Below are 144,179 nucleotides of genomic sequence, written 5' to 3'. Positions count from 1 at the left end.
CATGGCATTGGACCAGAATACCTTTGGAACCGCCTTCTGCCGCACCAATCCCAGTGGCCGATTAGGTCCCACAGAGTTGGTCTTCTCCGAGTCCCATTGACTAAACAATGTCGTCTGCCGGGACCCAGGGGAAGAGCCTTCTCTGTGGCGGCCCTGGCCCTCTGGAATCAACTCCCCCTGGAGATTCGAACTGCCCCCACCCTCCTCGCCTTTCGCAAGACTTTGAAAACACATCTATGTCGCCAGGCATGGGGAAATTTATTTTATTTTTATTTTATTTATTCATTTGCTCAATACACAAATACATAGGAAGAGATAGACATGAAGTAATATATCTAAGGGTAAAAGTGAACTTAGAGGAGAAGATATATGAAAGGAAGAAAATATATATGATATATGAGATAAAGGAAAGAGAATTGGACAGGGGACGAAAGGCACACTAGAGCACTTATGTACGCCCCTTACTGGCCTCTTAGGAACCGGGAGAGGTCAATCGTGGATAGTCTAAGGGAGAAATGTTGGGGGTTAGGGGTTGACATTATTGAGTCCGGTAATGAGTTCCACGCTTCGACAACTCGATTACTAAAGTCATATTTTTTACAGTCAAGTTTGGAACGGTTCGTATTAAGTTTGAATCTGTTGCGTGCTCTTGTGTTGTTGCGGTTGAAGCTGAAGTAGTCATTGACCAGTAGGACGTTGCAGCATATGATCTTGTGGGCAATACTTAAATTGACATATCCCTTAAATTGACGTATCCCTTGGCTAGTAAGATTTATGTATGGTTGTGACTGAGTAGTACTGTCTGTTTTTTAATGATAGGGGTTTTTAGCCATAGTTTTAATATTGCATTTGTTGTACATTGTTTATTGTTGCTGTGAGCCACCCCGAGTTTTCGGAGAGGGGCGGCATACAAATCTTATAAATAATAATAATAATAATAATAATAATAATTATTATTATTATTATTATTATTATTATTATTATTCTATTATTATTCTATGTTTCTATGTTTCTATTATTATTATTATTATTATTATTAGCTTCTTAATATTAATATTAATATTAATATTAATATTATTAAGCTTCTTCAGCTTTGACTGCACATTGGGGAACAGAAGGATTTATTCTTCTTGAAGACAGATGGTCATTTGCCTCCTTTGAGAGAGTCATGGAGGCCACTTGGAGGTTTATCTGTGTCCTCAGAGTCACTACTGCGTAGCTCTGTATATCCTCTCTTTTTTGTCTGTAGTTCCGCCTTCCCCTCTGTCCATCCTCGTGTCTTCAGCAGGGGACCACTCCCTCCTCTTACAGTGGCCTCTCCCCAGCAACCCCAAGATGGACTTTGTTCTGGAGTGGACGAAAGTGGCTGAGAAGGAAGGGGGAGACCCACACTGGCAGCATCAGCCGGAGAATGCCTCCCAGGCGGTCATTACTGGTGAGTGTGGTTGGTAAGGGTGATGGAGAGAATAGAGGCAGGGGAAAAAATGTTAAAGCAGCAAGGGGCATACTGAGAGAAAGAGGGAGGGAGGAGGAAAGGGAGGGGAGAGGAGAAGAGGAAGAGAGGGGGAGATAGAGGAGAATGAGAGGAGGAAGGGAGGAAAATGAAGGAGAGAAGGAGATAGGGGAGGGAAGGAGGAGAGAAGGAATGAAGGGAAGGAGGGAGGGAAGGAAAGGAAAGACGGAAAGGGAAAGGAAGAAGGAGAGAAGGAAAGGGAAGGAAAGAAAGGAAAGGAGGAAAGGGAAGGGAAGAAGGGAAGGAAAGGAAAGGAAAGGGAAGGAAGAAGGGAAGGAAGGAAGGAAGGAAAGAAAGAAAGAAAAAGAAGGGTGGGAGGGAGGGACAGCGAGGCAGAGGGAGGAAGTAAGAAGGGAAGGAGGAAAGATGGAAGGAGGGATGGGAAAGGAAGGGAAGGAATAAGAGGAAGTTCAGAGATAAAAGTGGGGTTGGGTACCACAAAGAAAGAGAAGAGAGGAAAAGGAGGGTGGAAAAAAGAAGGAGAGAGAGGGATGGGCTAGAAAGAACGAATAAAAGTGTGATCCTACAGGGTTTTGGCTCTGTCAGCTATTTGCAAGGGCCCTTCAGTGAGGGAAAGCAGCTGCTCGGATGTCTTTGCTGCAGCAGCTTGCCTTGATGCCCTTCACAAGCCCCTTCTCACAAAGAGGAAATATGAATGCCTATCCAGGCAGCTGCCTTGCCTGGCTCGAGAGCCTGAAGTAGACCCTACCCACAACCTCCAACGACAATAACAACCACCCTTAGGATTTTACACCCGGCCTTTCCAAAGCAGCCAGGAAATTACTATTGATCTTCTACTACAGGGCACAGCATCAGAGATGCTCTTCCAAATCTCACACCCACAAGGCCTCCCTCTGTGGTGAAAATCAGCCTTGCCAGAACGGAGGGGTCCCGATCGAACGGAGGCGCCAGGCAAAAACTTCACCATGAACTTCGCAAATGAGCTATCAAAATGATCAGAGCAGAACCGACTGTCAGGCCAAAGCCAGGTTTAAAAAAAAATAACCCTTATTAATTATATAAAAAGGGCAAACCTATAACAAGACAAAGATACACACAAAAATTAAATATACAGTGTTCCCTCGATTTTCGCGGGGGATGCGTTCCGAGACCGCCTGCGAAAGTCGAATTTCCGCGAAGTAGAGATGCGGAAGTAAATACACTATTTTTGGCTATGAACAGTATCACAAGCCTTCCCTTAACACTTTAAACCCCTAAATTGCAATTTCCCAGTCCCTTAGCAACCATTTAGATTATTACTCACCATGTTTATTTATTCAAGTTTATTTAAAAAAATATTTATTAAGGGCAGATGAAAGTTTGGTGATGACATTGGGCGGGAAAAAGTGTGGTATAGGGAAAAAACCCACAAAGTATTTTTTTAATTAATATTTTTGAAAAACCGTGGTATAGACTTTTCGCGAAGTTTGAACCCGTGAAAATTGAGGGAACACTGTATACAAATCTACACCAAGAAATTTGAATACAAAAAAACATTTAACAAAAATGCTGACTACCATTTCTTACAAAGCCATATTTTATTGAAGCCTCCGGCAATGACACAATTAAAAGTTTTAGAATGTTTCTTGCTGTGGGAACTTGGCTGCATGCCGTGACACATTCCTTTTAGGGTCTCAAGGTCAGCCTTTGTGCAGCACCTGGCCGGAAGCTGCTGGGAGTTGCAGGATACGCTGGCAGAAGATCAGCAAAGGACTGCCGTCTTTGGCGCTATTGGTGCGGCCTCCTCGAGGCTGTCGTGGGCATGCGCACATCCAGTGGGTGAGGGCACACCTGTCAGCGTGAGATTTGAATTCTGCGCATGTGACGCAAGTGAAATATTGTGTGAGGACGCTCGCCCGAGCGAGATTTCGGTGAGTTTTGTCGATATATAAAAATCCGGTGAAAATCACCAAAATCTCACTTGTGCGAGCGTCTTCACAGAAGATTTAACTTGCTGCGCATGCGAAGGAGCCAAATCTCTTGTGGGCGCATGCAGGCGCACCTCAAAAATGGACCTGACTGTTCTGGAAACGGCCGTCTTTGAAAAGATGTTATGGTTCATGTGATGGGCTGGTGGGAGGAGATGCGAGGAAATAGGAACATAGAAACATAGAAGATTGACCGCAGAAAAAGCCCTCCTAGTCTGCCCTTATACTATTTCCTGTATTTTATCTTAGGATGGTTATATGATTATCCCAGGCATGTTTCAATTCAGTTCCTGTGGATTTACTAACCACATCTGCTGGAAGTTTGTTCCAAGCATCTACTACTCTTTCAGTCAAATAATATTTTCTGACGTTGCTTCTGATCTTTCTCCCAACTAACTTCAGATTGTGTCCCCTTGTTCTTGTGTTCACTTTCCTATTAAAAACACTTCTCTCCTGAACCTTATTTAACCCTTTAACATATTTAAATGTTTCGATCATGTCCCCCTTTTCCTTCTGTCCTCCAGACTATTCAGATTGAGTCCATGAAGTCTTTCCTGATACGTTTTATGCTTAAGACCTTCCACCATTCTTGTAGCCTCGTAGCTTTAGACTAGGGGTTTCTCCAGTTGTGCTAATAAATTGGGACTTTGAAGAAGGCAAAGCCTTGGACTCTTGATTTATTTATCAGATGCTATTTGGAACAATGACACCAATGGAGGGAAGGATAGAAAAGCCAAACCACAGGGCCGCAAATGTTTCCATAATTGCTTCCTTCCTCCTCCTCCTCCTCCTCCTCCTCCTCCTCCTCTTCTTTTTTCTTCTTCTTCTTTTTCTTCTTCTTCTTCTTCTTCTTCTTCTTCTTCTTCTTCTTCTTCTTCCTCTTCCTCTTCCTCTTCCTCCTCCTCTTCCTCCTCCTCCTCTAGAAGCCATCGAGCCTGGGCATCTTTATGCAGTGAAAGTGTTTGGACTCTTAGATGGACGTCTCGGGGCCTTTGGTTCTGCTGAAGCTTACTCCAAGCAAATCGGTAAGTGGAACCTTGTTCTACCCTCAGGTGCTTTGGTGAATAGCTTGACTCCCTCTTCTTTGTGGCAACCCCTGAGATATTGGAAGGCTGCTATCATGTCTCCCCTGGTCCTTCTTTTCATTCAACTAGCCATGCCCAGTTCCTGCAACCGTTCTTCATATGTTTTAGCCTCCAGTCCCCTAATCCTCTTTGTTGCTCTTCGCTGGATGCAGTGGTATTTCCATTAAAAGACCTAAGTGTAGAAATGTGGAAATCACAGACACAGACACATGGTTTCTAGGTTGCTTTGTCCATGTTGGAACTGTCTCTCTGGGCTGAGCAGAGCTGTCTCGTGTTGAGAAGCAATTTCTCTCTCTCTCTCTCTCTCTCTCTCTCTCTCTCTCTCTCTCTCCCCCCCCCCTCTCTCTCTCTGAGATCATGCTGTGTCATGATTCTGAACTTGCAAGTTTATTCTTTTATAAGCAGTTTCTTGTGTGTACAAATATAAAACATTAATTCCTAACTTGACCTGGTTACAATGTAAATAGTTAACATGGCCCCATGAGGAAGAGCCTTCTCTGTGGCGGCCCCAACTCTCTGGAACCAGGTGCCCCCAGAGATTAGAACTGCCCCCACCCTCCTTGCCTTTTGTAAACTCCTCAAAACCCACCTTTGTCGTCAGGCATGTGGGAACTGAGATATCTCCCCCGGGCCTATACAATTTATGCATGGTATGTTTGTACGTATGTCTGCTTAATAATGGGGTTTTTTAAATATTTTAAATAGTAAATTATTAGATTTGTTATGAACTGTTTTATTGTGTTGTGAGCCGCCCCGAGTCTAGGGAGAGGGGCGGCATACAAATCAAATCAAATCAAATCAATCAATCAATCAATCAAAGAAATAAATGTGACATATAGGATACAGACAAATCCTGTCAAGGTACAAAGATAGCTAAATAAACAGGAGAGCATCTTAATTAGTTTTTGCCCTAGACAAACAGAAGGATTTCCTTAAACTTAATCATGAGGGGTGAGTTGTCTCTGTCCAGCACGTAGCTTCTTTAATCCAATCATGGTTGGTTTGACCTTTGCAGTTAGCCAGACAAGCATGTAATATTTTCCTTGGATATAAGGAATAACGTATAATTTTTATACGTTAAATAATACAGAATAATGAAATGTTTTATAGCAAGATTGATTTTTCCGTATCATTGCAATAACTGGTAATTACCCACACCTAAGTGAAATTGTGGTGCTCGAATGGCAGGCGCTAGTGTAACAGAAAGTGTCCGAATGTTTGGCGTTTGAAGAGGTAGTGTCTCAAAAGTAATAACTGCTTTGGAAAGAGAAGGGAAAACGTCCTCAGCCCAGCACAGGTCTGGTCGAAAGTCGAAGTTGTCAGAGAGAGACCGTCTGACTCTAAAGTGAATGGTTAGAGCGGATCCTAAAATCACTGCAGAGCTCAATAGACACGTACAGAACCCAGTTTCCACAAAAACTGTTTGAAGGGAGCTTCACAAATCTGGATTCAACGGAAGAGCTGCAAGGTTTATTTATTTATTTTTATTATTTATTTATTTATTTATTTTATTTTTATTTATTTATTTTGTCTAATACACAATGAGGGTTTTAGTGTGTGTGTGTGTGTGTGTGTATATATATATATATACACACACACACACACACACACACATACACACAGTAAAATACATGATGAAGGTTATAGAGGAGATACTCATAGTAAAATATATCTAAGAAAGAATAGAAAAGAAGATATAGTAATAGAACATATCAATGAAAGAATAGAAGAAGAGATATAGGAATAGAAGAAAGGTATAGGAGATATAGGAGAGCAATAGGACAGGGGACGGAAGGCACTCTAGTGCACTTGTACTCGCCCCTTACTGACCTCTCAGGAATCTGGAAAGGTCAACTGTAGATAATCTAAGGGTAAAGTGTTGGGGGTTTGGGGATGACACTACGGAGTCCGGTAATGAGTTCCACGCTTTGACAACTCAGTTACTGAAGTCATATTTTTTACAGTCAAGTTTGGAGCGGTTAATATTAAGTTTAAATCTGTTGTGTGCTCTTGTGTTGTTGTGGTTTAAGCTGAAATAGTCGCCGACGGGCAGGACGTTGCAGCATATGATCTTGTGGGCAATACTTAGATCTTGTTTAAGGCATCTTAGTTCTAAACTTTCTAGGCCCAGGATTGAAAGTCTAGTCTCGTAGGGTATTCTGTTTCGAGTGGAGGAGTGATGGGCTCTTCTGGTGAAGTATCTGGACATTTTCAAGGGTGTTGATGTCTAGGCCAACTAGGCAGAGTTGGGCCAGCTGAAACATAGAATATTGACGGCAGAAAAAGACCTCCTGGTCCATCTTGTCTGCCCTTATACCATTTCCTGTATTTTATCTTAGAATGGATGTTTATCCCAGGCATGTTTAAATTCAGTTACTGTGGATTCCATTTTTTTGTCCACCCCCTGTAGATCTCTCCTTTCTATTTTTCAGCTCCACTTCGGGCGCCGGCTTTGTATCCCACTCAAGTCTGGAAATCTTGGGTGGAGCTGCAGTGGGAAAGGCTCCCCTTGGAAGAACGAGGTGGCGAGATCCAGAACTACACCCTTTACTACAAGGAAGAGAAGAAGGATGACTATCGTAAGGAGAAACCTTATGCTTCTCAGCAAAGAGTTAGTTTTGAAATTTGCAAGGGGACGAGATTCTCGGGTTGAAGTAGAGTTTGCATTTAATTCTTTTGGAAACTTTTCCCTTCCTTTTTTTTTTTGCGGTGTTTGTGTGTTTTTTTAAAAGCAAGTTTCTAGAATCAAGCGTTTCTCAATCTTGGCTGTTTGAAAATGTGCGGACTTCAACTCCCAGAATTCTTTGCTGGCTGGGGAGTTCTGGGAGTTCAAGTTGCCAACGAGATCACTCAGAGGAGATACTAGTAAGGAAGAGGAGAATAATCGTAACACAGTCTTAGTAAATTAGTTGACAGTGTTGTGGAAATTAGTTAGAAACATAGAAACATAGAAGTCTGACGGCAGAAAAAGACCTCATGGTCCATCTAGTCTGCCCTTATACTATTTCCTGTATTTTATCTTACAATGGATATATGTTTATCCCAGGCATGTTTAAATTCAGTTACTGTGGATTTACCAACCACGTCTGCTGGAAGTTTATTCCAAGGATCTACTACTCTTTCAGTAAAATAATATTTTCTCAAGTTGCCTTTGATCTTTCCCCCAACTAACTTCAGATTGTGTTCCCTTGTTCTTGTGTTCACTTTCCTGTTAAAAACACTTCCCTCCTGAACCCTATTTAACCCTTTAACATATTTAAATGTTTCGATCATGTCCCCCCTTTTCCTTCTGTCTTCCAGACTATACAGATTGAGTTCATTAAGTCTTTCCTGATACGTTTTATACTTAAGACCTTCCACCATTCTTGTAGCCCATCTTTGGACCCGTACAATTTTGTCAATATCTTTTTGTAGGTGAGGTCTCCAGAACTGAACACAGTATTCCAAATGTGGTCTCACCAGCGCTCTATATAAGGGGATCACAATCTCCCTCTTCCTGCTTGTTATACCTCTAGCTATGCAGCCAAGCATCCTACTTGCTTTTCCTACCGCCCGACCACACTGCTCACCCATTTTGAGACTGTCAGAAATCACTACCCCTAAATCCTTCTCTTCTGAGGTTTTTGCCAACACAGAACTGCCAATGCAATACTCAGATTGAGGATTCCTTTTCCCCAAGTGCATTATTTTACATTTGGAAACATTAAACTGCAGTTTCCATTGCTTTGACCATTTATCTAGTAAAGCTAAATCATTTACCATATTACAGACCCCTCCAGGAATATCAACCCTATTGCACACTTTAGAGTCATCGGCAAATAGGCAAACCTTCCCTACCAAACCTTCCCCTATGTCACTCACAAACATATTAAAAAGAATAGGACCCAGAACAGACCCTTGTGGCACACCGCTTGTAACCTGACTCTGCTCAGAATACTCGCCATTAACAATAACTCTCTGATGTCTATGCTTCAGCCAGCTTGAAATCCACTGAACTATCCAGGGATTAAGTCCAATCTTCACTAATTTATCTATCAGCTCTTTATGTGGAACCGTATCAAAGGCTTTGCTGAAGTCCAGATAGGCAATATCCACGGCACCACCTTGATCCAACACCTTTGTGACATAGTCAAAGAACTCAATGAGATTAGTCTGACATGATTTGCCTTCAGTAAAGCCATGCTGATTTGGGTCCAATAAGTTATTGTTTTTTAGATGCTGATTTATCCTCTTTTTGAGTAGAGTCTCCATCATTTTAACTACAACTGATGTCAAGCTAACTGGCCTGTAGTTACCAGCTTCTTCTCTACTGCCCTTCTTGTGGATAGGCACAACACTGGCCATTCTCCAATCCTCAGGAACATCTCCTGTTAACAGGGATTTGTTAAACAAATCAGTCAGGGGGGTAGCAATGACAGATCTGAGTTCTTTAAGAACTCTGGGGTGGATGCCATCTGGACCCATTGCCTTATTTATCTTTAATCTTTCAAGTTCTTCTAAGACATCGGCTTCTAAGATCACTGGAGCTGAATCCGTACAGCTGGAAGCAATGCTATATCCCTCTATAGTATTATTATTATTATTTTGTAAGGTGTCTTTTGAGAAAACTGAACAGAAGTAGCTATTGAAATGGTCAGCGATCTCCTTATTCCCATCAATGCATGTATTATTCCTGGTACTAAGCTTTGTGATGCTGCAGTTTTTCTTCTTCCTATCACTAATATATCTGAAGTTGTTTAGCAGAGTGATGGCATTGGGGGGGGGCTGTTCTTGTGACCAGTTGTTCTGTGTGCAGTGCCCTATAGCATCATTTTGAGGGTAGTAATAATCATAATAACAACAACAACAGAGTTGGAAGGGATCTTGGAGGTCTTCTAGTCCAACCCCCTGCTTGGGCAGGAGACCCTACACTACAGTGGTACCTCGACATACGAGTTTAATTCATTCCAGACCCGAGCTCGTAAGTCGATCAACTCGTATCTGGAACGAATGCCTTTAGACTTTGTTTTTCTTGCCGAGATAACTGGAAGCAAGGAGATCCTTGCGCCATCTAGTGGAAGCTCGGCTTGTATCCCAAATTTGAGCTCGGGTGTTGAACAGAAATTTCGCTCGTGTCCCGGCTCGTAACTTGGAATACTCGCATGTGGAGCAGCTCGTATCTAGAGGTACCACTGTACTTCAGAAAAATGGTTATCCAACATCTTCTTCAAAACTTCCAATGTTGGTTTATTCACAATTTCTAGAGGCAAGCTGTGCCATGGATTAATTATTCTCACTGTCAGGAAATTTCTCCTTAGTTCCACATTGTTTCTCTCCTTGATTAGTTTCCACCCATTGCTTCTTGTTCTACCCTCAGGTGCTTTGGAGAATAACTGGACTCCCTCTTCTTTGTGGCAACCCCTGAGATATTGGAAGGCTGCTATCATGTCTCCCCTGGTCCTTCTTTTCATTCAACTAGAGACCCAGTTCCTGCAACCTTTCTTCATATGTTTTAGCCTCCAGTCCCTAATCATCTTTGTTTATTTATTTATTTATTTATTGGATTTGTATGCCGCCCCTCTCCGGAGACTCGGGGCGGCTAACAGCAACAATAAAGCAGTGTACAATAGTAGTCTGATGTTAGAAACAATTAAAAACCCATTAATATAAAAAACCAAACATACATACATACATACATACATACATACATACATACATACCATGCATAGAATTGTAAAGGCCTAGGGGGAAGAGGGTCTCAATTCCCCCATGCCTGACGGCAGAGGTGGATTTTAAGCAGCTTACGAAAGGCAAGGAGGGTGGGGGCAATTCTAATCTTTGGGGGGAGTTGGTTCCAGAGGGCCGGGGCTGCCACAGAGAAGGCTCTTCCCCTGGGTCCCGCCAAGCGACATTCTTTAGTTGACGGGACCCGGAGAAGATCCACTCTGTGGGACCTAACTGGTCGCTGGGATTCATGCAGCAGAAGGCGGTCCCTGAGATAATTTGTTGTTGCTCTTCTCTGCACTCTTTCTAGAGTCTCAACATCCTTTTTGCATCGTGGTGACCAAAACTGAATGCAAATATTCCAAGTGTGGCCTTACCAAGGCATTGTAAAGTAGTATTAACACTTCACATGATCTTGATTCTGTTAATGCAGCCTATTTGGCGTTTTTTTGGCAGCTGCGGCACACCATTGGCTCATATTTAAATGGTTGTCCACTAGGACTCCAAGATCCCTCTCGCAGTTACTACTGTTGAGCAATGTACCACATATACTGTACCTGTGCATTTTGTTTTTCTTGCCTAATTGTAGAACTTTACTTTTTTCACCATTGAATTTCATTTTGTTTGATAGCGCCCAATATTCAAGTCTGTCAAGATCCTTCTGTATCTTGAGCCTATCTTCTGGAGGGTTGGCTATTCCTGCCAGTTTGATGTCATCTGCAAATTGGATCAGTTCCCCATCTATCTATCATCTATCTATCTATCTATCTATCTATCTATCTATCTATCTATCTATCTATCTATCTATCTACCTACCTACCTACCTACCTACCTATCTATCTATCTATCTATCTATCTATCTATCTGTTTATTGGATTTGTATGCCGCCCCTCTCCGTAGACTTGGGGCGGCTAACAACAGTAATAAAAAACAGGATGTAAATCCAATATTAAAGCAACTAAAAAACCCTTATTGTAAAACCAAACATACATACATACAAACAAACATACCATGCATAAATTGTAAAGGCCTAGGGGGAAAGCGTATCTCAATTCCTCCATGCCTGACGGCAGAGGTAGGTTTTAAGGAGCTTAAGAAAGGTGAGGAGGGTGGGGGCAATTCTAATCTCCGGGGGGAGTTGGTTCCAGAGGGCCGGGGCCGCCACAGAGAAGGCTCTTCCCCTGGGCCTTGCCAAACAACATTGTTTAGTTGACGGGACCCGGAGAAGGCCCACTCTGTGGGACCTAACTGGTCACTGGGATTCGTGCAGCAGAAGGCAGTCCCTGAGATAATCTGGTCCGGTGCCATGAAGGGCTTTATAGGTCATAACCAACCCCTCGTCCAAGTGATTGATGATGTTGAAGAGTACCAAAACAGACCCTTGGGGTATTTCACTGCATACTTCCCTCCATGTAGATGCAATTTCATTGAGCACTACACATTGAGTGCAGATGGTCAGCCAGTTTCAAATCCATCTGGTGGTGTTACTGTCTAACCCCCATTTTTCAGCATCCAATCGAAGGTTATGGTCTACTTTATCAAATGCCTTACTGAAGTCCAATGAAACAATTTATGTCCAGGACGTGAGGGGTCAATAATTCCTCTGTAGAACTGTATCAGCAACTCCTTGGGCAGTTTGAGCTTCCTGAGTTGGCGCAGAAATTTATGACGGTTGCAGAATTCCACAGTCATGTAATCTCCTTTTTTGTGACTTTCTGATACACAAAATCAATAAGGAAGCCAGATTCACTTCAAAACCATTGCCACTAATTAAATTAAATTAAATTTATTACATTTATGGGCTGCCCAATCCTGTCAGATTCTGGACGGCTAGAATCCAACTTAACCACTGCAGTGCACTAGCTTAATCACTGCAGCGATTCACTTAACAACGGGGACAGAAAAGCTTGTAAAATGGGGCCAAACTCGCCGAACATCTGTCTCGCTTAGCAGCGGAAATTTTGGGCTCGTAAGTCGAGGACTGTCTGTGTAAATGGGCTGAGGAGCTTGCAATGCCAAGGTCAATGGGGGCTTTGTGACTGTTGGTCTGGCCTCTCTTTGCTTCTTCTTTTCCAGGGGATGTGGTGCTGGATAGCTCGGTGCATCGCTACGTCATCAAGGGCTTGACACCTGGCTCAACCATGAGGGTGTACATGGTGACGGCCAATGAAGGTGGAAGCACCAGAGGATCTGTGCTGTCCATCCGCACCAAGAACTATGGTGAGAATTGTTTACCGTGGTTGTTAGTTGTGAAGTCATGTCCAACCCATCACGATCCCATGGACAACATTCCTCCAGGCCTTCCTGTCCTCTACCATCCCCCGGAGTCCATTTAAGCTCACGCCGACTGCTTCAGGGACTCCATCCAGCCAGCTCGTTCTCTACCGTCCCGTTCTTCTTTTGCCCTCAATCGTTCCCAGCATCAGGTGTCAGGATTAAGCAAATTCTGAGGTAATATCTCAATGCAGGAGGGAGGCCCACGTAGAGAATGCTGAGTCATTCTGAGGCAATTAAGCATGCAGCAACCTCATCAGGTGAAAAGTATTTAAATATGCAAGAGCTCGCTGCTGTTTGCTGTTAGTTCGTTTTCTCTGATCTCTGATCCTGCTCTGTGTGAAGTTTGCTCTGAAGTTGCTGTATTGATACGTTGGTTCCTGTGAGTTATTGTAACTGAGACAGTTGTAGTGAGATACTAGTGAGATATTAGTGTGATGTATGTATAGTATAGATAGTTTACCGTAGTAGTGTAAATAAGAAGTAAATATATTTTTCCAAGACTTCCTACTGCTGCTGTGTTTCATTGAAGACTTCAACTCCATATCTACTGGTCTGGGGCTGGGTGGTTGGGTTGATTTGCTGCTTGGGCTAGCTAGCTTCCAAAAGTGCAGCTCTGATATCAGGCTCTTCTCCAGGGAGTCCTTCCTTCTCATTAGATGGCCAAAGTATTTGAGTTTCATCTTCAGGATCTGTCCTTCGAAAGAGTAGTCAAGATGGATCTCCTTTAGGCCTGACCGGCTGGATCACCTTGTCGTCCAAGGGACTCACAGGAGTGTTCTCCAGCACCAGAGTTCAAAGGCCCCAATTGTTTGGTGCTCAGCCATCTTTATCTGTTAATATGGCTCTGCACTACGTCGTATACATCTTGAACCTCCAAAGGCCTACACAAGGGTGTCTGCAGACTTTAATTCAGCATTTAATACCATTATACTGAACATTCTTCTAACTAAACTAAATCAGCTAGCGGTACCTGAACATACTTGTAAATGGATCACAATTCTACAGCAAAAAGATAAATCTCAATTCTACAAAATATGGGAAAATTGGTACATTAAAAATACATTAAAAATCTAAAGGAAAAGCAAAACTAGACCCTCCTTTCTTGCTTACTCCAACAAAATAAAAGTATAGAAATATTGCACCATAAATCGAAAACAAAACCCCTAAAAACGAATCCGTATTTTCCTCACAAATATGCAAAATGAAAACAACAATACTGTATATAGAACTAAAGAAAACAAACCTACAAATCTTTTCCCTGTGTGTTTTTTTTTTAAAATTGTTGAAATCCTCTTTTGCCTAAATCTTCTTTTCTCTTTTAATCCAGACTACGGAGAAGCTGAAATCCTGATCTCAGTTTTTTGCATAGGGTTCATCGTTCTCCTTGCAGCAACTCTGGTCTGCGTTTCCAGACATCGATCGTATGTCAATAAGTACTATGTTTTCAATTTATCATTGTCATTCCCTATGTCTGTCTGCCTGCCTGTCCGTCCATAATATTAAGGAGTGTGCAGAAGCCTTGAATTATCAAGGACATGAACAGAGGTAATATTTGTATTTGTATTTGTATTTATTAGATTTGTATGCCGCCCCTCTCCGAAAACTCGGGGCGGCTAACAACAATATAAAAAGACAATGTAAACAAATCTAATATTTAAAAAAAATGTGGGATTCCAGCAGATATCCAGGTGATATGAGTACCGTAATTATTCAATCATACAAAACAGATACATTAAAGTGTATAAAATAGTGTTTACTTTTAGAAATAGCACAGTCAAGTTAAACAGTCCGGTCATTCACATTCAAATCAGTCTATAGCTCTCAATTCAATAATAAGATTACAAGCCTGTCTTTGTCTTACATATCAGGCATACATTACAGCTTACAAATATATCAAACTACCATCGAACACACATAGCTTACTACCTCAGTCACAGTGAATCAGCAGAAATAACAGAGCAGAGAGATCAGAGAGCACTGTTTCCTCTAAGCTGCACAGGGGCACGCCCACGCAGCCATTAGGAACCCCTCGTGCAGAAACTTTTCAAGCCGGCTGCCCGAGAAAGCAGAGAAGTGAGCGATCCGGGACTGCGTGGCTTTGCGCCATGACAATAACAGCAATGGTGCCGTGGTGGCCTTCAAGCACGGCCCTTCACAGCACTCCACCACCCATTCCTGCAGGTAGAGGTTGGGTGCGCTACGTGGAGGCAGTGCGGGGCCGGGCGCTGGGCGCCATGGACGCCTGGGAGGGCGAAGGGGTGGACATAGCTGCTGCCTCTTAGCTGCAGAGCCGGACGGGGGCAGAGGCAATGGCGGAGTCGGCGCTGGGACCATATGGGGCTGCTCATCCAGGGGGCCGCGGACCGGCAAGCCACCCTCCGCTCTCTCTCTCTTTCTCTCTCTGTTGCTGGCTTGGTGTACGAGAGAGAGAAGAAGGAGGGGAGAGAGAAAGAGAGAGAAAGAGAAAGAAAGCGAGAGAGAGAGAAAGAGAGTGTGAGAGAAAGAAAGCAAGAGAGAGAGAGAAAAGAAGAGGAAGAGAGAGAGAGAGAAAGCAAGAGACAGAGAGCAAGAGACAGAGCAAGAGAGAAAGAGAGAGGGAGAGAGAAAGAGTGAGAAAAAGAGAGAGAAAGAGAGAAAGGCAGAAGCTGCCGGATCAAATCCCAGGAAGGGTGTGGCTAACTGATGAGGCCAGAACAAGGCCAAAATGGTGCCATCCTAGTCTCCTTTAATTTTAAAAATTTCAGCAAAAAACATGTGATACATACAGAATATATTTGTCGGCTATGAATAAATTTACTGCCTTGAAATGGCCCTGGGTTGGGCCTAGAGGCAAAAAGGAGCTGTGACTAAAAAAAAAACATTTGACATATATATATATATATATATATTTGTTTTCGTAGATTTTCACAGGTATATGTATGTAGATTGTTTTGAGTTCGGGTTTTTGCAGGAATCTATGAAATCCCTTGCAAAACATGTTCAGCCACATATATTGGACAAACCAATCGAAGAGTGAGCGCACGCATTACAGAACATAAGAATGCAGTTAAAAAAGAAGAAAAGACTTCCTCCCTTGTCCAGCACATTAAAAAAACAGGGCACGAAATTGACTTTGAAAAAACTAAATTACTTTCCAAAACAAAAAATTTATACAGAAGAATTATTATGGAAGCCATAGAGATAGAGAAGCACCCCTTCAGCATGAACAAACGGGATGACACGTCCTGCCTACCAGAGATTTGGAAACCAGCCTTAAACAAAAAAACATATCATAATCATCACCATGTCAATCCTTCAAGTAATTGTGATTCCACCAACCAATCAAATCACTAAAACATAGTCACCCAATCTATTTGCTACATTCAAACCAAATCTCCACCCCCAACACTATATATAAGGAACAAATGGCAGTTGCAAACATTCCATATTTACAGCAGCTCGAAGCTTATAACTTCAGCCTGATGATGGTGAATGTGATTTCACCGAAACGTCGCATAGACACTCAAAATATTACACGGGGCAAAACCCGAACTCAGAACAATCTACATATATATATATATGTGTGTGTGTGTGTGTGTTAACACTACTTCTGAAAGCTATAGTACTTCAATATATACAAACATTCATTGTTAACATGTTTATATATTTCAAACCCAACTGTTTTGTAGATAGTACTATCTGTCTATCTATTATCTATTTGTCCGTCCCTCCGTCCATCCATCCATCCATACTGCTGTATCTTGGTTTCTCAAAATATCGTATTTGTTCTTTTGAAACTCATCTTGTTTCACTTTTCAAACAGATAACTAAGGGCGTCTTGCTGTTTTTACAAAGTGCAAAAGGATTGTTGAGTTATTATTATTTACATGTTGTGACTTTCCCTGTTTAATTTTCAGACTTCAGAAGTATCTCTGGCCACAGATTCCAGATCCAAGAAAAAGCAATTTGGCTACTTGGATACCACAGAACATGTGCCTGGTAAGTGAGCCTCAGGGGAAGGGGCAGCTGGGTATTTCCCCCAGGAAAAAGAGAAAACCTGGACTACAATTTTAAGATGGGCAGACTTCAATTGTGGGGCTACCTGTACATCCACCTTAACCATGATATTCCTCTCCTGTCCTGTCTTCTTCTTTTCTTCTCATTCCTTCCTTCCCTTCCCTTCTTATTTCTCCTCTTCTCCTCTTTTCTTCTCTTCTTACCTTCCTTCCCTTCTCTTTTCTTCTATTTTCCTCTACTCCTCTTCTCTTCCTTCCATTCTCTTCTCCTCTTACCTTCCTTACCTTCTCCTCTTCTTCTCCTCTTTTCTTCTTCCCTTCCTTCCTTTCTCTTCACTTTTTTTTCTCTTCTCCTCTTTTCCTCTCTTCTCCCCTTCCTTCCCTTCTCCTCTTTTCTTTTCTCCTCTTCCCTTCATTCCTTTCTCCTTTTTTCTCTCCTCTTCTTGTCTTCCCTTCCTTCCCTTCTCCTCTTCTCCTCTTTCCTTCCTTCCCTTCTCCTCTTCTCTCCTCTTCTTCTCTTTTCTTCTCTTCTCATCTCTTCTCCTCTTCCCTTCCTTCCCTTATCCTCTTCTCTTCCCTCCCCTACCCCTCTTCTCCCCTCTCCTCTTTTCTTCTCCCCTGCCCTCTTCCCCTCCCCTCCTCCCCTCCATCCTCCCCCTTTCCCCTCTCCTCTTCTCACCCATCCCCACCCTTTAGGACTTCACCACTCAGGGAAATGAGAAATGGAGCCAGGCTTACCTTGGAGTGACCGTCAGTGACCTGATCCAGGTGTTTCCTTCTCAACCTGAGAATGCAGATCCGGGACTCTTCCTCGGGAAGCCTCTGTGGCCAGTGGAGTCTCCCAAGGCTTTGCAGAAGGTCATTCCCATGGCCAAAACCAGGACACTATCACAGGAACCCGAAGACCAGCATCTCCATAAATCTCTGGCCGCTTGGAACGAGGTGGAATATTCCCAGGTGTTGGTGATCAAGAGTGGGCAAGGACCAGGACAGACCTGGAGCGCTTCTCCTTGTATCTGGTCCAGTTGCTGGGATCTGGCTAAAACACGGCCCGGATCGCCGTTTAACCAACAATTCTGGGTTCAGAATTTGACCTACGAGACTTTATCGGATGTCAAATCCTACAAAAGGGCAACTATTGGATCCCTGGGTGAATTTCCACTCTTGGTTAGTCTGGTGACCCTGGAGGGAGAGCTCTGTGGCTCCAGGGAGAAGTCACACCCCTAACCCACTGCAAACGGGATCTTGTAAGACTTTAGATCTCAGCCCACTCAGAAGTTGGCCCGTGCAAAATGCCGTCTTTGGCGGATCTTCACCAGTGGGCCCTGTTTTCAAACCGGCTGGAAGAATTCGACACGCCGAAGAATTCATTGTTTGGGAAGATTTAAACAATGGCTGATTGGAGCTGCTGAAAGGCTCGCTTTTTTTAAGAGTTGCCAAAAAACCCACAAATATATGTTGTTTTCGTTTAGCATGTCAGCTTTGGGGTTTGCCAGTGTTTGTTGCCGATATTGCTGTGTGAGCAGTCCTTGGAATAAAGAGCAAAGTTTTTAAAAAGGCATTCTGCTAGCCAACTTTATCTGGCCAAGATATACTGTATTTTTTTGGAGTATAAGACGTACCTTAGTTTGGGGGGTTTCTGTTGTTGTTATTATTTTGTTGTATAGGGCCATTGTTCAAGTCTGTCCTTTATTTATTTAACGATGATGATGATGATGATGATGATGATGATGATGATGACGACAACAACAACAACAACAACGAGTTGGAAGGGACCTTGGAGGTCTTCTAGTCCAACCCCCTGCTTATATAGGAAACCCTACACTACTTCAGACAGATGGTTATCCAACATCTGCTTAAAAACTTCTAGTTTTTAATAGGAAAGTGAATACAAGAACAAGGGGACACAATCTGAAGTTAGTTGGGGGAAAGATCAAAGGCAACATGAGAAAATATTATTTTACTGAAAGAGTCGTAGATCCTTGGAACAAACTTCCAGCAGATGTGGTAGATAAATCCACAGTAACTGAATTTAAACCTGCCTGGGATAAACATATATCCATCCTAAGATAAAATACAGAAAATAGTACAGTATAAGGGCAAACTAGATGGACCATGAGGTCTTTTTATTCTGTCAGACTTCTATGTTTCTAGTGTTGGAGCATTCACAACTTCTGGAGGCAAGCTGTTCTACTGATCAATATTTATTATTAGTTGATGTATTTATGTAGTCAGAAAAGTCATAACATGGGGCAAAAACTCACTTAAACAAATGTCTCACCTAGCAACATACATTCTGGGCTCAGTTGTGGTGGTAAGTCAAGGAACTCTGTTATTCTGCCTCCTTCCTTCCCATTCACCCGTTTTTGATGTTGTAATTGTACATGTTTAACACTAGAGGGCAATGTGGTTCCATTCACTTGCCTGAGCTGCCAAATCCTAAACTTTAATTCAGAGGTCTTCAAATTTGGCAACTTTAAAACTTGTGGACTTAAACTCCCAGAATCTCCAGTTGGCTGGAGATTTCTGGGAGTTGAAGTCCACAAGTCTTAAAGTTGCCAAGTTTGGGAACTGCTGCATGTGGCAGGTTCCCCTTAATTCTCCCATATATATTTTTTTCTTATTTAGAAGCAATGAAATGATTATTATTATTGTTGTCAAGGATTGGCTATTTTAACCTTCCTGGCTAACTTTTCCTTAGTTAGTGCCATGAAAAAATGCAGGGCTATCCAGAAAAATCTGTAGCTATTTTAATTTCCATCCTCCTGACTTTTTAAGGAAAACATCTACACTCCGTCCTTGGTGTAGGACCACAATGGTTAAGCAAGAGGGAAGTGTTTTTAACAGGAGAGTGAACACAAGAACAAGGGGGCACAATCTGAGGTTAGTTGGGGGAAAGATCAGAAGCAACGGGAGAAAATATTATTTGACTAAAAGAGTAGTAGATCCTTGGAACAAACTTCCAGCAGACGTGGTTGGAAAATCCACAGGAACTCAATTTAAACATGCCTGGGATAAACATAGATCCATCCTAAGATAAAATACAGGAAATAGCATAAGGGCAGACTAGATGGACCTGGAGGTCTTTTTCTGCCGTCAATCTTCTATATTTCTATGTTTCTAAGATGGTCTTTAAATGAGCTATGCCCCATTTTACAACCTTTCTCGTCACAGTCATGTGAATCATTCCTGTTGTTAAATTAGGAACACGGTTATTAAGTGAACCTGGCTTCCCCATTGCCTTTGCTTGTCAGAAGGTCGCAAAAGAGGAACACATAAACTTTGAGTAGCAAAGTTTAATTTGTAGAAACTGCACCAATAATAATAAAAGCACTGCTGGGGTACATATTAGTGAAATTGCTATCCAGCCTGTACAATGTCAAGAGTGGGAGAGGAAATTATGTTTATTATTATTATTATTATTATTATTATTATTATTATTATTATTATTTATTTGATTTGTATGCCACCCCTCTCCGTAGACTCGGGGCGGCTCACAACACAATAAAACAATTCATAACAAATCTAATAATTTACAATTTAAAATATTTAAAAAACCCCATTATTAAGCAGACATACATACAAACATACCATACATAAATTGTATAGGCCCGGGGGAGATGTCTCAAATCCCCCATGCCTGATGACAAAGGTGGGTTTCGAGGAGTTTACGAAAGGCAAGGAGGGTGGGGGCAGTTCTAATCTCTGGGGGGAGCTGGTTCCAGAAAGTCGGGGCCACCACAGAGAAGGCTCTTCCCCTGGGGCCCGCCAACTGGCATTGTTTAGTTGACAGGACCCGGAGAAGGCCCACTCTGTGGGACCTAATCAGCCACTGGGATTCGTGCAGCAGAAGGCGGTCCCGGAGATATTCTGTTCCGATGCCATGAAGGGCTTTATAGGTCATAACCAACACTTTAATTTCAAAAATGTAGGCTGGGTAACTTTAGATATTTCACTGTCAATTGTTTAACATTCGTGGGAAAAGAGCCAGCAACTTAACTGCCCAAAATTATACTGCTGTGTAATGTTGAAGTAAACAGAAATGGCTTTTTTTCCATAGATGGAGGTCAGTTTGAGTCAGTTACTCACAAGGAATTGCTGGCTTCTGCAATTCTCCCCGTTTCAGTATTTGATTGACTTCACACAAACCTCAGTTTCCTTCAAGCAGGGTTTTTTTTTCTTTCTGAACATAGTCTAGGATTCTCCAACTTGTTGAGCGCTTTCCACACAAATGATGCTAGAGGGGAGCAACGTGAGGTCACTCAGTTCAGGAATCCATATTAAAGCATTGATGAAAAATCCATATTAAAACATTGATGAAAAACAGTCGTATAAAGGCACCCAACTGCCAACTCTGTGGACTTGTGGCTTCCAAACATTAAAATATTAGAAAAGAATAAAATAAAATAGAAGAGAAGAGAGTAGAGTAGAACAGAATTAGAATAGAATAGAATTAGAATAGAATTAGAATAGAATTAGAATAGAATAGAATTAGGATAGAGTAGAGTGGAGTAGAATAGAATTAGAATAGAATTAGAATTAGAATAGAATAGAATAGAATAGAATAGAATTAGAATAGAGTAGAGTGGAGTAGAATAGAATAGAATTAGAATAGAATAGAATTAGAATAGAATTAGAATAGAATTAGAATAGAGTAGAGTGGAGTGGAGTAGAATAGAATAGAATTAGAATAGAGTAGAGTGGAGTGGAGTAGAATAGAATTAGAATAGAATTAGAATAGAATAGAATTAGAATAGAGTAGAGTGGAGTGGAGTAGAATAGAATTAGAATAGAATAGAATTAGAATAGAATAGAATAGAATTAGAATAGAGTAGAGTGGAGTGGAGTAGAATAGAATTAGAATAGAATAGAATAGAATTAGAATAGAGTAGAGTGGAGTAGAATAGAATTAGAATAGAATTAGAATTAGAAATAGAATAGAATAGAATTCTTTATTAGCCAAGTGTGATTGCACACACGAGGAATTTGTGTTCGGTGCAGATGCTCGCAGTGTACATAAAAGAGACATTTGTCAAGAATCATGAGGTTGCAACACAATGATTGTCATAGGGGTAAAATCAGCAATGAGGAAACAATCAATATTAATAAAAATCTTAGTGATACAAACAAGTTACAGTCATACAGTCATAAATGGGAGGAGATGGGTGATAGGAATGAGGAGGAAAAACTAGTAGTAATGGTAGTGCAGCCTTAGTAAATAGTTTGACAGTATTGAGGGAATTATTTGTTTAATAGCAGAGTGATGGTGTTCGGGGGAAAACTGTTCTTGTGTCTTGGTGTTTTGGGATCTTCCTTCTTTTATCTTCATTATCCCATGCCTGGAATGAGAGATATCAGCTCTCGAATTTGCGCCAAAAATCCAAACAACTTCAGGAATGTTCTCGGAGTTAAGTCCGTCTTTTCTTCGCAGAGCTAAACAGTTTTACTCCTCCCTGTCTTTCTTCACTGTTCTCCTAATCTATGTCAGTGTTTCTCAATCGTAGACTTCAACTCTCAGGATTCCCCAGATCAACATTTCTGACCCTCAATGGCTTTTTTAAGATGCGCGGACTTCAATTCCCAGGATTCCTCAGTAAGCCATGCTGGCTGGGGAATCCTGGGAATTGAAGTCCATGCATCTTAAAAGTCATTGTGGTCCAGAAATATTGATCTACATGGCCTTCTTCTGAAATTGCTTCAATTTTTCTTAAGTCTTTCTTGAGCTGGAAGCCTGGACACATTAGACAATGTTAGCAGTGATGGGCTCCTATGGGTACGGTCAGGTACACAGAACCGGTAGAAATATTTTTGTCAGGTACGCAGAACCGATAGAAAATTTTTGATATTTTTTTCCTTTTTTCCCTTCTGGGCTCTGGGTATGTTTTTCCTATTACAGTAAATGAGGTTGAATGTGTATAATTCTAGAAGTGCTGTGTGTGTGCGTGTGTACATACACTTTATAGAGTCAATAATGTATATTTTTTTGTGCCTGTGTGTAATATGTATGTACACATATGGCATATATACATAGAATTAAATAGTATATTTTGGATGTTCAGTAATAGTAAATAGAGAGGGAAATTGTATCTCTTTGAGGTGAGGAGAGGCCAGGCACCCTAACCCTAAGCCTGGCTACCTTTAAGCCAGTCATGTGACCGGTCACATGATCTTCAAGCCATTCCTATCTGGTCACATGGCTGGCAAGCCACACCCACAAAATAAGCCACGGCCACAGAGTGGTAGTAAAAAAAAATTGTAGCCCTTCACTGAACGTTTGTGTGGACTTCAACTCCCAGAATACTTTCTGTCCACACGTGTCCACATGTGTTAAAATGACTCAGGTATATTGATTGATTGATTGATTTTATTTTATTTGTATGCCACCCCTCTCCGAAGACTCGGGGCAGCTAACAACAATAAAGAAAACAATGTAAACAAATCTAATATTTAAGTTAATTTTTAAAAAAACCCAATTTAAGAGACCAATCATACATACAGACATACCATGTATAAATTCTATAAGCCTAGGGGGAAGGGAAAAAAATTTCAATTCCCCCATGCCTGACGACAGAGGTGGGGTTGGGGGGTTGGGGGGGGGTTTAAGGAGGCAAGGAGTGTGGGGGCAACTCTGATATCTGGGGGGAGCTAGTTCAGAGGGTCGGGGGCGCCACAGAGAAGGCTCTTCCCCTGGGGCCCGCCAAGCGACATTGTTTAGTCGACGGGACCCGGAGAAGGCCAACTCTGTGGGACCTAACCGGTCGCTGGGATTCGTGCGGCAGAAGGCGGTCCAAGAGATATTCTGGTCCGATGCCATGAAGGGCTTTAAAGGTCATAACCAACACTTTGAATTGTGAGCGGAAATTGATTGGCAACCAATGCAGACTGCGGAGTGTTGGTGTAACATGGGCATATTTAGGAAAGCCCATGATTGCTCTCGCAGCTGCATTCTACACGATCTGAAGTTTCCAAACACTTTTCAAAGGTAGCCCCATGTAGAGAGTGTTACAGTAGTCGAACCTTGAGGTGATGAGGGCATGAGTGACTGTGAGCAGTGAGTCCCGGTCCAGATAGAGCCGCAACTGGTGCACCAGGAGGACCTGGGCAAACGTCCTCCTCGCCACAGCTGAAAGATGTTTGGGAAACACTGCATTATTAGGAAGACCTGTGATGGATTCTGGCCATAGCAGGAGAAAGACTAATGGCTTCTCATGTTTTGGAAACTAAATTTCTGCTGATTGAAGCCAGGATAACAAAACATCCATTGCGTATACAGTATTGCCTAAAGGCAGAAGCCATGTTGTGCCTTATCATTATCTTTTCCTGCAGAGACAACACAGATCAACTCTGCTTCAACCAAGTCTAGAAGGCCACAAAGTCATAACTTGTGGCTTGCAAACCACACTGCACAGATTTGCATGTGCCAAAAAGGTGGAACCAAATTAAACTGCCGCAAACTTAAATCTAAACCTCTAGATCCGTATCTAAGGGTGTATCTCTTTGTTAGGCCCTGATTATAAAGGGGTTAAAGCCTGTAAGAACAGTGAGCCAGTTAGCTCAGTAGAGGGAGTCCTTGACTTGCGACCCACAACCGAGCCAAAACTTCTGTTTGCTAAGTAAGGCAGTTGTGAAGTGAGTTGATGACGCTGATCCCAATATATAGAGTGCTGGTGAGACCACATTTGGAGTACTGTGTTCAGTTCTGGAGACCTCACCCACAAAAAGATATTGACAAAATTGAACGGGTCCAAAGACGGGCTACAAGAATGGTGGAAGGTCTTAAGCGTAAAACGTATCAGGAAAGACTTCATGAACTCAATCTGTATAGTCTGGAGGACAGTAGGGAAATGGGGGACATTATTGAAACATTTAAATATGTTAAAGGGTTCAATAAGGTCCAGGAGGGAAGTGTTTTTAATAGGAAAGTGAACACAAGAACAAGGGGACACAATCTGAAGTTAGTCAGAAGCAACATGAGAAAATATTATTTGACTGAAAGAGTAGTAGATGCTTGGAACAAACTTCTAGTAGATGTGGTTGGTAAATCCACAGTAACTGAATTGAAACATGTCTGGGATAAACATATATCCATCCTAAGATAAAATACAGGAAATAGTATAAGGGCAGACTAGATGGATCATGAGGTCTTTTTCTGCCATCAATTTATTTATTTTATTTTAATATTTTATTTGTGTTGACTTAACAATTCTGTGGAAGAGATCTCATCAGGAAGGCGTGGCACTCTGCACGTGCTCCTGGTTGCTAAGAGCCCCCCTCCCTCACCCAATGCTATGGGGTTGGACGGATCAAAATCAAAGGGATGCTAATAAGAAAACCTTTGTGGTTCTCACCTTTCTCTTTTCTGAGGAGCAAAGTGGAAGGGTGTGTTTGGCAGCTGCTCCGAATTATTGTGTTCCTGATTTCAAAGAGTCGGAAACGAGCTTGCTTATTTTCTTGCAGATGGCTCATTACCCCAAGCTAGGTTACCCAAACTAGGTTACTACTACCTAGTGCATGTTTGATTAGCCCCGATGATGCCACCACTTAAGGTAAGAAATGTGTGTGTGAAAACAAGGAAGGAAAGTGAACACAAGCACAAGGGGCCACAATCTGAGGTTAGTTGGGGGAAAGATCAGAAGCAATGTGAGAAAATATTATTTGACTGAAAGAGGAGTAGATGCTTGGAAAAAACTTCCAGCAGATGTGATTGATAAATACAGAGTAACTGAATTTAAACATGCCTGGGATAAGTATAGCTACATCCTAAGATAAAATATAGGAAATAGTATAAGGGCAGACTAGATGGACCATGAGGTCTTTTTCTGCCATCAATCTATGTTTCTAAGGTCAAAAAGGCCCAAGGATCCTTCATTTCAATCCTGAGCGACAGAATATTTGCCTTTTGAGCGGGGAAATTCTTTGTGGATCGCCTGGTGGGAAACTTTCCTTTCCTCCAATCAGAAAAGAAAAAAAAATAAAAGGATGAGGAACATCGCAGGGGCTCCAAACCCCCAAATTTTCTTGAAAACATTAAAACAAAACTTTCTCCTTCACAAGGCACTTACACACATCATCCTCAACATACCAACAGTTCTCTTAGTGACCTTTCAAAGTTACAATGGCCCTGAATAAAGCGATTTAGGACTGGGGTTTTTTCACACTTATAACCTTTGCAGCCTCCACACGATCAAAATTAAGACACTTGGCCACTGATTCAAATATACAATGGTGATTCCTTTTTGTGACTTTATGAGGCAAGCAAAGTCAAGAGGGAAGACATATTCACGTTAACCGGACGCATTACAACCTGATTGTAGCGCTTCGCTTAGCAACCGTGGTGAGAAAGCTGGTCGAATGGGGGGCAAAAATTCACAACGTCTCACTTAACCCCTGGGATTTTCAAAGCTCAGTGGCGGTCGGTGTTTCGAGGACTTCCTGTAATAAAATTGACAATCCAAGCAGAATTATTATTATTATTATTATTATTATTATTATTATTATTATTAAATTAAATTTGTCTGACACCCTTCTCCGAAGACTCTGTTTCTATATTATTTTTTACTTTGTAAAAAAGGAGTGGGGTAGCCCACAAATCTAATAAATGAAATGAAATGAAATGAAATGAAATGAAATGAAATGAAATGAAATTAAATTAAATTAAATTAAATTAAATTAAATTAAATTAAATTAAATTAAATTAAATTAAATTAAATTAAATTAAATTAAATTAAATTAAATTAAATTAAATTAAATTAAATTAAATTAAATTAAATTAAATTAAATTTTAAATTAAATTAAATTAAATTTTAAATTAAATTAAATTAAATTAAATTAAATTAAATTAGGCATGGGGAGCTCCCTCCTCACTTTACGACCACCAAGTCTATCGAACCGTGGCAACTGTGGCAAGAAAGGTAGTAAAACAGGACAAAACACACAACTATTTTACTTAACGACATAAATTTTGGATTCAATGGTAGTCGTAAATCGAGGATTAATTCTACCACATTTATATAAACCAATCTCATTGAATAAGAATTAGCATTGGTCATTTCATTGAGTTTTGTGTTAACAACTTGAATATTTGGGGGGAGATTTTCAAACGTATGGCACAGCAATCTTTAAGTCAGTTTTCATGTCCCCATTGTGATGGGTATTGTGGGCTTTGTGTGTTTTAACGCAAACAAAAACTACTTTTACGAGTGGTCCTCAGTTTATGGCCACAATTGAGCTTCAAATTTTTGTTGCCAAGCGGACTGTTAAGTGAGCTGGGCCTCCGGCGGTCATTCTTTGTCAAGCGGACCAGGTGACATTGAAGCCTTATTTGAAAAGAAACCGTCACCAAAACCACATAAATGATAGAAAAAAACGTGCTCTTTCTAATGGAATAAAAATGAAGATGATTGAAGGGGAGAAAACAGAGAGCGATAGAAAAAAATCTTTGTTGTTTCTCATGATGAGGGAACAGAGCTCTATTTTCTCACCTTCAACCACCTTCGCTTTTATTTCGTTAGAAAGAGCATGTTTCCCCCTATCATATATGTGGTTTTTGTGATGGTTTCTTTTCAAATAAGGCTGCAAAAATCAGTCAAGTGGACACCTGGTCCACTTGACAAGGAATGAGCCAAATCGACAATCCAAGCCGAACTTTATACTGTTTCTATATGATTTTTTTTACTGATTGTATTTACTGATGAGTCCGAAAGGAGTTGAGTGGCCCACAAATCTAATAAATTAAATTAAATTAAGAGAGAGGGTGGCTGGGGGGGGGGGGGGGTTCCCTCCTCGCTTTATGACTGCCAGGTCTATCGGACTGAGGGGAAAAACAACTCCGTTCTCCTTGAAATCCAACGTCCCTCTTGACGTGCTCAGGAGCCCCTTCCAGTCCGACAGGCGAGGCCTCTCAGGTGAGCCTCAACTTGCGGGTCGTAACACCGAGGCGCTCCGCCCATGCTCGGAGCCAGGCCTTAAGCCCGGCCCTGCGCCTCGCCCCGAAGGAGAGAAGCGAGGCGAGGCGAGGGCGGTGCTTTTCCCCCCGGCCCATCTCACCCACCCGCGGCCGGCTCCGCCTCTCGGCTTCTTCCCCTCAGAAGAAGCGGCGGCGGCGGCTCGTCTTTTGCGCGATGTGAGGCTCTGGATTCGCGGGAGCGTCCGTGCGCAGCGCAATGGAGCGCACCAAGCTGTTCGTGGCGCTGGATGTGCTGTGCCTGGTGGTCGGTAAGCGAGGACACCCCCCCTCCCTCCGGAGACGGGAGCCCCTCTTTCTCACGCCCGCCGCTCAACCTGGCTCCGAATTCGGACCGTCCCTGAATGCCTTTATTTTCGTGGGTCCAGAGCCCCATTTCCTTGTTTTGCAGCTCCTTTCCAAAAGACGGATAATGGATTGATTGATTGAGTGCTTGATTGGCTGATTGATAGATTGTCAAATTATTGATTGGTTGATTGATTGGTTGATTGATTGATTGATTGGACTTGTATGCTGCCCCTTTCCGTGGACTCTGGGCAGCTCACAACTATTTACTAAGTCTGCACTACTGTTACAGCTATTTTTTTCTCATCGTTCCTTCTTTTAAAAAATAATCTTTATTAAGTATCTACATATAAAAAAACAATCTAAACAAACAAAACATACAAAGAAAAAAAAAGAAAAATGAAAGAAAGTAGATTTTCTATTTTTCTCACCATTCCTATCATCCTTTTCCTCCCACTTAGGACTACAGTATAACGTTGCTTGTATCCTTAAGATTTTTTAATTAATATTGATAGTTTTCTTCATTGCTTCTTTGACCCCTGTGACAATCATTAAGTGTTGGACCTCATGATTCTTGACAAAAGTATTTTTTTAAATGTACACTGAGAGCATATGCACCAAAGACAAATTCCTTGTGTGTACAATCACAGTTGGCCAATACAAAATTCTGTTCTATTCTAGATGGGCTGATTGATAGATGGGCTGATTGAATTGATTTCCATCTGGGTCTTTTCATAGCAATCATTTTTCCTCCTTTTTTCCCCCTCTGCCTTTTGTTTTTGAGGTAGGGATGGCAAAAAGTTTACACTTTACTTTGGCTCCCCTTAAAGTTTGTTCTAAGCTCCCCCCCTTCCTTTTTCCTGGGGTTGGGGGCATTTTTGGGGGGAGCCCTCCAGAGTAGGAAAGTTTTTTCCCCCCCTTGGTAAAGTTTTTTTTTCTTTTGGTCCTAGTTTGTGTTCCTGGGAGAAACTTCTGAGAAACTCATACTTTACCAATTTGCTGTGGAGCCTTTTATTCCTCCTTCCTTATTTTGACGCCGCCTCTTTTATTGAGACCAGCTGGGGTGGGATGAGATGTTCTCCCCCTTGAATGGGGGCGAAAAAACTCAGCATCCCTGGTCTTCTGGTTGGAAGGCGGCTTTGTTTTTTTTCCACGGCCCCCTTTTTGCTATCCCTTTATTAACAAAATAAAACCCCTTTCTCCCCTGGATAAACAGAGTTGGGATGTTCCAATGTCAGCCCTCCTCAATCCACAGCTGACATTGGAACACCATCTTTCGGCTGTGGCGAGGGGGGCGTTTGCCCAGGTTCGCCTGGTGCATCAGTTGCGGCCCTATTTGGACCGGGAGTCACTGCTCACAGTCACTCATGCCCTCATCACCTCGAGGTTCGACTACTGCAATGCTCTCTACATGGGGCTACCTTTGAAAAGTGTTCGGAAACTTCAGATCGTGCAGAACGCGGCCGCGAGAGCCATTGTGGAGCTTCCTAGATTCGCCCACGTTTCTGCAACACTCCGTGACCTACATTGGCTGCCCATCAGTTTCCGGTCACAATTCAAAGTGTTGGTTATGACCTTTAAAGCCCTGCATGGCATTGGACCAGAGTACCTCCGGAACCACCTGCTACCGCACGAATCCCAGCGACTGATAAGGTCCCACAGAGTTGGCCTTCTCCGGGTCCCGTCAACCAAACAATGTCGTTTGGCGGGCCCCAGGGGAAGAGCCTTCTCTGTGGCAGCCCCAGCCCTCTGGAATCAACTCCTCCCGGAGATTAGAATTGCCCTCACACTCCTTATCTTTCGTAAATTACTGAAGACCCATCTATACCGCCAGGCATGGGGGACTTGAGACACCTTTCCCCCAGGCATTTTTAAAATATTTATGTTTGGATATGTATATGTTGTTTGCGTTTTTAAATATGATACGGTTTTACGTGCTTTTTAATATTAGATTAGTTTTTTTTCTTTTTTTAAAATATTTTTATTAGTTTTCATAAAATAGACGAACAGACACACATACATTTAACATAAAAGTGGGGTTGTATTTTCCCCGCTTATCTCAAAAGAAAAAAGAATACATATTTAAATACAATTCATTATTGTAAATGTTAAGAAATAATTTGTTAAACTTCTCATTATAATTTTTCATATTTAAAACTAATTCTGAATAAATTCAAAATTCTTCTCATAATAATTCTTCATATATAAACTAATTCTAATATACTTCTAAAACAAACATATTCTAGCTAATTCTATTATAACACATAAATCTTATCTTGAATTGAATTGGGAGGGACCTTGGAGGTCATCTAGTCCAACCCCCTGCCCAAGCAGGAGATGCTACATCTGCCTCTACCTAGGATCGAACTCACAACCTCCCGACTGCGAGGCAGGAGCTCCATCTTTAGACCGCAGCAGCTCCTCCCCTCCCCAAATCCTCAAATGCTGCATTCGCAGGACACGCTTAGCCTGCTTTCTGCCCACCCCACCCCTTTACCCAGAATGAACCCCTTTTCTGACTTTGTGCAAGACCAGGAGTTGAACCAAAGGGCTGGTTTGCGGGACGTGGAGAATTGGCAGCCTAGGTGAAGGCTAACCAGCTTAGCGCAGTTGTCTTTTGCGGGGAACTGGGATTGCGTGTGGGTTGTGGGAATGCTCAGCCAGGTGGAAGGAACGATCCGAACTCGGTGCTCAACTGTAGACGCTTGGAAAAAAGTTTTGTGGTAGCAGTTTATCGAACTTAGGAACTTTAAGGTCAGTGGACTTAAACTCCCAGAATTCCCCAGCCAGCCATGCTGGCTAGGGAATTCTAGGAATTGAAGTCCACCCTTCGCATCCTGGACATAAACTGTTTCAACTCCTACCCTCAAAACGTCGCTACAGAGCACTGCACACCAAGACAACTAGACACAAGAACAGTTTTTCCCCCGAACGCCATCACTCTGCTAAACAAATAATCCCCTCAACACTTTCAAACTACTGTATTTACTAAGTCTGCACTACTGTTACTACTAGTTTTTTCTCATCGTTCCTATCACCCATCTCCTCCCACTCAAGTTGTTACTTGTATCATTAAGATTTTTATTAATGTTGGTTGTTTCCTCATTGCTTATTTGACCCCTATGACAATCATTAAGTGTTGTACCCCACGATTCTCGACAAATGTATATTTTCTGAGAGCATATGCACCAAAGACAAATTCCTTGTGTGTCCAATCACACTTGGCCAATAAACTATCCTATTCTATTCTCCGTACTGAAGGAGCGGGTCCAGCAGTCACATGGGTTGCTCATGTCCAATCCGGTGGAACTGAGCCTAGTATTAAAAAAGCTTGCCGGATCCGCCCCTTCCCCAGAATTCGCTCAGTTCGCATATCCTGCGGTTGTATTGTGATAGCTCGTTCAACATTCTAACACCTTCCCTTCGATCTTTCCTTCAAAAAGTAGTAAGATTTATTGTCTTTATTCATTTACTTGCACTAATTGCGCCAGCCGTTTAGAAGAAAAAAAAAATAAAGCGGCTCGGCTTTTTTCCTTGGGAGAAGTTGCGGTTTCGTTTTCCCCCGGCGGTTTTTGCCGGTTACGATTCCTGCGGCCGCTTGTGGATTCTTCTAATCCTTTGGCCTGGAGGTCCTGGTGCAAGTATTTATATATTGAATTATTGATTATTATTGTATACAAAATATTTAAGGGCTTAAGAAATACCTCCTGCGGAGTGAGACGCCTTCTAGTCTCCTGGACTTAGTCGATCGCTTCCCCTTTAAGTATTTACGGGGCGATTTTTTCGGCGCGAAGGCCTTCGCGCCCTTTTTAAATCTAGGCCTCTCGTGTTGGCCTCCTGCCAGCCCCGTAGGCCTCAGTCCACCGCGTGGATCCCGGAGCGGGCCTTGGGGGTCCCAGGCTAAATTCTCCACCGGCTAAGCCTCCAACCAGAGTGCCTTGGTTTACTTAATTACAAAGTTTAGGGAGGCTGGCCCCGCTGGATTTGGGGGCACGAACTCTGGGTTTGCCCAGATTGTCCTCACGTCTCAGCAGCTTCGAGGCCTCGAAGCAGGATCCATTCCTCTTGGGAAGTCCTTGAAATTCTTCTCCTTATTATTCAGTTATTGGCTCAGCCTTGTCTTCTGTTAATTATCAGACTATGGCTACTTTTCCCAAGAGAGGCACAACTAAAGGTCCCAGAGAGGCCAGGCCTACAGGCGATGAAATTACTAGTATCCCCCAGGCCTCTTCCTCCTCTTCTCCAGGGGCCCGCCCCTCGACCAAGGTCACCAGGGCCGAGAAGAGAAGGGACCTAGCCCTACAAAAAATCCATGACAAATCAGCAAAACGTTTGAAAGTGCAGGCCCAAGTAATCAGTAGTCAAGACCCCCCAGAGGCTTCTAGTCTACCTCCTTCTGGGGTCCCTGTGTTATCTCTGGATGAGCCAAACCTAGACAGACCCCAACCTAACCTATGGGGCATAGGTCCAGAGGAACCAGATATTATTGAAGATTCCCCCCAGCCAGGATCTTCCCAGGCCTTTAGGAATTCTTCTGCCATTTCTGCTGATATTTCCAGTTTACCTCCTGAGTTCCAGTCTATATTTGCTGTGCTGTCCAAAGCCATTGATGCCAAACTCTCCACCATCAATGAGCCTCCCTTACCTCTTCCTCCTTCTCGCTCCTCCCGCCCCTTGGGTTCTTCCCCAGCGGTCAGAGCTCCTATTCAGGATGATTCAGATTCCTCCCAGGATGAATATGAGGATATAGAGGATGATGAGGATGCTTTTCAAGGCTTATCAGATGATGAGGAATCCCAAATAAAGGTTCCTCCTCCAATTACTATTTTTCCCTCTCAATTATTCAAATCTCTCCTCCTCAAAGCTAGAATTTCTACGGGATTAGCGGCCCAGGAGAAACAATCCTCCACTTCCACTGATCCCCCAGAGGAGAATTTACCTTACTTCACAGAGGAACAGGAGGATAACGAGGTAATTCCTATGCCTAAATTGTTTAAAGATGCCTTACTCAAACAGTGGGAATTTCCAGCATCTGGCCTTAATCCCTCCACCAAGGATAGAAAGTTGTACAAACTTTCCTCTTCCTATGAAGAGCTTCTATCCTTTCCCAAACCAGATGAACCTGTCAAGATTCTTCACTCGGCAGCGGCTGTGCCAGGCGAGGCGGAGGAAGTCCTCCGCCCAGAGGACAAGCGCATTGAGCAAATGCTCAAAAGAGGATTCACCGCTGATTCCTGGGCCATTAAAAGTTCTGCAGCGGCTTCCTTTTTCTCCAGAGCCACGCTGCTGTGGCTTCGCCAACTTCAACAGCATATTCCTCCCGATGACTTGAGAGGTCAACAAGACTTCAACAAGGTCTTTGCAGCTGCCCAGTACGTGGCTGATGCCACCTTGCAATCTACTAGATTTTCTGCTAAGTCTATTGCAGCTTCTACAACGGCAAGAAGACTCCTATGGATTCGCCCTTGGCAAGCGGGAGTTCGCCAAAAGTGGCAGTTATCCCAGGGCCCCTTAAAGCGCGACCTTCTCTTCGGTGATCTTCTGGATCCACTCCTCACGGAGACCACGGACAAGAAGAAAGTTTTGGGTCCAACCACAAAAAAGGCTACCAAAACGCAGTCCTTTCGTCGCCCAGGGCGCCAGCAAGATCAAGCGGCTTCCTATCAGAGATCTCCAGGTCAGTATTCCCCCCGCTTTCGTTCCCAAGGTAGGAACTCCAGGGGTAGAGGGTTTCGCTTCCAAAGGGGAGCTTCCTCTAACAGGGCTTCAAAAAAACCTAGATGGTAATCTTACCTCCATTCCCATAGGGGGTCGCCTAGCCCATTTCGCCTCTAAATGGCGTCTCACCTCCAAGGACCCTTGGGTCATTGACACTGTTCAATCAGGCCTTCTTTTAGAATTTATTTCTCCTCCCCCTAAACGTTTTATTTCCTGCCCTTCTCCCAGGTCATCCTCAGATTGTAACCGTATGGAGGAGGCCATTTCTCATCTATTGTCCATCAGAGCCATTCAACCGGTCCCTTCCGATCAGAAGGGCCTAGGTTTTTACTCCATCCTATTTATGGTTCCAAAGTCCTCCGGAGGTTGGAGAGCTATTTTGGATTTAAAGAGACTAAACCTATTCATCAAATATAGGAAGTTTAAGATGCACTCCTTGTCTTCTATTTTGGCCGCCATTCATTCGGGAGATTTCATGGTCTCCTTAGACCTCACTGAGGCCTACCTTCACATTCCTATAGCCAAATGCCACAGAAAATTTTTACGTTTTTCCTTTCAAGGCAGGCACTTCCAGTATAGGGCGATGCCATTTGGCCTTTCCTCGGCCCCTCGAGTCTTTACAAAGCTCTTGGGGTCCCTGGCGGCCTATATCCGGGCGTCTCCCATTCACATTTTATGTTATCTTGATGATATTTTGATTCATGGGAACTCCCTAGAGAGAGTGAAAACAGACCTTTCGGTCGCCATGTCAGTCCTTCAGGACCATGGATTTTCCATCAACTTGATAAAAGTCACCTCCAACCTTCCACATCCATTTCTCACCTGGGATCCATTATTGATTCAGAATCTTCCCAGGTTTTTCTCTCTCCCGAGAGAAAACTCAGTATAGTGGAGCTAATTTCTAACATTTTATCTAATGCTTCAGTATCCATAGTTACTCTATCTTCCCTTTTGGGGAAGATGGTGTCATGCATAGGCATCATTCCCTGGGCTCGCCTTCATGCTAGGGAACTCCAGTGGCTCCTGTTGCCTTTTCAGAGATCGGGGCACAGCAACTCAAATCGACGCATTGTCATCCCACTGAGTGTTCGCAGATCCTTCAAGTGGTGGAAGTCTCCGGCCATGGACAAAGGATCCCCGTTCAGGTGCCCGGATCAATTTGTCATCACCACAGATGCCAGTCTATCGGGATGGGGCGCCCACGCCCAGGGGATGATAGCCCAGGGCACGTGGTCCCCGGAGGAAGCTTCCAGGCCAATCAATTGGCTAGAGTTAAGAGCCGTTTCCCTGGCTCTGAAGCATTTCTCTCCTCGCATCCCCAACCGGCACGTTCTCATTCTCACCGACAACATTGCCACAAAAAGCCATATCTGCAGACAGGGAGGCACGAGATCCAAGGCTCTCATGAGGGAGGCCCTCAAGTTGGGCCTTTGGGCGGAAAAACATCTCCAGTCGCTCCTAGCCGATCACATCTCGGGGAGTCTCAACGTCCAGGCGGATTGGCTATCCCGAGCAACGATAGACCCAGGAGAGTGGAACCTCCATCAAGACCTGTTCCATCAAATCACCCTCAGATTCGGCCTACCAATCCTGGATCTCTTCGCGACCAATGCGAACGCCCAACTCCCTCGCTTCTATTCCAGATTTCCATCCCCGGGAGCGGAAGCAATCAATGCCCTCCGGAGTCCATGGCCTCCAGGCCTACTCTACGCATTTCCTCCAATTCCAATCCTCCCGGACGTGATTCACAAGGTCCTCACCGAGAGGGCCCGAGTAATCATAATCGCCCCTCATTGGCCCCGCCGGCCCTGGTTCGCGGATCTCCAACAGCTGTCCGTCCAGGACCCTTGGCGACTCCCCGTTTCGGGGGATATGCTGCGGCAGGGGGCCTCTTTCCATCCAGACCCGGAGTGGTTCCACCTCACCGCCTGGCTGTTATCAGGAGAGATCTAGAACTGCGTGGTCATGACCCCGATTCAGTGGAGGTCATTTTAAAGGCCAGAAGGGGTTCGACCAATCGAATCTACGACCACACGTGGTCCAAGTTTCACCAGTGGTGTCTACAGGAAGGTCTCTCCCCTCTGTGCATCCCCATACACAGAATTATTTCCTTCCTTATGCAAGGCTTCCATAAAGGACTTTCCACCAGCACCCTCCGGCGTCATCTGGCAGCCATTTCATCTGTCCTAGGGGGTCCCCGCAGACAGCCTCTCCGATCCTTCCCTGAAGTTCAGGAATTCCTCAAGGGCATAGCCAATCTCAGACCTTCCAAGGTCCACAGGTATCCTTCCTGGGATTTGCCACGGGTTCTCCATTCCCTCACGCAGGCACCATACGAACCCCTAAAATCGGCGTCCCTCAGGTACCTATCCTTTAAGGTAGCATTCCTGGTGGCTATTACCTCTGCCCGACGCATTTCGGAGCTGGCTGCCCTCTCAATCAGGCAGGACCTTTGTCAATTCCATCAGGACAAGGTAGTCTTGCGACTGGACCCCACCTTCTTACCCAAGGTCAGTTCCATGTTCCACAGATCTCAGGACATTGTCCTACCTTCCTTCTGCCTCCAACGAGACCATCCCTTGGCAATTAGATGGCACACCCTGGATCTCACCAGAGCGCTGAGAATATATATCCAACGCACAGGACCCTTTCGGAGGTCAGAAGCACTCTTTGTAGCCTATCATCCCAGAGTCATGGGGGCCAAAGTGTCTTCAACAGTAATAGGCCGTTGGATCAGAGGGACTATATCTAAGGCCTATGAGTCGGCCTCCCTCTCAGTTCCAAGGAACATCACAGCGCATTCCACCAGGAGCGCAGCCACCTCGGCCGCTTGGGCGACTCAAGCCCCGTTGGAGGAGGTCTGCAAAGCAGCCACTTGGGCCTCGCCAAATTCCTTCATCAGGCACTACAAAATTGATTCTTACGCTTCAGCGGACGCTGCCTTCGGCAGAAGGGTACTCCAATCCGTTATCTCACACGATAGCAAGCTAATCCCACCCTAGGGACCATCTATTGGGTATGTCCCATGTGACTGCTGGACCCGCTCCTTCAGTACGGAGAATAGGCGTTGATTGCTTACCTGAACGCCTCTTCTCGTACGGTGAGCGGGTACAGCAGTCACTTCCCGCCCTTATATGTGTCTTCTTTATCTTTCTATATCTTTCTTCCTCTAACAATGAGAGTTGAACACTAAAGAGCTTCACAACTGAGCCTAGTCTATGGATTCGCGAATTCTGGGGAAGGGGCGGATCCGGCAAGCTTTTTTAATACTAGGCTCAGTTCCACCGGATTGGACATGAGCAACCCATGTGACTGCTGTACCCGCTCACCGTACGAGAAGAGGCGTTCAGGTAAGCAATCAACGCCTATTCTATTCTATTCTTAAAGTTCCCAAGGTTGGTAAAAAAACCTACCATTCTGATGGGTTTTCCTGGTGGACATTCTTTCAAAAATAGCCAGCACAGCTTTGGCGTCCAAGAAGCTTAATCATAATTGATCAAATCATGGTTTAGTGAGAAAGTCACCTTTTCTGCATTTGCATCCTCCCAAAACACTACCTGCCTCTCTAGATAGACTAAACTGGCTGTATAATAATGATGATGATAATGATGATGATGATGATGGTGATAATAATAAGAAGAAGAAGAAGAGGAAGAGGAAGAAAGAGAGAAGAAGAAGATGAAGAGAGGAGGAGGAGGAGGAGGAGAAGAAGAAGAACAACAACAACAACACATTGGAAGGGACCTTGGAGGTCTTCTAGTCCAGTGTTTTTCAACCAGTGTGCCGTGAGACATGGTCAGGTGTGCCGCGAAGCTCAGAGAGAGAAAGAAAACAAGAGAGAGAAAGAGAAAGAGAGAAAGAAAGAAAGAGAAAGAGAGAAAGAAAACAAGAGAGAGAGCAAGCAAGAGAGAGAGCAAGAAAGAAAGAAAGCAAGAGAGAGAGCAAGAAAGAAAGAAAGAAAGAGAGAGAAAGAAAACAAGAGAAAGAAAGAAAGAGAAAGAGAGAAAGAAAGAGCAAGAGAGAAAGAAAACGAGAGAAAGCAAGCAAGAGAGAGAAAGCAAGCAAGAGAGAAAGAGAACAAGAGAGAAAGCAAGCAAGAGAGAGAGCAAGAAAGAAAGAAAGAAAGCAAGAGAGAGAGCAAGAGACAGAAAGAAAGCAAGAGAGAGAGCAAAAAAGAAAGCAAGAGAGAGAGAGAGGGAGGGAAGGTGGGAGAGAGAAAGACATAGAGGGAGGGAGGGAGGGAGGGAGAAAGAGAGCAAAAAAGAGGAAAGAAGGAAGAGAGAAAAAAAAGAGGAAGGGAGAGAAAGAGGAAGAGATAATTTTTTTGTCCAAACTTTTTTTAGCCCCCCCCCCCCCCAACTGTGCCCCATGGTTTTATAAATGTAAAAAATGTGCCGCGGCTCAAAAAAGGTTGAAAATCACTGTTCTAGTCCAACCCCCCTGCTTAAGCAGGAAACCTAAGTTTTAAAATGTTAGGTATGATCTGAACCCCATATGCAACATTTCAACCTTCAAGCTCTGTTATTTGGATTTTGGCTTGTTCCGTGAACCTTGCCAAATGTTCATTGTTTATAAGCCATTATTGGACCAGCTATGACTTGGTCACATGAAACCAGCTGTTGCTTCGGCCTTTAAAAGTCCCCAATTTTTTTCCTTTGTGATCGGAATAAGTTATCAAATTTCAAGGATTTGTTAGCCCTTTCCTTCAGCAACGGTTTTAATTTTGGACAGTCACTTAACAAAGGGTCGTAACTTGAGGTGGTCCTCGAGTTACAACATTTACAGGTAGTGACCGTTTGAAGTTATAACAGCACTGAAAAAAGTGACTTATATACCTTTTTCATACCTTTGACAAACAATTGTGGCATTTCTGCAGTCACGTAATCAGAATTCAGATGCTGGGCAAGTGACTCATATTTATGACGGTTTGCAGCATTTCCCGGTCATGTCATTCCCTTTTGCGACCTTCTGACAAGCACAGCCGGTGGGGGAAGGCAGATTCACTTAACAACCATGTTATTAAACAGATGCAGTGATTCACTCTACAACTGTGGCAAGAAAGGTAGTAAAATGGGGAATAACTCACTTAACGACTGTCTCACTTAACAACAGAAACTTTGGGCTCAACAGTGGTCGGAGATCAAGGATTAATCGTACCATATTATATAAACAAATCTCCTTGAATGAGAATTAGCATTGGTCATTTCATTGAGTTTTGTATTCACATCTTGAACATTTTGGAATATTTTCAAACATAGATGGCACTCTTTAAGTCAGTTTTAATGTCCCCATTGTGAAGGGTATTGTGGGTTTGTGTGTTGTAACACAAACAAAAACTACTTTTACAGGTGGTCCTCGGTTTATAGCCACAATTGAACTTCAAATTTTTATTTGCAAGCAGACTGTTAAGTGAGTTGTGCCTCATTTGACAACTTTTTTTGGCAGTTGTTAAGCGAATCACATGGTTGTTAAGTGAATCACACAGTTGTTAAGTGAATCACATGGGGGTTAAGTGAATGTGGCTCCCCCCCCCTTGACTTTGCTTGTTGGAAACTGGCTGGGAAAGATCACAAATGGTGTCATGTGATGTGGAGACAGTACAACTGTCATAGGTACATGCCAGTTGCCAAGCATCTAAATTTTAACTCTATGACCAGTAGTTGTAAGTGTGAAAAATGGTCATAAATCACATGAGCCAGGGTGGTGCAGCGGATAGAGTGCAATACTGCAGACCACTAAAGCTGACTGCTAGATCTGCAGGTCAGCAGTTCAAATCTCATCACCGGCTCAAGGTTGACTCAGCCTTCCATCCTTCCGAGGTGGATAAAATGAGGACCCAGATTGTGGGGGCAATAGGCTGGCTCTGCTAAAAAGTGCTATTGCTAACATGTTGTAAGCCACCATGAGTCTAAGGAGAAGGGCAGCATAAAAGCCCTTCATGGCACCGGACCAGATTATCTCCTGGAACGCCTTGTGCCGCACGAATCCCAGCGACCGGTTAGGTCTCACAGAGTTGGCCTTCTCCAGGTCCCGTCAACTAAATAATGTCCTTTGGCAGGACCCAGGGGAAGAGCCTTCTCTGTGGCGGCCCCGGCCCTCTGGAACCAACTCCCCGCAGATATCAGAGTTGCCCCCACCCTCCTTGCCTTTCGCAAGCTCCTGAAAACCCACTTCTGTCGTCAGGCATGGGGGAATTGAGATATTCCCTTCCCCCCAGGCTTATAAAATGTATGCATGGTATGTCTGTATGTATGATTGGGTTCTTAAATTGGGGGTTTTTTACATTACTTTTAATATTAGATTTGTTCATATTGTCTTTTTGCTGTTGTTAGCCGCCCCGAGTCTACGGAGAGGGGCGGCATACAAATCAAATAAAATAAAATCAATCAATCAGTCGATAAATAAATAAATTTTCAGTGCTGCTATAATTTGCAATTGTCACTAAATGAAAGGTTATAAGTCAGGGACTACCTATAACTACTTTGGCATAATTTACCAAGATTTGTTTTAGAATTAACTTTAAGAGGGATATTGTGACAGATACGGTAAAGTTTTGAACCTGGGTTGTTTTGGGGTGCCCACCCAGAATTTTCAGCGTGTAGCTTTGTGGTTCTGGGTGTTGGCGTGCATTATTTTCAGCGGGAGTATATCGTGCGCTCCAAACTCAGTGAAATCCTTAGGCATCTGAACTGGGATGGAGTGAGTCCAGATGTGGAGAAAATTAGGAGGCTATTAAACACATGGGACTTGGAATCCAGTGATGTTGAGGTCAAAAAAGTCAATATGGCAGCCACAAACCATGTCATTGTAGGCCTCCCGAGGCCTTTCCGTATGTTTCATGTTGGCTGGAAGCACTTTTTGGGGGTTTTAAATAATTTTTATTAGTATATAAACTTTAAAAACAAAGTACAAAATAAGAGGGGGGGAAACACCACAGCAAAAAAAAAAGAAAGAAGAACACAAAAAAGGCATACCAAAAAATGAAAAAAAACAAACATTATAAAACACATATCAAAGCCATTAACACAACAAATATACATAGATATCTTCTGCACTTTTTTTGATCCTCTGTAGATGGTCGGGCGATAGGAAAAGCAAGTAGGATGCTTGGCTGCATAGCTAGAGGTATAACAAGCAGGAAGAGGGAGATTGTGATCCCCTTATATAGAGTGCTGGTGAGACCACATTTGGAGTACTGTGTTCAGTTCTGGAGACCTCACCTACAAAAAGATATTGACAAAATTGAACGGGTCCAAAGACAAGCTACAAGAATGGTGGAAGGTCTTAAGCATCAAACGTATCAGGAAAGACTTCATGAACTCAATCTGTATAGTCTGGAGGACAGAAGGAAAAGGGGGGACATGATCCAAACATTTAAATATGTTAAAAGGGTTAAATAAGGTTCAGGAGGGAAGTGTCTTTAATAGGAAAGTGAACACAAGAACAAGGGGACACAATCTGAAGTTAGTTGGGGGAAAGATCAAAGGCAACATGAGAAAATATTATTTTACTGAAAGAGTAGTAGATCCTTGGAACAAACTTCCAGCAGACATGGCTGGTAAATCCACAGTAACTGAATTTAAACATGCCTGGGGTAAACATATATCCATTGTAAGATAAAATACAGGAAATAGTATAAGGGCAGACTAGATGGACCATGAGGTCTTTTTCTGCCGTCAGTCTTCTATGTTTCTATGTTTCTATATCCTCCAGGTGGTACCCAAATTCTGGAAAGGACTTTTTTTTTTTTTAAAGGACACAGGATATGTTTAATTTTTTCTTTTAAAAGAAGTACGTATTTACTTCAGAATGCAAGCTCCAATTTCTTCTTTGTTTGAAATGTTTTGCCCTGGTAGTTTTTAAACAGCTTGGCCTCAACTGAGATGCAAATGCAGCTACTGTTGACATAAACAATCACCATATAAACATGGATTGGGCGTTTCCTAATCAATATGTGAGTGGGAAGGGTAGCATTTTACTAAGTGTGGTTCTGTTGACATAAGGTGGCTAATGGCCCATGCATAGACAATTTCATTCTTCTCTAGAGATTTAAATTCCTTTTCTTGAGCATTTTGTTCTCCCGCCTTTAATTCTTGTGGCAGTGAGTTCCAGATGTCCAATATGCGTTGGTGTGAAGATTCAACATCTGCTTGTTCTGTAGGAGGAAAACTGGGCAGCCCAGACAAACGTGGGGAACATATTTGGAAGGTGATTTACGATAGAACGAGACAGGCACATCCTGTGGGCTAAGATATGGTTTTGCATTTTTCATTAATGAAGATTAAAAACTAACAGAAAGGAAGGGAGGGAGGGAAAGAGGAGGTGGAGGGGAGAAGGAAGGAGGGAGGATGGGAAAGAAAAAGGAAGAGAAGGAAGGAAAAGATGAGATAGGGAAGGAATGAAAGAAAGAAAGAAAAAGGGAGGAATGGAAGGAAAGGAGGAGAGGGGAAGAAGGAAGAAGAGAGGGAAGGAAGGAGCGAAGGAAAGAAAAGAGGAAGGAAGGAAAAGGCAGAGACAGGAAGGAAGGAAAGAAGGAAGGAAGGAAAGGGGAGGGAGAAGGTAAGAATGAAAGAGGGAGGAAGGAAAATGCAGAGAAAGGAAGGAAGGAAAGAAGGAAGGAAGGAAGGAAAGGGGAGGGAGAAGGTAAGAATGAAGGAGCGAAGGAAAGAAAAGAGGGAGGAAGGAAAATGCAGAGAAAGGAAGGAAGGAAAGAAGGAAGGAAAGGGGAGGGAGAAGGTAAGAATGAAGGAGCGAAGGAAAGAAAAGAGGAAGGAAGGAAAAGGCAGAGACAGAAAGGAAGGAAAGAAGGAAGGAAAGGGGAGGGAGAAGGCAAGAATGAAGGAGGGAGGGAAAGAAAAGAGGGAGGGAGGAAAAGGCAGAGAAAGGAAGGAAGGAATTTTTCCTATTTTTTATATTTATTGTTGTGAGCTGCCCCGAGTCCTCGGAGAGGGGTGGCATACAAATCTAATAAATTATTATTATTATTATTATTATTATTATTATTATTATTATTATTATTGAAGGAAGGACAGAAGGAAAAGAGAGGGAGAGAAGGGGAGGGAGAATAGAAGAAGGAAGAAGAGAGAGAAGGAAGGAGGGAAGGAAAAGAAAGGAGGATGGTTAAGACAGGAAGGAAGGAAGGAAAAGAGGGATGGGGAAGGAAGAAAGGAAGGAAAAGAGAGATGGGGAGAAATGAATTCTGGGAGTTGAAGTCCTCACATATCAAAGTTGCTGAGGTATTGCTCTAGTATCATCTATATTTGCAGGAATTATTTGAGGACCCCAATATTGTTCTCAGGGGCCTCAAAAATCAAGATGTTGGTTGCCACTATGTGGTGTCAGCCCAACTGCCTTTATATGTGCAGGTGCCTGGGATTACAAATCCAATCAATTATTATTATTATTATTGTTATTGTTATTGTTATTATGCGGTTGAGGCCGTCATCTTTGTTTACTATCCCTGTAGAAATGCTACTTGGCATTGCAGGGACCTTAGCTAAGTTGGGTAGAGGTGCTGGATTTAATGCTGTTGAATGGGTTGTGTAGGTCCCTAATAAGCGGCAAACATTCAGTCTCCCCTGTAGATTGCAGGGAGTCCTCGATTTATAATTTAGTGATCATTCAAAATCGCAACAAGTGACTTATGACCGTTTTTCACCATTTACGCCCCTTGGTGGTGTGATCAAAATTGGGGTGTTTGGAAACTGGTTCATATTTACGACAGTCGCCGTGTCCCTTGTCAACAGAAATCTTGGCCTCCGTCGTAGTCGTAAGTCGAGGACTACTGGTAATTGTCGGAATGGGGCCAGTAGTCAGGGGATCTATTCCTGTCTCAAACTATTTGGGGATGAAATAGAGTTCCCATTTTCAATCTTCACCCTCCCCAAACGACACAAATGTCAGATAAAACAAAAAATTAAGGATCATTGCCTTTTCCTCTCTCTACGGTACTCCTCCATTTATAATCATAACGGAGCCTGCTCATTATGGTCATAAAGCAAGTCAATCACATGACTGATTTGATTTTACAATGTTTTTAGGACCATTTCATTTTAATGTATGCTGATTAGTGTACATTTGAAGTGACAGTATAAAGTTCTATTCTATTCTCTGTTCTCTATTCCCTATTCTATTCTATTCCATTCCACTATTCCGTTCCGTCCCATTTCATTCCATTCTCAATAAAGATTCTGTTCTGTTCTGTTCTCAATAAAGATTCTGTTCTGTTCTGTTCTCAATAAAGATTCTGTTCTGTTCTGTTCTATTTCATTCCATTCCATTCCATTCTTCTGTTCTGTTCTGTTGAATTCCATTCCATTCTCAATAAAGATTCTGTTCTGTTCTGTTCTCAATAAAGATTCTGTTCTGTTCCGTTCCATTCCATTCCATTCTCAATAAAGATTCTATTCTATTCCATTTCATTCCATTCTTCTGTTCTGTTCTGTTGAATTCCATTCCATTCTCAATAAAGATTCTGTTTTGTTCTGTTCTCAATAAAGATTCTGTTCTGTTCTCAATAAAGATTCTGTTCTGTTCTGTTCTGTTCTCAATAAAGATTCTGTTCTGTTCTGTTCTCAATAAAGATTATGTCTGGTCCATTTCATTCCATTCTTCTGTTCTGTTCTGTTGAATTCCATTCCATTCTCAATAAAGATTCTGTTCTGTTCTCAATAAAGATTCTGTTCTGTTCTGTTCTCAATAAAGATTCTGTTCTGTTCTGTTCTCAATAAAGATTCTGTCTGGTCCATTTCATTTCATTCTTCTGTTCTGTTCTGTTGAATTCCATTCCATTCTCAATAAAGATTCTGTTCTGTTCTCAATAAAGATTCTGTTCTGTTCTCAATAAAGGTTCTGTCTGGTCCATTTCATTCCATTCTTCTGTCCTGTTCTGTTGAATTCCATTCCATTCTCAATAAAGATTCTGTTTTGTTCTGTTCTCAATAAAGATTCTGTTCTGTTCTCAATAAAGATTCTGTTCTGTTCTGTTCTCAATAAAGATTCTGTTCTGTTCTGTTCTCAATAAAGATTCTGTCTGGTCCATTTCATTCCATTCTTCTGTCCTGTTCTGTTGAATTCCATTCCATTCTCAGTAAAGATTCTATTCCACTCCATATTCTGTTCTAAACAAACTGTTGTAAATCAAAGTCTACCTGTATTGATATCTGGACAATTATTTGTCTGAAATAGGATAGGATGGGATAGGGTAGGGTAGAACAGAACAGAGTTCTTAATTGGCCAACTGTGATTGGACACACAATGAATTTGTCTTTGGTGCATGTGCTCTCAGTGTACATAAAAGAAAAGAGGCATTTGTCAGGAATCATAAGGTTCCACACTTAATAATAGCCCAGGTACAAACAAATATAGGATCTCCTGCCTGAGCAAAGGTGGGTTGGGCTAGAAGACCTCCAAGGTCCCTTCCAAGTCTTATTATCCGATGTTCCATGGAGAACTTGGTTTTTCAGAAAACTGCCTTTGTCTCTGGCCCTAAAAAGAAAGGAAAGTGGCAGACACACAGGCCCTCACCTGGCAGTTATAGAAGATGAATTTACACGCCCTTCTGGTGCCAGCCGATGAGTCAACATGGCTGCTTCGACTCAACGAATAAAGAATTCAAACCTTGGCAACCGAGCAAATTGGACGTGGGATCCATTTTTTCTAGCTTTGGATCTCCTTCCTCAAAAGGGTCCCTCTCCTTTTTTAAAAGAGGACTGCATAAAAGAAATGTAATAGTATTTCCCCCCTTCCTTCTGGAGTCTCACACTCACACAATACAAACACACACACATATTTGTGTGTGTGTGTGTAAGAGAGAAATACTTTTGCTGATAATGAAGAAGAAGGGAGACTAGTATAGATTTATTTCAAGCTATTTTGCTCTCATATAAATAACTCATATTTAACTACATATACAGTGTGTGTGTGTGTGTGTGTGTGTGTGTGTGTGTATATGTCATGTTTTTTTGCTGAATTTGAAAATTAAGGGAGACTAGGATAGATCTATTTCGGCCTTGTTTTGGCCTCATCAGCTAGCCATACCCACTGGGACTTGAACCTGCAACCTTTGCCTTGTAAGGCAGAGAATTATCCTCTAGGCTACAGTATCCAATCCCTTCAGCTCTGCACCAGGGAAGGGTTACATATTTTTGTGTCGAATCACCCTGGTGTATTGAAGGAACATCACAGCTCCTTATTTGCCTCTCAGCCCAACTCAGGGCCATTTCCAAGGCAGTTAATTTTATTGATAGTCGACAATTCTATCTGTATGTGTCACATGTTTTTTTGCTGAATCTGAAAATTAAGGGAGACTAGGATAGATCTATTTCGGCCTTATCTTGGCCTCATCAGCTACCATACCCACTGGGACCTGAACCTGCAACCTTTGCCTTGTAAGGCAGAGAATTATCCTCTACAGTATCCAATCCCTTCAGCTTTATATATGTATGTATTTTTCACATATTTTTGTATCAAATATATATATATATATATATACTGCATATATATATTGCATATATACCGTATATATATATATAATTAAAGAGGAAACATGAAATTAAAATATGTGCTTTGGCAAATGTAGTGTTTTTTTTCTTTGTGTGTTTTTAATTGTTTTCAGCTTCCCGGAGAGGGTGGCTTTGTAAATTTAGATCTGCATCTTTGCCCTGTAGCACAAGACCAAGGAAATTAATAGGTGATCCGATGCTAACCATTACTTTATTTATTCATATATATATAGTGAATTTGCATGTTGGTGCTTGTCACTCAGATTGAGTTAAGTAGCGTAAACTTGGCCTAGTTTTTTCAGGGGCATTTGTTGATTCAGTTACAATACTTTCCACCGCCTCCCCCCCAAAGAAATATTTTACCCTGCAGATGTTTTTTTGGGGGGGAGAACTGCGGCACGTCGTTGGAATTAAATTTGCATTCGCTACACATCTGGAACTGCACAACTAAGTTTCTAAGTTGTTTTAACCAGAGGCAGGATAGAGAGAGAAGTAGGAGGGGAGGGAAAACTACTTTTGGGGTTAAATATATTTTGGAAAGTTAAGAGAAGGAAATTTTTGACTCCGGAAGAGACATTCCACTATAAATACCTAGGGTTGCGTGGGCCGTTAAGGTAGAGTGCCCCAGAATTGGAAAGCTTTGCGGCCTTCCAATTGTATTTTGTGACAAGGATTGATGAGATTAACTAAGCAGCCATTGGCAAAAAGCTTAAATTTATTCCCCGTGGGCTGGTTAACGCGAAGGACAAAGGATTATGCCAGGAACTAAAGCTCTCGTCCCATTTCCAGGAAGTTTTCATTCGGTTCTCATCCAACTTTTGAGATTTTTGGCAGAAATTCTCCATGGCTGTGTGTAGACTCTGCTAAAGGAGGCCACCAGCCAAACCAAGGCATTTTTTTTTTTAACAGTGAGTCCTCAACGTGCGACCACAATTGATCCCCAAAATTTCTGTTGCCAAGTGGGAAATTTGTGAAACTGAGTTTTGGCCCCATTTTACAACTTTTCTCACCACGTCTGTTACATAGAAACATAGAAGTCTGACGGCAGAAAAAGACCTCATGGTCCATCCAGTCTGCCCTTATACGATTTTCTGTATTTTATCTTAGGATGGATATATGTTTATCCCAGGCATGTTTAAATTCAGTTACTGTGGATTTATCTACCACGTCTGTTGGAAGTTTGTTCCAAGCATCTACTACTCTTTCAGTAAAATAATATTTTCTCATGTTGCTTTTGATCTTTCCCCCAACTAACTTCAGATTGTGTCCCCTTCACTTTCCTATTAAAAACACTTCCCTCCTGGACCTTATTTAACCCTTTAACATATTTAAATGTTTTGATCATGTCCCCCCTTTTCCTTCTGTCCTCCAGACTATACAGATTGAGTTCATGAAGTCTTTCCTGATATGTTTTATGCTTAAGACCTTCCACCATTCTTGTAGCCCGTCTTTAGACCTTTTCAATTTTATCCATATCTTTTTGTAGGTGAGGTCTCCAGAACTGGACACAGTATTCCAAATGTGGCCTCACCATCTCTCTATACAGCGGGATCTCCCTCTTCCTGCTTGTTATACCTCTAGCTATGCAGCCAAGCATTCTACTTGCTTTCCCTAATGGTCATAAGTTGCTTTTTTCAGCGTCATTGTAAATTTGAAAGGTCACCAAATGAACTGCTCTACGTCGAGGGGTACTTGTGTCCCATCGGTCCTTGCCGTTTCATTGAATCAGCTGCTGACCCTGTTTTTGAATCTCTTCAATGCTATTCTGATTTTTTTTTTTTATGACTGAATATAGTTGATGGAAACTAATTCAGGAGAGAAGCAACCTGGAATTAAGGAGACGCTTCCTAACGTGGGGACAATTAACCAATGGAACTACCTGCCACTAGACATTGTGGGTGCTTCAACTTTTAAAGAAGAGGCTGGACAATTATTTGTCCACGCCCAGGCGTCTCAGTGGATTTTTGCTTCTGCGCATGCTCAGGAAGCGAAATCTTGTGAGCAGACGCGCGAGAGAGAGATTTCGGCGATTTTTTGCCTCCACGCATTCCCATTCATTTAGTGAAAGTTTAAATTTACAGCGTCACTGCTGTTTTTCACACTTACATCCACTTACACGCTTCAAAACCGTGGCAAGAAAGATGGTAAAATGGAGCAAAACTCACTTCAGCACTCTCACGCTCAGCAACAGAAAATATGGGGAGGGGGGGTCATTTGGGGTCCAAAATCTCTCCCCCCAAAATGTTTTCCTTCCACAAAATAAAATAAATCTTCTCCTGAAGTAGCGCCAGAGAGGTTTCTCCTCAGTCACCCATCCAGCTCCTTTCAAAACGATCCTGTCAGGCGTGCAAATGTCTTTTGAGCGGCTAATATCATCTGTTTAATTTCCTCATCTGGGCCTAGTGACTCAGAAACCTCTGACCTTTGAGCCATTGGGCCTTGGCAACCGACTTGGCAACATGGCGTGGCAAAGCCCGGAGGTTTGAGCCCTTCAGCCTGAGCACGTTTTCCTACAGGGAGTCTTCAACTTAATGGCCGCCACAATTATTATTATTATTATTATTATTATTATTATTATCATTATTATTATTATTATTATTATTATTATTGTCAGTACAACACAGCAAACGAGATCACTATGCTGGATTTCGTATTTCATCACATTATTATTATTATTATTATTACTATTATTACTATTATTATTATTATTATTATTATTATTATTATTATTATTATTATTATTATACAACACAGCAAACGAGATCACTATGCTGGATTTCGTATTTCACCACCAGTCGGGCGCTTCCCAAGCACCTAGGACTGCGTGATGTAGCGGCGAATTATCTTTGCCGATCCCAGTAAAGCGGCCTTTTGCAATTGACAGATGGAGATTTTGTCAATTCCGATGGTTTTCAAATGTCCGCTGAGATCCTTTGGCACTGCGCCCAGCGTGCCAAGTACCACTGGGATTACTTTCACTGGCTTATGCCAGAGTCGTTGCAGCTCGATTTTTAGATCTTCGTATTTCACTAATTTCTCTTGCTGCTTCTCCTCAATTCTGCTGTCCCCTGGGATTGCGATGTCGATGATCCATACTTTCTTTTTCTCCACGATCACAATGTCTGGTGTGTTATGCTTCAGAATTCGGTCAGTCTGAAGTCGGAAGTCCCACAGTAGTTTTGCTTGCTCATTTTTGACCACTTTTTCGGGCTTATAATCCCACCAGTTCTTTGCCACTGGTAAATGGTAGTTCCGGCACAAGTTCCAGTGGATCATCTGTGCCACAGCATCATGTCTATGCTTGTAGTCAGTCTGTGCGATCTTTTTGCAGTATGTGATCGATTGTTTCATCTGTTTCTTTACAGAGTCTGCACTTTGGATCGTCTGTTGATTTTTCAATTCTGGCTTTGACAGCATTTGTTCTAATGGCCTGTTCTTGTGTTGTTGTTGTTGTTGTTATTATTATTATTATTATTATTATTATTATTATTATTATTATTTATTAAATTTGTATGCCGTCCCTCTCTGAAGACTCAGGGCGGCTCACAACAATAAAAACAGTACAAATCCAATTGGGAGGCCCAGGCTTTCTCTTGCTGAAGGAGAGAAATTGTTCACTGAGCAAGGCCCGATTTTGCAAACCGTTTGGCCGCTGTTGCCAAGTGAATCACACAGACGTTAAGCGAAACTGGTTTCCCCCCATTGGCTTTGCTTGTCTCAAAAGGGGATCCGGGATGCTGCATTAATGTCTTAGTTGCCAAGTACCCAAATTTTGAACATGTAACCCAGTGTTTCCCAAACTTTTGACATAGGTGTACCCTTTCTATATACAGTGGTACCTCTACCTAAGAATGCCTCTACTTAAGAACTTTTCTAGATAAGAACTGGGTGTTCAAGATTTTTTTGCCTCTTCTTAAGAACCATTTTCTACTTAAGAAACCGAGCCCGGAAAAATCTCCCCGGAAATTTGAGAGTGGCGCGAAGGCCCGGCCAGTTTCCTGCCATTCCCCTGGGTTTCTCTCTCTGGCGCAGTGTATGGGAGGCAGCCTTGTGCCGGGTGTATGGGAGGCGCGTGCTCCTCCTCGCCACCTCAGAGTCCCTCTTTTCTTTTTTTAAGCCTTAAAGTTTTGGATTTTTTTATTCCCCTCACCTCACCTTCTTCCTTCAGCAGCGACTGTCCTCCTCCTCTTCTTCCTCCTCCTCTTCCCACCTAAATTCCGAGCTTTTATTTCTTTCCTAATGGGTTTGCACGGTTTGTTTTTACATTGATTCCTATAGGAAAAATTGCTTCTACTTACAAACTTTTCTACTTAAGAACCTGGTCACGGAACGAATTAAGTCCTTAAGTAGTGGTACCACTTTATTTTGTAACGCTTAGTACCCCTAACAATCAAAATATATGTATTTTTTCTTTTTTTGGTACATACCCAAAGTAATAATAGATGAAAAATAAAATTATTCATAATAAAATATAAATAAAAGTTATATTATAAATAACATGTATTTGGATCAACGAGAAAGATGAAACTGTTTGTGCCGAGATGACAGATCATTATAATTTGGTTCCCAGGTTGTTAATTTTAATCTGAGATGTGGTTCCGCGTCCAATAGTCTGTTCCTTTTTTCAGACTTAATGTCGCTGAAAAAGCAACTTCACATAAATATGAAGTTGGAAAAGGCAAGATGTATTTCAGAACTTCAGAACTATATCCACCAAACTCCGGTGCAATGCGTACCCCCACCAAACTCCTCCCGTACCCCTGGGGTTTAGCGTACCACAATTTGGAAAACACTGGTGTAACCGATGCTGTGATGGTTGTAAGAATGAGGACTGGTCTTAAGTTACTTTTTCCAGTGTTGTCATAACTTTGAATGGTCGCTAAAGGAATGGTGATAAACAGAGGACTACCTGGTACCTAGGATCCCAATTGAACCCCATTTTATGACCTTAATTGCCACACTTCTTAAATGAACCCATTGCAGCTGTTACTACAATGGTTGTTAAGTGAATCTTGACCCCGGGACGCTGCAAACACCATAAATATGAGTCACTGTCAAGCGTCTGGTTTTTTAAAAAGTAATTTTTATTACATTTTATACATTTAAAAAAGCACAAACACAACATATAAACAGACATTAACACAAATCCAAATCCAAATATTGTTCAAGTAAGTTAGCGTCCAACCTTTTCATTCTTATCCGTATACCAATAAAGTTATATATATATACATACATAGATTAGTTTTCCTTTTTCTTATCCATTTGTACAACAATGTCCAGATATCATAATAGTCCAAATCTTTTTTTATCATTTAATACCATGGTTAACCGATCCATTTCTGCACAGTCATATACAGTGGTACCTCTTCTTACGAGCTTAATTCCTTCCGTGACCAGGTTCTTAAGTAGAAAAGTTTGTAAGAAGAAGCAATTTTTCTCATAGGAATCAATGTAAAGGCAAATAATGTGTGCGATTGGGGAAACCACAGGGAGGATGGAGGCCCTGTTTCCTCCCAGGAGATTCCTAGAGAGGCCCCATAGAGGCTTCTCCCCGCTTTTTCCGACCCTGTTTCCTTCCAGGAGATTCCTAGAGAGGCCCCACTGAGGCTTCTCCCTGCCTTTTCCAGCTATGTTTCCTCCCAGGAGATTCCTAGAGAGGCCCCACGGAGGCTTCTCCCTGCCTTTTCCGGCCCTGTTTTCTCCCAGGAGATTCCTAGAGAGGCCCCACGGAGGCTTCTCCACACCTTTTCCAGCCCTGTTTCCTCCCAGGAGATTCCTAGAGGTGCCCCACTGAGGCTTCTCCCTGCCTTTTCCGGCCCTGTTTTCTCCTAGAAGATTCCTAGAGAGGCCCCACGGAGGCTTCTCCACGCCTTTTCCGACCCTGTTTCCTCCCAGGAGATTCCTAGAGGGGCCCCACTGAGGCTTCTCCCTGCCTTTTCCGGCCCTGTTTTCTCCCAGAAGATTCCTAGAGGGGCCCCACGGAGGCTTCTCCACGCCTTTTCCGGCCCTATTTCCTCCCAGGAGATTCCTAGAGGGGCCCCACGGAGGCTTCTCCCTGCCTTTTCCGATTACAGTTTCAGAGGCTTGGTTTTGTAAGTAGAAAACGTTTCTTGAGAAGAGGCAAAAAAATCTTGCACACCCAGTTCTTATCTAGAAAAGTTCGTAAGAAGAGGCATTCTTAGGTTGAGGTATCACTGTACTTTCTTAATTATTTCTCTATCTTCTGTTATTCTTGGATCATTCCATTTTTGGGCATACGTAATTCTTGCCACTGTCACAATATGTAAAGCAGATACTTTATATTTTGGGGGTAGGTTTTCTTTATAATTCCTAAGAAAAATATTTCTGGGGTGAATTTGATATTGTTTACTGTTATTTCCTGTAGCCAACTATGAAGATTTCTCCAAAATGTCCTTGTTTCGGGACACGTCCACCATGCATGAAAAAAAGTGCCCTGCTCTTTTTTACATTTCCAACAGACCGAATTGCATCTGAATTTTGATCATGCACTTCAAGCATCGTAATTTTTTTTTAATATTAATGGGCTTTTAATTATTTCTAACATCAGACTACTATTGTACACTGCTTTATTGTTGCTGTTACCCGCCCCGAGTCTCCGGAGAGGGGTGCCATACAAATAAATTAAATTAAATTAAATTAAATTAAATTAAATTAAATTAAATTAAATTAAATTAAATTAAATTAAATTAAATTAAATTAAATTAAATTAAATTAAATTAAATTAATAAATGTGAAAAAAAGTCCTTAGTCAGTTTTTGCAGTGGGGCTATAGCTTCGAATGGTCGCTAAACGAACTGTTGTAAGTCGAGGACTCACTGTAATTCTTTTTGTATTTGGGTATTTTGGGGGGGGGCACCTCTTGGAAACAGGAAGTACAAGGGATCCTCGACTTACAAAAATTACAAAAATAGGAAAGTGAACACAAGAACAAGGGGACACAATCTGAGGTGAGTTGGGGAAAAGATCAAAAGCAAGATGAGAAAATATTATTTTACTGAAAGAATAGTAGATTCTTGGAACAAACTTCCAGCAGACGTGGTAGATAAATCTACAGTAACTGAATTTAAACATGCCTGGGATAAACATATATCCATCCTAAGATAAAATACAGAAAATAGTATAAGGGCAGACTAGATGGACCATGAGGTCTTTTTCTGCCATCAGACTTCTATGTTTCATTTAGTGACTGTTCAAAGTTACAACCGCACTGGAAAAAAATTAACATGTGAATTTTTCAGACTTATGACCATTATGGTATCTGTGGCATCATGTAGTAATTGGTGCTCTTTCCGAAAATGAGTCCAAAGAGATTTGGATTTGAACAATTATAGCATTTACCTGTTTTTCAATGAAGCAGTCCAACTTTTTCATGATTTTGCAAAAGCCTACAAAAAGAGGATCTTAAAAAAAAAAATCACTTTTGTTCAGAACCTTGATAAAAAAAGAAGTTACTTTCAGAGAATTGGAAGTAACAACCATGCTACTAGTTTTACAACTGCAATGAACAAGTCCAATTGAATATTTTTTGGATTTTTTTTCTTCTTTTGAGCATGCACAGAAGCTAAGTTTCCAGCTTCGTTTTTGGCTTTTTTCCCCATTTTTGCAAAAAAAAAAAAAAAATCATTCCCTTTTCTTTCTTTTCTTTCTGTCTTCAATTTTTTTTCTCCTTCCTGTTTTACCTGTGTTTGTATTTGCTTATTTTGTTTGCTTGTTTTTATATGTAAATAATTAATAAAGAAACTGCAGTTTAATGTTTCCAAATGTAAAATAATGCACTTGGGGAAAAGGAATCCTCAATCTGAGCATTGCATTGGCAGTTCTGTGTTAGCAAAAACCTCAGAAGAGAAGGATTTAGGGGTAGTGATTGCTGACAGTCTCAAAATGGGTGAGCAGTGTGGTCGGGCAGTAGGAAAAGCAAGTAGGATGCTTGGCTGCATAGCTAGAGGTATAACAAGCAGGAAGAGGGAGATTGTGATCCCGCTATATAGAGCAGGGGTCCCCAACCACCGGGCCGCGGACCAGTACCGGGCCGCGGGACATGTTGCACCGGTCCGTGGAGTCAGCAGCTGCCGGCCCTCATGCCGCCACCCCCTCCCTCCAGCGCTTCGCCTCCCGCCGGGCAAGAGGCCTCAGGAGGCAGGTTCTGCCGGCCACAGGACGATGGATGGGACAGAGGGGCGGGAAGGACCGAGAGGCTCAAGCCTCTTTTGGCTTCTGCCGCGGGGCGCTTTTGCGTTTTTGGCTGGGGGGAGGCAGGAGGGCCAGCCTGACCCCCTCCCTCCAGCGCTTAGCTCCCGCTGGGCAAGAGGGCTTGGGAGGCAGGTTCTGCCGGCCACAGGACGATGGCGGGAAAGAGGGGCGGGGAGGACCAGCACCCCCATGCTTAATCCCGCCCCCAACCACGCCCCTTTCCGCCCCCACTGGGCCATAGAAAAATTGTCTTGCTGAAACTGGTCCCTGGTGGAAAAAACGTTGGGGACCACTGATATAGAGCACTGGTGAGACCACATTTGGAATACGGTGTTCAGTTCTGGAGACCTCACCTACAAAAAGATATTGACAAAATTGAACAGGTCCAAAGATGGGCTACAAAAATAGTGGAAGGTCTTAAGCATAAAACGTACCAGGAAAGACAATGAACTCAATCTGGGACAGAAGGAAAAGGGGGGAACATGATCGAAACATTTAAATATGTTAAAGGGTTAAATAAGGTCCAGGAGGGAAGTGTTTTTAATAGGAAAGTGAACACAAGAACAAGGGGACACAATCTGAGGTTAGTTGGAGGGAAGATCAAAAGCAACGTGAGAAAATATTACTTTACTGAAAGAGTAGTAGATCCTTGGAACAAACTTCCAGCAGACGTGGTAGGTAAATCCACAGTAACTGAATTTAAACATGCCTGGGATAAACATATATCCATTGTAAGATAAAATACAGGAAATAGTATAAGGGCAGACTAGATGGACCATGAGGTCTTTTTCTGCCGTCAGTCTTCTATGTTTCTATGTTTTTTTAAAAAAAAGAACAAGTCAAATGTGGCGATAAATGTTTTAATATGGGAGCAAAACTCATTTAACAAATTTCTCACTGAGCAATATAGATTTTGGACTCAATTATGGTCGTACGTTGAGGACTACTTGTGTAACCCATCCTCCCCTTGGAAAAACCGGCCCTTAAATTTTCAGAATGTGAGCTTTGGAGAGAAAAATCCCAGTCAAAAATCCTGCATGTTGAGCATGGGTCAAAGATGGTTCAGGGTGCGGCTTATTTATATACGACGGAAAATGCCGTTTAAGAGCCTCTTGTAGACACTTGATGGAGCAGCTGTGGAATGGAGAAATTCCACCTGGATTGAGCAACTTGGGGGAAAGATCAAAAGCAACATGAGAAAATATTATTTTACTGAAAGAGTAGTAGATCCTTGGAACAAACTTCCAGCAGACGTATTAGATAAATCCACAGTAACTGAATTTAAACATGCCTGGGATAAACATATATCCATCCTAAGATAAAATACAGGAAATAGTATAAGGGCAGAATGGATGGACCATGAGGTCTTTTTCTGCCGTCAGGCTTCTATGTTTCTATGTTTCCTCCTTATCAATCATCTGATAATTATTATTTTTATTTTTGGTATTTTCGTTGCGTTTCGTTTTGAAGTTGGCAAAAGTTGTCTCGCTTTCTAGATTTCTCCGGGCACTGATCCTTAAGAGGAAAGGAAGGCAATAGGGCTGGTTCTCGACTTACGACCATCACTAAGCCAGGAAGCCATTACGTGCATTTTGCCCCCTTTTATGACTTTTTAATGACTCCTACCGATATGGATAATTGCAAAATCTCGGGAGGGAACCTTGTGCGTGCAAGATTTCAACAATGTTTGTGCTTCCGTGCAGAAGCAAAAAAAAATCAATGAAATCTCGCAAGTGTGAACGTCCCTTCGCGAGTGTTGTGGTTAGTTCTGGCCCAGCTCCTGCCCCAAGGACTGTGGATGTGGGGGAGACATCCACATGCTGCAGGCCTCTTTTGCCTCCGGTGGAATCTGATGATGAAGGCTCCTCTGACCAAGAAGACATGAGTGACAGGGAGGAGGAGAGTGTGGCAGACAGCTCAGAAGGAGATCAATTATCTAGCTCCTCCTTGGATTCAGAACAAGAGTTCATGATACAGCCACGCATGCGGTGAGCGATGCATAGGCAGCAACAACTGAGAGATTATTAACAAAGAAAATGAGGCCACCTGTGGTTGGGTGGGGCTGTGGTAATTAGTGAGGCTGCTATAAATAGCAGCCTGTGGGTTTGGCCATTGTGGAGGATTATCTGATCCTTGTGTTTCATGACTGCTTTACTGACTTTGACCTTTTGTGTGCTGATTTTTCCCCATTTTGAAACTAAACCAGAGCAAGGTGTGTTTCACTTTGTGAAAGAAGAAGGACTGTGAATTGCCTCACAGCTGCAAGCTAAGTATCACAGAACTGATAAGGGACTTATACAAATTACCAGTTTGGTTGGAGACGAGTGCTCTTTGCTATACCAAAAGAGGGCTTGGTTTAAGTGACTTTTCATTATAAAGAACATAGTTTTGAATTTTCAAACGTTTGTGTGTGTCTGAAATTTGTACCTGTGAATTTTTGGGAGGAGTCTGCCAGAGAGCCCGACAGAACAGCGAGATATTTGCTTCCTGCCGCCCCGAGTCTACGGAGAGGGGCGGCATACAAATCCAATAAATGAATGAATGAATGAATGAATGAATGAATGAATGAATGAATGAATGAATAAATAAATGTGCAGAGTCACAGAGCTGAGCACAATTACCCGTTCCGGTAGGAACCCACTACTGCAGGTACACTTGTACTAGCACATAAGCATCCTTTTGGCACATGAGCCAAAAATGGTTTCCCATCATTGACCTACATTCCAGCCAGTAAATTGGTTTCCTGGATTGGCAGCCCAGAGGCCGGAATTGCTCCAGGGCCGCATTGATTTAGCTAACCAGGTTTAATTAATTGATAATAGCTTAAACGAGGTTCAGCCCACCTGGATTTTGCAATGTGTCGGCTTTTGAAATGCTTACGGACAGGTAATGTCTGATTTACAACACTTCATGTAGTGACCGTTCAATGTTATAACAGCATTGAAAACAGCGAGTTGTGGCCATTTTTCACAGTAGCAACCGTGTGATCGCGTGCAGGGGTGGCTTCTAACTTTCCTTGCTACCGGTTCACTTCCTTCCATGCTGCATGGCCAGTGTCGAAAAATCCTCCCCCCCCCCCCAAAAAAAGCGCCAAAAAGTAGATGGTGATCGCATGCACATTGTACGGGCAGTTCTGTGTTAGCAAAAACTTCAGGACAGAAGGATTTAGGGGTCGTGATTTCTGACTGTCTCAAAATGGGTGAACAGTGCAGTCAGGTGGTAGGGAAAGCAAGTAGGATGCTTGCCTGCATAGCTAGAGGTATAAAAAGCAGGAAGAGGGAGATTGTGATCCCGCTGTATAGAGCGCTGGTGAGTCCACATTTGGAAATACTGTGTTCAGTTCTGGAGACCTCACCTACAAAAAGATATTGACAAAATGGAACGGGTCCAAAAACGGGCGACAAAAATGGTGGAAGGTCTTAAGCATAAAACCTATCAGGAAAGACTTAATGAACTCCATCTGTATAGTCTGGAGGACAGAAGGGAAAGGGGGGACATGATCGAAACATTTAAATATGTTAAAGGGTTAAATAAGGTTCAGGAGGGAAGTGTTTTTTATATAGGAAAGTGAACACAAGAACAAGGGGGCACAATCTGAGGTTAGTTGGGGGAAAGATTAGAAGCAATGTGAGAAAATATTATTTTACTGAAAGAGCAGTAGATCCTTGGAACAAACTTCCAGCAGAGGTGGTTGGTAAACCCACAGTAACTGAATTTAAACATGCCTGGGATAAACATATCCATCCTAAGATAAAAATACAGGAAATAGTATAAGGGCAGATTAGATGGATCATGAGGTCTTTTTCTGCCGTCAGTCTTCTATGTTCCTATGTTTCTATTCTGTATTCTATTCTATTCAGATTTCTATTCTGTTCTGGAGGCATCTGTAATATGGCAAATGATTTAGCTATAGTGTACTGTACTAGATAAATGGTCAAGGCAATGGAAACTGCAGTTATCAGGAAAGACTTAATGAACTCAATCTGTATAGTCTGGAGCAGCGTTTCCCAACCGGTGTGCCGCGGCACACCGGTGTGCCGCGAGACATGGCCAGGTGTGCCGCCAAGCTCCGGCTGGGCGGGGCGCTGCCGGTACTTCCGTCCTGGGGCTCCCGCTCGCAGCTGTCCCCCGGCTCCTGCTCGATGCCGCGGTTTTCGGCGCTTTCCTGCTGGGCTCCAAAGAAGGAAGGCGGGAAAAAGCCTTTTTCCCGCCTTCCTTCTTTGGAGCCCAGCAGGAAAGCGCCGAAAACCGCGGCATCGAGCAGGAGCCGGGGGACAGCTGCGAGCGGGAGCCCCAGGACGGAAGTACCGGCAGCGCCCCGCCCAGCTGGAGCTTCTCTGGCATCCACGGCAAGTGTCCTTTGTGGCCCCGCGGGAGGGCACTGGCGTTGGGAGCGGGGGGGGCGGCCGCAGCGGCCGCAGGCAGTCGCGAGGAGATGTCGGCGGCGAGAGGGAGCTCTCTCTCTCTCTCTCAGCTGACTGCAAGCGGGAGCCCTGACGGTGGCGGTTGGACCTGCGGCAAGTGTCCTTTGTGGCCCGGCGGGAGGGCACTGGCGATGGGAGCGGGGGGGGTGGCCGCAGCGGCCGCAGGCAGTCGCAGGGAGATGTCGGCGGCGAGAGGGAGCTCTCTCTCTCTCTCAGCTGACTGCAAGCGGGAGCCCTGACGGTGGCGGTTGGACGTGCTGCTGGCGCTGCAGGCCTGGCATATACGGTGTCCAGCAGCACGTCCAGCTGCCGCCGTCAGGGCTCCCGCTTGCAGTCAGCTGAGAGAGAGAGAGAAAGAAAGAGAGACATAGCAAGAGAGGCAGAGAAAGAGAGACAGAGCAAGAAAGAGAGGCAGAGAAAGAGAAAGAGAGATAGAGAAAGAGAGAGAGAAAGAGAGACATAGCAAGAGAGGCAGAGAGACAGAGAAAGAAAGAGAGACATAGCAAGAGAAAAAGAGAGACTTAGCAAGAGAGGCAGAGAGAGAGAGAAAGAGAAAGAAAGAGAGACATAGCAAGAGAGACAGAGAGAGAGAAAGAGAGAGAAAGAAAGAGAGATAGCAAGAGAGGCAAAGAGAAAGAAAGAGACATATAGCAAGACAGTGAAAGAGAGAGAGAGCAAGAGAGAGAGAGAAAAGCAAGAAAGAGATAGCAAGAGAGACAGAGAGAGAGAGCAAGGGAGAGAGAAAGACATAGAGGAAGGGAAGGAGGGAGAGAGAAAGAGAGAAAAAAAGAGAGGAAGAAAGAAAGAAAGGGATGGAGAGAGAGAAAGAAGGGAAGGAAGGAAAAGAGAGAAAGAGGGAGAAATAGAGCAAAAGGGAGGAAGAGAGAGGGTTTTTTGTCCAAACTTTTCTTTAGCTCGCCCCCCCGCCCCGCCCCCCTTCAGTGTTCCCCAGGATTTTGAAAATATGAATAATGTGCCGCGGCTCAAAAAAGGTTGGGAAACACTGGTCTGGAGGACAGAAGGGAAAGGGGGGACACGACTGAAACATTTAAATACGTTAAAGGGTTAAATAAGGTTCAGGAGGGAAGTGTTTTTTACACAAGAACAAGGGGGGAATCTGAGGTTAGTTGGGGGAAAGATCAGAATCAACGTGAGAACATATTATTTGACTGAAAGAGTAGTAGATGCTTGGAACAAACTTCCAGCAGACGTGGTTGGTAAATCCACAGGAACTGAATTTGAACATGCCTGGGATAAACACAGATCCATCCTTAGATAAAATACAGGAAATAGTATTGGCCAATAAAGTATTCTGTTCTGTTCTGTTCCGTTCCATTCCTCCAGCACCGATGAGTTTATCTGGCTGGTTCATTTAATGTAGGCAAGAAAACAACCCAGCTCAGAGAATGCCTGGCTAGGACCCCCAACGTCCAACCTGGAGCTACAAATATTCTTTTCTATCAGTAAGACATTCATTGTATGTGCTGGTCCCACTTATCTTATGTCTGAGGCATTGCAAGTACAGTATTTTATCGATTTCTCCCTCCCATCCCCACTGCAGCTCTCTCTTGGACAAAGAGGCAGGCGAAATTGGCCGGGAATTGCTGACAATGAGGCTTCCTTTACACCAATTGTTCTCCTCTGCTCAGAAATGATTCAGCTGCAACTCAGACGTTGCTCCGAAAACCACGGTGGGTTTACAGATCCGCCTTTTAAGAGGAAAAGGAACTTTTTTTTCAAAGCCTGGGAAGATTTATTTGCCTTTTCGGCATTCAAATATGACTCACCCGATCTTCTTCAAAGACACCGAAGACGGGGTTAAAAGAGCTGCTGATGTACAGGAGGTCCTCGATTTATGACCACAACAGAGCCCAAGATTCCTGGGGGTGCTCACTTTTGTCGACTGAGTTTCGCCCCGTTCTACGACCTTCATTGCCACCATTGTTAAGTGAATCCATGCAGTTGATAAGTCGGTAACCCGGTTGTTAAGCAAATCTGGTTTTCCCCCTGGACTTTGCTTGTCAGTAAGGTCACAATAGGGGATGATCATGTGTCCCTGGGACAATGCAACCATCATAAATGTGAGGCAGCAGCCTCTGAATTCTGATCACATGATCAGGGGGTGGGTTCCTCCAGGTTCGTATTGGTTCTCCCGAACCGGTAGCAACCAGCTGGGGACGTCACGATGATGTCACCGATCCAGTTCGCTTAATGCCGGTCCTTGGGTGCTGCCATCTTTTTTTGAATTTTTTTGGATTTAAAAAAAAATTCTTCTGAGCATGCGCAGAAGCTGAGTTTCGAGCACTGTACATGCAGTCACTGTCCTGTTTTTGGCTCTTTTAAAAAAAAATATTTTCTTCTGAGCATGCGCATAAGCCAGGGTTCCAGCAATGTGCATAAAAACATAGAAGATTGACGGCAGAAAAAGACCTCCTGGTCCATCTAATCTGCCCTTATACTATTTTCTGTATTTTATCTTAGGATGGATCTATGTTTATCCCAGGCATGTTTAAATTCAGTTCCTGTGGATTTATCTACCACGTGTGCTTCTAATCTTTCCCCCAACTAACCTCAGATTGTGCCCCTTGTTCTTGTGTTCGCTTTCCTATTGTTGTGCAAATGGAATAGTTGTGCAAATGAAAAGTTCAATGAGAATATTTCATTCATTTAGATCTAGGATGTGTTATTTGACTGTTCCCTTTATTTTTTTGAGCAGCGTACATTCCATTATTTAATTCCATTATTTAAGCCCCTAAGAATTATAGAGGAAGGGAATGCTGAAAGAGAGCTTACATAAAGGGTTTTTTTTAGAATATGAATTAAGTTAGTGTTTACATGTTTTTAGAATTGAGGTTTTTAGAATTTTAATGTTAGATATTTTTTAATGTGTTGAGAGTCTCAGTAGAAAGGCGGCATAGAAATCTAATTTAAAAATAAAATAAAATAGGAAGGGAAGGGAGGAAGAAAGGAAGGAAGGAAGGAAGAAAAAGAAAGAAAGAAAGAAAGAAAGAGGGAGGGAGGTATGTGTTCGTGGTATATCTGTTCATGAAATAAATGGTGGCATTGCAGAAGCTCATTTCAACAGCAAGGAGACCAAAAAAAGATGAACACACCAGTTTTAAATGCGTAGGGGAGGAGATGCTAGCATTAATATGTATGAACAAAAACTGAGGTTTGGGGGTTTTTTTAAACTTTCTCTATACTTTCTTTCTTTGCTCCTGCCCTTCTTTTCTTGATTTAGCATCCAGCTCGTATTTTAAAGCTGCTTCCTGTCTCTTCTCCTTTGCCTTTAATGCATCAAGTTGATTAGACCTTTCTTTGCACAGCTGGAGATGCCCAGAATGGTAACTCATCCTGGGTACCATAAATAGCCTTTTTAGAGCCTCTTTTGCTATAAGCATCCTTGGATTCTTTCTCTTTCTTTCGCTCTCTTACTTTCTTTCTCTCTTTCTTTCTCTTTCTTTCGCTCTCTTTCTTTCTCTTTCTTTTGTTCTCTTTCTTTCTCTCTTTCTCTTTCTTTTGCTCTCTTTCTTTCTTTCTTTCTTTCTTTCTTCTTTGGTTGCCTTTTTCTTGCTTGCTTGCTTGCTTTTTGTTCACTCCCATCTCTCATTTTATATTTTTTTTCTTTAATTTCTTTTTCTATTTATTTTTTCTTTCTCTCTTGGGTTTCTTTTTTTCCCCCTCTGTCTCTCTATTTCTTTTACTTTATTTCTTTTTTCTATTTCTCTTTTTTCCCTTCTTTCTTTCTTTCTCTCTCTCTCGCTCTTTCTTTTGTCTCTCTCTCTTTTCCTTTTTTTCCTATTCCTCTCCCTTTCTTTTCGTTCTTTCCTTTCCTTTTCTCTCCCTTTTTGTTTCCTTTTAGCCTCTTTCTCCTTCTTCTTTTTTCCTGTATTTTATTCTTTTCCCTCTCTTTTTGTTATTATTTCTTTCTTTCTCTCATGCTCTCCTTTGTCTCTCTCGCTTTCCTTTCTTTTTCTTTTTCTCTTCCTCTCCCTATTTCTTTTTTTCCTTGTTTCCTTCCCCATTCTCTCACTTGCTGTCTCCTTTGTCTTTTTTCTTCTATTCTTCTTGTCTTTTCTTCTTTCTCTCTCTCTTTCCCTCTGTTTCTTTTTGTTTCCTTTTTCTTTCTTCCTTCCTTCCTTTCTTTCTTTCTTTCTCTCACACTCTCCTTTGTCTCTCTCGCTTTCCTTTCTTTTTCTTTTTCTCTCCCTGTTTTTTTCTTTTTCCATGTTTCCTTCTCCATTCTCCCACTTGCTGTCTCCTTTGTCTTTTTTCTTCTATTCTTGCCTTTTCTTCTTTCTCTCTCTCTTTCCCTCTCTTTGTTTCTTTTTGTTTCTTTTTTCTTCCTTCCTTCCCACCCCTTTCACGCACATAAACAATCCAATTTTGACCTGCTCCGCCCAAGGGAAAAAATGGAACGAGCCAACAGCCTTGTCTCCAAAATAGTGGTTTCCGACTCCGTAATTTTAAGAGTGCCCTTTAGAACCAAGGTTTTAATTTTCACCAGCGGCCACCTCCGTTGCACAAGCTTGTCCTGGGCTTCTCACCCCGCCACCTAAAATTGGGTGCAATCAGAGGTGAAGCAGTGACGTTGCAGTGTTTTGGTTTAGACCCACATTTGGAACATCTGTGTTATTTTTAGACGGGGAAACAGATTAGTGCACCAAGGAGAGCTTAAAATGGCCCTTGTAACTTAGAATTTCCTTTGATTTCCTGTGTGCGATTGCGTATGCCGGCTCTAAATATAAATCCACATTTTAGGAAAGAGGCATCTATTTTGGAATCACCTGCAGGGCAGAGCAAATCACCGAGGTCCTATGTGGGAGAGGGAGAAATTATATTTATTTTGTTTATTTTATTTATTTTAATTATTTTATTTATTTTATCTACCGTATTTTTCGGTGTATAAGACGCACCTAGATTTTAGAGGAGGAAAACAAGGAAAAAAGTAATCTGAACCAAATTAGTATTATATTGTTTAATTATTTAATTATTCTTCTTCTTATTATTATTATTAGTAGTAGTAGTAGTAGTAGTAGTATTGCATTATTGTTATATACTGTTTTATTACTGTTGTTAGCCGCCCCGAGTCTGCGGAGAGGGGCGGCATACAAATCCAATAAATAAATAAAATAAATAAATTATTATTATTATTATTATTATTTATTAGATTTGTATGCCGCCCCTCTCCGAAGACTCAGAGCGGCTCACAACAATAAAACACAGTACAAATCTAATGATTAAAAACAATTTAAAACCCTTAAATTAAAAACAATCATACATTTCAGACAAACCATGCATAAAACGGAACGGCCTGGGGGAATCAATTTCCCCATGCCTGACAGCAGAGGTGGGTTTTAAGGAGTTTGCAAAAGGCAAGGAGGGTGGGGGCAATCCTGATCTCCGGGGGGAGTTGATTCCAGAGGGTCGGGGCCACCACAGAGAAGGCTTTTCCCCTGGATCTCGCCAGACGACATTGTTTCATCGACGGGACCCGGAGAAGGCCAACTCTGTGGGACCTAATTGGTCACTGGGATTCGTGCCAGTGTAGATAAAATACCAGTGTAGAAGAATACTTTTTACAACCATGTATACTTTTTAAAACCATGTACACTTTTTACAAACTTCAAACCTGACAGCTTCAAGGACTTCAAGCTTGTGGACTTCAACTCCCAGAATTCCTCCACCAGTCATGCTACCTTAGGAGTGGGAGTTGAAGTCCACAAGCTTTAATCTTGCCAGGCTTGAAGACCCTTGGACTTCTAAACCTCTAACTCAGGGGTCTTTAAAACTCTGAGCAGAATTGCCCAAAATGGGGTAAAATGTGTTATTATGGCCTACTTGATTTTCAGCACAGGACAGGCCACAGATAGCTTTATTTATTTTATTTATTTATTTGTTTTGTCAAGTACGTGTTGCTGGTATACAAAGATATAATAATATTTATATACATGATACTAGTAAGAGAGAAACATTAGGACGGGACGGAAGGCACACTGGTGCACTTATGCACGCCCCTTACTGACCTCTTAGGAATTGGGAGAGGTCAAGAGTGGAGAGTCTAAAGGTAAAGTTTTGGGGGTTTGGTGATGATACTACAGAGTCTGGTAGTGAGTTCCATGCATCAGCTACAGTGGTACCTCATGATACGAACCCCTCGTCTTACGAACAACCCGAGATACGAACCCGGGGTTCAGAAATTTTTTGCCTCTTCTTACAAACTTTTTCCATCTTACGAACCCGCCGCTGCCGCCGAGAAGCCCCGCCGCCCGGCTGTCGCTTTTTGAAACAGCCGGGGGGCTTCCCAGCGTCCTCCTGAACCTAAACGCCAAACCCGGTGTTCGGGAGGCCGCCGAGAAGCCCCCCGGCTGTTTTAAAAGACGACAGCTGGGCGGCGGGGCTTCTCGGCGGCCTCCCGAACGCCAAACCCGGAAGTTCGGAATTTGTCTTTGTTGCAGATGCTCTCAGTGAACATAAAAGAAAAGACACGTTCGTCAAGAATCATGGGGTACAACAGTTAATGATTGTCACAGGGGTCAAATAAGCAATGAGGAAGCAATCAATATTAATAAAAATCTTAAGGATACAAGCAACAAGTTACAGTCATAAATGGGAGGAGGTGGGTGATAGGAACAATGAAAAGACTAATAGTAATAGTAATGCAGAGTTAGTGAATAGTTTGACAGTGGTGAGGGAATTATTTGTTTAGCAGAGCGATGGCGTTTGGGGGAAAAATGTTCTTGTGCCTAGTTATTCTGGTGTACAGGGCTCTATAGCGTCGTTTTGAGGGTAGGAGTTGAAACAGTTTATGTCCAGGATGTGAGGGGTCAGTAAATATTTTCACTGCCCTCTTTTTGACTCGTGCAGTCTACAAGTCCTCAATGGAAGGCAGGTTGGCAGCCATTGTTTTTTCTGCAGTTCTGATTCTCCTCTGAAATCTGTGTTGGTCTTGTTGGGTTGCAGAACAGAACCAGACCAGTCTATAGCAGAATGGCCAAAGTCCCCTGCATTCAGCCTCTGTTTTGGGTCAGCACACAGAGAAGCCACAGAGAATATTGGACTAGGAAGCCCTCACAATTCACTGGGGAATTCTGGGAGTTGAAGTCCACACATCTTATTTTTTTCAAAGCGTTATTTTTCCTATACTATAAAAACATGCTTGCAACAGCATATACCTTCAATGCAATTTAAAATTCTTAAGTACCAATTAAAAAAAAGGAAAAGTCACATATCAATTTGATTATCTCTAGGCCTCAGTATATATGACTTAACTCTTGCTACCTCCTTTTCCAGGTGAACCAATTGTCTTCTAATTAAATTCACCATTAATATTCCTTCAAATGTTTAATAGAATACATCTAACTTCTTAAAACTCAGCTGTAGTGCTTCGTTCGCCTCTTTGTTTTTTATAAGAACTAAAAACCCTTTTATAACCTATCTATCTAAAAAAAAGAGCAAATTTCAAACTTTTTTCCATTTCCCTCTTGATGGTACAGTATATATCACTAATTCTAATTTTTTTTAATTTTAATCCAAACCCAATTAAGCCCACACATCTATAGGTGGCCAATGTTGAGAAACACTTCTGACAGGGGAATTCTGGGAGTTGAAGTCCACACGTGAACTGGGCCTGGCTAGTTTAATGAAAAGAAGGACCAAGGGAGACATGATAGCAGTGCTCCAATATCTCAGGGGTTGCCACAAAGAAGAGGGAGTCAACCTATCCTCCAAAGCACCTGAGGGTAGAACAAGAAGCAATGGGTGGAAACTAAACAAGGAGAGAAGCAACTTAGAACTGAGGAGAAATTTCCTGACAGTCAGAACGATTGATCAGTGGAACTGTTTACCTCCAGAAGTTGTGAATGCTCCAACACAAGTTTTTAAGCAGATGTTGGATAACCATCTGTCTGAAGTAGTGTAGGGTTTCCTGCTTAAGCAGGGGGTTGGACTAGAAGACCTCCAAGGTCCCTTCCAACTCTGTTGTTATTGTTGTTAATAATAATAATAATAATAATAATAATAATAATAATAATAATAATAATAATAATTTATTGGATTTGTATGCCCCCCCCCTTTCCGCAGACTCGGGGCGGCTAACAACAATAATAAACACAACATGTACAATCCAATAATAAAAAACAACTAAAAACCCCTATTATAAAACCAAACATACACACAAACATACCATGCATAACTTGTAATGGCCTAGGGGGAAGAGCTATCTCAACTCCCCCATGCCTGGCGGTATAAATGAGTCTTGAGTAGTTTACGAAAGACAGGGAGAGTGGGGGCAGTTCTAATCTCCTGGGGTAGTTGGTTCCAGAGGGCCGGGGCCGCCACAGAGAAGGCTATTCCCCTGGGGCCTGCCAAACGACATTGTTTAGTTATTGTTGTTGTTATTATTATTAATAATAACATTATTAATATTATGTCTTAAATTGGTCAAAGTTGAGAAACAACAAGTAACAACATGCTTGTTTTATCCAGGAAAGCTGAGAATACATTTTTTCATATTTGTGAGGGGGAGGCTAAACTTTGCCCCAGTATAAAATGTGTATGTCAAGGTCAGCTCTCCACCAGCACTTTGCAAAGCAGGGCCATAACTTTAGGGGTGCAGGCAAGGCTCATTCTGATGTTGACGTTGCTCATTGTAAATGTCTGCCACACACATCCCAGAAAATTAGAAATAAACCTTCCCCCCCCCCCCAACTACCTCCTCCTCCCCGCACCTCGTGGTGCATCAAAGTAAAATTAATTCTTCCCAGTGTTGCAATTCTTCCAACCTGCCTGTAAAACCGGTTAGGTGACTTTTAGCGAGGTCAGGAGGAACTTTAGCACAAAGGCTGGGCACACTTCAATAAAGGTGTGTTGGAAGGTTTAAAGTACACAACGGTAATTGCAGAAGGGTCCATGTTTGAAGATGTTAAAGACCTTGGAGTACTAATAACAAAAGACCTAACTACCAAAGCCCCCTGCAACAACATCGCCAAGAAGGCTTCAAGAGTTGTTAACCTAATCCTTTATTTTATTTATTTTTATTTATTTATTTTGTCCAATACATAATACACATTGAAGAGAAAGATATGTAATAATATAAGTAAAGAAAAGAATAGAAGATAAGATATAAAAGTATAGGTGAACATATTTGAAAGGATGAAAAGATAAATGAGATAAGGAGAGACAATTGGACAGGGGACGGAAGGCACACTGGTGCACTTACGCCACGCCCCTTACTGACCTCTAAGGAACCTGGAGAGGTCAATCGTGGATAGTCTAAGGGAAAAATGTTTGGGGTTAGGGGTTGGCACTACTGAGTCGGGTAATGAGTTCCACGCTTCGACAATTCGGTTGCTGAAGTCATATTTTTTACAGTCAAGTTTGGAGCGGTTAATATTAAGTTTGAATCTGTTGCGTGCTCTTGTGTTGTTGTGGTTGAAGCTGAAATAGTCATTGACAGGTAGAACGTTGCAGCATATGATCTTGTGGGCAATACTTAGATCGTGTTCCTACGTAGCTTCTGCTCTGGAAATCTCACACTACTTACCAGAGCTTACAAAACTTTCGCCAGACCCATCCTCGAATACAGTTCATCTGTTTGGAACCCATACTGCATCTCGGACATCAACACCCTCGAAAATGTCCAAAGATATTTCACCAGAAGAGCCCTTCACTCCTCTACCCGAAACAGAATTCCCTACGAAACTAGACTTACAATCCTGGGTCTGGAAAGCTTAGAACCTACGACGCCTTAAACATGATCTAAGTATTGCCCACAAGATCATATACTGCAACGTCCTGCCTGTCGGCGACTACTTCAGCTCCAACCACAACAACACAAGAGCACACAACAGATTCAAGCTTAATATTAACCGTTCCAAACTTGACTGTAACAAATACGACTTTAGTGATCAAGTTGTCGAAGCGTGGGACTCATTACCGGACTCCATAGTGTCAACCCCTAACCCTCAACATTTTACCCTTAGACTATCCACGGTTGACCTCTCCAGATTCCTAAGAGGTCAGTAAGGGGCGAGTACAAGTGCACTAGAGTGCCTCCCGTCCTATATCTCCTATATCTTCTCTTCTATCCCTATATCTTTTCTTCTATTCTCTCATTGATATATTTTATTCCTAGATTCTCTCTTCTATTCTTTCTTTGTTATATTTTACTTTGAGTATATAGCCTTCATTGTGTATTGGACAAAATAAATAAAATAAAAACGTTGGGTTCAGGAAATCGCTGGCTTTTTCCTGTTGCTTTACCGGCGGTCCTGGACTTACAACTGTGCACTTAGTGACCATTTGAAGTTAAAACAGCATTGGAAAAAGGGACCGACAGCCGTTTGTTCACATTTATAACCATTGATAGGATCCTCACTGTCATGTGATCAGCTCGGGCACTGGGCAATTGCGTCACAGTTGGGCCGAACTCTGGTCTGAAGCTTCATCTCTTCTTCATTGGCTTGTTTGTTCAGGAAAATAACTCTGGAAATGCAAATTGCAATCCGAGGAGTGTTGGAATTCGCAGCGTTACTCCTAGTGGAGAAATGTATTGGTGTTTTTTTTAGAGTAATTTGTTTAACCCCAACGTAGGGTTGCCTAATCTGATGCTATCTGAGCAAGTATTTGAACTGGGCTTTCCTGCTTTGTCACTATAACCCAAAGTTCCTTGGAGCGGTTAGAAGTTTGAATGATAAGGTAATTGATAGAGTAAATGATAGAGTAGGGTTGATATTCCTGGAGGGGTCTGTAACATGGTAAATGATTTAGCTTTACTAGATAAATGGTCAAAGCAATGGAAACTGCAGTTTAATGTTTCCAAATGTAAAATAATGCACTTGGGGAAAAGGAATCCTAAATCTGAGTATTGCATTGGCAGTTCTGTGTTAGCAAAAACTTCAGAAGAGAAGGATTTAGGGGTAGTGATTTCTGACAGTCTCAAAATGGGTGAACAGTGCAGTCAGGCGGTAGGGAAAGCAAGTAGGATGCTTGGCTGCATAGCTAGAGGTATAGAATGCTGGTGAGACCACATTTGGAATACTGTGTTCAGTTCTGGAGACCTCACCTACAAAAAGATATTGACAAAATTGAACGGGTCCAAAGACGGGCTACAAGAATGGTGGAAGGTCTTAAGCATAAAACGTATCAGGAAAGATTTAATGAACTCAATCTGTATAGTCTGGAGGACAGAAGGAAAAGGGGGGACATGATCGAAACATTTAAATATATTAAAGGGTTAAATAAGGTTCAGGAGGGAAGTGTTTTTAATAGGAAAGTGAACACAAGAACAAGGGGACACAATCTGAAGTTAGTTGGGGGAAAGATCAAAAGCAACATGAGAAAATATTATTTTACTGAAAGAGTAGTAGATCCTTGGAACAAACTTCCAGCAGACGTGGTAGATAAATCCACAGTAACTGAATTTAAACATGCCTGGGATAAACATATATCCATCCTAAGATAAAATACAGAAAATAGTATAAGGGCAGACTAGATGGACCATGAGGTCTTTTTCTGCCGTCAGACTTCTATGTTTCTATGTTTCTATGACATCGATTGGTGAGTCACTGCAAATGTGAAGTTAGTAACAGGCTTGTTAAGTGAATGGGGCATTCTTTGTCAAGTGGACCAGGTGAAATTGAAGCCTTATTTGAAAAGAAACCATCACAAAAAACCACCTACACGATAGGAAAACACGTGCTCTTTCTAATGAAATAAAAATGAAGACGATTGAAGGTGAGAAAACAGGAAAAAACCCTCTTTCTAATGAAGGTGATGAAACAGAGCTCTCTGTCTATCACAGTGGTTCTCAACCTGGGGGTCGGGACCGCTTTGGGGGTTGAACAACCATTTCACAGGGGTCGCCTAAGACCATGGGAAAAGATAAGTTTTCCATGGAGTTAAGAATGAAAGCTTCTATTCTGGCACCTTGGAACATATTTTTACAATCTGACCAATCAGGCATTTACAGTGGGGGGGGGGGGTTTTCCCTCTGACCTTCCTGCCAATCAGCTTAAAGCTCTATTGGGAGAATTGGCGCTAGACTTATGGTTTGTTTGTTTGTTTGTTTGTTGATTTATTGATTGATTTATTGATTTATTGATTGGATTTGTATGCCGCCCCTCTCCGCAGACTCGGGGCGGCTAACAACAGTAATAAAACAGTATATAACAATAATCCAATACTAAAAACAGTTAAAAACCCATTATATAAAAACCAATCATACATACAGACATACCATGCATAAAATTGTAAAGGCCTAGGGGGAAAGTATATCTCAGTTCCCCCATGCCTGGCGGCAGAGGTGGGTTTTAAGCAGCTTACTAAAGGCAAGGAGGGTGGGGGCAGTTCTAATCTCTGGGGGGGTTGGTTCCAGAGGGCCAGGGCTGCCACAGAGAAGGCTCTTCCCCTGGGTCCTGCCAAGCGACATTGTTTGGTTGACGGGACCCGGAGAAGACCCACTCTGTGGGACCTAACTGGCCGCTGGGGTTCATGCGGCAGAAGGCGGTCCCTGTGGTAATCTGGTCCGGTGCCATGAAGGGCTTTATAGGTCATAACCAACACTTTGAATTGTGACCGGAAACTGATCGGCAACCAATGCAGACTGCGGAGTGGTGGTGTAACATGGGCATATTTGGGAAAGCCCATGATTGCTCTCGCAGCTGCATTCTGCACGATCTGAAGTTTCCGAACTTCACCGCAACATGTGGAGCTGAATTATGTGGTCGTGGCATTAGAAAGGTTGAGAGCCACTGGTCTCTCATTTGTCCTTTTTGTGGTTGTTCCAATAATGGGACTTAATCAACTGAAAAAGAGTCCAAGCACCTCTTTGAAAACTTATCTTGATCGGTAAGCCGCTCCCACCCAGTCACATGACCTTTAAGCCCCTGGGGTCACATGATTGTCAAGCCACTCCCACATGGTCACATGGCCAGCAAGCCACTCCTACTCGGCCACGTGACCATCGAGCCACACCCACAAAATAAGCCATGCCCACAGCGTGGCAGTAAAAATTTCGGCAGCCCATCACTGCCTGTATGGATGGTTGTGGGAGGTTCTACAAACATTCCCATCTCAAGATGAGTAAACTGGGAGTTGCAGCAGTTAAAAAGGCCAATACGGTCCTTGGTTGCATTAAATAGCCCTTTGATGATAATAGTATTCTTCACTTGGGTGGAGCACATTTTAAAAAGGACAGGAGGGTAGAAGGAACTACAGGATATTAAGGTGTCTCTTTAATCTTCTTAAGGTGGGCCAGACGGAGTTCAAGGAAACACAGATGTGCTGATATAACTTTATTATAAGGCTATTATTAACAGAGATCCAGTTTGGTGGTGTGCTCAAGGCATTAGCGCAAAATGCCTTGAGTGTGCTACATGGCATTGGCCCAGGATATCTACGGGACTGCCTTCTGCCGCACAAATCCCAGTGACCGGTCAGGTCCCACAGAGTCCACCTTCTCCAGGTCCCGTCAACTAGACAAAGTCGTTTGGCTGGGCCAAGGGGAAGAGCCTTCTCTGTGGGGGGGCCATCCCTCTGGAATCAGCTAGGCTCCTTTGCGATCATAAATCAAGGACTACCTGTATTTATGCCCTCGGTGGAGGGTAGAAAAAAACCTTGGTTAAACAGACACGAAGCGTGACCTAAAGCTGGTTTGTTCCACGTCTCCCAATCTTTTCTTCCGCCTTCCGACCCATCAGCTTTCCATAAAGACGCCGAGGGAGCGTGTAATTTGCTTAGCAAGCTGGGTACAGGAGGATATAATTAGATCTGTCACCCCTTTTGAAAAGATCGGGGGTGTCCTTGAGGATTTGCACAGATTGAGCTGTGGCTGGGAACAGCAAGAGGCTGCGTCCTGAGTTGACTGTTAAAAAATTCAGCCGGAATGAAATCACGACAGCTATGTTCCTGGATTTATTTAACTACGAATTGAATAGAATGGACTGGACTGGACTGGACTAAGAAATAGAATAGAATAGAACAGAACAGAACAAGAAATGGAATAAGAAATAAAATAGAATAGAATAGAAAATAAGAAATAGAATAGGAATAGAATAGAACAGAACAAGAAATAGAATAAGAAATAGAATAGAATAGAATAGAATAGGAAATAGAATAGGAATAGAATAGAACAAGAAATAGAATAAGAAATAGAATAGAATAGAATAGAATAGGAAATAGAATAGGAATAGAACAGAACAGAACAAGAAATAGAATAAGAAATAGAATAGAATAGAATAGAATAGAATAGGAAATAGAATAGGAATAGAATAGAATAGAACAAGAAATAGAATAAGAAATAGAATAGAATAGAATAGGAAATAGAATAGGAATAGAACAGAACAGAACAAGAAATAGAATAAGGAATAGAATAGAATAGAATAGGAAATAGAATAGGAATAGAATAGAATAGAAAATAAGAAATAGAATAGGAATAGAATAGAACAGAACAAGAAATAGAATAAGAAATAAAATAGAATAGAATAGAATAGGAAATAGAATAGGAATAGAACAGAACAGAACAAGAAATAGAATAGAATAGAAAATAAGAAATAGAATATGAATAGAATAGAACAGTACAGAACAAGAAATAGAATTGAATAAGATAGAAAATAAGGAATAGAATAGAATAAAACAGAACAAGCAATAGAATAGAATAAGAAATAGAATAAGAAATAGAATAAAATAAAATAGAAAATAAGAAATACAGTAGAATAGAATAGAAGGAATGTAGAATAGAACAGAACAGAACAAGCAATAGAATAGAAAAATAAATAAAATAGAATAGAAAATAAGAAATAGAATAGAATGAAATAGAATGGAATAAGTAACGGAATGGAATAAGAAATGGAATGGAATAAGAAATAGAACGGAATAAGGAATGGAATGGAATAGAATTGCAAGCGATATCCCATATCTCTAGAAAATGATTAATGCAGCCCTCCTGCCATTGTCTTTCCAGCTCAGAATTTTTATCAAAATTGATTTTGATGTTTATTTGATCAAATCAATCATCGGTATCTCATGGTTCCCTCTCACAAGGCTACAAAAATAGCAAAAATATTCTGTAAATATTCTGCCGAGGATGCAGGGACTGAAAGTGGCTTGATTAAATTAATAAGAGGAATGCTCTTGTTTGACAGTCTTTGTGATGGAATCAGGAGTTTATTTGTTTTAAAACCTTTTGAGAAAACCACGGTTGCGTGGGGGGTAATTATATTGGAATGCACCCTAATATAGAAAAGAATTCTGCAGAATAGTTCTAAGTGTATGAATGTATGTATACCTTGTTTGCTTTTTAAAATATGATAGGGTTTTATGTGCTTTTTAATATTAGATTCGTTTTTCGCGAGAATATTGTTTTTATTATTGTCGTGAGCCGCCCCGAGTCTTCGGAGAGGGGCGGCATACAAATCTAATAAATTGAATTGAATTGAAGTGTCCCCATTCAAAAAACTCTGGGCAGAATTGCCCAAAATGGGGTAAAATGTGTTTATTATGGCCTACTTGATTTTCAGCACAAGACAGACCACATACAGTATATCTTAATTTATTTTATTTGTTTGTTTTCTCAAGTTCATATCAGTGGTTTGCAAAAATATAGTAATATTCATATACATGATACTAGTAAAATAGAAACATTAGGACAGGGGACGGAAGGCACGCTGGTGCACTTATGCACGCCCCTTACTGACCTCTTAGGAATTGGGAGAGGTCAACAGTGGATAGTCTAAGGGTAAAGTTTTGGGGGTTAGGTGATGATACTACAGAGTGAGTTCCATGCATCAACTACTGGTAGTGAATTCCATGCATCAACTACTTGGTTACTGTTGTGGTTAGCTCTGGCCCAGCTCCTGCCCCAAGGAATGGGCAGGTGGATGTGGGGGAGGCATCTACATGCTGCAGGCCTGTTTTGCTCCCGATGGAATCTGCCGACGAAGCCTCCTCTGACCAAGGAAGTATGAGTGACAGGGAAGAGGGGAATTTGGCAGACAGCCCAGGAGGAGATCAATCATCTGTATCATCCCTGGATTCTGAACAAGAATTAATGACACATCCATGCATGCGTAGAGTGATGCATAGGAGACAACAACTGAAGGATTATTACAAGAGAAAATGAGGCCACCTGTGGTTGGGTGGGGCTGCTGAAATTAGTGCTACAGATAAAAAGAACAGCATGATGGTTTAGCCTCATGACAGTTTATCTGATTCATTGTTTCGTCAAGATTGTTGTTTGTGTGCTGTTCAAGATTGTGTGTGGACTCTCTGGACTTTAGAATTGGACTCAATTTCCCAGTTATTGGGTGAGCAATTGGATTGCATTTAACCTCTGCCTTGTGTGTACCAGAAAATCCCTTTGATATTTAAAAAGGGAGCTGTTTCTGGTTTTCTGTTTATAAAAACTTTTGGGTTTTCCTTTTATCGTGTGGTGTGTGTCTTCCTGGACTAATTACCCTGTAATTATGGGCGGTTGAAACACGCCGGCAGAACAGTTACTAAAGTCCTATTTCCTGCAGTTGAGTTTAGAGTTGTTTACTTTAAGTTTGTATCTGTTGTGTGCTCATGTGTTGTTGTGGATGAAGCTGAAGTAGTTGTTGACAGGAAGGACATAGCAGATGATTTTATGAGCTATGCTTAGGTCATGTTTAAGGCGACATAGTTCTAAGCTTTCTCCGTACTGAAGGAGCGTGTCCAGCAGTCACATGGGTTGCTCATGTCCAATCCGGTGGAACTGAGCCTAGTGTTAAAAAAGCTTGCCGGATCCGCCCCTTCCCCAGAATTCGCTCAGTTCGCATATCCTGCGGTTGTATTGTGATAGCTCGTTCAACATTCTAACACCTTCCCTTCGATCTTTTTTCTTCAAAAGTAGTAAGATTTGTTTTATCATTATTATTTACTTGCACTAATAGCGCCAGCCGTTTGCGGCTCGGCTTTTTTCCTTTGGAGAAGTTGCGGTTTCGTTTTCCCCCGGCGGTTTTGCCGGATACGATCCCCGCGGCCGCTTGTGGATTCTTCTAATCCTTTGGCCTGGAGGTCCTGGTGCAAGTATTAATCTATTGATTTATTGATTATTTATTGTATACAAAATATTTAAGGGCTTAAGAAATACCTCCTGCGGAGTGAGACGCCTTCTAGTCTCCTGGACTTAGTCGATCGCTTCCCCTTTAAGAAATATTACGGAGCGATTTTTTCGGCGCGAAGGCCTTCGCGCCCTTTTTAAATCTAGGCCTCTCGTGTTGGCCTCCTGCCAGCCGCGTAGGCCTCAGTCCACCGCGTGGATCCCGGAGCGGGCCTTGGGGGTCCCAGAGAGGCCAGGCCTACAGGCGATGAGATTACTAGTATCCCCCAGGCCTCTTCCTCCTCTTCTCCAGGGGCCCGCCCCTCGACCAAGGTCACCAGGGCCGAGAAGAGAAGGGACCTAGCCCTACAAAAAATTCATGACAAATCAGCAAAACGTTTGAAAGTGCAGGCCCAAGTAATCAGTAGTCAAGACCCCCCAGAGGCTTCTAGTCTACCTCCTTCTGGGGTCCCTGTGTTATCTCTGGATGAGCCAAACCTAGACAGACCCCAACCTAACCTATGGGGCATAGGTCCAGAGGAACCAGATATTATTGAAGATTCCCCCCAGCCAGGATCCTCCCAGGCCTTTAGGGATTCTTCTGCCATTTCTGCTGATATTTCCAGTTTACCTCCTGAGTTCCAATCTATTTTTGCTGTGTTGTCCAAAGCCATTGATGCCAAACTCTCCACCATCAATGAGCTTCCCTTACCTTCTCCTCCTTCTCGTCCCTCCCGCCCCTTGGGTTCTTCCCCAGCGGTCAGAGCTTCTATTCAGGATGATTCAGATTCCTCCCAGGACGAATATGAGGATATGGAGGATGATGAGGATCCTTTCCAAGGCTTATCAGATGATGAGGAATCCCAAATAAAGGTTCCTTCTCCAATTACTATTTTTCCCTCTCAATTATTCAAATCTCTCCTCCTCAAAGCTAGAATTTCTACGGGATTAGCGGCCCAGGAGAAACAAGCCTCCACTTCCACTGATCCCCCGGAGGAGAATTTACCCTACTTCACAGAGGAACAGGAGGATAACGAGGTAATTCCTATGCCTAAATTGTTTAAAGATGCTTTACTCAAACAGTGGGAATTTCCAGCCTCTGGCCTTAATCCCTCCACCAAGGACAGAAAGTTGTACAAACTTTCCTCTTCCTATGAAGAGCTTCTATCCTTTCCCAAACCGGATGAACCTGTCAAGATCCTTCACTCGGCAGCGGCTGTGCCAGGCGAGGCGGAGGAAGTCCTCCGCCCAGAGGACAAGCGCATTGAACAAATGCTCAAAAGAGGATTCACCGCAGATTCCTGGGCCATTAAAAGTTCTGCAGCGGCCTCCTTTTTCTCCAGAGCCATGCTGCTGTGGCTTCGCCAACTTCAACAGCATATTCCTCCCGATGACTTGAGAGGTCAACAAGACTTCAACAAGGTCTTTGCAGCTGCCCAGTACGTGGCTGATGCCACCTTGCAATCTACTAGATTTTCTGCTAAGTCTATTGCAGCTTCTACAACGGCAAGAAGACTCCTATGGATTCGCCCTTGGCAAGCGGGAGTACGCCAGAAGTGGCAGTTATCCCAGGGACCCTTAAAGCGCGACCTTCTCTTCGGTGATCTTCTGGATCCACTCCTCACGGAAACCACGGACAAGAAGAAGGTTTTGGGTCCAACCACAAAAAAGGCTACCAAAACGCAGTCCTTTCGTCGCCCAGGGCGCCAGCAAGATCAAACGGCTTCCTATCAGAGATCTCCAGGTCAGTATTCCCCCCGCTTTCGTTCCCAAGGTAGGAACTCCAGGGGTAGAGGTTTTCGCTTCCAAAGGGGAGCTTCCTCTAACAGGGCTTCAAAAAAACCTAGATGGTAATCTCTCCTCTATTCCCATAGGGGGTCGCCTAGCCCATTTCGCCTCTAATTGGCGTCTCACCTCCAAGGACCCCTGGGTCATTGACACTGTTCAAACAGGCCTTCTTTTAGAATTTATTTCTCCTCCCCCTAAACGTTTTATTTCCTGCCCTTCTCCCAGGTCCTCCTCAGATTGTAACCGTATGGAGGAGGCCATTTCTCATCTATTGTCCATCAGAGCCATTCAACCGGTTCCTTCCGGTCAGAAGGGCCAAGGTTTTTACTCCATCCTATTTATGGTTCCAAAGTCATCCGGAGGTTGGAGAGCTATTTTGGATTTAAAGAAACTAAACCTATTCATCAAATATAGGAAGTTTAAGATGCACTCCTTATCTTCTATTCTGGCCGCCATTCACACGGGAGATTTCATGGTCTCCTTAGACCTCACTGAGGCCTACCTCCACATTCCTATAGCCAAATGCCACAGAAAATTTTTACGTTTTTCCTTTCAAGGCAGGCACTTCCAGTATAGGGCGATGCCATTTGGCCTTTCCTCGGCCCCTCGGGTCTTTACAAAGCTCTTGGGGTCCCTGGCGGCCTATATCCGGGCGTCTCCCATTCACATTTTATGTTATCTTGATGATATTTTGATTCATGGGAACTCCCTAGAGAAAGTGAAAACAGACCTTTCTATCACCATGTCAGTCCTTCAGGACCATGGCTTTTCCATCAACTTTGAAAAAAGCCACCTCCAACCTTCCACATCCATTTCTCACCTGGGTTCCATTATCGATTCAGAATCCTCCCAGGTTTTTCTCTCTCCCGAGAGAAAACTCAGTATAGGGGAGTTAATTTCTAACATTTTATCTAATTCTTCAGTATCCATAGTAACTCTGTCTTCCCTTTTGGGGAAGATGGTGTCATGCATAGGCATTATTCCCTGGGCTCGCCTTCATGCTAGGGAACTCCAGTGGCTCCTATTACCCTTTCAGAGATCGGGGCACAGCAACTCAAATCGGCGCATTGTCATCCCGCCAAGTGTTCGCAGATCCTTCAAGTGGTGGAAGTCTCCGGCCATGGACAAAGGATCCCCGTTCAGGTGCCCGGATCAATTTGTCATCACCACAGATGCCAGTCTATCGGGATGGGGCGCCCACGCCCAGGGGATGATAGCCCAGGGCACGTGGTCCCCGGAGGAAGCTTCCAGGCCAATCAATTGGCTAGAGTTAAGAGCCGTTTCCCTGGCTCTGAAGCATTTCTCTCCTCGCATTCCCAACCGGCACGTTCTCATTCTCACCGACAACATTGCCACAAAAAGCCATATCTGCAGACAGGGGGGCACGAGATCCAAGGCTCTCATGAGGGAGGCCCTCAGGTTAGGCCTTTGGGCGGAAAAACATCTTCGGTCGCTCCTAGCCGACCACATCTCGGGGAGCCTCAACGTCCAGGCGGACTGGCTATCTCGAGCAACGATAGACCCAGGAGAGTGGAACCTCCATCAGGACCTGTTCCATCAAATCAGCCTCAGATTCGGCCTACCAGTCCTGGATCTCTTCGCGACCAATGCGAACGCCCAACTCCCTCGCTTCCTTTCCAGATTTCCATCCCCGGGAGCGGAAGCAATCAATGCCCTCCGGAGTCCATGACCCCCAGGCCTACTCTACGCATTTCCTCCAATTCCAATTCTCCCGGACGTGATTCACAAGGTCCTCACCGAGAGGGCCCGAGTAATCTTAATCGCCCCTCATTGGCCCCGCCGGCCCTGGTTTGCGGATCTCCAACAGCTGTCCGTCCAGGACCCTTGGCGACTCCCCGTTTCGGGGGATATGCTGCGGCAGGGGGCCTCATTCCATCCAGACCCGGAGTGGTTCCACCTCACCGCCTGGCTGTTATCAGGAGAGACTTAGAACTGCGTGGTCATGACCCCGATTCAGTGGAGGTCATTTTAAAGGCCAGAAGGGGTTCGACCAATCGAATCTACGACCACACGTGGTCCAAGTTTCACCAGTGGTGTCTACAGGAAGGTCTCTCCCCTCTGTGCATCCCCATACACAGAATTATTTCCTTCCTTATGCAAGGCTTCCATAAAGGTCTTTCCACCAGCACCCTCCGGCGTCATCTGGCAGCCATTTCATCTGTCCTAGGGGGTCCCCGCAGACAGCCTCTCCGATCCTTCCCTGAAGTTCAGGAATTCCTCAAGGGCATAGCCAACCTCAGACCTTCCAAGGTCCACAGGTATCCATCCTGGGATTTGCCACGGGTTCTCCATTCCCTCACGCAGGCACCATACGAACCCCTAAAATCGGCGTCCCTCAGGTACCTATCCTTTAAGGTAGCATTCCTGGTGGCTATTACCTCTGCCCGACGCATTTCGGAGCTGGCTGCCCTCTCAATCAGGCAGGACCTTTGTCAATTCCATCAGGACAAGGTAGTCTTGCGACTGGACCCCACCTTCTTACCCAAGGTCAGTTCCATGTTCCACAGATCTCAGGATATTGTCCTACCTTCCTTCTGCCTCCAACGAGACCATCCCTTGGCAATTAGATGGCACACCCTGGATCTCATCAGAGCGCTGAGAATCTATATCCAACGCACAGGACCCTTTCGGAGGTCAGAAGCACTTTTTATAGCCTATCACCCCAGAGTCATGGGGGCCAAAGTGTCTTCAACAGTAATAGGCCGTTGGATCAGAGGGACTATATCTAAGGCCTATGAGTCGGCCTCCCTCTCAGTTCCAAGGAACATCACAGCGCATTCCACCAGGAGCGCAGCCACCTCGGCCGCTTGGGCGACTCAAGCCCCGTTGGAGGAGGTCTGCAAAGCAGCCACTTGGGCCTCGCCAAATTCCTTCATCAGGCACTACAAGATTGATTCTTACGCTTCAGCGGACGCTGCCTTCGGCAGAAGGGTACTCCAATCCGTTATCTCACACGATAGCAATCTAATCCCACCCTAGGGACCATCTATTGGGTATGTCCCATGTGACTGCTGGACCCGCTCCTTCAGTACGGAGAATAGGCGTTGATTGCTTACCTGAACGCCTCTTCTCGTACGGTGAGCGGGTACAGCAGTCACTTCCCGCCCTTGTATGTGTCTTCTTTACCTTTCTATATCTTCTTTCTCTAACAATGAGAGTTGAACACTACAGAGCTTCACAGCTGAGCCTAGTCTATGGATTCGCGAATTCTGGGGAAGGGGCGGATCCGGCAAGCTTTTTTAACACTAGGCTCAGTTCCACCGGATTGGACATGAGCAACCCATGTGACTGCTGTACCCGCTCACCGTACGAGAAGAGGCGTTCAGGTAAGCAATCAACGCCTATTCTAAACCTGGGATTGTGAGTCTAAGTTGTGTAGGGTATTCTGTTGTTAGTGGAGGAGTGGAGGGCTCTTCTAGTAAAGTATCTCTGGACATTTTCTAGAGTGTTTATGTCCGAAACGCGGTGTGGGTTCCAGACAGATAAGCTGTAGGTCTAGGCATCTATTGAGTCTAGTCTAGTATTGTTTGTTACTAGTTGGTCGAGTCCCAAATTGGTAACAACATTGTATAGGGTAGTATGGATGGGTTCTATAGTGCATTCGTTTAGGGTCCAGTTAATTAATTAATTTATTTATTTATTTATTGGATTTGTATGCCGCCCCTCTCCGCAGACTCGGGGCGGCTAACAACAGTAATAAAACAGTATATGACAACAATCCAATACTAAAAACAATTAAAAACCCATTATATAAAAACCAAACATACAAACAAACATACCATGCATAAAATTGTAAAGGCCTAGGGGAAAGTGTATCTCAATTCCCCCATGCCTGGCGGCAGAGGTGGGTTTTAAGCAGCTTACGAAAGGCAAGGAGGGTGGGGGCAATTCTAATCTCTGGGGATAGTTGGTTCCAGAGGGCCAGGGCTGCCACAGAGAAGGCTCTTCCCCTGGGTCCCGCCAAGTGACATTGTTTGGTTGACGGGACCCGGAGAAGACCCACTCTGTGGGACCTAACTGGTCGCTGGGATTCGTGCGGCAGAAGGTGGTCCCTGAGGTAATCTGGTCCGGTGCCATGAAGGGCTTTATAGGTCATAACCAACACTTTGAATTGTGACCGGAAACTGATCGGCAACCAATGCAGACTGTGGAGTGTTGGTGTAACATGGGCATATTTGGGAAAGCCCATGATTGCTCTCGCAGCTGCATTCTGCACGATCTGAAGTTTCCGAACACTTTTCAAAGGTAGCCCCATGTAGAGAGCGTTACAGTAGTCGAACCTCGAGGTGATGAGGGCATGAGTGACTGTGAGCAGTGACTCCTGGTCCAAATAGGTCCGCAACTGGTGCACCAGGCGAACCTGAGCAAACGCCCCCCTCGCCACAGCTGAAAGGTGTTTCTCTAATGTGAGCTGTGGATCGAGGAGGACGCCCAAGTTGCCAACCCTCTCTGAGGGGGTCAATGATTCTCCCCCCAGGGTAATGGACGGACAGATGGAATTGTCCTTGGGAGGCAAGACCCACAGCCACTCCGTCTTGTCAGGGTTGAGTTTGAGTTTGTTGACACCCATCCAGGCCCCAACAGCCTCCAGGCACCGGCACATCACTTCCACTGCTTCGTTGACTGGACGTGGGGTGGAGATGTATAGCTGGGTATCATCTGCATACTGATGATACCTCACCCCATGCCCTTGGATGATCTCACCCAGCAGTTTCATGTAGATATTAAATAACAGGGGGGAGAGGACCGACCCCTGAGGCACCCCACAAGTGAGAGACCAAGAGGTCGACCTCTGATCCCCTACTAACACCAACTGCGACCGACTGGAGAGGTAGGAGGAGAACCACTGAAGAACAGTGCCTCCCACTCCCAGCCCCTCCAGCCGGCGCAGAAGGATACCATGGTCGACGGTATCGAAAGCCGCTGAGAGGTCAAGAAGCACCAGGACAGAGGACAAGCCCCTGTCCCAGGCCCGCCAGAGATCATCCATCAATAATGTGGGGTAGGTTGAGGTCACTAAGGAAGATTAAGGAGGAATGGGCAGGAGGCTGCGCATAAAAGCTTCCTTAAAATGTCCAGATTCATGAAATGTGGTTGCAGTGGAGTTGTGCAACTTTTGGGAAGAAAACGTGGCAGATCCTTAATTTTATTAATTCATTCAGATTCTACGCCAGCATTTTGCCATAGTTGGCTTGAAGAATCTCAATAAAACAGTTTTTTTTTTAATGGATGTCCGGTGTGAAGACTGTTCCTTTTATAAGTAAAAGTTTGTGTGTGCAAAGGAACGCCCATATACTTAAAACAACAGAGATGTCAACAAATCCCCTAAAAGGAATGGAAAACTGAGGTGGAGGAAAAAATTTAAAAGGAGGTTTCTGGATTAAGACCATCCGTGCTACTGAATTTCTGAATTTTACTGCAGGACCAGGCCAGATGGATTCGACAGAGAGTTGAATTCAACAGTCTTACTTTTTTAGAGCAAATCAATATATCCGTCAAAAGTTTGCGAATTGAATTTCTTTGCCACATAATTTTTTTTTCGAATTAGAGGTTTTGAATAGAAAATTTGTATGCCGCCCCGAGTCTGCGGAGAGGGGCAGTATACAAATTTAATAGATGGATGGATGGATGGATGGATGGATGGATGGATGGATGGATGGATGGATGGATGGATGGATAGATAGATAGATAGATAGATAGATAGATAGATAGATAGATAGATAGATAGATAGATAGATACCTAAAAGGAAACTAAGGCAAAGAAAAGGAAGAAAGGAAAACACAGTATTAAAAAAAACAAGAAAGACAAACAGAGGTTTCCGGGGGTGGGTTTTTTTGCAGAAAATGCAATAGAATTGCAAAGTTATCTCATACACTTTAGAATGACAAATCACTTCTCTATTATCCTTTTTTTTTCCTAATTACCAAAACCACAAGTGCATTTATTTCTGCTTCGTGCCAAAAGTCGATCAGAGTTTTCCAGTCAGTCATAAATTTAGCTATTGCCTTTAATAAAATAAGTAATCAAATCATTTTGAGTGAGAAAAAGAGAGCCCAAATGTAATTGTAAAATGTCTGAAATAGTTTAGGGTTTCTTGCCTAGCAGGGGTTTGGACTAGAAGGCCTCCAAGGTCCCTTACAACTGTTGTTATTATTATTAATAATAATAATAATTATGCATAGTACAGGCAATGTTCGACTTAACAACTGTAATTGAGTCTCGGATTAGGGATGTAACTCATGCAGGTCATTAAGCAGGTCATCCCTTGATGATGATGATGATGGTTGTTGTTGTTGTTATTATTATTATTATTATTATTATCATCATCATCATCATCTTCATCATTATTTTTGCAGTGTTCATAGAAACATAGAAGACAGAAAAAGACCTCACCATCCATCTAATCTGCCCTTATACTATTTTCTGTATTTTCTCTTAGGATGGATATATGTTTATCCCAGGCATGTTTAAATTTAGTTACTGTAGATTTATCAACCACGTCTGCTGGACGTTTGTTCCAAGCATCTACTACTCTTTCAGTAAAATAATATTTTCTCATGTTGCCTTTGATCTTTCCCCCAACTAACTTCAGATTGTGTCCCCTTGTTCTTGTGTTCACTTTCCTATTAAAAACACTTCCCTCCTGGACCTTATTTAACCCTTTAACATATTTAAATGTTTCGATCATGTCCCCCCTTTTCCTTCTGTGCTCCAGACTATACAGATTGAGTTCATGAAGTCTTTCCTGATACGTTTTATGCTTAAGACCTTCCACCATTCTTGTAGCCCGTCTTTGGACCCGTTCAATTTTGTCAATATCTTTTTGTAGGTGAGGTCTCCAGAACTGAACACAGTATTATTCCAAATGTGGTCTCACCAGTGCTCTATATAGTGGGATCACAATCTCCCTCTTCCTGCTTGTTATACCTCTAGCTATGCAGCCAAGCATTCTACTTGCTTTCCCTACCGCCTGACTGCACTGTTCACCCATTTTGAGACTGTCAGAAAACACTACCCCTAAATTCTTTTGAAGTTTTTGCTAACACAGAAACACAGTGTTCATTAAACACTATTATGTTTCATGCAGTGTTCATTAAACATTATTATTATTATCATCATCATCATCATCATCATCATCATTTTTGCAGTGTTCATTGAACAAACACGGTGGCCATTAAGTAAATTCATTGCACACAAGGGGCATTTTTCTTGCTGGACCGAAAGTTAACACTGATTTTCAGTGTCGTAAATTGTGGGTACTTGACTATGAGATGCTACAAAAGGTTGTTTGGCTGAGCACCCAAAATGTGATTACGTAGATAGACTTTCTAAATTTCCCAACTATGTTGATAATCAAAAGATCGTCTGCTTTTCTTTGGCCTGTCGCTTTGAATTTCCAGGTCTCTTGATGTTTCGTTTTTCTGCGATCTCAGAATTCATACAGGCTATATTTTTCAAATGTAATAACTTTAACAGGGGTGGACTTCAAACCTCCCGAAGTCTCAAACGTAGCAGCTTTAAAAGGAGTAGGATTCAATTCCTAGAATTCCTACTTACCAGAGCTTACAAAACTTTTGCCAGACCCATCCTTGAATACAGCTCATCTGTTTGGAACCCATATCGCATCTCAGACATTAACACCCTTGAAAAGGTTCAAAGATACTTCACCAGGAGAGCCCTTCATTCCTCCACTCGAAACAGAACACCCTACGAAACTAGACTTACAATCCTGGGTCTTGAAAGCTTAGAGCTACGACGCCTTAAACATGATCTAAGTATTGCCCACAAGATCATCTGCTGCAATGTCCTGCCTGTCAAAGACTACTTCAGCTTCAGCCACAACAACACAAGAGCACACAACAGATTCAAGCTTAACATTAACCGCTCCAAACTTGATTGTAAAAAATATGACTTTAGTAATCGGGTTGTCGAAGCGTGGAACTCCTTACCGGACTCTATAGTATCATCCCCTAACCCCCAACATTTTACCTTTAGACTATCCACGGTTGACCTCTTCAGATTCCTAAGAGGTCAGTAAGCGGCATGCATAAGCGCACTAGAGTGCCTTCCGTCCCCTGTCCTACAGCCTCTCCTATATCTCGTATTTCTTCTCTACTATATCCTCTTTAACCTTCATTGTGTATTATTGTGTATTGGAATGAATGAATGAATGAATGAATGAATGAATGAATGAATAAATAAATAAATTCCCCAGCCTGAGGAATTCTGGAAGTTGAAATCCACAGGTCTTAAAAGTGGCCACATTTGAGACGCAGTGGGCACCAGGTTAAAAACCAGAGATCCTGAGTTCTAATTCTGACTTAGAGAAGAAAAAGAAAACAACGACAAAACCACTTCTACATGGGGCTACCTTTGAAAAGTGTTCGGAAACTTCAGATTGTGCAGAATGCAGCTGCGAGAGCAATCATGGGCTTTCCCAAATATGCCCATGTTACACCAAAACTCCGCAGTCGGCCGATCAGTTTCTGGTCACAATTCAAAGTGTTGGTTATGACCTATAAAGCCCTTCATGGCACCGGACCAGACTATCTCAGGGACCGCCTTCTGCCGCACGAATCCCAGCGACCAGTTAGGTCCCACAGAGTGGGTCTTCTCCGGGTCCTGTCAACTAAACAATGTCGCTTGGCAGGACCCAGGGGAAGAGCCTTCTCTGTGGCGGCCCCGGCCCTCTGGAACCAACTCCCCCCAGAGATTAGAATTGCCTCCACCCTCCTTGCCTTTCGTAAGCTGCTTAAAACTCACCTCTGCCGCCAGGCATGGGGGAATTGAGATACTCTTTCCCCCTAGGCCTTTACAATTTTATGCATGGTATGTCTGTATGTATGTTTGGTTTTTATAATAATGGGTTTTTAACTGTTTTTAGTATTGGATTATTGTTATATTGTTATATTCTGTTTTATTACTGCTGTTAGCCGCCCCGAGTCTGCAGAGAGGGGCGGCATACAAATCCAATAAATACACATAATACAAAGACACTTCTGAAATTTATTGGCAAGAAAACAACAGGGACACATACACAAAACATGTTTTCGGCCAAAAAAGCCTAGGAGGCAGGCTAATAATATGTAGGAAAATGTATCGTTAACCTACATCCCCTCCCCCAAGAACCAGTTTGTTGCAGTAATCAAAAGCCCGAGGCTAGAGACTAGGAGGATGCGAGTTCAAATTCTGCCTAGGGCGCGAAGCCAGCTGGGTGACCTTGGGCCAGTCACTTACGCACTCGGCCATGGGAAAAAGACGTTAAAGGAAAACAAGATCTCAAAACGATGCCAAGAGAACTTCAGGGACTTGTCCAAGCTGTTCGCCAAATATTAAGATTAATTTATTGTGTGACCTATTTCTGCTTTCTGGGAACAGAGTTTTTCCCGCAAAACTCTGCATGGCCCCAAATTTCCTAGTTTTCAGGAAAAGGGTTTTTTCCCCCTTTTTTAACATTTTGATGTCCGTGTGCTACCTTGAGCTGTTGTTATATGATTACGGATAGTCCTCGACTTACGACTATAATGGAGCCCCACATTTATGTTGCTAAGTGAGCCAGTACTTCTTTTTTTTAAAAAAAGACCCATTTTATTGGTTTTTCAATATACAGTATTTTAAAACAGACAAATAAATACCAACAAAAGACAGACCAAAAAACTCAAAAGCAACAAGTGTTGGTTATGACCTATAAAGCCCTTCATGGCACCGGACCAGATTATCTCAGGGACTGCCTTCTGCATGCACAAATCCCAGCGACCAGTTAGGTCCCACAGAGTGGATCTTCTCCGGGTCCCGTCAACTAAAGACTATCGCTTGGCGGGACCCAGGGGAAGAGCCTTCTCTGTGGCGGCCCCGGCCCTCTGGAACCAACTCCCCCCAAAGATTAGAATTGCCACCACCCTCCTTGCCTTTCGTAAGCTGCTTAAAACCCACCTCTGCCGTCAGGCATGGGGGAATTGAGACCCTCTTCCCCCTGGGCCTTTACAATTCTATGCATGGTATGTATGTATGTTTGGGTTTTTTTATATTAATGTGCTTTTAATTATTTCTAACATCAGACTACTATTGTACACTGCTTTATTGTTGCTGTTAGCCACCCCGAGTCTCCGGAGAGGGGCGGCATACAAATCCAATAAATAAATAAATAAAATAAATAAATAATAACGAAAAGCAAAAAAAAATTGTGATATCAGCAAACATTCAGTATTTCTGCATTGATACATCAGATATATCATTAAATCCTATAATAATGTACATATTAATTCATTACAGTAATGTTCATAATATTTCGTGCAATCACAAAATCCCTATTCAAATCATATTTACATATTTATATTATTTATTTTACTAATCTTTATATATCTTCAAAACCTCACTGGAGGCTTTTAAGTAGAAATTGGACACGGAGCCATAATAGAAGCCACATGAGACTTTGCCCTGGGTCAGCTCCAGCGCACATACGATGTTCAACCTTGGAAAAGGCTGTTTCGCCCTCCGGACACTTCAAAGAAACTTCCCTGAAGCCCTGGAGGCAAAAAAATTACCCAACGGACAAACCGGAAGTTCAGAAAAATACACTTCCGGTTTGTCGTTGTGCTGTTTTTTGCACTCCGGAGGGTTCAGGGAAGCTTCCTGAAGCCCTGGAGTGCAAAAAACAGCACAGTGGTAGCAAAATTAATTACAGTGGTACCTCGGTTCTCGAACGCCTTGGTTTTTGTACATTTTGGATACCGAACAAATTTTTCTGCAAAAATTTGCTTCGGTATCTGAACAAAAATTGGGATACTGAACAGAAAATTTTGTTTACTATCCGAAATGTAAGATCTGAGGGGACGAGGTGAGAGGGAATGGGAGTCGGAATCCCGACATACCCCTTCTGGCCGCCCTCTTAACAGCCTCCCTCCCAGTCTCTACCTTGTAACTGCTCCAAGCTGCAGGAAGGGTAGGGCTGGCTGCAATACTGGCAGCTTTGGGGGGCTCCTTTCCTCAGCGGTTCAGTTTGTTACCTCCAGGCAGCTGCACCAATTTTTTCTTTCCCGGTGGCGGCGGCTCCGGCGGCTTCCCTTCAAGGAGCAGCAGCGGCAGGAACATCACGTGATGAAGGGAAGCCCTGAGGAAAGGAGCCCTATGTCAGCTCCAGCACACATGCGCACGCTAGCCAACTCATTTTTGGCCTCGTTTCGCCCTTTGGAGACTTCAGGGAAGCTTCCTGAAGGCCTGGAGTGCAAAAAACTGACCAACGGGCGAACTGGATGTTTGGAAAAACGGACTTCCGGTTTGCCTGTTGTGCTATTTTTTGTACTCTGGGCCTTCAGGAAGGCCCAGGAGTGTGATAAACAGCACAACAGGCAAACCGGAAGTCCGTTTTTTCAAACTTCCGGTTTTCCCGCTTGGCCGTCGTTTCACCGTCCCAGGCTTCAATGAGGCCTATGCACATGCGTGGGGATGGGGGGGAGGGATTGAGCACATGCACAGTGGGAGGGGAATGGGACGTGGACGCATGCTAGCACACACACACGCACACACGTTTGGCACACGAACCCAAAAAAGGTTCGCCATCACTGATTTATCCGATCTCAAGGGATTATTATTATTATTTATTAGATTTGTATGCCGCCCCTCTCCGTAGACTTGGGGCGGCTCACAACACAATAAAACAGTTTATAACAAATTTAATAATTTACAATTTAAAATATTTTTAAAATCCCACTATTAAGCAGACATACATACAAACATACCATACATAAATTGTATAGGCCCGGGGGAGATATCTCAAATTCCCCATGCCTGATCACAAAGGTGGGTTTTGAGGAGTTTATGTAAGGCAAGGAGGGTAGGGGCAGTTCTAATCTCTGGGGGGAGCTGGTTCCAGAGAGTCGGGGTTGCCACAAAGAAGGCTCTTCCCCTGGGGCCCGCCAACCGACACTGTTTAGTTGACGGGACCCGGAGAAGACCCACTCTGTGGGACCTAATTGGTTGCTGTGATTCGTGCAGCAGAAGGCGGTCTCTGAGATATTCTGGACCAATGCCATGAAGGGCTTTATAGGTCATAACCAACACTGGTTATACTGCAGCTGGCAGGCCCAAAGCCTCTAACTCAGTGTTTCCCAACCTTGACAAGTTGAAGATATCTGGACTTCAACTCCCAGAATTCCCCATCCAGCATTCGCTGGCTGGGGAATTCTGGGAGTTGAAGTCCAGATATCTTTCAAGTTGCCAAGGTTGGGAAACACTGCTCTAACTTCACGTAATGGCTTTTCCTGAGCAGTGAATCCAACATGGCGGAGTTAATAAATCGAAACCTTGTGGGAGAGCACAGGAGTGGAATGTGATTTATTTCTCAGATGCTACTTGGTTCGTTGACAACAGCATTCTCTGGGTTAAAGGACATTATAAAGGTTTTGAATTTGATGGAGAGAGGAAAAAATTACACGCGCTCCACAATCCAAAAGGGTTACATTATGGAAAAGATCTCCTCATTCGTCCCTAGAATTATTGGCATATTAGGCAGAGAAAATTAAATAGGTTTACATAAACTATATTAATGTGGAGTTTAAAAAAAAAAAAAATTCCTGAGAGCATATTAAATTTGATGACATTGCTTGGATAATTCTAGGTTACTCTCTGGAATTTGTGCTTCCCAAAAAGCATTAGGCAGTGGAAGATGTGATCGTTTTGGTTTGTTCTATTCCTTTGGGATTAAAAGCATCATCATGCGCCTCCTGCCGCAAGAATCCGAGGAACCGGTCAGATCTCACAGAGTTGGCCTTCTCAAGGTCCCATCAACTAGACAATGCCAGTTGTTCGGGCCTAGGGGAAGGGCCTTCTCTGTGTGGGCCCCGGCCCTCTGGAATCAACTCCCCCCCCGGAGATTTGTATTGCCCCCACCTTCCTCGCCTTCTGCAAGAATCTCAAGACTCACTTATGTCACCAGGCCTGGGGCCATTAAATTCTTGAATGGACTGAGAGAAACGGATTGAATGGGAATGACTGGTTTTTTACGGTAGGGTTTTTAGTTTTGGATTTTATATTTAATTAACTGGGCCTGAAATGTTATTATTGTTTTATTATATGTTGGAAGCCACGCTGAATTCTCAGAGAAGGGCAGCGTAAAAGCCCAATTAATAAATAATAAATAAATAAATTGTGGTGGAAAAGAAAACAATGTGAAATTTATTTGTTTATTATGGTTATCCTGGCTTTATTTTTATTTTTTTACCATAACTCAAAGTGGCAAACCTATCAAACACACCTTCCTTCCTCGTACTTGTGAGATGCCTTTGGCTGAGAAAGACTGACTAGCCCAAAATCCCTTTGAACCGTCACTAAATGAACTGTTATAAGTCAAGGACTACCAAGGTTTAATTAGCAAATTATATACAATCCTCGACTTCCAACTGTTTGATGAGTGAGTGCTCAAAGTTACAATGGCGATTAGAAAAGTCACTTTTTCACACTTAATGGCCATCACAGTATTCCATGGTTATGTGATCAAAATTAAAATGCTGGCTCGTATTTATAGAAACATAGAAGATTGACGGCAGAAAAAGACCCCATGGCCCATCCAGTCTGCCCTTATACTATTTCCTGTACAGTGGTACCTCGAGATACGAGTTTAATTCGTTCCGGACCTGGGCTCTTAAGTCGAGCAGCTCTTATCTCGAACGACTTTTCCCCATAGGAATTAATGTAAATAATTTTAATTGGTTCCAGCCCTCAAAAAACTCACAAAGTTAGTCTAAATTATGCAGAAAGACATGTTTTTAATGAAGAAATGTACATGTACATATAAATGAATAATGAAGTTTCTTTCACTTAACTTGTAAACTTTCTTAAACTTTTAAATTTACATATGTTCAACTTCTCTGCCACCCAATCCTGTAGGACAGAGGTCCCCAACCCTTTTTGCACCAGGGACCGGCTTTAAGCGATCAAGAGAGGAATGGGTGAATGAATGGACGGAGGGTGGGAAGGAAGGAAGGAAAGAGGGAAGGGACAGGAACAGAGGAAGGAAGCAAGGAAACTTATGAAAGGGGAGAGTAAGAGAGGAATGAGTGAAGGGAGGGAGGGAGGGAAGAAGGTGGGAAGGAGAAAGAAAAGAAGAAATAGAGGAAGGGAAGGTAAAAGAGAGAAAGAAAAAGAAAGAAAGAAAGAAAGAAAGAAAAGAAAGAAAGAAAGAAAGAAAGGGGGAAGGGACAGGAACAGAGGAAGGAAGCAAGGAAACTTATGAAAGGGGAGAGTAAGAGAGGAATGAGTGAAGGGAGGGAGGGAGGGAAGAAGGTGGGAAGGAGAAAGAAAAGAAATAGAGGAAGGGAAGGTAAAAGAGAGAAAGAAAAAGAGCAAGAAAGAAAGCTGCAAGCACCCCCCCCGAGCCCCCCAGGCCGGCTGCAACCTTTTAAAACACGCGCGCTGCTTCGCAGCTGTCTCCTGAAGCCGAACGCGGAAGTTAGCGTTTGGCTTCAGGAGACAGCTCCTTGGCGCTTGTATCTCGAATTTGGGCTTGTAAGTAGAACAAAAATATCTCTCCCCTCCCAGCTCTTATCTCGAGTTGCTCTTAAGTAGAGCAGCTCTTATGTCGGGGTTCCACTGTATTCTATTGTAGGATGGATATATGTTTATCCCAGGCATGTTTAAATTCAGTTACTGTGGATTTATCAACCACGTCTGCTGGACGTTTGTTCCAAGTATCTACTACTCTTTCAGTAAAATAATATTTTCTCACGTTGCTTCTGATCTTTCCCCCAACTAACCTCAGACTGTGCCCCTTGTTCTTGTGTTCACTTTCCTATTAAAAACCCTTCCCTTCTGAACCTTATTTAACCCTTTAACATATTTAAATGTTTCAATCATGTCCCCCCCTTTCCCTTCTGTCCTCCAGACTATACAGATGGAGTTCATGAAGTCTTTCCTGATAAGTTTTATGCTTCCACCATTTTTGTAGCCCGTCTTTGGACCTGTTCAATTTTGTCAATATCTTTTTGTAGGTGAGGTCTCCAGAACTGAACACAGTATTCAAAATGGGGTCTCAACAGCGCTCTTTACAGCGGGATCACAATCTCCCTCTTCCTGCTTGTGATACCTCTAACTATGCAGGCCAGCATTCTAATTGGATTTATATTATTGTTCTGTTTTTATATATGCTGTGAGCCGCCCCGAGTCCTTGGAGAGGGGCGGCATACAAATCCAATTAAGGGGCGAGTACAAGTGCACTAGAGTGCCTTCCGTCCCCTGTCCTATTGCTCTCCTATATCTCCTATACCTTTCTTCTATTCCTATATCTCTTCTTCTAGTCTTTCATTGATATGTTCTATTACTATATCTTCTTTTCTATTCTTTCTTAGATATATTTTACTGTGAGTACCTCCTCTATAACCTTCATCATGTATTTTACTATGTGTATATAGATATATACCCACTAAAACCCTCATTGGACTAACTAAATAAAAAAATAAAATAAAATAAAATAAATAAAAATAAAAACTCGCTTTCCCAACTGCCTGCCCGCACTGTTCACCCATTTTGAGACTGTCAGAAATCCACTACCCCTAAATCCTTTTCTTCTGAAGTATTTGCTAACACAGAACTGCCAATACAATACTCAGATTGAGGATTCCTTTTCCCCAAGTGCATTATTTTACATTTGGAAACATTAAACTGCAGTTTCCATTGCTTTGACCATTTATCTAGTAAAGCTAAATCATTTACCATATTACAGATCCCTCCAGGAATATCAACCCTATTGCACACTTTAGAGTCATCGGCAAATAGGCAAACCTTCCCTACCAAACCTTCCCCTATGTCACTCACAAACATATTAAAAAGAATAGGACCCAGAACAGACCCTTGTGGCACACCGCTTGTAACCTGTCTCTGCATAAACAACCTGTGTCCAGGTAACAAGAAACAGCCGTTGCGGACAATAAATAGAGTTACATAGCTGCCTGAGCAGGGATGAATGCGAGATAAAAGAGTTGGGGAGGAGCCCCATTGAATGTTGTGTCTTTTTTTCTCTCTCTTGCAGCCTCACTTCCTTTCGCCATCCTGACCTTGGTGAATTCTCCCTACAAAAGAGGTTTCTACTGCGAGGACACGTCCATCCGTTACCCGTACAAACCGGACACCATTACTCATGGGGTGATGGCTGGCGTGACCATTCCCTGCACCGTTTTTATAGTAAGACCAAAGGTTTTTTTTTCTCTTCTTCTCCTTGTGCCATATCCATCATCGGATCATTTTGGCAATCATGTTAGCCATCTAATTATTATTATTATTATTATTATTATTATTATTATTATTATTATTATTATTATTATTATGTCAATACAACACAGCAAATGAAGTCAATATGCTGGATTTCATATTTCATCACCAGTCGGGCACTTCCCAAGCACCTAGGACTGCGTGATGTAGCGGCGAATTATGTGTGTCGATCCCAGTAAAGCAGCCTATTGCAATTGACAGATGGAGATTTTGTCAATTCCGATGGTTTTCAAATTATTATGATTATTATTATTATGATTATTATGATTATGATTATTATTATTATTATTATTATTATTATTATGTCAATACAACACAGCAAACGAGATCACTATGCTGGATTTCGTATTTCATCACCAGTCGGGCGCTTCCCAAGCACCTAGGACTGTGTGATGTAGCGGCGAATTATGTGTGTCGATTCCAGTAAAGCGGCCTTTTGCAATTGACAGATGGAGATTTTGTCAATTCCGATGGTTTTCAAATTATTGTTGTTGTTGTTGTTGTTGTTATCATCATCATTATTATTATTATTATTATTATTATTAGAGTTATCCAGAAAGTAAGGTTACAAGGCACATAGCTTTCACAGGGAATGTTCGGTGGGGGAAGTTGGTATTACTATTGTGTAGCGGGAAGCCAGCGGAAGAGAATGAGCAGTGCCAGGGGTCAGTAGATCATCGACTGGCTTTGTGGTGAAGGTTAGAGATGAGCATCCTCATTCCGTTTCCTGCCAAGCCTGAAGTGCATGCTGTAATAAAAACCTAAGAAGAGCTCTGCTGAATCAGGCCAAAGCCCATTGAGTCCAGCATTCTGTGTCACACAGGGGCCCACCCATTGCCCATGGGGATCTTGGGCAGAAAGAGAAGGCAAGACCCTCCCTTTCCCTGGACCCCCAACAAATGGTACCCAAGGGAACCCTGCCTGCCTCAAGCAACATAGAGGCGGCTCATTAATCTTTCCCCCAATTAACTTCAGACTGTGTCCCCTTGTTCTTGTGTTCACTTTCCTATTAAAAACACTTCCCTCCTGAACCTTATTTAACCCTTTGACATATTTAAATGTTTCGATCATGTCCCCCCTTTTCCTTCTGTCCTCCAGTCCAGACTATACAGATTGAGTTCATTAAGTCTTTCCTGATACGTTTTATACTTAAGACCTTCCACCATTCATGTAGCCCATCTTTGGACCCGTTCAATTTTGTCAATATCTTTTTGTAGGTGAGGTCTCCAGAACTGAACACAGTATTCCAAATGTGGTCTCACCAGCGCTCTATATAGCGGGATCACCATCTCCCTCTTCCTGCTTGTTATACCTCTAGCTATGCAGCCAAGCATCCTACTTGCTTTCCCTACCGCCTGACTGCACTGTTCACCCATTTTATTTATTTATTTATTTATTATTTGGATTTGTATGCCGCCCCTCTCCGAAGACTCGGGGCGGCTCACAACAAGTGAAAAACAATCCAATACAATCCAATTAATTAAAATATTATAAATTTAAGAAAATCCCCTATACTAACATACACACATACAGGCATACCATATATAACTTCAACGTGCCCAGGGGGAGATGTTTAGTTTCCCCATGCCTGACGGCAAAGGTGGGTTTTGAGGAGTTTACGGAAGGCAGGAAGAGTAGGGGCAGTTCTGATCTCCGGGGGGAGTTGGTTCCAGAGGGCCAGTGCCGCCACAGAGAAGGCTCTCCCCCTGGGGCCCACCAACCGGCATTGTTTAGTTGACGGGACCCGGAGGAGGCCCACTCTGTGGGACCGAATCTGTGGGACCGAATTTTGAGACTGTCAGAAATCACTACCCCTAAATCCTTCTCTTCTGAAGTTTTTGCTAACGCAGAACTGCCAATGCAATACTCAGATTGAGGATTCCTTTTCCCCAAGTGCATTATTTTACATTTGGAAACATTAAACTGCAGTTTCCATTGCTTTGACCATTTATCTAGTAAAGCTAAATCATTTACCATATTACATGATTTAGCTTTACTAGTTATAGGGAGAAATAACCTGCAGCCAGTTTCTTTTTTAATTAAACAATTAAATATTTATTTATTTATTTATTTATTTATTTATGTTAGTTAGCATAATAGAGCATATGCAGGTATAGATAAAGGTTGATTTTCCATTTCCCTCTTTTTTGAAAAATACATCAATACTCCTCCTCATTCTTTGTTTGGGCTTGTGAAAATCCTTTTATCTGATTTAAAATCAAAGGTGTGGTTTCAGGAAAAAAAAAGAAGATATTAAGAAAGAATGAGCAGGCAATTCCTGAGGTTATATAATAATTGCTCAATGTAAGGTTAGTAAAAGAGAAGGAGCACAGTGTGTTTAATGGTTTGTATGATGTAAAAAAGGAAGCTTAAAAGTTTAAATTTAATGCCAGCCTCTAAACTTTACTGTTGTTTGCAGATGTGAACAAAGAACTGGCAGACAGTTAATAATAATAATAATTTATTAGATTTGTATGCCGCCCCTCTCCTAAGACTCGGGGCGGCTCACAACAACGATAAAGACAATACTGGCACAAATCTAATATTAAAAAAAACTAAAAACCCTATCATAATTAAAAACCAAACAGCACATACATACCAAACATAAATTATAATACGCCTGGGGGAAAGGTGTCTCAAATCCCCCATGCCTGACGTTATAGGTGGGTCTTGAGTAGTTTACAGAAGACAAGGAGGGTGGGAGCAGTTCTAATCTCCCGGGGGAGTTGATTCCAGAGGGCCGGGGCCGCCACAGAGAAGGCTCTTCCCGTGGGGCCCGCCAGACGACATTGTTTAGTCGACAGGACCCGGAGAAGGCCAACTCTGTGGGACCTTATCGGCCGCTGGGATTCGTGCGGTAGCAGGCAGTTCCGGAGGTACTCTTGTCCAATGCCATGTAGGGCTTTAAAGGTCATGACCAACACTTTGAATTGTGACCGGAAACTGATCGGCAGCCAATGTAGGCCACGGAGTGTTGTAGATACGTGGGCAAATCTGGGAAGCCCCACGATGGCTCTCGCGGCCGCATTCTGCACGATCTGGAGTTTCCGAACACTTTTCAAAGGTAGCCCCATGTAGAGAGCGTTGCAGTAATTGAACCTCAAGGTGATAAGGGCATGAGTGACTGTGAGCAATGACTCCCTGTCCAAATAGTTTTTAAAACATTGTTGTTTTTCAGCCGTTCTAAATTTCGCCATCTTTTTCTTGATGAGAAACTTAAGAGAGGAGATGAGACTAGGAATAAGAATTGAATGAATAGGGAATGGAGCAAAAACAGAGCTGGGAGGAACCTTGGCTTGGAGGTCATCTAGTCCAGCCCCTTGCTCAAGCAGGAGAACCTATAATATTTCAGATAAGTGACAGTGTAGAGTCTAGACCAGTGATGGCAAACCTTTTTTCCTTCAGGTGCTGAAAAAGCGTGGGTGGGTGCTATGGTGCATGCGCGAGTGCCCACGCCCATAATTCAATACCTGGGGAGGGCGAAAACAGCTTCCCCCACTCCCTGGAGGCTTCTGCAGGCCGGAAACGGCCTGTTTCCCAACTTCTGGTGGGCCCAGTAGGCCTTCTGCCGCACGAATCCCAGTGGCCGATTAGGTCCCACAGAGTTGGCCTTCTCCAGGTCCCGTCGACTAAACAATGTCGTCTGGCGGGACCCAGGGGAAGAGCCTTCTCTGTGGTGGCCCCAGCCCTCTGGAACCAACTCCCTGCAGAGATTAGGAAAACACTTCCCTCCTGAACCTTATTTAACCCTTTAACATATTTAAATGTTTCAATCATGTCCCCCCTTTCCCTTCTGTCCTCCAGACTATACAGATGGAGTTCATGAAGTCTTTCCTGATACGTTTTATGCTTAAGACCTTCCACCATTCTTGTAGCCCGTCTTTGGACCCGTTCAATTTTGTCAATATCTTTTTGTAGATGAGGTCTCCAGAACTGAACACAGTATTATTCCAAATGTGGTTCTAGAGAAGAAGCTGCGTAGAATTAAGTTTGTGACTCTTAGTGCTTTTTTGACAATGCTGTTGCAGTGGGCTCCGGCACTTAGGTCATTGGAAATGAGTACACCAAGGTCTTTGACTGAGTGAAGGTTTGTATGCTGCCCCTCTTCAAAAGGGGGGGGGGCATAACAAAAAATAATTGAGAAGCACTGAATTAGGGGGTGGAAAGCGAGGAGGGAGGGCATAATAGGACATTTATTCTATTTTTTTATTCTATTTTTAAATTTATTTTTAAATTTACCTATTCTGATTTTATGTATGGTGGGACTGGTCTCTGGGTGTCACACTACTTTCGTTGCCAATGACAATTTGTTGGTTTTGACAATGACAATAAATTAATTATTATTAATAATGACGCCCAAGGAAAACCTCCCTTTCATTTTTTTTCCTCCTCAGATTTCAATCGGCGAGGCCTACCTGGTCTACACGGAGCGGTTGTACTCCCATTCCAAGTTCAACAACTACCTGGCCGCCCTCTACAAAGTTATTGGGACATTCCTGTTTGGCAGCGCCGTCAGCCAATCGCTGACCGACTTGGCGAAGTACACGATCGGCCGTCTGCGGCCCAATTTCCTAGCAGTCTGCGATCCAGACTGGACCAAAGTCAATTGCTCGTCTTACGTCCTGGTGGAAGACGTGTGCCAAGGCGACCCCAGAAACATCACGGAATCCAGGTAGGTTCAACGCCGTCCGAGATGCAGAGGGTCCTCGGATATATGACCGCCGTTGGGACCCGCACGAAACCCAGCGGCCGATTAGGTCCCACAGAGTTGGCCTTCTCCGGGTCCCGTCAACTAAACAATGTCGTCTGGCGGGTCCCAGGGGAAGAGCCTTCTCTATGGCGGCCACAACCCTCTGGAACCAGCTGCCCCCAGAGATTAGAACTGCAGTCCGTCAGGCATGGGGAAATTGAGACATCTCCCTCGGGCCTATACAATTCATGTATGGTATGTTTGTGTGTATGTCTGCTTTAATAATGGGGTTTTTTGGTTTTTTTAATGTTTTTAAATTATTAGATTTGTTTTGAATTGTTTTATTGTTGTTGTGAGCCGCCCCGAGTCTACGGAGAGGGGCGGCATACAAATCTAATAAATTAATAAATAAATAAATAAATAAATAAATACATAAATAAATAAATAAATAAATGCCTGCATTTTTGTGAAAAAATGAGCCATTTTTCACAAAATGAGGGCATTCTGCAGGCCTCCCAAACCTTCTTCTCACCCTGGTTTTTGCAAAAAAGGGCAAAAAATGGGCCCGTTTTTTGCAGTTTTTACGAATACTAGCATTTTTGCCTTCTTCCAACCCCCAGAAGCATTCTACAGGCCTCCCAAATGCTCTTCGTACCCCATTGGGTGAAAAACGGGCCCATTTTTCTCAAAAACAAGATACGCAGAGGGTTTGGGAGACCTGCAGACTGTTCCTGGGGGCCAGGATGGACAAAATCTTTTTTTTTCCTTATTTCTTTGAAATCTTGGTGCATCTTATACACCGGTGTGTCTTATAGTCCGAAAAATACGGTACTTACTCAGTGAGGAAGTTGTTGCCCAAATGCTCTTACAAAAATTGATTTAGTGACCGTTCAAAGTTACAACGGCACCAGATTCACTTAACAACTGTGTGACTAACTTAAGAACTGTATTTATTTATTTATTCATTCATTCATTCATTCATTCATTCATTCATTCATTCATTCATTAGATTTGTATGCCGCCCCATTCCGTAGACTCGGGGCGGCTCACAACACAATAAAAACAGTTTATAACTAATCTAATAATTTACAATTTAAAATATTAAAAAAACCCATTATTAAACAGACATACACACAAGCATACCATACGTAAATTGTATAGGCCTGGGGGAGATATCTCAGTTCCCCCATGCCTGACGACAAAGGTGGATTTTAAGAAGTTTGCGAAAGGCGAGGAAGGTAGGGGCAGTTCTAATCTCTGGGGGGAGCTGGTTCCAGAGAGTCAGGGCCGCCACAGAGAAGGCTCTTCCTCTGGGTCCCGCCAAGCGACATTGTTTGGTTGACGGGACCCGGAGAAGGCCCACTCTGTGGGACCTAATCGGTCGCTGGGATTCGTGCGGCAGAAGGCGGTCTCGGAGATATTCTGGTCCGATGCCATGAAGGGCTTTAAAGGTCATAACCAACACTTTGAATTGTGACCGGAAATTGATCGGCAACCAATGCAGACTGCGGAGTGTTGGTGTGACATGGGCATACGTAGGGAAGCCCATGATTGCTCTCGCAGCTGCATTCTGCACGATCTGAAGTTTCCGAACACTTTTCAAAGGTAGCCCCATGTAGAGAGCATTACAGTAGTCGAACCTCGAGGTGATGAGGGCATGAGTGACTGTGAGCGGTGACTCCCGGTCCAAATAGGGCCGCAACTGGTGCACCAGGCGAACCTGGGCAAACACCCCCCTCGCCACAGCTGAAAGATGTTTCTCTAATGTGAGCTGTGGATTGAGGAGGGCGCCCAAGTTGCGGACCCTCTCTGAGGGGGTCAATGATTCTCCCAACCCAGGGTGATGGACAGACAGATGGAATTGTCCTTGGGAGGCAAGACCCACAGCCACTCCATCTTGTCTGGGTTGAGTTTGATTAACTTAACCACCATAGCAAGAAAGGTCTTAAAATGGAGCAAAACTCACTATACAAATGTTTTGCTTAGTGACACAAACGTTGGGCTCAATTGTGGTCGTAAGTCGAGGACTGCCTGTGTTGTTGTCGTTGCATTTTGCAAAGGCCACAAACGTTGCCTCAGAAATTTGATCAGCATGCAAAGCAACATGCGAAAAGGATTTGTCAAATATAACATCAAGGAATAGATGAGCGCGAAGATGGACTGAATTTCCTGGCAACCCGAAAATCAATGCAGTTATAAATAGATGGTGGTAACCGCTAACAGGAAACAGTAAAAATAATAATGACAATGATTCGACATAGTTAATCAATACAGGGAGTCCTTGACCTACAACAGTTTGTTTTGTGACCGTTCAGATTTACAAAGGCCCCGAGAAAAGTACTTTGTGATTATTTTTCACACTTACAACCAGGTGGGGTTTCCTCTTTGCTGGTGCTACCGGAAAATAATAATAATAATAATAATAATAATAATAATAATAATAATAATAATAATAATAGGAGACAGCAGAATTGAGGAGAAGCAGCTAGAGAAATTAGTGAAATACGAAGATCTAAAAATCGAGCTGCAACGACTCTGGCATAAGCCAGTGAAAGTGGTCCCAGTGGTACTTGGCACGCTGGGCGCAGTGCCAAAGGATCTCAGCGGACATTTGAAAACCATTGGAATTGACAAAATCTCCATCTGTCAATTGCAAAAGGCCGCTTTACTGGGATCGGCAAACATAATTCGCCGCTACATCACGCAGTCCTAGGTGCTTGGGAAGCGCCCAACTGGTGATGAAATACGAAATCCAGCAAAGTGATCTCGTTTGCTGTGTTGTACTGACATAATAATAATAATAATAATAATTATTATTATTATTATTTTACTATTATTATTATTATTATTATTATTATTATTATTATTATTATTATTAATTAGATTTGTATGCTGCCCCTCTCCGAAGACTCGGGGTGGCTCACACTATAGCAATAGTACAATACATTACAAATCTAATATTAAAATTTAAAAAGTTAATTAAAAAACATGAATATAACATAATCAGTATCATAACATCATCAATTACGCCAGTGTTTTTCTGGCTGGGGAATTCTGGGAGTTAAAGTCCAAACATCTTCAAGTTGCCATGGTTGGGAAACACTGAATTACGCAATCATACACACGAATGGGTGGGCACACGTCCGGTGGGTGGGTGCGCCCAATTCAGCACGAGATTCGGCTTCTGCACATGTGCCGGAAGCCAAATCTTGTGTGATGATGGGTGCGTGAGCAAGATTTTAGCGATTTTCGGTGATATTTTTGCTTCGCCGCATGCACAGAACCCCCAAAAACCCCGAAAAGGGGCAAAATCTCACGCGAGAGAGCACCCTCACACGAGATTTCGCTTTCTGTGCATGCGCAGAAGCCACATCTAATGCGGGCGCACGTGCATCTCCATTTCTGTTAACGGATCACCGATCCCACCCGTACCAGGTGCCACCCGCTACTGCTTACAACCACTACTGCATCTTCACAGTCAGGTGATCAAAATTCAGTAAACAGCACACAAAAATATATATCATCTACTATATAAACTGTATGTGTATGTACACACAAAAATGCACACACAGCTCTTCTACAGGAAATAGTATAGATGAACCATGAGGTCTTTTTTTGCCATCAATCTTCTATGTTTCTATGTTTCTTCTAAAATTATACACATTCAACCTCATTTACTGCGATAGGAAAATCATGAATGTTTTCAGTATGATTGTCGAATGATTGGTTTGATAGGTTTTCTTTTAATTGAATTTAATGGTTGTTTTAATGTATTAATTGGATTCATATTATTGTTCTGTTTTTGTACATGCTGTGAGCCGCCCCGAGTCCTCGGAGAGGGGCGGCATGCCAATCCAATTAAATAAATAAATACCCAGAACCCAGAATGGAACGAAAGGGGGAAAAAATGCAAAAATTTACTACCGGTTCTCCATACCTGACCGTACCCGCAGGAGCCCATCACTGCAGTAGTTCGCTTAACAGCTATGGCCAGAAAAGTTGTAAGACTGGGCAAAATTCGCTTAACCGATGTTTCATATAGCAACAGAAATTTGGGGATTATAATTTAAGGAACTTGCCTATATATCTCCAGGACCGCCTTCTGCCGCATGAATTCCAGCGACCAGTTAGGTCCCACAGAGTTGGCCTTCTCCGGGTCCCATCGACTAAACAATGTTGTTTGGCGGGACCCAGGGGAAGAGCCTTCTCTGTGACTGCCCCGACCCTCTGGAACCAGCTCCCCCCCAAGATCAGAATTGCCCCCACCCTCCTCGCCTTTCTTAAGCTCCTTAAAACCCACCTCTGTCGTCAGGCATACGAGAATTGAGATATTCTTTTCCCCCCAGGCCTATACAATTTATGCATGGTATGTTTGTGTGTATATTTGGCTTTTAAGTAAGGGCTTTTAGTTATTTTAAATATTAGATTTTCCATATGCTGTTTTATTATTGTTGTTAGCTGCCCCGAGTCTACGGAGAGGGGCGGCATACAAATCTAATTAATTAATTTATTTATTTATACATATATATGTCACATGTTTTTTGCTGAGTTTGAAAATTAAGGGAGACTAGGATAGATCTATTTCGGCCTTATTTTGGCCTCATCAGCTAGCCATACCCTCTTCTGAGTTCGGGTTTTGCCCTGTGTAATATTTTGCATGTCTATGCGACGTTTCGGTGAAATCACATTCACCATCATCAGGCTGAAGTTTCAAGCTTCGTGCTGTTGTAAAATGGAAATATATATATTTCTGGTTTTCTCCCGCTTCTCTTTCTAGATTGTCATTCTATTCTGGACATTCTTCCTTCGGGATGTACTGCATGATGTTCTTAGCGGTGAGTGAATGAGCGGATCGAGGGGTTCAAGTGGATTTTCTGGAAGTGGGCGGGAGGGATGCCCTTTTCAGGACCCGAAATGCAGGTCCGTTTGCATTTCAAAGGATCGGGGAAGAAGGGACTGTGAGCAAATATTGCTAAACTTTAGTCATCTGGCTTGTCGTTCAAATTGTGGCGGGCGAGAAATGTTGCATGGTTATTTATTGGCAAACTCCCCATATTTATTTACTTGCTCACTTTTATTTGTTACATTTATTTATTTATTCATCTATTTGGGTGCTTCCTTTGTTTATTCACATCCTTTATTGATTTTTTATTTGTTTGTTTATTTATTTGCTAACTTAATTTACTCACTCAATTTATTTCTTTGCATGCTGCCTGTAGTTTTTTTTGCTGGCTGAATAGATTTGTGTGTTTTATTAATTTATTTCCACGCTCCTTTTGTTTGTTTGTTTGCTTGCATCTTTCCTTTATTTTCTGTACTATATTTATTTTTCTTCCCTTTGTTGATTTTTTGGGAGGTTCGCTCTGTTTATTTTCATGCCCTAGATATTCAGTTGAAAACTTCATTTATTTGCTTCTATGATTGACTGGTTGATTAATGTGCATGCATCCCTTGTTTATTGACCATTTGTGTGCTTTGTTTATTTGCTTCTTGCCTTCTTCTCTCCTTCTTCCCTCTTCCATCCCTCCCTCCTTCCTTCCCTCTCTCACTTCTCTCCTTCCTTTCCCCCTTCCATCCACCCTCCCTCCCATTTCCTTCTTTCCCTCCCACCCTCTTTCTTTCTTTCTCTCTCTCTCTCTCTCCCTCCCTCCCAGCTTTCCACCCACCCTCGCTTCTCTCCTAACTTCCTTCTTTGCTTCCTCACTCCTTTCTTCCTCCTTCACTTCTTCCTCACTCCTTCTTTCCACCGTTCCTGCTTCCATCCACCCTCCCTCCCATTTCCTTCTTTCCCCCCTCTTTCTTTCTTTCTCCTCCCTCCCTTCTCTCCTTCCTCCTTCCCTTCCTCATCACTCCTTCTTTCCACCTTTCCTCCTTCCATCCACTCTCCCTCCCATTTCCTTCTTTCCTCCCTCTTTCTTTCTTCCTTCCTCCCTCCCTCCCTCCCTTGCTTCTCTCCTTCCTTTTTTCCTCCCTCCCTCCTTCCTCCCTTTCTTCCTCACTCCTTCTTTCCACCATTCCTCCTTCCTTCCCCCTTCTATCCTTCCATTCTCCTTCCTCCTTCCATCCACCTTCTCTCCCATTTCCTCCTTCCTTCCTTCCTTTCTTCCTTCCTCCCACCCTGCTTTGTACCCACTCTCGCTTCTCTCTCTCCCTCTCTCCCATTTCCTCCCGCCCTCCCTTCAGTGCTCATTTAGGATTGGAAACATGGGTGGAATTCAGTTTGGGCCTCAGGTTCAGCCTTAGGGTACAATGGAAGTCCTTCTCTTCCAAAGCCATAGACCTTTGGCGCAGCCCTCTCTAACACCCCCCCCACACACACACTTTCTTGTTGTTTCTAGCTCTATGTTCAAGCCCGGCTGGTTGGCAGGTCGGCTCGGCTGCTGCGCCCGACTATCCAGTTCTTTCTCGTCTGCTTCGCCATCTACGTGGGCTACAGCCGAGTGTCGGACTACAAGCACCATTGGAGCGACGTGCTGGTTGGCCTCCTGCAGGGAGCACTCATTGCTATCCTTACGGTGAGCAATGGACTGAAGTCATCCAATTGGCATTGATGCCTAAGGCAGGACTAGAACTCACTGTCACCTGGTGATTGGCCCAAACTCATTCAGGTGGCTTTCATGCCTAAGGCAGGACTAGAACTCTCCGTCTCCTGGTGATTGGTCAAAGTCCAGTTGGTCCAGTTAGCTTTCATGCCTAAGGCAGGACTAGAACTCACTGTCACCTGGTGATTGGCCCAAACTCATCCAGGTGGCTTTCATGCCCAAGGCAGGACTAGAACTCTCCGTCTCCTGGTGATTGGTCAAAGTCCAGTTAGTCCAGTTAGCTTTCATGCCTAAGGCAGGACTAGAACTCACTGTCACCTGGTGATTGGCCCAAACTCATCCAGGTGGCTTTCATGCCCAAGGCAGGACTAGAACTCTCCGTCTCCTGGTGATTGGTCAAAGTCCAGTTGGTCCAGTTAGCTTTCATGTCTAAGGCAGGACTAGAACTCTCCCGTCTCATGGTGATTGGTCAAGGTCCAGTTGGTCCAGTTAGCTTTCATGCCTAAGGCAGGACTAGAACTCTCCCGTCTCATGGTGATTGGTCAAGATCCAGTTGGTCCAGTTAGCTTTCATGCCTAAGGCAGGACTAGAATTCTCCCGTCTCATGGTGATTGGTCAAGGTCCAGTTGGTCCAGTTAGCTTTCATGCCTAAGGCAGGACTAGAACTCTCCCATCTCATGGTGATTGGTCAAGATCCAGTTGGTCCAGTTAGCTTTCATGCCTAAGGCAGGACTAGAACTCTCCCGTCTCATGGTGATTGGTCAAGGTCCAGTTGGTCCAGTTAGCTTTCATGCCTAAGGCAGGACTAGAACTCTCCCATCTCATGGTGATTGGTCAAGATCCAGTTGGTCCAGTTAGCTTTCATGCCTAAGGCAGGACTAGAACTCTCCCGTCTCATGGTGATTGGTCAAGGTCCAGTTGGTCCAGTTAGCTTTCATGCCTAAGGCAGGACTAGAACTCTCCCGTCTCATGGTGATTGGTCAAGATCCAGTTGGTCCAGTTAGCTTTCATGCCTAAGGCAGGACTAGAACTCTCCCATCTCATGGTGATTGGTCAAGATCCAGTTGGTCCAGTTAGCTTTCATGCCTAAGGCAGGACTAGAACTCTCCCGTCTCATGGTGATTGGTCAAGATCCAGTTGGTCCAGTTAGCTTTCATGCCTAAGGCAGGACTAGAACTCACTGTCACCTGGTGATTGGCCCAAACTCATCCAGGTGGCTTTCATGCCCAAGGCAGGACTAGAACTCTCCGTCTCCTGGTGATTGGTCAAAGTCCAGTTAGTCCAGTTAGCTTTCATGCCTAAGGCAGGACTAGAACTCACTGTCACCTGGTGATTGGCCCAAACTCATCCAGGTGGCTTTCATGCCCAAGGCAGGACTAGAACTCTCCGTCTCCTGGTGATTGGTCAAAGTCCAGTTGGTCCAGTTAGCTTTCATGTCTAAGGCAGGACTAGAACTCTCCCGTCTCATGGTGATTGGTCAAGGTCCAGTTGGTCCAGTTAGCTTTCATGCCTAAGGCAGGACTAGAACTCTCCCGTCTCATGGTGATTGGTCAAGATCCAGTTGGTCCAGTTAGCTTTCATGCCTAAGGCAGGACTAGAATTCTCCCGTCTCATGGTGATTGGTCAAGGTCCAGTTGGTCCAGTTAGCTTTCATGCCTAAGGCAGGACTAGAACTCTCCCATCTCATGGTGATTGGTCAAGATCCAGTTGGTCCAGTTAGCTTTCATGCCTAAGGCAGGACTAGAACTCTCCCGTCTCATGGTGATTGGTCAAGGTCCAGTTGGTCCAGTTAGCTTTCATGCCTAAGGCAGGACTAGAACTCTCCCGTCTCATGGTGATTGGTCAAGATCCAGTTGGTCCAGTTAGCTTTCATGCCTAAGGCAGGACTAGAACTCTCCCATCTCATGGTGATTGGTCAAGATCCAGTTGGTCCAGTTAGCTTTCATGCCTAAGGCAGGACTAGAACTCTCCCGTCTCATGGTGATTGGTCAAGATCCAGTTGGTCCAGTTAGCTTTCATGCCTAAGGCAGGACTAGAATTCTCCCGTCTCATGGTGATTGGTCAAGGTCCAGTTGGTCCAGTTAGCTTTCATGCCTAAGGCAGGACTAGAATTCTCCCGTCTCATGGTGATTGGTCAAGATCCAGTTGGTCCAGTTAGCTTTCATGCCTAAGGCAGGACTAGAATTCTCCCGTCTCATGGTGATTGGTCAAGGTCCAGTTGGTCCAGTTAGCTTTCATGCCTAAGGCAGGACTAGAACTCACTGTCACCTGGTGATTGGTCCAAAGTCATCCAGGTGGCTTTCATGCCTAAGGCAGGACTAGAACTCACATTCTCCCAGTTTCTTAACCGTAGCTTAACCACTCAATCAAACTGCCCATCTTTGACGTCTTCTCATCCGAGCCTGCTTTTTTCCCCAGGTCCGCTACGTCTCCGATTTCTTCAAAGAGAGGCCCCAGTCTCCGTGCGCCGAACAGGACCTTGGCCGTAAACCCAGCATCCCCCTGCCGCTGAGCGAGCCGGAGTGTAACCACTGTAGCTATCGGGTCCCTGTGTGAACGGGGCGGTTTTGAATTGGTTCGATTCCAGCCACGAACACGTAAATCCCTCTTTAATCCTGTTAGGGATAATCCCCGTCTCCAATGTGTTTCTACTTTCCTTTGGAACTTGTCCAATGAAGAGGGAAAACGGGGAGATTTTTCTCCTTTCATTCTTTTTCGTTCATTTTAAAAACTCTTTTTTTTAATTATTATTATTATGCCCAATGCTACTGCACGATACATATTTGTCACTTGGAAATGCCTGCCTCACCGATAAGCCAAAGACCAGGGCAGAATCTGAAAACTTTCAAGGTTTTGTGTCTCTTATCGAAAGACTTCTGGACAAACCCTTTTCCCTGTGGGGTAAAATAACACACCGACGTGTATATTCAACTCGATGGCTAGCTTTTTTTTTTGGCTTTGCAAAAGTCTGCAATGGCTTGCTTTGCGAAAGTTAAGTGGGTATCTGATCATCTCTTTTTCCCAAAACTCTGAAAGGACTCCCAGCAAAGAGCTCAAAATTGGTAGGGTGCTTTTGAAAACAGTTGTGTTTTTTTCTTACATTTTCCTGGTACTTGGGTATCCTTTTTAAAGGGCCCGGTGGGGGATTTAAAAGGAGATTGTGTTTGAATGCAGACAAACCCTCTGAAATGACTTGGTGAGTGAAATATTTGCTATAGATATTATTTGCTCTAGATAATATTATCTATATTTGCTATAGATAATATTTTAAGATATTATCTGGGTGACCATTGGCTTTTGACACAGCAAATTTGGAATGTCCAAGCTTGGCAACTTTGAAACCCCTGGTGGACTTCAACTCCCAGAATTCCCCAGCCACCTGGCTGGGGAATTCTGGGAGTTGAAGTCCACCACGGGTCTTAAAGTGGCCAAGCTTGGATATTCCAAATTTGCTGTGTCAAAAGCCAATGGTCACCCAGATAGTATCTTAAAATTTAATGCAGGTTGAGTGACCGTAAGAAGTACCAATACCTGTATTGGACATCAGTGATGTTTATATACTGTAATTGCTAAAAATGAGGCGAGGGGTGTATCAAGTATCACATTTTTGTACAAGTGGAGTTGTGTGTTTCCCAATGGATAAAATCAAGCAAGATTGAATAAAATTGAAACGGACTTTTTAAGACTCTGCCGACTTCTTTTTTTACTGCTCTTGCTGTTAATGATTATATTTTTTTTTCTCCTCCAAAGCTTTGAAGTCTGGAATTTTTAGCGATGGGGATGGGGGGAAACTCCAAATTACGGGCTTTCGGCGCTACCACAAGAGAGAAAGAAATTTACTTAAACAATTGGAACCGCGGCACAGACATTTCACATGGGAATTTGGGGGCTTTGAATGTGTGTGTATTTTCGGTGCGTGGCGAGGATTGGGCAGAAAAGAAATGAAGGTTTGATCCTTTTAAGGTTTGGTTGAAGCATCTCTCCTTAGTTGGATCATTGAGAAGAGCGACAAAGATGATTGGACTGGAGGATAAAACATATGAAGAACAGTTGCAGGAACTATGTAGGTCTAGTTTTGTTGTGATTCAGCCTGAGGCTCCTCAGGGACCGGCTGCGTCTCTGCTGGATCCAGGCCCGGAGGAGGAGGACAGTGAACAGGAGGGGGAGGACCAGGCAGACGGGGGAGAGGAACGTCAGGAAGAGGGGCCTCTCCCCAGCCAGTATCCTGGCTTCATTGGATGAGGAAGCACAGGCTATAATTGACATGAGACAGCGATGTGCAGCTCAGAGACGGGACCAATTAGAAAGGTATTGGCATCACTGAATTGGCAACAGCTGGGTTTGGGTGTGGTTCTCCTCAGCAGGGTTTAAAAGGCAGGCAAGCCCTTTTAGCCATGTGGAGCGTTATCAACTTGAAAGTTCTGTGACCCTGCTTTGCTTCTCAGCGTCTCTGATCTTGGCTTGTGGCCTAGAAGACTGGAAGACTTGGGGGAGGCATATGTTTGTTATCTCCAGCGTTGTTTTTGACAGCAAGAATCCTGTTTTACTTCATGGCCCTCGTGAAACATCTTTGAAGTTTCAGCGTGCTCCTGTGTGTAAGGACATTTTCTGTTACCTGTGTTTGCTTTGAATTCTATAAACTGCCTTTGATTTTTACCAGTGTGTCTGCATTCTCTTTTTGGGTTGGTGTTTGCTGGAGGGACCCAGACAGAACAAGTTTAATGAAAAATACCACTCTACTACGCCCTGGTCAGACCACACCTGGAGTACTGTGTTCAGTTCTGGTCACCACACTTCAAAAGAGACATTGAAACTCTAGAGAAGGTGCAGAAAAGAGCAACCAAAATGATCAGGGGTCTAGAAACCAAGACTTACGAAGAGAGATTGTGGGAACTGGGCATGGACAGCCTAGAGAAAAGGAGGGCCAGAGTGGACATGATAGCAGTCTACAGGTATACGAGGGGTTGACACAGAGACGAGGGGATCACTTTATTCTCCAGGGCACCGGAGGGCCAGACGAGGAACAATGGCTGGAAGCTGACCAAGGAGAGATTCAACCTGGAAATAAGGAAGAACTTCCTGATGGTCAGAACGATTAACCAGTGGAACAACCTACCAGCAGACGTTGTGAACTCCAATACTCTGGACATTTTTAAGAGGAAATTGGACTGCCATTTGGCTAGGATGCTGTAGGGTTCCTGCTTAGGCAGGGGGTTGGACTTGATGACCCGCATGGTCCCTTACAACTCTAGGAAGGAAGGAAGGAAGGAAGGACCAGGGGAGGCATGATAGCAGTCTTCCAGTATCTCATGGGTTGCCACAAAGAAGAGGCAGTCAAGCTATTCTCCAAAGCACCTGAGGGTAGAACAAGAAGCAATGGGTGGAAACTAAACAAGGAGAGAAGCAACTTAGAATTAAGGAGACATTTCCTGACAGTTAGAATGGTTGATCAGTAGAACAGCTTGCCTCCAGAAGTTATGAATGCTCCAACACTGGAAGTTTTTAAGCAGATGTTGGATAACCATCTGTCTGAAATAGTGTAGGGTCTCCTGCCTAAGCAGGGGGTTGGACTAGAAGACCTCCAAGTTCCTTTCCAACTCTCCACTTTTTCGGGCTTATGATCCCACCAGTTCTTTGCCACTGGTAGATGGTAGTTCCAACACATGTTCCAGCGGATCATCTGTGCCACAGCATCATGTCTATGCTTGTAGTCAGTCTGTGCGATCTTTTTGCAGCAGCTGAGTATGTGATCGATTGTTTCATCTGTTTCTTTACAGAGTCTGCACTTTGGATCGTCTGTTGATTTTTCAATTCTGGCTTTGACAGCATTTGTTCTAATGGCCTGTTCCTCTGCCGCCAGTATTAATCCTTCTGTCTCCTTTTTGAAGTTTATTATTATTATTATTATTATTATTATTATTATTATTATTATTATTCAATTCAATTTATTAGATTTGTATGCCACCCCTCTCCAAAGACTCGGGGCGGCTCACAACAATGATAAAAACAATATTATAATGGCACAAATCTAATATTAAAAATAACTAAAAACCCTATCATAATTAAAAACTAAACAGCACATACACACCAAACATAAATTATAATGAGCCTGGGGGAAAGATGTCTCAAATCCCCCATGCCTGGCAGTATAAGTGGGTCTTAAGTAGTTTACGGAAGACAAGGAGGGTGGGAACAGGTCTAATCTCCGGGGGGAGTTGATTCCAAAGGGCAGGGGCCGCCACAGAGAAGGCTCTTCCCCTGGGGCCCGCCAGACGACATTGTTTAGTCGACGGGACCCGGAGAAGGCCAACTCTGTGGGACCTTATCGGCCGCTGGGATTCGTGCGGTAGCAGGCGGTTCCGGAGGTACTCTGGTCCAATGCCATGTAGGGCTTTAAAGGTCATAACCAACACTTTGAATTGTGACCGGAAATTGATCGGCAGCCAGTGCAGGGCACGGAATGTTGCAGAAACGTGGGCGAATCTGGGAAGCCCCACGATGGCTATTATTATTATTATTATTATTATTATTATTATTATTATTATTTTGTTGTTGTTGTTGTTGTTATTGTTATTGTTATTATTATTATACCGCACTCTGGACCACACCGATAATGAACCCACCACTGCCTACCCCTTTGGCATGCGAACCAAAAAAGTTTGGCCATCACTAAACTAAACTAAATAACCACAACCCTGTGAAGCTGGCTGCCAAGCGGAACTATCCCAACATAACTGCCATGTTGTTCCAGGGTATGGAAGAAAGCGATTTCTACAGCATCCTGTGTTTCAGCCAACAACCTTCTCTGTTTCCAAAGCCATCCGTTCGTCTCTTAGAAAAAGAAAACACAGGCTGCAAAATGGAGTTTTTCCACCGTGCCAGTTGTTCATTTAAACAACAACAACAACAACAACAAAATGCTTTAAACGGAGTGGAAAATAAGAGGGTGGCACAGATGCCAAAGAGATGATTGTGAGCCTTTGTTGGCACTCAATGTGGTGCCACATTGGAAGATTAAGAAATTTGGAAAATCTACCCATACGGCTAAATCAGCTTTGGAAACATTCTTGACAGTCTCAAAATGGGTGAACAGTGCAGTCAGGCGGTAGGAAAAGCAGGTAGGATGCTTGGCTGCATAGCGAGAGGTATAACAAGCAGGAAGAGGGAGATGGCGATCCCGCTGTGTAGAGCGCTGGTGAGACCCCATTTGGAATAATACTGTGTCCAATTCTGGAGATCTCACCTACAACTACTACTACTACTACTACTACTACTACTACAGTACTATTATTATTATTATTATTATTATTATTATTATTATTATTAATTGGATTTGTAAGCCGCCCCTCTCCGTAGACTCGATATGGATAAAATTGAAGGGGTCCAAAGACGGGCTACAAAAATGGTGGAAGGTCTTAAGCATAAAACGTATCAGGAAAGACAATGAACTCCATCTGTATAGTCTGGTGGACAGAAGGAAAAGGGGGGGACAGGATCGAAACATTTAAATATGTTAAAGGGTTCAATAAGGTTCAGGAGAGGTGTTTTTAATAGGAAAGTTAACCCAAGAACAAGGGGTCACAATCTGAGGTTAGTTGGGGGAAAGATCAAAACCAACGTGAGAAAATATTATTTTACTGAAAGAGTGGTAGATGCTTGGAACAAAGTTCCAGCAGATGTGGTTGGTAAATCCACAGTAACTGAATTTAAACATGCCTGGGATAAACATAGATCCATCCTAAGATAAAATATAGGAAATAGTATAAGGGCAGACGAGATGGACCAGGAGGTCTTTTTCTGCCGTCAATTTTCCATGTTTCTATGAAGGCAGGTTTTCGGATGAAGATGCTTTTGCATTTAAGTGGAGCATGTTTTGTTGTGGCTATGTGTGGTTTCGAGGTGGCTTTCTGAGCAACTGGATTGTTTGCTATAAACGGGCAGCCATTTTGGTTGGCGTGTCTCAACCTTAGATATTTTATGAGGTATGGACTTCAACTCCCAGAATTCCCCAGCCAGCCATGGCTTGCTAGGGAATTCTGGGAATTGAAGTCCACAGATCTGTTTAAAGTTCTAACCCTTTTGGAAATAGTGATTGACGGCCTGACCTTACAAATAAATAATAAAATATGTCTAAATGCTATTACTATTGCTATTCCTTGTCGGACTGGAGTGAGAAGCTTCCCAGCTTCTCAGGACATAACAAAGATAATAATAATAATAATAATAATAATAATAATAATAATAATAATAATAACAACAACAACAACAACAACAACAATAATAAAACAATAATAACAACAGAGTTGGAAGGGACCTTGGAGGTCCTCTAGTCTACCACCACCCCTATTTAGGCAGGAAACTCTACACTACTTCAGACAGATGGTTATCCAACATTTTCTTTAAAACATCCAGTGTTGAAACAATCACAACTTCTGGAGGCAAGCTGTTCCACTGGTTAATTGTTCTAGCTGTCAGGAATTTTCTCCTTAGTTCTAAGTTGCTTCTCTCCTTGTTTAGTTTCCAACCATTGCTTCTTGTTCTACCCTCAGGTGCTTTGGAGAATAGGTTGACTCCCTCTTCTTTGTGGCAACCTCTGAGATATTGGAAGGCTGCTATCCTGTCTCCCCTGGTCCTTCTTTTCATTCAACTAGCCATGCCCAGTTCTTGTAACCGTTCTGTACTAGACAGCTGTTTGTCTGAAATCGGGTTTCCTGCCTGAGCAGGGGATTGGACTAGAAGACCTCTGAGTTCCCTTCCAAATCTGTTTTCCTGTTATTCGCTCGAGCTGCCAACATTGCAACCACATTGGATTCTTGGATCTATCCAATCCTGGAACCTAAACAACAATGCCGTCGCTTGCCTTTTAATGCACACCCAAGATTGTGCAAATCCCAGAGAGAGGGTTTTTGGCACTGGAAAAGGCCTCGTCCAGGAGACAGAGGGTGGTGGCGGGAGAGATTAATATTCCGAAGGCGGCAACGCTAAACGATGTGTTAAGATCAATCGGCCTCGTCGTGGGTTTCCACCAACCACACCGTTTGCTGTTGGCAACCTGTTGTGGCGGGATGGGAAAATCTGGAAACACAAAGGCGGCAAACACAGCAGAGAGAGAGAAAGGGGGGGGAGCGTGTGAGGACGGGGGGGGGGAGCTGGCTGGCGCTCCCTGTCTTAACATTCCAAATTCTTGGCACAAACGCAGGCCAAGGAACGTGTACAGACAGACACGTACAGGCTGTTCAAAACACACACACACACACAAACACACGTTTCCTGGAAGGAAGACATGCATCCAGACACACATAGCCCGAGTGGTGTGTGTCTCTCTGCGTGTGTGTTTGTGTGGTGTTACTGCAAAACAGCTGTCGTGGCATTCCAGCTCACCTGCTTCCCTGCAGGACCCAGAGGAAAACGTAGAATTTAACACTTTTTTAATTGTGATTTTCCTTCTCTCCCTGCCTCAAAACAGGCAGCCAAGGGTTGTCAAGTCGGTGCAGAAATTGGTGATAAATCAACGGCTTGCCACAATATCTGTAGAAGGCCTGACCCGTTTATGGGAATTTAGCCGCCCCGAGTCTATGGAGAGGGGCGGCATACAAATCTAATAAATAAAAATAAAATAAATAAATAAATTTGGGAGGGGTGATTTTCATGAGAGAACAGATGCAGCCACAAAGCATTCTTTCCAGAGGTTCAAGGCCATCATATGCCCACCACCTGGGAGGAAGCAGAAGGAGTAGTTTGTTTGTTTGTTTGTTTATTATTTGTTTATCTAGAGCTGAACACACTCAAAACTGTAGAAATGGTGGTAGACTTTAAGAGAAACCCTTCCACCCTTCCACCTCTCACAATACTAGACAACACAGTATCAACTGTAGAGACCTTCAAATTTCTAGGTTCTATCATATCTCAAGACCTAAAATGGTCACCTAACATCAAAAACATCATCAAAAAAGCACAACAAAGAATGTTCTTTCTGCGCCAGCTCAGGAAGCTCAAACTGCCCAAGGAGCTGCTGATTCAGTTCTATAGAGGAATCATTGAGTCTGTCATCTGCACCTCTATAACTGTCTGGTTTGGTGCTGCAACCCAACAGGACCGACACAGACTTCAGAGGATAATCAGAATTGCAGAAAAAACAATTGCTGCCAATCTGCCTTCCATTGAGGACCTGTATACTGCAAGAGTCAAAAAGAGGGCGGGTAAAATATTTACTGACCCCTCACATCCTGGACACAAATTGTTTCAACTCCTACCCTCAAAACGTCGCTACAGAGCACTGCACACCAAGACAACTAGACACAAGAACAGTTTCTTCCCGAACGCCATCACTCTACTAAACAAATAATTCCCTCAACACTGTCAGACTTTCTACTAAATCTGCACTTCTATTCTACTAGTTTTCCTCATCATTCCTATCACCCATTTCCTCCCATGTTGACTGTATGACTGTAACTTGTTGCGTATATCCTAAGATTTTTATTAATATTGCTTCTTCATTGCTTATTTGACCCCTATGACAATCATTAAGTGTTGTACCACATGATTCTTGACAAATGTATATTTTATTTTATGTACGTTGAGAGCATATGCACCAAGACAAATTCCTTGTGTGTCCAATCACACTTGGCCAATAAAAAAATTCTATTCTATTCTATTCTTTATTTATTTATTTTGTCCAATACATAATACACATTGAATATAATACAGTGTCCCCTCGATTTTCGTGGGGGATGCGTTCCGAGACCGCCCGCGAAAGTTGAATTTCCGCAAAGTAGAGATGCGGAAGTAAATACACTATTTTTGGCTATGAACAGTATCCCAAGCCTTCCCTTAACACTTTAAACCCCTAAATTGCAATTTCCCATTCCCTTAGCAACCATTTAGATCATTACTCACCATGTTTATTTATTAAAGTTTATTAAAAATTTTTTTATTAAAGTCGGATGAAAGTTTGACGATGACATATGACGTCATCGGGTGGGAAAAACCGTGGTATAGGGGGGGGAAACCCGCAAAGTATTTTTTAATTAATATTTTTGAAAAACCGTGGTATAGACTTTTCGGGAAGTTCGAACCCCCAAAAATCGAGGGAACACTGTAGATATGTAATAATATAAATAAAGAAAAGAATAGAAGAAAAGATATAAAAGTATAGGTGAACATATTTGAAAGGAAGAAAAGATATATGAGATAAAGGAGAGACAATTGGACGGGACGGAAGGCACACTGGTGCACTTATGCACGCCCCTTACTGACCTCTAAGGAACCTGGAGAGGTCAATCGTGGATAGTCTAAGGGGAAAATGTTGGGGAGTTGCCAAGTTTGAAGGCCTCTGGTCTAATGGGTAAAACCCAAAATCAAAGTTTCATTCTTTTTCCACTTCGAGCATAAATTTCATGTGGAAACAAAAGTATTTATATTCCTGTCTTTAATCAAAAGAGTCCATTTTGCCATTTCAGCCAACTTCCATCAGCTTCTTCAACCATTCATCCACGGTGGGAATCGAACTATCCTTCCTGTTAAATCAGAGGCTGGAGTCCTCGAGTTGGTAACAGCTCTTTTTATTCGATAGAAAAACCAGGAGTGTTCAGCTCTGCTAACAAATCTCAACTCTGCGGCAAAAGCCGCACTTATTTATACCATTTTTTAACGCGGGAAAAACATTTGACAGTTGTTTGTTTTTGGCGGCAAGTCTTAGCCAATCGGCGACCGGCTTTCAATTATTCGAACAGGACATAACACTTTCATTTCATTTCATTTCATTTTATTGGATTTGTATGCCGCCCCTCTCCGTAGACTTGGGGCGGCTAACAACAGTGGTAAAAACAACATGCGACAATCCAATACTAAAGAAGCTAAAAACCCTTATTTTAAAACCAATCATACATACAAACGTACCATACATAAATTGTGGAAGCCTAGGGGGGAAGAATATCTTAATTCCCCCATGCCTGATGACAGAGGTGGGGCCGGGGCCGCCACAGAGAAGGCTCTTCCCCTGGGTCCCGCCAAACGACATTGTTTGTCAACATATATAGTAATAAAGTTCCTTTTTTTCCCCCTCAATGGTCTTTTTTCCACTAGGTCCAAAAGGAAACTTTTCGGTTTCATCTTTATCTTCCTGTTCAAAATTTTCTGTATTAAAATATGAATCGTACTCCAATATTCTTTTTTTTTAAAATCACATGTCCACCATAGATGATTTAAAAAGTCCCACCCGATTGCTGTTTTCATACTAATTACGTTTGATTTATCTAGCTGCCCATCTTGTGTTTGCAACTCTGGGTGGGCAGCACCAACTGAAACAACCAACGGAAGGAGAATTAATAAAACCAAATCAACCTACAATAATGCAAGGGTCGCCCAGAACGTAATGCACCTCATTTTTTTTCTTCAACAATTATTTATGGAACACAATGAAACTTCCACCCAAGAAAGAATGATGTTGTCAACGAACCAAATACCGTGTTTCCCCGAAAATAAGACACTGTCTTATATTAATTTTTGCTCCCAAAGTTGTGCTACGTCTTATTTTCGGAGGGTGCCTTATATTTCTGAAATAAGACAAATTCACAGGCAGAAAATCTGACACCCCCAAAGAAAGTGTACCGTACGGTACACTGATTACGGTACGGTACCTGTCAGTATGGCACCCACACACACAAACGACGGCACTTATATGGTACAACAGTATACTCCTGCTATTGCAGCTTCCGGCCACCAGAGGAACTACAGTCTACGCACTGTAGTGGAGACTGTAATGGCGGTGAGACAGCAGCAGACTGTGTCTGCTGTACTGGATGGTACAAAGTGATGGAAGGGGCCAGCAGGGGACGCCACATTATTACGGTACCGCTATGAACAGCTTTGAATGGTACCGTATGTTTTTCCACCGTACCGTATGTAAACTTGACTACGCCTTATTTTCGGGGGGTGCCTTATATTAGCAAATTCTGCAAAACCTCTGACGTGCCTTACTTTCGGGGTACATCTTATTTTCGGGGAAACAGGGTAGCATCTGAGAAATAAATCACATTCCACTCCTTTGGTCTCACACAAGATTCGATTTATTAACTTCGCCATGTTGAATTTGTGGCCGTCATTCCGACACTAAATTATCCTCAGTTCCAACCAGGTTAAGGTTCATCTCACATTCCCACACCCACAAGTACAATCACGTGGACCAATTCACTGGCTTCTTCATTTGTTCAGTTGACCTTGGACTCTGTGTAAGGAATGTGTGGTGGTTATCAATCTCTCTCTCTCACACCACTCCGGTTTCCCTATCGCTGCTAACTGTGGCAGGCCCAAAGCCTCTAACTTCACATAATGGCTTTGGGCCGGACAGGTGTTTCTTCTACACTCCGTATTTTTCCACGTAATCTCCATCCCGTTCTATGGCCTTCCTCCAGTGAGACGCAAGGGCATGTATGTCCTGTCGGTACCACTCCTTGTTCTGGTCACTAAGCCTTGGAGCTCTGCTGAACTGTCTTCTAATGCCCTCACCCTCTGTGTCCAGCGACTAACCGTATTTCTGTCGACTGCAGATTCTCCATAAACTGTGCACAAACGTTTGTGAATGTTCCCAACAGTTTATTTCTCCACAGTAAGAAATTAAATGACGACACACTGCTTGTAACCTACATCAGACGCCATTTCGAAACACTGCTGCAGCTACGCTATCTGTCTGAAGAAACGCCAAATTTACATATGCACTCCTGACATTTCAAATAATGTACAGTGATACCTCATCTTACGAACTTAATTGGTTCCGGAAGGAGGTTCATAAGGTGAAAAGTTCATAAGACGAAACAATGTTTCCCATAGGAAACAATGTAAAAGTGATTAATGCGTGCAAGCAAACCCCCCCCCCCCGCAAAAACGGTGCTCCGCTGGGCGTCGCCGCCCAGCTGTCACCTTTTGAAACAGCCGGGTGCTTCCCGGCGTTCCCCCGAACGCTAAACCCGAAAGTTTGGCAAAAGTTTGGGTTCAGCGTTTGGGTTCGGGAGGCTGCCAAGAAGCAGTGCTGCCCAGTTGTCATCTTTACAGAATTGCCGCAGAGCTGTCGGCCGGTCGGGAGGCTCAAACGGAGATGGGGAATCCCAATAGGGAATTCCATGGGCGAAGCTTTGATGTCACGGAGACGTCCGTCCTGGCCGGCCACCTCCTTTTGAGCCTCCCGACTGGCCGAAGTTCGGCATTCGGGTTCGGGAGACTGCAGAGGAGCGCCACCGCCCGGCTGTCACCTTTTGAAACAGCCAGGGGGCTTCTCAGCGTTCCCCTGAACGCCGAACCCGGAAGTTCGGCAAAAGTTTGGGTTCGGTGTTCGGGAGGCCGCCAAGAAGCCCCCGGCTGTTTCAAAAGGTGACAACTGGGCATTCTCGGCGGCCTTCTGAACCCGAACTTTTGCCGAACTTCTGGGTTCGGCATTCGGGGCAGCGGGTTTGTAAGGCAAGAAAAGTTCGTAACAAGAAGCACCAAAATCCCGAACCCTGGGTTTGTATCTCGGAAAGTTCGTAAGATGAGGGGTTCGTATCACAAGGTACTACTGTATATTTAAAGTTTCGCATTCGTACCATTACTGTAAAATGAGAAAAACATGTTGTCCATTGCTTTCTGGGCGACCCTCGTATCTGTTGAGATTTGAAAGAGGTTTCTTCATCTCGAGCCAGCTCTTTGGCCTAACAAATACAAACAAATACAAATACAGACATGTTTGACTTTTGTAGCAGAAAAAGATATTTGGGCTCTTCTACTTTCCCATTTATTGGACTGGATTACTAGAACAAAGTGGGGTTTGGGTTAAAGTAATGTTGCTCAACCTTGGCAATTTTAAGGCAGGTGGACTTTAGCTCCCAGAATTCTTCAGTCAGCCAAGCTTTGTCTTTAATGATCTTACACACACATACACACACACACCCATCGTCCTCATGTGCTGTGGAGAATAGCTTGACACACACACCCCTTCCTCTCTGTGGCAGCTCCTTAGATATTGGAAGACTGCTATCATGTCTCCCCAGGTCCTCCTTTTCATTAAACTAGACATATCCAATTCCAGCAACCGTTCTTCGTATGTTTTAGCGGCCAGTCATCTAATCAACTTTGTTGCTCTTTTTCTAGAATGTCAATACAGTGGTACCTTGTCTTACAAAGGCCTCTACGAATGAACTTTTCGAGATACGAACCTGGTGTTTAAGATTTTTTTGCCTCTTCTTCCAAACTATTTTCATCTTACGAACCCGAGCCGCCGCCACTGGGATGCCCCGCCTCCGGACTTCCGTTACCAGCCGAAGTGCTGGGATTTCCCTGAGCCTCCCCTCACTGGGAATCCCTGCCTCTGGACTTCTGTTGCCAACCAAAGCGTTGGGATTCCCCTGAGTCTCCCCTCACTGGGAATCCCTGCCTCTGGACTTCCGTTGCCAACCAAAGCGTTGGGATTGCCCTGAGCCTCCCCTCACTGGGAATCCCTGCCTCTGGACTTCCGTTGCCAACCAAAGCGTTGGGATTCCCCTGAGCCTCCCCTCACTGGGAATCCCTGCCTCTGGACTTCCGTTGCCAACCAAAGCGTTGGGAATCCCCTGAGCCTCCCCTCACTGGGAATCCCTGCCTCTGGACTTCCGTTGCCAACCAAAGCGTTGGGAATCCCCTGAGCCCCCCCTCACTGGGAATCCCTGCCTCTGGACTTCCGTTGCCAACCAAAGCGTTGGGATTCCCCTGAGCCCCCCCCTCACTGGGAATCCCTGCCTCTGGACTTCCGTTGCCAACCAAAGCGTTGGGATTGCCCTGAGCCTCCCCTCACTGGGAATCCCTGCCTCTGGACTTCCGTTGCCAACCAAAGCGTTGGGATTCCCCTGAGCCTCCCCTCACTGGGAATCCCTGCCTCTGGACTTCCGTTGCCAACCAAAGCGTTGGGAATCCCCTGAGCCTCCCCTCACTGGGAATCCCTGCCTCTGGACTTCCGTTGCCAACCAAAGCGTTGGGAATCCCCTGAGCCCCCCCTCACTGGGAATCCCTGCCTCTGGACTTCCGTTGCCAACCAAAGCGTTGGGATTCCCCTGAGCCCCCCCCTCACTGGGAATCCCTGCCTCTGGACTTCCGTTGCCAACCAAAGCGTTGGGATTGCCCTGAGCCTCCCCTCACTGGGAATCCCTGCCTCTGGACTTCCGTTGCCAACCAAAGCGTTGGGATTCCCCTGAGCCTCCCCTCACTGGGAATCCCTGCCTCTGGACTTCCGTTGCCAACAAAAGCGTTGGGATTCCCCTGAGCCTCCCCTCACTGGGAATCCCTGCCTCTGGACTTCCGTTGCCAACCAAAGCGTTGGGATTCCCCTGAGCCTCCCCTCACTGGGAATCCCTGCCTCTGGACTTCCGTTGCCAACCAAAGCGCCCGTTCTTGCATTGCTGGGATTTCCCTGAGCCTCCCCCAGTGGGAAACCCCACCTCCAGACTTCCATTGCCAGCTGAAGCGCCCATTCTTGCGTTGCTGGGATTCTCCTGAGGCTCCCCTCGCTGGGATTCCCTTCATTTTTGCCAGCGCTGCTTTGAATCCCAGCGAGGGGAAGCTCAGGGAAATCCCAGCAACGCAAGAATGGGCGTTTCGTCTGGCAACGGACGTTTGGAGGTGGGGATTCCCAGCGAGGGGAGGCTCAAGGAAATCCCAGCAACGCAAGAACGGTCGCTTCGGCTAACAATGGAAGTCCAGAGGCGGGGATTCCCAGCAATGCAAGGCATAAGGGGTGACTTTTGGGATGGGGTTGCACGCATTATTTGCTTTTACATTGATTCCTATGGGGGAAATGGCTTCTTCTTACAAACTTTTCTACTTACGAACCTGGTCACGGAATGAATTAAGTTCGTAAGACGAGGTACCACTGTATGTTTTTTTACATTGGGGTGACTAAAACTGAACGCCGTATTCCAAGTGTGGCCTTACCACGGCCTTATAAAGTGGTATTAACACTTCACGTGATCTTGATTCTCTCCCTCTGTTAATGCAGCCTAGAACTGTGTTGGCTTTTTTTGGCAGCTGCTGCACACAGCTACCTTATGTTTAAGGGGTTGTCTACTAGGACTCCAAGATCCCTCTCACAGTTACTACTATTAGGTTAGGAGCTGGGAAAGAGCTTTGATTGCATGGTCCACAAATGCCATCTTGATCTGATTTCATTGATTTAGCCTCAATTCAAATAACCCTGTGTTGATAGCATCGATCCACTTCTAAATTGCCTTGAATGTATTTAGATTAAGGAACAATCCTTTCACTAGTGTTTCTGCTCTTGTGAACCTATCGGCCAACATCAGGGATGGGCTCCTACGGGTACTGTCAGGTACACAGAACTGGTAGAAAATTTTTGAATTTTTTTTCTTTTTTCTTTTCCCTTTTAGGCTCTGGGTATGTTTTTCCTATTGCAGTAAATTAGGTTGAATGTGTATAATTATAGAAGATCTGTCTGTGAACATACTATTCTACTAGTTTTTCTCATCATTCCTATCACCCATTTCCTCCCATGTTGACTGTATGACTGTATGACTTGTTGCTTATATCCTAATATTTTTATTAATATTGCTTCTTCATTGCTTATTTGACCCCTATGACAATCATTAAGTGTTGTACCCCATGATTCTTGACAAATGTATATTTTATTTTATGTACGCTGAGAGCATATGCACCAACACAAATTCCTTGTGTGTCCAATCACACTTGGCCAATAAAATTCTATTCTATTCTATTCTATTCTATTCTATTCTATACACATGCAGTTTATATAGCAACGTATATTTTTGTGTGTCTGTGTGTAATATGTATGTACACATATGGCATATATACATAGAATTAAATAGTATATTTTGGATGTTCCGTAATGGTAAATAGAGAGGGAGTGGCGCAGTGGTTAGTGTGCAGCACTGCAGGCTACTTCAGCTAACCGCTAGCTGTAGTTCAGCAGTTCAAATCTCACCTCCGGGTCAGGGTTGACTCAGCCTTCCGTCCTTCCGAGGTGGGTCAAATGAGGACCTGGATTGTTGGGGGCAAGAGGCCGATTCTGTCAACTGCTTAGAGAGGGCTGTACAAGCACTATAAACCAGTAGATAAGTCTAAGTGCTAATGCTATTGCTAAATAGCTAGTTTACCCTATTACGTAAAAGTTAAAAGTTGAGGTTTGATGTTATTATCTGATTCTACTGCCTTTTCTTTCTTTCCCCCCCTTTTTTGCACTTTTCCCTTCCCTCCCTTATTTCTCTACTATTTTACATTTGTTCTGTCTGGGTTCCCCCAGACCTCAACACCAACTGGAAAAAACAGCCAGACACTCTGGTAAAAGCCAAAAGTATTTTATAACTGGAAAAAATAAGCACAGAGGAAAACCTGTTCTTCCCAACAGACAGGATATAATACGGTACAGCAGGGTCCTGATGTCCAGACAATACAGCAAGCTTCTTGCTGGCACCCCCCCCCCCCAAGGTTTCAATAGTCAAAGGCACAAACCAGGATTCCAAGACACCAAAGTTCACAGTCAGGTCCCACGACTCTCAAAGATAAAACTCCACAAGCCAGGAAGGGTGGGTCTGCCTTTTAGCCTTTCCCAAGAGCACCACACCCAAACCCAGCTGTTGCCACTTTAATGCTGAAAGTATTTAGCCAATTGATTCCGTCTCTGAGTAGCTCTTCGTTGTCGCAGATCAATTATGGCTTGTGCACTTTCCTCTAAGGAATCCAGGCTGCTTGCTGGGGAGAGCTCCCCCTGGTGGGACTCTGGCTGTCCTCCCTCTTCTTCAGCCTGGGATTCCTCCTCCTCGTCTGTCTGCACCTCCTGTTCCTCAGCCTCTCCCTCTGAGCTGGAAACCGACAGAAGGTCAGCCGTTCCCGGAGGGGCCTCAGACGGAACCACAACAACATTATAAACTAATAAAGAAGATACGCATGATTCTTTTTTCCCCCCTAAATCAACACCTAATTTTAACTGCATGACCAAGCAGCCAGCTTGCTTATTGTTGTCATCTTCATTATTTTGACTACACTAGCAACAAGCAAGGAAGTCAAGTCCTTAAGAATAATGCTGTTACTATAATGAGAGACTGTGGCGACACCTTTGAGGAACACAATCAAAGGAAAACAACACTGAATAGACTCCATCGTACTTTTAACAGTTCAAACGGTGCTAAATGCTGGAAGTGTATAATCAGATACCAGGTTCATGTTATCATAGGTGGCGAACATGCCCAGAGGCAAAAAAAAAAATTGGATTAAAATACATAATGGGCTAGAAAAAAAATGATATATTTTTTTTTCTAAACAATTATGTATTTTAATCCAATTTTTTTTAAATTGGAAAACAGATATATTTCTGCTAGGGATACTACCGGAACAGCAGAGTTTGGAAGAAGAAGCAATTTTTTCCATAGCAATCAATGTAAAAGCAAATAATGTGTGTGATTGGGGAAACCACAGGGAGGGTGGAGGCCCTGTTTCCTCCCAGGAGATTCCTAGAGAGGCCCCACGGAGGCTTCCCCGCCTTTTCTGGCCCTGTTTCCTCCCAGGAGATTCCTAGAGAGGCCCCACGGAGGCTTCCCCGCCTTTTCTGGCCCTGTTTCCTCCCAGGAGATTCCTAGAGAGGCCCCACGGAGGCTTCCCCGCCTTTTCTGGCCCTGTTTCCTCCCAGGAGATTCCTAGAGAGGCCCCACGGAGGCTTCCCCGCCTTTTCTGGCCCTGTTTCCTCCCAGGAGATTCCTAAAGAGGCCTCACGGAGGCTTCCCCGCCTTTTCTGGCCCTGTTTCCTCCCAGGAGATTCCTAGAGAGGCCCCACGGAGGCTTCCCTGCCTTTTCTGGCCCTGTTTCCTCCCAGGAGATTCCTAAAGAGGCCTCACGGAGGCTTCCCCGCCTTTTCTGGCCCTGTTTCCTCCCAGGAGATTCCTAGAGAGGCCCCACGGAGGCTTCCCTGCCTTTTCTGGCCCTGTTTCCTCCCAGGAGATTCCTAGAGAGGCCCCACAGAGGCTTTCCCTTGCCTTTTCAGGCCCTGTTTCCTCCCAGGAGATTCCTAGAGAGGCCCCACAGAGGCTTCTGCCCACCTTTTCCAGCCCTGTTTCCTCCCAGGAGATTCCTAGAGAGGCCCCACGGAGGCTTCTGCCTACCTTTTCCAGCCCTGTTTCCTCCCAGGAGATTCCTAGAGAGGCCCCACGGAGGCTTCTCCCCACCTTTTCCGGCCCTGTTTCCTCCCAGGAGATTCCTAGAGAGGCCCCACAGAGGCTTCTCCCTGCCTTTTCCGGATACACTTTCAGAGGCTCAGGTTTGTAACTAGAAAATGGTTCTTGAGAAGAGGTAAAAAAATCTTCAACACCCAGTTCTTATCTAGAAAAGTTCATAAGTAGAGGCGTTTGTAGCTAGAGGTACCATTGTACCCTATTTTCCCCAAAATAAGACACCCCCCCCCCCGATAATAAGCCCAATCAGGCATTTGAGTGCATGGCAATAAGGCCAAGGGCTTATTTCAGGGTTCAAAAAAATATTAAGACAGGGTCTTATTTTCAGGGAAACATGGTAATTTCCCTACTGGTTCACCCAGCACCGAAAATATGAGCATGCACGCATGCTTTGGTCACGCGCCCCTTCTGTGCATGCACTTTGCTTGCATGCGCGCAACTTGAAAATGTGGCTAGATAGGACATCATAGCGCCAGAGCGGCAGTGCAGGCCCTACCACAGGCTGCTACTACCGGTTCATCCGAACCAGTCTGAATGGCTGAATACCACCTTTGCAGAACAGTACAATAAAGGGAAAACATTTTTATTTATTTTATTTTATTTTATTTTATTTTATTTTATTTTATTTTATTTTATTTTATTTTATTTTATTTTATTTTATTTTATTTTATTTTATTTTATTTTATTTTATTTTATTTTATTTTATTTTATTTTATTTTATTTTATTTTATTTTATTTTATTTTACTTTACTTTACTTTACTTTACTTTACTTTACTTTACTTTATTTTACATTGATTAGAGAGGCGCAGTTGGCCATGAAGTCCAGAATGATGGCTGGTTTGTGCGTGGTTTGCGCGAGGATCAGGTGGGCTGGATCGCGGGATGTGAGGCGGGTCTTCTGTCCCACCCACCCCTCACTCCCACCCCCCACCTTGCGCTATGACCGAATTGGGGAAGGACGCGCAAACCACGCACAAACCAGCCATCGCCCCGGACTTAGTGGCCAACCATGCCTCTATAATAATAATAATAATAATAATAATAATAATAATAATAATAATAATAATAATAATAGTAGTAGTAATAATAATAATAATAATAATAATAGTAATAATAATAATAATAATAATAATAATTATTATTATTATTTATTAGATTTGTATGCCATCCCTCTCCAAAGACTCGGAGCAGCTATGCTGAGCCAAGCAGCCAAACGGGTGTCCCAAGGGGACAGGAACCGAGACCCACAACCCGCTTGCAACGATGCTTCTCCTCGGCTCATAGGAGGCCAGAGAGAGCTGTGGATCTGGTCCTCGTCTTCCTCTCTGAGCTTACGCCCCCCCCCATTTTTACCTGGCTTGGCAAAGCAGAAGGATTGCCCCACCTCCTCGGCTGTGTCTCCACCCAGAAGGTGGGGCAACCGAGCTGAGCGGGAGCAGGAAGAACGGGTAGGGGATCTGAAACTTTGTAGTGGGATGTTTAGCGGATACGGGCTGCCCCTGCCTTCTTAAAATGCCCGCTTCACTTTAAAAAGGCGGGGCAGCCCAGCTCCGCTCAGCATCCCAGAACATAGTTTCAGATCCCCTTCCCGTTCTTCCTGCCCCTGTTTCCAGATCGGTGTTGCCCCGGGGAAGACCGCGGAGCTTTTCCTGCGTGGAAATTGTGCGGCTGTTGCTGCAGGCTGGGGCGGTGAGACTCAGCTTCTGCACATGCGCAGAAGACGAATCTCACGTGCACGGCCAGCCATGTTGAACCTGCGCGTGCAGGTTCATTTCCACCGGTGGAACTGCCCACCCCTGGTTGAATATATATAGTTGTGTTCAGCCCAGCTAAAGTGAAACTAACCTTTAGATGACCCTGTTAACTCCAACTGTTTTGGCGGGAAACTTGGAATATTCATATTTGGGTGGGCTTTTTCAAGGATTATGATTGGTTAAGGCCTCGTGGGCCCTGAGTATGTATGTATGTATGTATGTATGTATGTATGTATGTATGTATGTATGTATTTATTTTTTATTTATTTATTTACTTATTTACTTATTTACTTATTTACTTATTTACTTATTTACTTATTTACTTATTTACTTATTTATTGATTGATTGATTGATTGATTGATTGATTGATTGGATTTGTATGCTGCCCCTCTCCAAGGACAGGGATTTGCCTCAGTTCCCATTTTCAGTCAATAAATGCTGTTGTATCTATACTGATTTGGAACTCATTACCCTGGGGGGGGGGAATTATTGACCCCCTCAGAGAGGGTCTGCAACTTGGGCATCCTCCTCGATACACAGCTCACATTAGAGCACCATCTTTCAGCTGTGGCGAGGGGGACGTTTGCCCAGGTTCGCCTGGTGCACCAGTTGCGGCCCTATTTGGACCGGGGGTCACTGCTCACAGTCACTCATGCCCTCATCACCTCGAGGCTTGACTACTGTAATGCTCTCTACATGGGGCTACCTTTGAATAGTGTTCGGAAACTTCGAGAGCAATCATGGGCTTCCCTAGGTATGCCCATGTTACACCAACACTCCACAGTCTGCATTGGTTGCCGATCAGTTTCCGGTCACAATTCAAAGTGTTGGTTATGACCTATAAAGCTCTTCATGGCACCGGACCAGATTATCTCGGGGACCGCCTTCTGCCACACGAATCCCTGCGGCCGGTTAGCTCCCACAGAGTTGGTCTCCTCCGGGTCCCGTCAACTAAACAATGTCGTCCGGCAGGACCCAGGGGAAGAGCCTTCTCTGTGGCGGCTCCAACCCTCTGGTATCAACTCCTCCCAGAGATTAGGATTGCCCCCACCCCCCTTGCCTTTCATAAACTCCTTCAAACCCACCTCTGTCGTCAGGCTTGGGGGAACTGAGAGACCCCCCCCCCCCCTTGCCTATGTAATTTTGTGCATGATATGACTGTGTGTATGTATTTTATCTATTGGGAGTTTTTTTTAGTCTTTTTAATGTAAAACTGTTATTTTAGATTTTAATTATTAGATTTGTTACCATGTATTGTTTTATCACTGTTGTGAGCCGCCCCGAGTCTACGGAGAGGGGCGGCATACAAATCTAATAAATAATAATAATAAATAAATAATAGAAACATAGAAAGATAGAAGACTGATGGCAGAAAAAGACCTCATGGTCCATCTAGTCTGCCCTTATACTATTTCCTGTATTTTATCTTACAATGGATATATGTTTATCCCAGGCATGTTTAAATTCAGTTACTGTGGATTTACCAACCACATCTGCTGGAAGTTTGTTCCAAGGATCTACTACTCTTTCAGTAAAATAATATTTTCTCATGTTGCCTTTGATCTTTCCCCCAACTAACTTCAGATTGTGTCCCCTTGTTCTTGTGTTCACTTTCCTATTAAAAACACTTCCCTCCTGGACCTTATTTAACCCTTTAACATATTTAAATGTTTCGATCATCTCCCCCCCCCTTTTCCTTCTGTCCTCCAGACTATACAGATTGAGTTCATTAAGTCTTTCCTGATACGTTTTATGCTTAAGACCTTCCACCATTCTTGTAGCCGTTATAATAAATAATAACTACTTACCTCCAGAAGCTCTGAAGGTTCCACATTGGAAGTTTTCAAGAAGAGACTGGACACACGTTAGTCCGAAATATAGGGTGTTTGTCTTGAGGAGGGGGGTTGGACTAGAAGACCCCCAAGACCCCTTCCAACTCTTGTTATTTTATTATCTGTGGCATATTTGACAATAAACCTGAAATTAAGCGGCTACGGACACCAGGGGGCAGTGTGACCCCATTTCTTTAAATTGCCTTGGCAAAAGAACAGAGACATTTGAAAAAAATCAAATCAAATCTGGGAAACAGTTCCCACTTTCCATCTGTGTGTGTGTGTTTCTGTGTGCGCGTGTTTCTTGCAAATCAAAGGGAGACTTTTCTCCAGACGTTCTTTGAACCAGAAATCCAGTTGCTTTGCTTGACAATAGAGAAGAAGCAGCGCCTGGCAACGTTCCCAAAACACGATTAGCCCCTTGCTGCTGAATTATCATTTCTTAGGTTTTGCACAAGACATCAAATCTTGACGTAAGACCCAGGCCCTGGATTCACACCTTTAGCTAAAACTAAGTTAAGAAAACATCATCACCGTGTTTCTATAACCTACAGGTACTCCTCGACTTACCACAGTTTATATCTCACATGTTTTTCCTGAATTTTTAAAATTAAGGGAGACTAGGATAGCACTATTTCGGCCTTGTTCTGGCCTCATCGGCTAGCCATATCCTTACTGGGATTTGATCCGGCAGCTTCTGCCTTGTAAGGCAGAGAATTAACCTCTAGGCCACCAGATCTGATGCCTTCAGCTTTGTACTGTATCCAACAGAAAGAACATATATAGTCCCCAGTGGGTATGGCTAGCTGATGAGGCCAAAATAAGGCCGAAATAGATCTATCCTAGTCTCCCTTAATTTTCAAATTCAGCACAAAAACATATGACATATATATATATATATATGTGTGTGTGTGTGTGTGTGTCAAATGTTTTTTGTTTTTTTTTACCATCATCAGGCTGAAGTTTTAAGCTTCGTGCTGCTGAAAATTAAGGGAGACTAGGATAGATCTATTTCGGCCTTATTTTGGCCTCATCAGCTAGCCATACCCACTGGGACTTGAACCTGCAACCTTTGCCTTGTAAGGCAGAGAATTATCCTCTAGGCTACAGTATCCAATCCCTTCAGCTCTGTACCAGGGAAGGGTTACATTTTGTGTCGAATCACCCTGGTATATTGAAGGAACATCACAGCTCCTTTTTTGCCTCTCGGCCCAACCCAGGGCCATTTCCAAGGCAGTTAATTTTATTGATAGCCGACAATTCTATCTGTATGTGTCACATGTTTAAGCTGAATTTGAAAATATATATATATATATATACACACACACACACACACACACACACACATACTACACCCCAAAATACAATTCACTATGGAAACAGAAGCCAATAATCAACTTCCCTTCCTGGATGTCCTAATCTATAAAAAAACCCAATGGCACCCTAGGACACACCATCTACCAAAAGAAAACACACACCAACCGTTATTTAAATGCACACTCCCACCACCACCCTGCACAGATCACCTCAGTAGCCAAAACTCTCATCACCAGAACCAAACGCCTAGCTGACCATGAGCACTTAAAAACTGAATTGAACAAACTCAAAGATGTATTAATTTCTAATGGATTCGAAAGAAAAACAATTACAAACCTAATCAAAAAAGAGACACCCCCCAAAAATCAAGACCAAGAACAGGATAATGGCATCACCCTCCTCCCTTACATTAAAGGCACCACAGACAAAATTAGTAAAATTCTCCACAAACATAATATCAAAACTTCATTTGTCACTAACCAGAAAATATCCAACATCCTAAGACATGATCAAAACATTTAAATATGTTAAAGGGTTAAATAAGGTTGAGGAGGGAAGTGTTTTTAATAGGAAAGTGAACCCAAGAACAAGGGGGCACAGTCTGAGGTTAGTTGGGGGAAAGATCAGAAGCCACTTGAGAAAATATTATTTGACTGAAAGAGTAGTAGATGCTTGGAACAGGCGTGGTTGGTAAATACACAGGAACTGAATTTAAACGTGCCTGGGATACATATCTATCCATCCTACGATAAAATACGGGAAATACTATAAGGGCTGATTAGGTGGACCATGAGGTCTTTTTCTGCCATCAAACTTCTATGTTTCTAACATAGAAACATAGAAACATAGAAGTCTGACGGCAGAAAAAGACCTCATGATCCATCTAGTCTGCCCTTATACTATTTCCTGTATTTTATCTTACAATGGATCTATGTTTATCCCAGGCATGTTTAAATTCAGTTACTGTGGATTTATCAACCACATCTGCTGGAAGTTTGTTCCAAGGATCTACAGTAAAATAATATTTTCTCAAGTCCCCCAACTAACTTCAGATTGTGTCCCCTTGTTCTTGTGTTCACTTTCCTATTAAAAACACTTCCCTCCTGGACCTTATTTAACCCTTTAACACATTTAAATGTTTCGATCATGTCCCCCCTTTTCCTTCTGTCCTCCAGACTCTACAGATTGAGTTCATGAAGTCTTTCCTGATACGTTTTATGCTTAAGACCTTCCACCATTCTTGTAGCCCGTCTTTGGACCCGTTCAATTTTGTCAATATCTTTTTGTAGGTGAGGTCACCAGAACTGAACACAGTATTCCAAATGTGGTCTCACCAGCACTCTATATAGCGGGATTACAACCTCCCTCTTCCTGCTTGTTATACCTCTAGCTATGCAGCCAAGCATTCTACTTGCTTTCCCTACTGCCTGACTGTACTGTTCACCCATTTTGAGACTGTCAGAAATCACAACCCCTAAATCCTTCTCTTCTGAAGTTTTTGCTTACTGTTTGTTTTCATTCATTTTTTTAAGCGTGTATGAGTCTGTGGAAAGGGGCGGCATACAAATCTAATATATTATTATTATTATTATTATTATTATTATTATTATTATTATCTTAAAAGTTTCAGATTTTTTTTTTGGTTTAAAACCAGTCATATCACCTGTTGCAAGTGCTGTAGAATTCTATGTTATCTTTCTCCTGGAACAACTTACAACAGTTTACTTGAAGTTGCAACGCCACTGAAAAATGCGACTTATGACCATTTTCCACACTTAACGACCATTGCAGTATTCCCCTTAGTTACGGGATCAAAATTTGGACACTTGGCTAATGACTCACCTTTATGACGTTTGCTATGTCCCAAGAGTCACACATGGGGAAGCCAGATTCACTTAACGACTGGGTTACTCACTTAACAACTATGGAGAGGGGCCGCATACAAATCTAATGAATAAACTGCAGTGATTCACTAAGTAACAGTGGCGAGGAAGGTGATAAAATGGGACAGGATTCACTTGAACAAATCTCTCCCTTAGCGACAGAAATTTAGGGCTCTGTTGTGGCCATAAGTCGAGGACCACATGTACTGTAGGTAGCGTTTGACTTACAATCACAATTGGGACTCCGATTTCTGTTACTAAGCAAGGTAGTCGTTAAGTGGGTTGCACAGGATTTATGACCTCCTTTGCCACGGTTAATAAGCGAATGTATTTATTTATTTTATTTATTTATTGGATTTCTATGCCGCCCCTCTCCGGAGACTCGGGGCGGCTAACAGCAATAATAAAACAGCATATAATAATAATCCAATACTAAAAAGAGTTAAAAACCCATTATTATAAAAACCAAACATACATACAGACATACCATGCATAAAATTGTAGAGGCCTAGGGGGAAAGAGTATCTCAGTTCCCCCATGCCTGGCGGCAGAGGTAGGTTTTAAGCAGCTTACGAAAGACAAGGAGGGTGGGGACAATTCTAATCTCTGGGGGGGGTTGGTTCCAGAGGGCTGGGGCCGCCACAGAGAAGGCTCTTCCCCTGGGTCCCGCCAAGCGACATTTTTTAGTTGACGGGACCCGGAGAAGGCCAACTCTGTGGGACATAACTGGTTGCTGGGATTCGTGCAGCAGAAGGCGGTCCCTGAGATAATCTGGTCCGGTGCCATGAAGGGTTTTATAGGTCATAACCAACACTTTGAATTGTGACCGGAAACTGATCGGCAACCAATGAAGACTGCGGAGTGTTGGTGTGACATGGGCATATTTAGGGAAGCCCATGATTGCTCTCGCAGCTGCATTCTGCACTATCTGAAGTTTCCAAACACTCTTCAAAGGTAGCCCCATGTAGAGAGCGTTACAGTAGTCGAGCCTCAAGGTGATGAGGGCATGAGTGACTGTGAGCAGTGACTCCCGGTCCAAATAGGGTCGCAACTGGTGCACCAGGCGAACCTGGGCAAATGCCCCCCTCGCCACAGCTGAAAGATGTTTCTCTAATGTGAGCTGTGGATCTAGAATACTTTCAGTTGTTAAGGAAACTACATGGTTGTTATGTGAATCTGGCGTTAGTTTTGCCAATCGGAAGCCAGCTGGGGATGTCACTGCAACCGTCACAAGTACATGCCAGTTGCCCGGATTTTGATCATATGACCATGAGATTTCTGCAATGGTCATAATTGCGAGGACCGGTCCCAAGTCACTTTTTTTCCAGTTGTATTGTAACTTTGAACAGTCACTAGTAGTGTAGTGTACGGTTTCCTACCTAAGCAGGGGGTTGGACTAGAAGACCTCCAAGGTCCCTTCCAACTCTGTTGTTGTTGTTGTTGTTACTACTACTACTACTACTACTACTACTACTACTACTACTACTAAAAGAAAGGTTGTAAGTCCAAGGCTATCAGCACCTCTGGGCGTTAATGCACTCTGACCATCAGGGGGCAGCAAAGCAATACAGATTCCTGGAGGTACTCATCCACTTACCACTTCTATCTATAAGCCCGCCTCAACTCTGGGACTGCTATGATGTCACATGGCTTCTGACCAATCACCGGGCAAGGAAGGAAGGAAGGAAGGAAGGAAGGAAGGAAGGAAGGAAGGAAGGAAGGAAGGAAGGAAGGAAGGAGTTTTTTCCCAAACGCCATCACTCTGCTAAACAAATAATTCCCTCCCCACTGTCAAAATTATTTACTAAGTCTGCACTACTATTACTACTCGTTTTTTCTCTTCATTCCTATCACCCATTTCCTCCCACTTATGACTGTATAATTGTAACTTGTTGCTTGTATCCTTAACATTTTTATTAATATTGATCATTTTCTCATTGCTTATTTGACCTCTATGACAATCGTTAAGTGTTGGACCTCATGATTTTTGACAAATGTATATTTTCTTTTATGTACAGTGAGAGCAAGTGCTCCAAAGAAAAATTCCTTGTATGTCCAATCACTTGGCCAATAAAGAATTCTGTCCTGTTCGGTGGTTCATAGTTTATTATACGAGCCTCGGTGGTGCAGTGGTTAGAGTCCAGTCCTGCAAACTACTTCTGCTGATCACTGGCTGCCAGCAGTTTGGCAGATCAAATCTCAGTAGGCTCAAGGATGACTCAGCCTTCCATCCTTCCAAGGTGGGTAAAATGAGGACCAGGATTGTTGGGGGCAATAGGCTGACTCTCTATTAAACCGCTTAGAGAGGGTTGTAAACAGTGATAGGCTGCTGTCCCCACTGGGGGGGACGAACGCAGTGAGGATAGTAAGTTTAATGCACTATTTATTAATTTTTTAAAAAGTTTCTTTATTGTTTTCAAAAAAAGAAAGTATTTCTTGCATGTTTTGTTTTGTTTTTACAGATCTTAATCCATTTCTATTGCCTTTTGAATATGTCATTCATTTCTCTATATGTTTTACTAAATTATGCACTATTTATTGAATACTTAATAGTTTTTTATCATCCTTCCTTCTTTAGTATGATTCCAGCAGACGTGCTAGATAAATCCACAGGAACTGAATTTAAACATGCCTGGGATAAACATATATCTATCCTAAGATAAAATACAGGAAATAGTATAAAGGCAGACTAGATGGACCATGAGGTCTTTTTCTGCTGTCAATCTTCTATGTTTCTATGATCCGTAATAGCTTTTAAAATAGGAAATAATTAAATAGTATGTTTTCCCCCATAAACGCTTTAATTATTTTAATCATTATCTAGAACTGACCTTTTATAGCAATTAAAGAAAAATGAGCTACTTGCCTAATCTGTTATCATACTGAACCTTGGGGGTTTAGGACAAAACCTTAAAATGTGTCTGTGCTCCTCAACAAATAATGCTGTCTATCATTTCTCCTTTTTGTGGCTATTAAAATAATGGGACTTAACCAAGTGAAAAAAAGTCCAAGGCCTATTTGAAAACTTACCTTGGTTGGTTAGCCACTCCCACCCAGTCACATGACCTTTAAACCACCCCGTCACATGATTGTCAAGCCACTCCTACCCGGTCACATGACAATCAAGCCACACCCATACAACAAGCCATGCCCGCAGTGTTGTAGTAAAAGTTTTTGCAGTCCTTCACTGGTTATAAAGCATTGTGAAACGGTATATAAGTCTAAATGCTAAATGCTATTGCTATAGGTGGTTCAGACTTTAAATTCCAGATTATGAAAGAGAAATCTAGGAAATTCTTTTAGAAACAGAGAAACATAGAAGATTGACAGCAGAAAAAAGACCTCCTGGTCCATCTAGTCTGTCCTTATACTATTTCCTGTATTTTATCTTAGGATGGATCTATGTTTATCCCAGCCATGTTTAGATTCAGTTACTGTGGCTTCTCTCTCTAACCAGGTTTGTGCCCTTGCCAGGGGGAAAACATTTCCATCTAGAGAGAAATTCAGCCTCCTGAATTATTATTATTATTATTATTATTATTATTATTATTATTATTATTATTAATTAGATTTGTATGCCGCCCCTCTCCGAAGACTCAGGGTGGCTCACAACAATAATAAAAACAATGTTACAGTGGAACAAATCTAATATTAAAAGGAAAAAAAAAACATAAAACCCCATCATTTAAAACCAAACAACCCATACGTACCAAACATAAAATATAAAAGTCTGGGGGAGTTGTCTCAGTTCCCCCATGCCTGGCGATACAGATGGGTCTTGAGTAATTTACAAAAGACAAGGAGGGTGGGGGCAGTTCTAATCTCCAGGGGGGGGGAGTTGATTCCAGAGGGCCGGGTCACCACAGAGAATACACTTTCCCCTGGGGCCTGCCAAAGACATTGCCAACCCCAAGCTTTTTATTTACCTTCGTTCGGCATCAAGTTTCTAGTCCTCATGCTGCAGTAACTAATTTAAGGAGTATTGTCTGTTTCTCCTTGCTTTCAAACTAAATTCTATTTTTATTTTATTGATTTATTTATTTTGTTCAGCATCATTTCCAAGTTTCTAGTCCTCATGCTGCAGTAACTAACTAAAGGAGGGTTGTCTTGTTTCACCTTGCTTTCAAGCTGAATTCTATTTTTACTTTATTTTATTTATTTATTTTGTTCAGCATCATTTCCAAGTTTCTAGTCCTCATGCTGCAGTAACTAACTTAAGGAGGGTTGTCTTGTTTCACCTTGCTTTCAAGCTGAATTTTATTTTTATTTTATTGATTTATTGATTTATTTATTTTGTTCAGCATCATTTCCAAGTTTCTAGTCCTCATGCTGCAGTAACTAACTGAAGGAGGGTTGTCTGGTTTCACCTTGCTTTCAAGCTGAATTCTATTTTTACTTTATTTTATTTATTTATTTTGTTCAGCATCATTTCCAAGTTTCTAGTCCTCATGCTGCAGTAACTAACTGAAGGAGGGTTGTCTGGTTTCACCTTGCTTTCAAGCTGAATTCTATTTTTATTTTATTTCATTTTTGTATGCCAGAGGTCATGCTTTGTTTTATTTGGTTATGTTTAGAGGTGGTATTCAGCAAGTTCTGACCCGTTCTGGAGAACCAGTAGCGGGAATTTTGGGTAGTTTGAAGAGTAGTTCTGACTGGCTTCGTGATCTCCTTTTGTGAGCTTTTGACCAGCAAAAAGTATTGCCCACAAGATCATATGCTGCAATGTCCTGCCTGTCGGCGACTACTTCAGCTTCAACCACAACAACACAAGAGCGCACAACAGATTTAAACTTAAGATTAACCGCTCCAAACTTGACTGTAAAAAATATGGCTTCAGTAACCGAGTTGTCGAAGCGTGGAACTCATTACTGGACTCTGTAGTGTCATCCCCAAACCCCCAACACTTTACCCTTAGATTATCTACGGTTGACCTATCCAGATTCCTAAGAGGTCAGTAAGGGGCGAGTACAAGTGCACTAGAGTGCCTTCTGTCCCCTATCCTATTGCTCCCCTATATCTCCTATACCTTTCTTCTATTCCTATATCTCTTCTTCTATTCTTTCATTGATCTGTTCTATTACTATACCTTCTTTTCTATCCATTGGAACATCATCTTTCGGCTGTGGCGAGGGGGGCGTTTGCCCAGGTTCGCCTGGTGCACCAGTTGCGGCCCTATTTGGACAGGGAGTCATTGCTCACAGTTGCTCATGCCCTCATCACCTCGAGGTTCGATTACTGCAATGCTCTCTACATGGGGCTATCTTTGAAAAGTGTTCGGAAACTCCAGATCGTGCAGAACGCGGCCGCGAGAGCCATCGTGGGGCTTCCTAGATTCGCCCACGTATCTACAACACTCCGCAGTCTGCATTGGTTGCTGATCAGTTTCCGGTCACAATTCAAAGTGTTGGTCATCACCTATAAAGCCCTTCATGGCACCAGACCAGATTATCTCCAGGACCGCCTTCTGCCTCACGAATCTCAGTGAGATTCTATGTCCCACAGAGTTGGCCTTCTTCGGGTCCCGTCGACTAAACAATGTCGTCTGGCGGGCCCCAGGGGAAGAGCCTTCTCTGTGGCGGCCCCGGCCCTCTGGAATCAACTCCTCCCGGAGATTAGAACTGCTCCCACCCTCCTTATCTTCCATAAACTACTTAAGACCCACCTATACCGCCAGGCATGGGGGATTTGAGACACCTTTCCCCCAGGCTTATTATAATTTATGTTTGGTATGTATGTGTTGTTTGGTTTTTAATTATGATAGGGTTTTTTTAAATATTAGATTTGTGCCAGTATAATATTGTTTTTATCGTTGTTGTGAGCCGCCCCGAGTCTTCGGAAAGGGGCGGCATACAAATCGAATAAATTATTATTATTATTATTTCTTAGATATATTTTACTATGAGTATCTCCTCTATAACCTTCATCATGTATTTTACTATGTGTATATAGATATATACCCACTAAAACCCTCATTGTGTATTGGACAAAATAAATAAATTAATTACTTAAGTAAGTAAATAAGTAATTAATTAATGAGGAAGCCACCTTCACTTAAAAAACCATGTTACTAACTTAACCTCTGCAGCAATTCACTTAACAATCGTGGCAAATGGGTCAAAACCAAGATCTCATTTAGTAACAGAAATTTTGGGTTCAACTGGAGTCATAAGTCAAGGACTGCCTGTATTCCAAATTGGCATTTCAGGAGATTTTGCCCTAAAACCTAATGCAATATGTATTCTCCTTTTAGCAAAATATTCCTTTGCATTCCAATTTTTTTTCCCACTGAGTTTTTCTTTCCAACCCCATATTGAGATTCAGTGTCCAATACAGGACGTACACAGGGGGCAAAAAAGGGAGTTAATATTTCCATACAAAATATTGCTTTTGCACAAAACACAGGAAATCGTGTTTTTCCCCCCTCCCTCCGCTGCATCGCCATTTTTAGCTTTATAAAGATCGACGGATGCAGAAACAAAGGCAGGAGGAGAAATCCATAGCAGATTTAAACAGAGCCATTCACTAAAAAAACTCCCATCCAGGTTAATCTGTGAAAGCAATTGACTTGCTATTTTTATTATATTTATATTTATTGAGCTCTGGTTTTTGTTCAGGAGCTCAAGGCAGCAAAAATGGTGGAGGGAGTTTTTGACTTATCACCATATCTCAGATCACAATTTCCATTGCTAAGCAGAGCAGTTATTAAATCAAGACTAGAACTCCCAATTGCCTGCTGATTGGCCCAAAGACACCCAGCTGACTTTCATGCCTAAGGCGGGACTAGATATCACTGTCTCCTGATGATTGGACCACAGTCACCCAGCTGGCTTTCATGCCTAAGGCGGAACTAGAACTCTCAGTCTCCTTGTGATTGGCCCAAAGTCATCCATCCGACTTACATGCCTAGGCGGGACTCGATATCACTATCTCCTGATGATTGGACCAAAGTCACCCAGCTGGCTTTCATGCCTAAGGCGGGACTAGAACTCTCAGTCTCCTGGTGATTGGTCCAAAGTCACCCAGCTGGCTTTCATGCCTAAGGCAGGACTAGAACTCCCAGTCTCCTGGTGATTGGCCCAAAGTCACCCAGCTGACTATCATGCTTAAGGTGGGACCAGTGAAGGGCTACCAAATTTTTTACTACCACATTTTGGGCATGATTTATGCAGGAGGCCCTGCATTTTCTTTCAACGTCTTTCAGTACAAATTGAATGCTCTGGGGTGGAGCTCCATTTTCGCTACCCCATTGTGTCTATTCCGGGCAGCAGCTACCCCTGGGTGGGACTAGATCTCCCAGTCTCCTGGTAATTGGCCCAAAGTCGCCCAGTCAACTTTCATACCTAAGGCGGGACTAGAACTGCTACTCTCCTGGTGATTGGGCCAAAGTCACCCAGACAACTTTCATACCTAAGGCGGGACTAGAACTGTTACTCTCCTGGTGATTGGCCCAAAGTCACCCAGACAGCTTTCATACCTAAGGCGGGACTAGAACTGTTACTCTCCTGGTGATTGGCCCAAAGTCACCCAGACAGCTTTCATGCATGCTTAACCCAGAGCTCTTCAAACTTGGCAACTTTAAGACGTGTGGACTTCAACTCCCACAATTCTCCAGCCAGCATTTTAAAATTGCTTTGGGTAGCTATGCCGGCTGGAGAATTCTGGGAGTTGGTCCACAAATTGTAAAGTTGCCAAGTTTGGGGACCCCTGCACCCCTAGACTACACCAAACTCGTTCGTTCCGAAGCAGAGCACCCCTGTACATGGAGGCTCTACCCACATTTGAGAAGGCCAGAATTGCTCTGCCGAAATAAGAAGCCCAAACGGTGCAGCAAAAGCATTTCTGACCGCATCCTATCCTCAAGGGGTTTAAATACTTTATAAGGTGAGGCTGAGAGTAAAAGAGGCCCTGGGAGACAATTGTCCTTGTCCTTCTCCTCCCCCCTTTCCTCCCCCTCCTCTTAAAGGGTTACTCAAATCCCAGACCTCTAATAGTTCCAAGGTTAGCTAATTATCCTCTCCAGTCCTTTAGCAGTTAAGCTGTTCCTCCCGCCCACTTGCAGAATTAATTCCCTTCTCCTCCAGCCCTTTTAAGCTTTAAATCCCCCTGGCCCACCTCCCTTCTCTCCGCCTTGGGAAAGAGCAATGCTGCCCCCCCTCCACCCCTTTTAAAACTCCACACCCGACTCCAGATCCTCTCCCCCCCTTTCTTCCCTGGGGGTTAAATCAATTCTCTCTCCCCCTCCCCAATTCTTTCCATTCCCAGCTTTCAGCCCCTCCAGACCTTAATCCAATTTTCTTCCCCAGTCCTATTAAATCAATGCAGGGAACAAAGGCACTAGTCCTTTTGAGGTGGCCAATCCACCTCCTTATCTCTCATTCTCTCTCTCTCTCTCTCTCTCTCTCTCTCTCATTCTCTCTCCCTCTCATTCTCTCTCTTTCTCTCTCATTCTCTTTCTCTCTTTCTCTCATTCTCTCTCTCATTCTCTCTCTTTCCCATTCTCTCTCTCATTCTCTTTCTCTCATTCTCTCTCTCATTCTTTCTCATTCTCTCTTTGTCTCTCTCTCATTCTCTCTCTCTCTTTCTCTCATTCATTCTTTCTCTAATTCTCTCTCCCTCTCATTCTCTCTCCCTCTCATTCTCTCTTTCATTCTCTCATTCCCTTTCTCATTCTCTTTCTCTATTTCTCTCTCATTCTCTCTTTCTCTAATTCTCTCTCATTCTCTCTCTCTCATTCTCTCTCTTTCTCATTCTCTCTCTTTCTCTCGTTCTCTTTCTCTCATTCTCTCTCTCTCATTCTCTCTCTCTCATTTTCATTCTCTCATTCTCTCTCTCATTCTCTTTCTCTCATTCTCTCTCTCATTCTCTCTTTCTCTCATTCTCTTTCTCATTCTCTCTCTCTCATTCTTTCTCTCTTTCTGTCTCTCCCTCTCTCATTCTCTCTCACTCTCTTTCTCTCTCTCTCATTCTCATTCTCTCATTCTCTCTCTCATTCTCTTTCTCTCATTCTCTCTCTCTCATTCTCTCTTTCTCTCATTCTCTTTCTCATTCTCTCTCTCTCATTCTTTCTCTCTTTCTTTCTGTCTCTCCCTCTCTCATTCTCTCTCACTCTCTCACTCTCTTTCTCTCATTCATTCTCTTTCTCTAATTCTCTCTCCCTCTCATTCTCTCTCTTTCTCATTCTCTCTTTCTCTCTTTCTCTCTCATTCCCTTTCTCTCATTCTCTCTCTCATTCTCTCATTCCCTTTCTCTCTTTCTCTCTCTCATTCTCTCTTTCCCTTTCTCTCTCATTCTCTCTCTCTTTCTCTTTCATTCTTGGGCTCAATTTGTGGTCGTAGGTTGAGGACTACGGTACCTATATGCTTGGAATCCCTGGCTTTACACATTGGAAATAAGGTATATTGATCAGCAGATATATCAAAGCTCTACGAGATTTAGCTTAGATTATAAGAGTTGGAAGGGACCTTGTAGGTCATCTAGTCAAACCCACCGCTCAAGCAGGAGTCCCTAAACCATTTTTGGACAAATGGCTGTTCAATCTCCCCTTGAAAATCTCAAGTGTTGGAGCTCTCACAACCTCCGCAGGCAACTTCTGTTCCACTGGTCGATCACTCTCATTGTCAGAAAGTTCCTCCTTATTTCCAGGTTGAATCTCTCCTTGGTCAGCTTCCATCCGTTGTTCCTTCTCTGGTCTTCTGGTGCTTTGGAAAATAGCCAGACCCTCCCTCCTCTTTGTTGCAGCCCCTCAGGCATTGGAAGGCTGCTATCATGTCTCCCCTGGTCTTTCTCTTCGCCAGATTGGCCATGCCCAGTTCCTGCAACCGCTCTTCATAGAATAGAATAGAATGGAATGGAACAGAACAGACAGAACAGAAATCTTTATTGGCCAAGTCTGATTGGACACACAAGGAATTTGTCTTTGGTGCAGATGCTCTCAGTGTATATAAAAGAAAATATACATATTAATGATTGTCATAGGGGTCAAATAAGCAATCAGGAAACAATCAATATTAATAAAAATCTTAGGATGCAAGCAACAAGTTACAGTCATACAGTCCTAAGTGGGAGGAGATGGGTGATAGGAATGGTGAGAAAAAACTAGGAGTAATAGACGTGCAGACTTACGAAATAGTTTGATAGTGTTGAGGGAATTATTTGTTTATCAGAGTGATGGTGTTTGGGAAAAAACTGTTTTTGTGTCTAGTTTTGTTAGTGTGGTGCTCTGTTCTATTTTGAGGGTAGGAGTTAATGCAGTTTGTGTCAAGGATGCGAGGGGTCAGTCAATATTTTCACCGGCCTCTCTTTGACTCGTGCAGTACACAGGTCCTCAATGGAAGGCAGGTTGGCAGCCATTGTTTTTTCTGAAGTTCTGATTCTCCTCTGAAGTGTTGGTCCTGTTGGGTTGCAGAACCAAACCAGACAGTTATAGAGGTGCAGATGACAGACTCAATGATTCCTCTGTAGAACTGGATCAGCAGCTTTTAGCTTCCAGTTCCCTAATTACCCTGGTTTCTCTCTTCTGCATCCTCTAGAGTTTTAATGCCTTTTTTGTAGTATGGTGACCAAAACTGGATGCAGTACTCTAGGTGTGGCCTTACTAATGCCTTATAGAGTGGCATTTAACATAAACAAGTGCAAAGTTATGCACATCAGGGCAAAGAACCCCAATTATACCTGCCAACTGATGGGGACCAAACTTTCTGAGACAACCCAAGCAAGGGATCTTGGAGTTTTGGTGGACAGCTCAATGAAGATATCAACCCAGTGCGCAGCAGCAGTAAAAAAAGCAAATTCCATGCTTGGCATAATTATTAAGGGAATCGGAAATAAGTCGGTAAGTGTTGTATTGCCTCTATACAAATCGATGGTGAGACCACACTTGGAGTACTGTGTACAGTTCTGGTCACCGCACCTCAAGAAGGATAGAAAGGAACTGGAAAAGGTGCAAAAAAGGGCAACAAGTATGATCAAGGAAATTGAGCCCCTCCCTTATGATACCAGGTTGCAACGCCTTGGTCTCTTCAGCCTTGAAAGATGGCGTTTAAGGGGACACTTGATCGAAGTGTATAAAATCATGCATGGGATAGAAAAGGTGGATAGAGAAAAAATATTTTCTCTATCACACAATACTAGGACGTGGGGGCCCTCCCTAAAGCTCATAGGTAAGAAAGTGAGGACAAATCAAGGGAAATGTTTCTTTACCCAGAGGGTCCTTGGTTTATGGAATTTACTTCCAGAAGAGGTCGTGACAGCTGTCAGCCTTGATAGCTTCAAGGCAGGATTAGACGGATTCATGGATGCCAAGTGTATCAGTGGTTATTGAAAAGGATGTCCATGTGCCGCCTCTATGTTGGTTGAGGCAGGCAGGGTTCCCTTGAGTACCATTTGTTGGGGATCAGGGGAAAGGGAGGGTCTTGCCTTCTCTTTCTACTCAAGATCCCCATGGACAATTGGTGGGCCACTGTATGACACATAATGCTGGACTCGATGGGCTTTGACTTGATTCAGCATGGCTTTTCTTAGGTTTTTATTAGTACCTCCCCAGTCCTATATTGTATCCTTCTATTAATGAACTCAAATTAAATTGAGTCCATGAGGGTGGGCTTTTCCCACCCACCTTGATTTTCTGCTTTATGCTCATCACACCCAGCTACCAACTGAACAGAACAACCTACCAGGCATGATTGTGTGAGCCTGTGATTTTCCAAGTTCCCCTATGGCAGGGGTAGACAAAGCTGGCTCTTCTATGACATGTGGACTTCAACTCCCAGAATTCATGAGCCAAACATGCTAGTTCAGGAATTCTGAGAGTTGAAGTCCACATGTCACAGAAGAGCCAACTTTGCCTACCCCTGCCCTAGGGGACTGCAATCCAATTTAGCCCAGCCTGGCTCATAAATATGCCAATCTGGTTCATTGATATTATAGAACCAAGTGAAGTGCAGTTAGTCCTTGACTTACAGCAACGCGTTGTTAAGTGAGATTCACCCCGTTTATTACGACCTACCTGGCCAGAATTGTGAAAATGAATCACTGCTGTTGTTAAGCCAGTAACATGGTTGTTAAGCGAATCTGGTTCCCCCATTGGTTAGATCCCACAGAGTCGGCCTTCTCCAGATCCCATCAGCGAAACAATGTCGGCGGGCATAGGGGTTGTGAGTGATGAGACTGTCTCCAGCCGATGTTGTGAATGATTGAATTGGATGAATGTGGATGCCTGTATATAGTTTCTT

General features: G+C 43.2%; 2 protein-coding genes across 9 annotated transcripts in view; both read left to right on the top strand.

Annotated features, from left to right (window-relative positions):
* The window catches only part of LOC139163754 (granulocyte colony-stimulating factor receptor-like), a 59,779-nt gene extending 41,721 nt beyond the window's left edge, over window positions 1-18,058 (top strand). For all 4 annotated transcript variants that reach the window (XM_070744845.1, XM_070744861.1, XM_070744853.1 and 1 more), the window contains 7 exons: window positions 1,250-1,435; window positions 4,365-4,466; window positions 6,959-7,105; window positions 12,306-12,449; window positions 13,834-13,927; window positions 16,403-16,484; window positions 17,198-18,058. In XM_070744845.1, coding sequence (XP_070600946.1) covers window positions 1,250-1,435; window positions 4,365-4,466; window positions 6,959-7,105; window positions 12,306-12,449; window positions 13,834-13,927; window positions 16,403-16,484; window positions 17,198-17,728 — 1,286 coding nt within the window. In that variant the 3' untranslated portion in view covers window positions 17,729-18,058. The remainder of the gene's footprint in view (window positions 1-1,249; window positions 1,436-4,364; window positions 4,467-6,958; window positions 7,106-12,305; window positions 12,450-13,833; window positions 13,928-16,402; window positions 16,485-17,197) is intronic.
* Window positions 18,059-24,853: 6,795 nt separating this feature from the next.
* PLPP2 (phospholipid phosphatase 2) lies at window positions 24,854-108,649 on the top strand. Of its 5 annotated transcripts, none has more exons than XR_011558519.1 (7): window positions 24,854-25,047; window positions 93,496-93,647; window positions 98,129-98,406; window positions 103,202-103,259; window positions 104,763-104,939; window positions 107,385-108,249; window positions 108,446-108,649. XR_011558519.1 is itself a non-coding variant. In XM_070744814.1 (6 exons), the coding sequence occupies exons 2-6, from the start codon at window positions 93,612-93,614 to the stop codon at window positions 107,520-107,522; spliced, it is 687 nt and encodes a 228-aa protein (XP_070600915.1). In that variant the 5' UTR covers window positions 24,854-25,047; window positions 93,496-93,611; the 3' UTR covers window positions 107,523-108,649. The 5 variants fall into 5 exon arrangements, 2 of the variants coding, with proteins under 2 accessions (XP_070600915.1, XP_070600895.1); XR_011558518.1 differs by lacking the exon at window positions 24,854-25,047 and adding an exon at window positions 27,253-27,715; XR_011558517.1 differs by lacking the exon at window positions 24,854-25,047 and adding an exon at window positions 27,492-27,715 and having other exon boundaries at window positions 107,385-108,313; window positions 108,373-108,649.
* The last annotated feature ends 35,530 nt before the right edge of the window (window positions 108,650-144,179 follow it).

Source organism: Erythrolamprus reginae, chromosome 1 (assembly GCF_031021105.1).
Source record: "Erythrolamprus reginae isolate rEryReg1 chromosome 1, rEryReg1.hap1, whole genome shotgun sequence".
Classification (NCBI taxonomy): Eukaryota; Metazoa; Chordata; class Lepidosauria; order Squamata; family Dipsadidae; genus Erythrolamprus; species Erythrolamprus reginae.
Note: the sequence above shows the minus strand (reverse complement) of the source record. Positions and strands in the feature narration are given on the sequence as shown.

What these genes read in the sequence shown, in the direction of transcription:
- PLPP2 (XM_070744794.1), top strand. Translation starts at nt 27,664, where the DNA reads ATGGAGCGCACCAAGCTGTTCGTGGCGCTGGATGTGCTGTGCCTGGTG. An exon ending in TTCCCTGCACCGTTTTTATA is followed by an intron (nt 93,648 to 98,128) that starts GTAAGACCAAAG and finishes TTTCCTCCTCAG; the next exon opens with ATTTCAATCGGCGAGGCCTA. An exon ending in AGAAACATCACGGAATCCAG is followed by an intron (nt 98,407 to 103,201) that starts GTAGGTTCAACG and finishes TTCTCTTTCTAG; the next exon opens with ATTGTCATTCTATTCTGGAC.